General features: G+C 44.1%; 3 protein-coding genes across 4 annotated transcripts; all 3 read right to left on the bottom strand.

Annotated features, from left to right (window-relative positions):
* Positions 1-10,238: 10,238 nt before the first annotated feature.
* SMAD4 (SMAD family member 4) lies at positions 10,239-42,680 on the bottom strand. Of its 2 annotated transcripts, XM_054986596.1 has the most exons (12): positions 42,347-42,680; positions 27,974-28,309; positions 26,438-26,612; positions 24,242-24,271; positions 21,631-21,846; positions 19,361-19,480; positions 19,110-19,223; positions 18,018-18,068; positions 17,481-17,664; positions 14,937-15,105; positions 12,594-12,732; positions 10,239-11,448 (listed from the first exon to the last, which is right to left on the bottom strand). In XM_054986596.1, exons 2-12 carry the CDS (start codon positions 28,220-28,222, stop codon positions 11,237-11,239), a joined length of 1,659 nt encoding a protein of 552 aa, XP_054842571.1. In that variant the 5' UTR covers positions 28,223-28,309; positions 42,347-42,680; the 3' UTR covers positions 10,239-11,236. The 2 variants fall into 2 exon arrangements, with proteins under 2 accessions (XP_054842571.1, XP_054842572.1); XM_054986597.1 differs by lacking the exons at positions 10,239-11,448; positions 12,594-12,732 and having other exon boundaries at positions 15,019-16,210.
* A 12,137-nt stretch (positions 42,681-54,817) lies between these two features.
* Positions 54,818-63,543, bottom strand: ELAC1 (elaC ribonuclease Z 1). Its single transcript, XM_054987147.1, has 4 exons — positions 63,414-63,543; positions 61,936-62,115; positions 58,341-58,808; positions 54,818-55,502 (listed from the first exon to the last, which is right to left on the bottom strand). The coding sequence occupies exons 2-4, from the start codon at positions 62,090-62,092 to the stop codon at positions 55,024-55,026; spliced, it is 1,104 nt and encodes a 367-aa protein (XP_054843122.1). The 5' UTR covers positions 62,093-62,115; positions 63,414-63,543; the 3' UTR covers positions 54,818-55,023.
* Positions 63,544-66,167: 2,624 nt separating this feature from the next.
* ME2 (malic enzyme 2) lies at positions 66,168-111,222 on the bottom strand. The gene is made up of 16 exons (XM_054986980.1): positions 111,173-111,222; positions 103,412-103,533; positions 98,138-98,271; positions 95,042-95,191; positions 92,074-92,149; positions 89,976-90,137; positions 87,815-87,918; positions 85,410-85,519; positions 84,981-85,078; positions 81,146-81,259; positions 80,942-81,056; positions 79,371-79,513; positions 77,367-77,469; positions 74,365-74,435; positions 72,354-72,452; positions 66,168-71,052 (listed from the first exon to the last, which is right to left on the bottom strand). Exons 2-16 carry the CDS (start codon positions 103,517-103,519, stop codon positions 70,888-70,890), a joined length of 1,752 nt encoding a protein of 583 aa, XP_054842955.1. The 5' UTR covers positions 103,520-103,533; positions 111,173-111,222; the 3' UTR covers positions 66,168-70,887.
* Between the last annotated feature and the right edge of the window lie 14,807 nt (positions 111,223-126,029).

Below are 126,029 nucleotides of genomic sequence, written 5' to 3'. Positions count from 1 at the left end.
TTGTTATGTAAGGAACTGCTTAAAGTCTACATGAGACATCTTACATGGGGAAGCTGAAGTGTAGGGAGACACAATGTTAGCAGGGAAGCATAGTTTAAAAAGACAGAGCAGAAGGCTCTGTCCATTTCACCTCTCTACACAAGGGTAGTTTAAAAAGACACAGTCTGCCCTGATGGCTCCTCAGAGAGCTGGTTTATTTCATCTTAGCCTCCCTTAAGGGGAGAGGAAATTGACAGAGCCTTTGGAGAAGTGAAGATGAAATTAACAAACCGTCGGAGGAGTCATCTCCCAGGCTCTGTCTTTTAAACTACCCTGGTGTAGAGAGGTGAAATTTAAATTACGCTTCCTGGTTAAGATGATGATGATAATAACATTCGATTTATATACCGCCCTTCAGGACAACAATGCGCGCTCAGAGCAATGACAAGTATGTCATTATTATCCCCACAGCAATAATCACCCTGTGAGGTGGGTGGGGCTGAGAGAGCTGTGACTGACCCAAGGTCACCCAGCTGGCTTCAAGTGGAGGAGTGGGGAATCAAACCCAGCTCTCCAGATTAGAGTCCCATGCTCTTAACCACTACACCAAACTGGCTCTGGACTGTCTCTCCCTACACTTGAGAGCATCTCCGTACAAGATGTCTTGTGTAGAGAGACTCTTGAGTCTTAAAACTGCACAAATGGGATCCTGCACCCCCAAAACAGCTGGGCTGTGGCCCCAAAGAAGACAATTCAAAAACAAAAGAGGAAGAGACATGAGCAACAAGATGAATGGGGAGAAACTGAAATGATTTGGAGTTTGGCTACTGGTAGGAAACTGAATAAAAGGAGGACTTGGCGGAGGAATTTGGAAAGGGAAGTGATAGGCAAGGGGAAGTGGAGGGAGCTCCACACACAGTAGGTAGTAAAGGAGGGAGGGCAGAGCCCTGGGGGATGATATAGTCAGGGTACGGAAGGTTCCCCTGTGTGGGAAAGCAGGTCTGCAAGTTCAGGTGGGATGCGGGCAGTGGCCAGTTCTGAAGGTACGGGCAAGGAGTTTGTGCTGGCTGTTGAAGGGGCTGGGAAGCCAGTGACGCTGGAGAGGTATCAAGTGGTCTAATGGGCAAGAGAAAGGAATTTGGGCAGCAGGGTTTTGGAGCAGGGTGTGAAAATGTCCGAAACAGTTGGCTGTAGTCAAGGAGGGTGGTGCATGAAGCAGTGTTTTAGCAAAGGGTAAGCAGAGCAACAGGTGGGTTCTTGCAACAAAGAGCAATGGTGTGACTTACAACACACTACTGGATGTGGGGAGGAAAGAAGAGGAAGGAATCGAAGAAAGCCAGCATTTCCCCTCTGGGTGGCTGGTGATGTCTGTCTAGTGCACTCTTGCCCTGCCTTTCATTCATGGAGTCCAGGGCTGTGTACATAGTTCTTCTCAATTTATCCTCACAGCAACCCTGTAAGATAGGTGATGACGAGTGTGTGACAGGCCCAAAATCACCCAGAGACTTTCCTGCCAGAATGGGCATTTGAAGTTGGCCCTCCCTGCTCTAGACCAACATCAACTACACCATACCAGCTAGCTACAGAGTAGATACTTCACAGTACGGAGAGAGTGATCAAGGAGAAGAGAGCTGGGGAGACAACATGGGCCTTTGGTCGTGTTGAGGTTGAGAGGATGATGAAAAACCCAGCTAGACCTAACTCAGAGCGGCAGGTGAAGATGTGGGTCAAGATGGGAAGGGTGGAGGTTTATGAAGTGAAATTGTCAACAGCACAAGTTTGCTCGAAAGGAAAGAACCCTCTTTTGCTGACTCCAAAAGACATTTTTTTGTTGTTGCTTATGATTTTGTTCCTACATTATCTGGGATGTTTCATGTATCCCATGCAAGTACCATACCAGTAAATAAGTCTTGATTAATATTGTCCAGTTCTGTTTTCCATGTGTTAAGAATTTCCAGTCTTTTGGGGAGATGCTGTGGTTTTTCTTAAAGTTTGTTTTCTTACTGTCAGCTCTGTGACAAATAGTACAGGCTGTGCATTCTTTCCCAGATGTGCCTCAAAGAAGAAGAGGAGGGGAAAGAGGGTTACATACAACATTATAATCTGGTTCACACCAAAATGGATGGGTCTTTAACACTTGTAGGATTGTAGGTTGATATTCAGCAGGACTGGATGCAGTGTCCTACAAACCTAGTTTTCTGCATATTGAAAACTAGGAATCGAATCATAGAGTTGGACCATCTAGTCCACCCCCCTGCCAAATGCAGGAACAGCCTAAAGCATCCCTGACAAGTATTTGTCTAGCCACCCCTTGAAGATTGCCGATGAGGGGGACTGAACTAACCTTAATATGAAGAAGTGTTTCCTAATGTTCAGCGGAAACCTTCCCTCCTGTAGTTTAAACCCATTTTTTCAAATCCTATCCTCTGCTGCTAAACAGGAACGGCTCTCTTCCCTCCTCTAAGTGACAGCCTTTCAAATACTTAAAGAGAGGAATCATGGCTCCCCACAACCGCCTCCAAAAATGAACATTGCTAGGTCCCTCTGTCGTTAAGAGTTTGGTCACCGGGCCCCTGATCATCCTGGCTGCTCTTCTCTGCACCCGTTCCAATTTGTCCACATCCTTTTTGAAGTGAGGCCTCCAGAACTGCACACAATACTCCAGGTGGGGCCTGATCCATGCAGTATATCGTACGACAATGACATCCTGTTATTTGGATGTTATGCTTTTGTTATAATACATCCCAAGATTGCGTTTGCCCTTTTTGCTGCTGCATCTCATTGACTGCTCATATTTAACTTCCAAATGTATCCCAAGATCTTGTTCACACACACTGCTACCCATAAGTGTATTCCTCATTGAGTATGCATGCTTTGCATTTTTGGTACCCAGGTGGAGAACGTGGCACGTCTCCATAATAATACAAGGTGCATATATACTGTTCTTCTATACAGATTAGTGGCTACCCAAGGCCACCTGCTGAACTGGCTGTGGTGGGATGCAAACAAGAAGAGTACAGATTCATAGCCACTGTGCTACAGAAGTGGTTGATCCAATGGAGAAAATGTTTTCGTGGTGCAGCAGGCTCCATCAAGTAGAAATGTCATTCCCATTTTCCAGATGGAAAAACTGAGGCTGCAAGTGTTAATAACTGTGCTTATATCCCACTCTTCTAGACAGATTAGTGCCCCACCCTGAGCGGTGAACAAGTTGTTATTATCTCCACAATGCAGCTGGGGAGCTGGGGCTGAGAGGAGTGGCTTACTCAAACCTACTGAGTTCATGGCAGGAGTGGGATTTGAACCAGTAAAGGGCTGATTCGCAGCCAAACCACTTAACCACTGCTACAGCAGCTCTCAACTGCTGCATGACTCTACTTGGGTGATCTGGGATTGGAACTTAGCTCTTCCAGGTCCAACTCTAGGCTATTATACCCTTCAGCCAAACAAGGATGCTTCAAGTCAATGAAATTACCACCTGCACAAGGGGTTTCTCAGGCCGCTTCACTTGTTTGCCTTCACAGCTTATGCATTTCAGACTTTCGCTTTTCTACCGCAAGAATGCAGGAAAACCTCTGGGTCATTTCTGTACAAAGTCCCTTTCCTAACTGGCTTTTTCTCAAAAGCGTGAAAGAAGGGGAAAATTCTCAGATTCACAGCATGCTTTCTCACATGGCTGGCAAGCTGGTTTAAAATCTCTGCAGAACTGACCGTTACAGGCACCTACTAAATAGCTTGCTCAGTAGCTGATAGCCTAACACAGTTTCCCTGACCCTCTTAAAGCATGCCAGCTGCTGCGGCCCTACAAGGGAAGCATTGTTTAGAAAGCCTAATTATACTTCACCAATTTTTCCCCCTCCCTGCGTATGTGCTTTCCTCCTTCAACTGCCCTGCCGTAGATGAGTGAAGCATTTCACAGGGCTCGGCAATGGCTTTTTTGTAGTCCTGTTCTTAACCAAGTTGGGTTCCATAAAACATCTACTTAGTGATTGCAGCATCTTTTAGAGTATGAAATCCCAGTATTCAAAAACTGTAATTTAGCAATGAGTTATCTTTTCTTGGAGGTCTAGGAAGTGGATATGAAGTTGGATTTAGGTCCTCGTGGATATTAAAATTGCTAACTCTCAGTCCATGCTTTTATCCATGTGCATTAGGATTAACCATAAGGATTTGTATCCTGTGTTGGATTCGACCGGTGATGTGGTCTCCTTTGACCACACCAAATCTCTGTTCAGAGAACCAGTGTGATGTAGTGGTTAGAGTATTGGACTAGGATCTGGAGGAACCCAGGTTTGAGAGCCAGTTTGGTGTAGTGGTTGAGCGCAGGACAATTTGGAGAGCCGGGTTTGATTCCCCACTCCTCCGCTTGAAGCCAGCTGGGTGACCTTGGGCTAGTCACAGCTCTCTCAGAGCTCTCTCAGCCCCACCCACCTCACAGGTGGTTTGTTGTGAGAATAATAATGACATACTTTGTGGGCATTAAGTTGTCCTGAAGGGCAGTATATAATCGAATGTTGTTGTTACCATCGTCACCATCATCATCATCATTATGCCTACTTTGCCTTTTCAGATTCTCACATTGGGGAGAAAGATGAAATATGAATTAAGGAAACGTTCTAGGGACCTGCCAGATCAAAAACTATGTGGGGTGGGCTGTATTAAAGAGAAGAAAAGGATGTGATGGAGCCGTAAGATGGCTCGAACCACCACCACCACCACCCCGGCCTTTGCTTTCTGCCAAAGGAGACGTGTGTGTGTGTGTGTGTGTGTGTCTCCTTTTTATACTTTCCTGAGAAGAAAACTTTTCTGTACCAAAAAAAGGCATGAAACCTAGGACTGGGAAGTCATATTCAACCGATCCACCTGCTTCTCACGTCTTCCTCTGTTGGGAGGTGGTGTGTGCGTTATGTGCTCTCAAGACACTTCTGACCTATGGCAACCCTATGAATGAAAAACCTCCCAAACGTCCTATCGTTAATAGAATGGCTCAGATCTTGCAAACTGGTGGACGTGGCTTCTTCATGCTGGGTCATCCTCTTTTCCTACTGCCTTCAACTTTCCCTAGTATATTGACTTTTCCAGTGAGTCATCTTCTCATAATATGACCAAAGTATGATAGCCTCAGCTTCATCTTTTTAGCTTCTAGGGAGAAATCAGGCTCGATCTAGAACCCACTTTGTCTTTTTGGCAATCCGCAGTCTCCACAAAACGCTCCTCCGGCACTGCATTTCAAATGAACCAATTTTCTTCACTGTCCAGCTTTGCAGTGTACACAGAATGCAGAGTATCAATTGCAAACATCTTCCATCTTTTCTGCTGCAAAAAAACAGTAGCATCAGCTGTCCATGGAGCAGAAGGCCTGTTGCATTTCTGCGTGAGTCACGGCTTCCCCCTGGAGGAGGCCGAGCTCTGGGCAAGAACTTCTGTTAAGGCTCCAAAGATGAGCCAAGTCATTTTGGTGACTAAGGCAGAAAACCTGAACAGTTGAGCCCATGGTGGAAAAAATAGACCAAACTAATTGGCATGTGCTTTCCTTTAAAAGGACTAATGGTAGGGCAGGCCCTGCGTGGTTCATTTCCATCCGATTCTTGGAGGGGGTGGTGGAAATCATGCCTCCAGGTTCCTAGAGCTCGAAGAGGCAGGGAAACATGGCAGAGGAAGTGGCTCCTCAATCCCTTTCTGCTGATTAGGGAGTGATTTGAACATTAATTTGATTCTGTTTATGTAGTATTAAATATTGGGTTTTATCTTTCTTTCCCCCTTATGTGGATTGAATGGCAAAGTGGTTCTGAAACTCTGGGGAGCTCTTGAGGAATAGCAGGTCCCAGCTTGGACAGGTTAAAAGGTCCTTCCTCAAATTCTGCATCAATGCCTTTGCATTTTCCAGAGTGACTTACAACTCAAATTCTAATTACAAAAGATATTTCAAAATCCTATACAAGCACCCCATTAAGATCAGAACCAATTTATCAGTATGTTCCCTGTAGCTAAAGATTAGGAAAATATACCCCAGACAGAAAGAAATCATTCAAAAGCTTTAAACGACTTGGTCTAGGTACCAATTAAAGCAGGGTCGGAGGTTCCTGGCCACTGCAGAGAATGCCCCATGGCTAGCGCCTATTACTTCTTGAGGCAAAGATGTGGATTCTATTTTATGTGATGGTCAAGTTCAAGCTGAGCCTTTACCCTCTGCTCCTCTTCCCCCTGCCCCACCAAACAAACGCTGCAGGCTTGCCTGCCTGCCAGCACATACAGGCAAAAATGTTTGTTTCTGTGCCCAACAGGCCCAGCCCAGGTAACAAAACAGCTTAGGCAAATAAGGTCCACATTTCCATAAAATTAAGAAAACCCACCCAACAGCTGTGGGACGGTGCAATGATTGGCGGAAATGCTAATTGTGACCATCTCGTTCTGCAGAAACATGAGCTAGCTGTCCTGGATGGATGGTGTCAGACACTTAAATGAGTCACTCTCTTCTTCACTCCTGATCTCTGGGGAACTGAAACCAGACAGCCAGGTACCAGAATAATGGCCCAATTTGCATTCTTGAGACACACTGTTAATTAGGCCAGTTAGTTTGGCTTAAGTAATGTTACAGCATTCACTAGGTCCTCAGGCACAGACTTTAAATTCTGGTACCTGCGCTGCCAAGTGCAGAGTCCACATCAAACTGCAACCACCATATATGTTGCTCACTTAAATGTATGGTTTATTGTGAGTTTCTGTTAAGATAAAGCTCTAAACATAGTAAGTATGGTTAAGTTACCACCAAGCTAAGCTGTGACATTCAGTCCAGTGTTCTGGACTGCAATTTAGTAGGGTTGTCTCTTGAGAAATGTTGTTTCCAATCTGCGTTAGACTAGAATCTGAGGGACCCAAGTTCAAATCTCCACTCAGGCATGAAGTCAGCTGGGTGACTTTGGGCCAATTATTTTCCTTAGACTAACCCACTTTTTCATTTTGGACTGTTTCATCATAGGGTTTAGTGAAGAAAGCTGACAGGAAGAAAATTGATTCATTTGAAATGTGGTGCTTGAGGAGAGTTTTGCACATATAGCCAAAAAGGCAAATAAGTGGGTACTAGATCAAATCAAGCCAGAATTCTCCCTAGAAGCTAAAATGACAAAACTGAGGCTATCGTACTTTGGTCACATTATGAGAAGACAAGATTCTCTGGAAAAGTCAATAACGCTAGGAAAAGTGGAAGGTGGTAGGAAAAGAGGAAAACCTAAAACAAGATGTCTTGACTCAATAAAAGAAGCCACATCCTCTAGTTTGCAGGATCTGAGCAAGTCTGTTAATGATAGATGTTTTGGAGGTCTTTCATTCATAGGGTCACCGTAGGTCAGAAGCGACTTGGTGGCACATAATACACACTCAACCAAGCTTGCAGGGCTGTTGTGTGGATAAAATATGGGAGAAGCATGTACATCGCCCTGCCTTCCTCTGAGGAAGGTTAGAATAAAACTATACTAGATAAATTACTATTCTAGGGGGCAATGGTTTATCTGGGAGTACCCTAGTTCACTGGGCACCCTCTTAAGTCTTCTATACAGGCACATCATCTTTTACACACCATGGTGTTCTCAGTACGTTTCCTGCTGGGATTATAACCGGTGTTAAATATGACTACATACGAGTCAGCCAGCCTGGGTCTCTTTTTAGGGAGTGGCTCTTGCCCTTCTAGGGCCCATGAGGTACAGTTCCCTCAAAGGAAGTTCACTGATGACTCAACTGACCAACTAATAAAGTGATCCAAAGAAAAATATGGTTCTGTTGCAACATCTGGCAACAGTGCTTGCTTTTGTGATGGATAAAGTGGCTGGGTTTCAGGTCACACAAATCCAAAGGAAAGTAGGTGGGTTGACTCCTAAAGGAACAGGACGGGGAGTACAGTCATCAAGTTTGCACAGACCCAGAGTATTCAATCCCATTTACTCCCAGCCATACAGCGGTGACCTGAGGTAAAAGCATCACCTTTCCCCCTTGCAGCAAGACAGATCGTATTTTATAATAACACATAGGGCATGCCTGCACTGAACCCATTTATGCTGCAGTAAAGCCTCTGGTTCTGATTGGCTGAGCTACTGTGATGTCATGGAACATTCAGGTCGGGATCCCCAACTTTAGTCAGTCCTGTTAGCACTGTTAGAATTTTAAGGAAGGACAGTGAGTACCACCTCAAAATGGCTGCCTTAGGGGCTGGGACCAATTACTAAACTTTGGGGAAATGGCATGCCAAGAGTCCTTCTGAAGCGCTTGTAAGAAAGTAGAAAAAGCCAGGACTGACTTTTGTGGGGAAAGTAAGTGGACACCATGTAGGGGATTACAGGTTTAACGGGAAAGTAGCTGGGATTTAAAACTGAGGCCTGGGAAGAGATGTTGGCCATACAAAAGCTGAGTACCAGGGAGGCCCAAGGCAAGAAGACTGAAAGGGGGCAGAGTAGGAAGAGAGACAGGGTAGTGCAGTGGTTAGAGCCACAGAGGCTCTAACCTTGTTGTGAGGATAAAAATAAGAGAATGTTGCAAAGCCACTCCTCAACTGGAGAAAAGTAGGATATAAACAAAATTTTTAAAAATAAGAGTATGTAACCTACAAGAAGGGTGATTGGAGTAAAGCTTGAGAGGAAATGGGACACCAGAGGAAGTTTATAATTCTAAAGTGTATACAATGGGGGTAGGGTACAAGACATTAGAGGAAGCTGGTCCAGAAGCCAGGCCAGGAGGTTCTAATCCTTGAGCGTCTCCGACGTGATCGGTTCATGGCTTTCATATCTACCTCGCATGGAATACAGGCAGTCAAGTCCACAATCTCAGGAACATGCAAAGCAATGAGTTGGGTGGAAAAATGCCCTCGGTGTTCAGAGCGACTGAAGGGCCCAGGTTCTATTATGACCCAAGGAAAGGCTTCTTTCTTCTTCAGCACAGCATGAAAACACGCTTTCCAATAGGCGTTTCCTCTAAAGGTAGAGCAGTGGGGACACCTAGTGGTTACTTGTAATAAGCCACAGTGACTGCAAATGGAAAATAAAAGTTAAAACCAACCTGGCTGGCCTTCACTTGCAGCAGAAGCCAGGAAGAGGCTCAATCCAACCTCCATGTGTTTTGGAGGAAATGGCCTGCTCCTTACAGAGAGCGCACGGCAGCAGAGTCTTCTTTCAGGCATGAACCGAAGCTTGGACTATGTGCCAGCCCTTGTTGATGACTGTCAATCTCAGTGGAGCTCAGGTCACTGGCTAAGAGGCACGCGCACACACCCTAGGACCTCCTACAGTGTGACCTGGCGTTACACCTAGGAAAGCCCATTCAGCTGCTCTGGTTGTCAAAACTCTCTTGCAATGCTCCCCTACGTCTGAAAAGCTTCTGTTGCGGACTGAAGCTCAACAACAGTCTGCATTCTCTTGTACTGAACTGTGGTCATCAGAACCACTGGTCTACTAAACCCACTGAGGAGGAAGAGCGCGTGGGTTTCAGAACACCAATCACCTGCAGGAACCACAAAGCACCGAATGCTCTTTAGGAAGACTCATGGCCATACTTCGCACGTTGAAGCTATTCTTCATTGTGGCATATAAAGCCACGAAGGCTGTCACCCAGTTAAAGAAACCCAAGTTTATTCCCTGCATGAGTTTTAATTGATTAACCAATTACATCTACATCTATTTGCATATGGAATCAGTTGTGAAGGAAACAGGCAGGGTTTATGATACCCCAACCTCACAGCAGGCACCAGCTGAGAGGCGGCATTTCCTCCTGTGGGTGAAAAGGAATGCTTCCTCCGCAGAGGGCAGCCTCCATCTCATTTCTTAATTTAAAAATGTGCTGTCTACATCGTCGAGCTACAGAGCAGACAGAGTACCCTCTTCCCTGGACACCTGTAGCAAATGGCAGTTCTTGGAGGCCATCTCAGCCACTGTACTGACGCGCTACAATCGTGCAAGAAAAGGCCACAGACAGTATGAAGGTAACGTACTGCCCTGGAAAAAATAGGCCACTGAAGTTTTTCATGGCATGGAAGTAAACATCCCCCAGTAAATAACACCCCACTAAGCCTCTTATTAAAAAGGGATGGTATTTTTCTCCAGGCCTCTTGGCAGTCCTAAGACACTACAAAATCAAGGAGATTGTGTAAGAACACCTCTGTCGCTTCCTGAAGAGCATTTGAGAGCACACTGACTCACAACTCCAGGCGAAGGGATTCCAAGAATACAAAACTATTTAAGAAGACCCAAGTCCATTAAATTTCAATCCGAGTTTTGAGAATTTTACTGGTAGTTTTTATTAACTAGAGAAAGCATAATATTGCGCCTCTCGTACAGCCAATACATTTGCAACTTCTACTTGAAATTCTCTATACAAAGTCAAAATGCAAATTTATAAGACCATTGATGGCGTAAGAGCTTAAAATAACCACGAGGTATAAAAAACAAATTTGCCATCTTGCCCTGAGTAGAAATACTGAACAGATAGGAAATCTGGATTCTCAGTGATACAACTGTAAGCATGATTTCCAGGACTTAAGATGGCACTCCATGTTCAGTAATGCGCACGCACATACACACACACACATTCATGCTATCTCGACTGCTCTTCGCTGTACTGAAAACCAGCTGGGAATAGTGACAAAAAGACACTTCTGTTATTAAACATTCGTTAGGTAATTTATGGGCAAGCCTCTTTTGAATTATTACATGTTGCATTTAAATTGAGTACCAGCTTTGAAGCCCATTCCTTTTAGTGTATTTTTTTTTAAAAAACGAGTATGCTTCCATAAATATTTTACATAGAAGAGTCTCCCACGAGACTTGCGCCTCTGCGCTACGCCATCCCTTTAGAATAATCAACATGATTTTGCTCATGGGAGGTGGACTCAATGAGAGGCAGGCTGAAACTGTGCAAGTGGTCATCTGTCTTCAGCCTTCCCCCGCATGCCTAAGGATCGTTGAACTCAACACCAGGCCTCAGCAAGAATTCTGGCGAAGTCCATCGATGGGGACACTGCAGGGACAGCCATACAAGTGACCCCCCCACCCCCCCACAGCCTCCCCTCAAGTACACTGTAAAGGAGTGAACTGGTTCAAATGACTGCAGGTTCAGACTCTTTCTGCTAAGTGCAAGGTGGCAAAGACATCTTTCTCTTTAAAACCTGGTTAAGAGATTAAGCAGAACGGAAGTGAAATATACCTTCCGGTTATAAACGAAATCGTATTTTACAATCCACCATCCTCCACTAACGCTGGTTCGCCGCAGCCAGGCCTCAGTCCAGAGGCTGTGGATCTGCGATAGGCATGGTATGAAGGACTTCATCGAGGAGCTGAAGGGCGCGGTGCAGGTGGATTTCGATCCAGCACGGCGTCTCTTTAATGCTCTGCCTCGGATAATCGGGACCCCACCCCTTGACGAAGCTCATCCGGAGTATGCACAAACGGCGAAGGTCATCCACACCGATCCCAGCAGCAGCCGACAAACCTAGAAGAGAAACAACGGGCGTTATCGCGTGGCTGGCTTTCAAGTGGTGGGAGGCTATCAAGAGCCTGCACGCCTAACCAGCTCCAAGTGCGCTCTGGGCTCCAGCCTCCACCACATACTTGTTATCAACCCAGACTCCTGTAAAGATTTTTATCAGACACTCTTGCCCGACAGTTTACAGTGTTTATCTGTGTAGTTCCCATTATTTCTTCACAGGTCATCTTTCTCACTGAGACTAAGGACAGATTACACAATGCAAGACAATGAAGTCAAACAGAATGAGACATCCAACAAACAATGCCATAGGACTAGGATCACAAAAGTTAAAAACAATGCCCCCCCCAAAGTGATATGGCATAAACACTTTTAAAAAACCAAATAAAAAAAGTAGAGAACTGTGCAGTAATAGCAAAATAATACAAACAGTGGAAGACTACAATCTAGTTTTCTTGGAAAGCTTCAAGAAGAACTCTCATAGACTATCTTCCAGAAATCAAGAGCCTTTCACCAGATTTTAGTAACAGGTCCTAGCAATACTTATCGACCCGGCTCCCATCTTGCAGAGACGTTTCTTGGAAGCAACTTCTAGCTAGAAAAATATAATTGAGCCAAAGCAGCAGGAGGTAATTCAGGGTATGCTTTAAGAACTGCTGCACCTTCTACATTCTGGAGTTCTCCAAATGCTTTCACGCGGAAGAAAGCAGCACGCATGGTTCATGCATATACATCCTGATTAAGATATTCCTAATCTTCAAGAAAGCCTGTCACTTTCCTTCGGAATTCCTCTGCTCTTTCGCCTGGGCAGGACCCTCAATTCAACGTGAATCTGTTTTAGGTCTAATCTGGTAGATGCCCATCATTGCCTCCCAGTCTGGCACAGCCATCAGCTGAGTCCGAGGCAAATTCCGGAGGTGCCGGGGTCTGGCCAAGTACAATCCCACCCCCCCATACACACACTTTCATTTGCCAACACACCAACGTCTTCACAAGTAGACACTTTCAGCCCTTAGGCCAAAAAGGTTGCCTACCTCTACCACGGACTAACATGGTCTTGTCTCGCTGAATTTCACTTTTTCCCAGGAACTATTTTTTTTTTTAAAGATACGCAGGAGAACAGCAGATGATCAATTTCATGGACCACTTACTAATGGCAGGAGCGATTCCCCCTACTGATCCTGGCCCAGGGATGTTTCCGGCAACTGCAGCCGCCTGAGCCGCTGCAGCCGCCTGTGCTGTGGCCGCCTGCTGCTGCATCTGGCGATGACACTGGCGTAAATCAAACACCTTTCGAAATTTAAAAAAAGAGAAGTGGTTATTGCAGGATTAAAGAAACCAAAACACTGACCAGACCAACCCCCCCATCAAGCCAAACTACAGTATGGGGAGAACAAAAAACCTGGAAGAGAGAGACCGTGTGGCTCAACAGATTACAGAAACCTTCCCTGTTATTTCATGGACTTAAACTGTCTACTTCTTCCCACCATTTTGTAGCTGCTTCTACGAGTGCAAACTGATCCACACCCGGAACCATTCAAAGTGAGAAGCAGCTCTAAGTAGGGACTAATTTGATTAAGTGGAGCAGGGAGAAGGACTGCTTAACCCTCTACTCCCCACCACCCACAAGTTTACCTTGTTTAAACCAATTCCCCTCCCCCCCCCCCTGAAATCGCTATTATCTCAATCAGGATAAAGAAAACAGGTATCTTTTCTTCTCCAGCAAAACTTGTACCACCTTTGGAAGAGACTTAGATCAGGAATACATCAGAGTATCTCCTTAAACTGAACTTTAAGGGGTGGGGGGATACTAACACATCTTCTACACCTCAAGATTCAGATGCCCCTGGTATCCAAAAGACAATGACTAGGATCCGAGCAACAGTCCCTGTCAAGCCTGCCATGTGGCAGCTGTTTGTATACTGCATGGTGAACGCAGCCTAATGAGCTTTTCTGCAGCTGCTCACCTAAATAATATGGTCCAAAAGCAGAGGCTACAGATGTCTGCCTCCCTACATTGTTTCACTTAAGTAGCTACCGCATGGCTCCTAGCCGGCATTCTGCCCTCCACACTGACCATTTTCTTGCATGCATGGGGACTCCGGTGCGCAATTTGGCACCCTTGAGAATTGCAGATTTTCATGTTTTCCAGAGTGGTGTTGGAAACGGGGGAAGGGCACCGCGCAGAGCCCTATCCCAGCTCCCTGGGACTCTCATGGCGTCGCCAGGATTCCTTTCTCAACCCATCAGGATTTCCATGAGTTTTTTAAGATCTTGTAAGAAAGAAGTTCATTACAGGATCACCCACGGTACGTTTATTTTCCATTATTTATTCTGAGCACAGAGTTTCCAAAGCTGGCTGCAGGGTATACACAGGTCTCAATTTAGGAACAGGAGGCCAGGGCCAGGCTGATAATGGCAGCTGCAGTGGAAAGGCACGTCGGCAGCCGAGAACCACAAAGGAGATGAAGCCGTGTGTGTGGGAGAATTCTTATGGACTGGATGAGTGCCAGTATACACAGGATGCTGCTGCTCTTGAAGTACGGAGCCCCACAAGTCCCAAGGCTGCTGGGGGAGAGGGAAGCCCAGCACAGAGGCATCCAACCCCTACTGGTAACCGTTCCACTAATTCAAGCACTAGGAATCTTGAGCTGGGCAAGTCCAGGTATACACACATACATAACACTCTCATAGGTCTTAACACACTCAAGGCTTTAAACCACTCAAAACATGCCCTTGACCCCACTGGCTGTACTTAGAAGGAATAATGTCACCTGTCCCTGGCTGATATGGATGCCATAACCTGAGTCTGGAGAATACCAAGTGATGGGGAAAAGTGGTGAGGGGGGTGCAGATACCTGTTGATATGTCTTTCCAAGCCAGGTTCAGGGAAAGAGGCAGGATGTAGGATTACATACTAGGAAGGATTTGCACACATTTTAGAATCATAAGGAACCTGAACTGAGTTATAAAACAGCTAATTTTTGTTAGCATCACCTGTCATCATCTGACAAAATTTCAACATGACCCAAAGTTTCAATTTTGATACTGAAAGTCAAAGTGGATACCATGATTTTCAGGGAAAAAACCAAGACCAGCTGCAGAATTTATTTGTGCCAATATCTAAAATATCTTTAAAAGCCTGACTGAGAACAGTTTTTAGAGTGGCAAAGAGTCCAGTTGCACTTTCAAGACTAACCAACTTTACTGTTACGTAAGCTTTTGAAAATCACAGTTCTCTTCGTCAGATGCATCTGACGAAGAGAGCTGTGGCTCTTGAAAGCTTATGCTACAGTAAAGTTGGTTAGTCTGAAAGGTGCTACTGGACTCCTTGTCATTTTGCTACTACAGACTCACATGGCTAACTCCTCAGTTTCTAGAGTATGAGTCTAGCCATCAGTGTAAAGTAGTTTGTCATCTGTTCATTCAACAAGCACGCTTTAACTCTCTGCTGTTCTTCACTGTGCGTTACTCTCTTCTGAGCTGCCACCCACCTTAATGTATGCACTTGGATAAATTTTGTGAACTGCATCTCCCGGGGCGCGTCCTGCTTCTCGATCCAAGTAGTAACTCTGCACAAAGACTGCGTGATCGCTGAGGCACCGAACCCAGACATCACCTTCACCTTTGCATTCCAACTGCACACCTTTACCTATATGCAACCTGTAAGAGACAGAGCACTCCAATGTGTACCCTAGGTGAACAAAAAATACTCTTCGTGAATTCCTGAAAAGATGTGCATTACAGGATTATGGATGAACTGCAGATGCTTTCTGAAGGTGTGTAACTATTCTCCTTAGAATGGAACACTTTTAACAGTACATACAAAATGTTTTCTCTCTGGCACAAACCACCGGACTCGCTTTGCCCTTCAGCTGGCAAGAAGTTAAAATCTGATCAAAGTACTATGCATTCAACCCTGCTATTATATTAGAAAGGACACAAGACTAGCCACCATCTGCAATACTGTTATCCAAATTGGCCATAACTGTATCCATTAGAAAAAATGAAATCGTATAATCAGGCTAAGAAGATGGAGGGTGGGGGGATGGAATAATGTCTCTCTCCTGAGCAGAAGACTTTATTTCATCTGCAGTTAGGGGGCTGTTCATATTCTGAGCAATGCTCAGAAGCCCCTCAAACAAGTATTTTCTGTGAGCTGAGCTCTATACAACCCCACACAGGACAGCTTGTATGTTCGGGTGATCTAAATCGGGCATTGTTGGCAGAAGTCTTGCAGACAGAAACTAAAGCTTAGGCAACTGAAAGGCTTAGTCAAGCACTTGCTACTGCCAGTAGCTACTTCATTTGGCTATTAAAAGTGTGAAAATGCTCCCTGGAAAAGCAAGTGCTCTGTAGTGACGGATCTAAGACATTCAAACATTCAAGTCTCATCAAGTGATGAACGCGCAGGTAGGAACCAGCGGCGAGTTTAAAAAGTGTAAAAAATGTTTCCTTTCCAATGCCAAAGTTTTGTATTGAATGTACTCCCACTTATTTTGATCCTTCTTTCCAAAGTCACAGCCCAGGTATCATGAGGACTAGCCTCATCGATGAAACAAACAATGGGATATAACCAATTCCAGCATTCAAACAACTTCAGAATTTCAATTCAACTAAAAGAGGAAAAAAATTACTTGGTGTTATTTTAGTCCTGTCTAATTTGTATTCCTTTTTGTTTTGCAGGGAAAGGAGTTAAGTTCCAAGACACAGTCCCTGGAGTCCTTTCTCTGCTTCCACTCCACAATCTCAAGTGTGCTGCGAGTAACTGTAAAAACAAACATTTGCTTTTATTCAGTGGTGCTTAGGCACTCCAGCTCACCAACGTTCAGCCTCGGCGCAGCCCTTTCATGGCAATAAAAGCTTTTATCCACACACACAGCACCACTTCATGAGATCAGCAGCTATCAAAATATAATTGCTTAGAAAGCTGCTTTGCCAATCGACTAGGACTTATTTACGGGATAAAACCCTGTGATAGCTCATCCACAGGAGCAGTTTCATTCCCCTGTACATTATCACAGGGCGGCTGCAGTCAATGTGAAGAAAGGGCTGTATGAAACCGGCCCTGTTGGCACGGTTCCTGACCGTAACTATCAGCATCTTTTAGCAGACTGCTCAGGTCCATTGTACCTCACAGAGGGCTTCTCTCATACGTCCTTCCAGTCCTTTAAGACCGGTTTGGGCCGGGGGGGGGGGAGAGAGATATTCAGGGTTTCTTCCACTCATAAGATAAAACCTAAAAACTCCTGAGTAGCAGCAACTCAGTTTAAGCGCTGCTCCTTTTTTAATTTGCCACATGGGATTTTTTAAAATGCAACTACTGTTAGACTTCAGTGGGGAGACATGCATGGCTTTTGGCATTTTTAATGGAAAGATTATGATGTTTTTAAATTCAGAATAAATACATCCACCAAAAGCCACATTCTTGGGTTACTAAGGAGTAAACACATCTAAAGGAGAGTACAGCTGCCAGGAGGAAGGGCTGATCCCAATCATTTCACATTTATGGGCACAAGACTTGCTATTTCTGACCCGGAGAGACCTCCACCATCATAACCCAGAATTCAATGTCGGCAGCCCCCTAAGCTTGACTAGGGCGCAAGAACTGCTTAGCTATGCTAGCCTCAATGCCAGTCATGGGCACGTGATTTCCCACAATCACTAGCCCCGAGTGTATGCGGGTGCCTTATACCAAGTCAAGTGACTGGGCCTCACCTAGCTTAATAATGTCTGCTCTGACTGGGTGTGGTTTTCAGGATCCTGTTGGCAGAAAAAAAAATATTCCCTGGCACACAAGATCCTTCAATGGGAGATGCCAGAAACTGAACATGGGACATTCCGCATGAAAGGCATGTGCTCTGTAAAACCCCTGCTAAAAGGAACAGATCCATGGAAATGAATAAACATGTTGAGATCATGTCCCCTATCTATATCTATTTTTTAAAAATCTACCACATTTTGCAGCGGTTAAAAGCATGTGCAACCGAAAAGCAAGAGAAGAATGAGGTGCTTCGTTTTCCAGGACCCAAGCATACCTTGCCCTCTCAATGGCTTCCGTCCTGTGAACGTTGGAGAGCTGACCGAGGCAAAAACGGTCCCCCCCTGAAGGGTCCACGTATCCATCAACAGTAACAATCGGGCAGCTCGAAGGGACTTTGAACGTTTCGCCAACTTGCACGTCCATCTCAAAGTAGGCAATCGAACACCAGTATTCCGGAGCTGAACAGGTAGGGGAAGGAGCGGAGTGGAAGAGAGAGACTTCACCAATAAAGAGAGGTGCAAGATCACCAGTGCTGAAAACTAGCGGCACGAAGAGAGCCCCGGGATAAGAGCTGTTCAAGCACCTGCCACGTCTGCCCATCGCGGGCCTTGGGAACAGGAAGTCTGTTCAACTTCACCTGGACGCTTTTCAAGGGTTTTATCCCCCTCCACCCCCATTTTCTTGGCATCGGGTTTTTAAAAAGTATACCCCTATCACAAAGGAGCAACAGAAGAGACTCTGGAGTGCGCGTAAGCAATAGCATGCATTAAGAACAGCCATTCAAATGGGAGGATCATTAAGAGGCACTTACCAGGGTGATTGGATATAGGAGGCTGGAATGCAAGTTCGTTATGAACTGGCCCTGGGAAAAAAAGATAAAAAGATCACGCTATTATCCCGCTGCCCTTGCGTTCATGAGGAGTGAGCAGTGCTGAGACATGCCCTGATCCGTCAGCAGAAGGCACTGATGGCCACTGATCCTTTCTTGCGTTCCCTTACTCTCTCTCTCCACCAGCCCTTCCCAACTCAAGGGACATTTATTCCTGGAGATGCAAGACCCACATGTACCACATGGATTGGGAAGATGCAGGGGAGAGGGGAAGCGACCAAAACTAGTATCTTCTTCCTTTCAGCAGAGCAGCTCTGATAGAAGAGGTAGAAAGAGCCATTTTACTCCTCCCCCCTTTTAAATACAGACCCCCCCCACTCCAAACCCACCTCCACATCAGTCTTGTGAACCCAGGAATAAACTTTCCCAGGATCAGGACAGAACTCCTCCACCCCACACCAGGTAGCTGCATCACAAGAAGAAATCGGTCACTGCCAGTGCCTTCAACTGAAGAATCATGGGATCTAACCCTAGGGATCTACAGGGATCCTACAGCTTCTCTTCTGTCAGCAGAAGGGTCTGTGTGCCAGAGGAAAGCGCTGCCATTAGCAGAGGGAGTCTTCCCCTTTCCATTTAAAAATTAAATGAACATGTACCACGGGGTACAGTACAGCACTTGCAGATACATTCAGCATAGAAAGATGAGGAACGCATCAACGTTTAAAGGCAGAAAGTGCTTTAGAACAATACCCTAACCATGGACTTTCCTCAAAGGTTACTGATGCTACAGGAGATCCGCAGCACATTCAAAAGAATGAGGGACAGGCAGAGCTTAGCATAAACCAGCCTGGATTCTCTCTTCCTACACTGATAACCCACTCTCCCCCCACAAAAGCAGCACCACAAAAGAGTGACTTGCCCAAGGCCGCCCAGGGAATTTCTTGCCGAGTATCTGAAGCTGTATCTCCCTCTTCTAAGTCAAAACTCTACCTACTACACCACACTGGCTCTTTCCGTAGCCATCATAACCCAGAACGGAAACATCCCTCCAGTCGGCAATGCAGAAGTGCTTACAGTAATGTCCAGGATGGGGCATAGGTGGATGATGCTGAAGATGTCCATTCTGATGATGAGGGATGGTGGGTGTGTAGGCTGCAGTGCGACTCCCAGTCCAAGTGGCTGTGGTATCTAAAAAAGACAGGAGGGAGGTCTGGCAAATTTGCTCCATGTGGAATGTTCCCCTGTATCGCTTGCACGTGCACGCGCACACGCACACACAAAAGCAAGCAAGCCACTGATACATATGAATAGGTAAGGTCGCTTACTGTGATGGTAAGTGGCTGGCTGAGCTGCAAAGCCATTCTGTTGTGTTCCTGGCTGGGGGCCCGAAGCGATCTGTAGAAGCCCATCACTGTGGCTACCTGGCAACATACTGGTGGGCTGACCTGGCAAAAGGGAAACATTTCACAATGATTTTAGAACCAGTTGCTAGAAGAGCTCCACCACTGGAGGTGGGGGGGAAGAGTAGGATTTTAGACCAGCGGCACCTTAAAGACCAAGGTTTTCAGGCGATGAGCTTTCGAGAGTCAAAGCTCCCTTTTTCAGATTCTTATCTCTAAGGGAGCTTTGACTCCCAAAAACGGATACCTTGAAAATCTCGTTGGGCTGCTTAGGATGGCACTGTAAGCTTTCTCATACATGTCTTAGTCATACATTCTTAGGCCCCGTATCTAAGGAAAGGAGCTCTGACTCACAAAACACTCTGCAAATCTGGTTGGTCTCTAAGGTGCCACGGGACTCAAATCCTGCTGTTCTACTGCAGACCAACATGGCTACCCACTTGAAACCACCTGGGAGCAGGATGGAGAGTCTGGAAAGGATTCTGTACGGCTAATTTATAATTTTGGAATACCTCCGGCTCAGTGGTAGAGCAGCTACTTTGCATGGACAAAAATCCAGGCTCAATCACTGACATTTCCAGGGAGCAGGGGTTGGGTGCGACTTTTATCTGGTGGCATTAAAAAGTTTCATCACTAACGTGGCTGCTTAATGCTAAGAAAGCTTATACCCAGGGGCCCCCCTTCGCATGCATAGAATCAATCATTATGGAGGGGAGGATTAACTGGTGCAAGGGAGTTCAATGTGATGACTGCCCAGCCTGTTCCTCTATAAGTTCAAGACAGGATTCAGTCCACCAGCTCCCACTTCAGGTAGCATCAAACTACAACGGACTGACAGGAGAGCTATCGCTTTCCTTTTTAAGCAGCATTACACAGGAAACTGCCTTACACTGAATCAGGTAACCGGTCCATCAGAGGCAATATCGTCTACTCAGACAGGCAACAGCTCTCCAGCGTCTCAGGTAAAGATGTTTCACATTATCTACTACTTGATCTCTAACTGGAGACACCAGGGGTTAAACCTGGGACCTTCTGCATGCATCACTGGAGATGGTCCACCACTGAGCCACGGCCCCTCTCTTATTTTGGAACCGCAGACCATGGCAGATCTTGCTTGGTTACTTTTCTTGTGTGTGGACCAAGGACAGTGTTTCACCTGGCAGCCTTTTTCTTAAGGTACGTCTGGAGGCGTACAGCCTTATTTTCTTGTCCTGGGGTTGTTTATTATGAGACTCTGGATACTGTAGATTTAAAACTTTCACCCAAGCGTATTAGATACTTTTCGGTCAACAGCCTTGGCCTACTTGCACACAGGAGAAACCATCTGAGGAGAAGCCCCAGGATCACTAAAATTAAGGCCTCCAGCTACCTGTTCCATCAGGGGAGGTGCGTGTGCATGCACCCCCCGCCCCCAACAAGGCTACTGACTGGCTCCTCAATCCTTGAGCAACTCCACCACTGACAACTCAACCTTGTCAAGTTTGATCATCAGTTTTTTGGCCTTCATCCATACTTAGATCCAGAGGAGTTAGCCGTGTTAGTCTGTAGTTGCAAAATAGTAAAGAGTTCAGTAGCACCTTTAAGACTAACCAACTTGATTGCAGCATAAGCTTTCGAGAACCACAGCTCTCTTGCATCTGACGAAGAAAACTGTGGCTCTCGAAAGCTTATGCTACAATAAAGTTGGTAAGTCTTAAAGGTGCTACTGGACTCTTTACTATTTTTCATCCATATTGTTATCTCCAGTTTGCAGACTTTATATATTCTGTCCTGTCACCTTTCCACAACTTCAGATTTGTTATATTTAGATTCCTTTAGCACATTCCCATCATTTAAACACCACCAGGGATGTTTTGTTCTCCAAGTCGGCAGTCAAATAAGAAAACCACTTGTTATAAGCATTATTACTCAAGGGCTGTTTAAGATGCTTTCTGAATCATTGTCACCAAGTTACAGAGATCAACAGAATACTAGCATCTGTTTAGGCCACTACTTGCACTCTAAATCCTTGTCCATCCTGGCCACCGAAATCTTGTAAAGACCATATAAATGAGCCCTTGATAGCTATCATAAATCAGTCATTAACTCAAGGCGCCTTCCCTCAGCCTCTCAAAGAGGCGGTCATCCATCCTTAGATGCTTGCAAAGAAATTGGAATGACAGTTGTGGTATTTCAAATGGTCAAAGTTCCCTTACTTGTGGAAGCGACAGGAATGTTGGGGAAGTTGGTAGCACTGGGCGTGCTAGACTCCGAAGGAGCCAACATGGCTGGGGTGCTGTAAGTTTCTGTGGATGCCCTGTTACTTGGGGGATGCTGGATAGTTTGAACCGAATGGCCTTCAGCAGCTGATAGCGATGGCTGCCCCTCAAACTCATGAACGTATTCATCTTTCACCAACATACTGGAGGGCGCTGCAACAGAATAAAAAGAGACAAGACAGTTACAGAAGGGAATCCACTCTTGTCTGCCCTACTGAAAGGAACAAGCAAGAAGAATTAGCCTCGTTACTCCACGAGGACAAAAACAGCAGCAACATTTTTAATTTGCAATGAGATCGGCACAGGTTAAGTGAATAGTCAAGTTTATTATTACACTCTGCGACCAGTACATATAAAACCATTTGCAAATCAGTTTAAAAACAGTTGAGACAATACAGGAGAAGAACGATGAATAAATATAAGAGTAGAAAAATAAGATCATCATAAATTAGTTGTTTAAAAGGTTTTTAAAATAGGTTAAGTGAATAATAAGAATTTCGCTAATCGGAAAAGCAGTTCTGCAGTGAAAAAAGCTGCCAAGGGAGATCTCGTGAAGGAGGCTGGACAAGCATCCATCGGAGATGCTTTCCATGCATGACAGACAATGTGATTCACAAATCCTTTCCAAATCCAATTTTGCAATCTCGCTGCCTTTCATATCCACACATATTCAGGCCCGTTATATTTCGGTGTCATCAACTGACAAGGGCCTCCATACCACTAAGGGAAGAAATATCTTAGCAGTGCCTGTTCTACACATTACGTAGACATATACATAGTACTGAAAAAAAACCCAGAGGGAGTAACTGGTTTAAAATCACAAATCTTCTAGGGTGGTGTTTCTCCCAAGGCCTGGCTTTGGAAAGCCAAGTGGTCTCTGTTGAATAAGAACAGTTGGGAAGGAAAGGCCCACATATTCACATTATCCAGCAGCTCATGAATACACAATTGCTATCATTCTGCAGTACAACGGAAGTTAACTGTAATGCTCGCAAAATCAGTATTAGCAGAGATAGGCTCAGTGTCTGCCCGCTAACACTCTCCCAGTGCTAGTTACGGATGAAGTTCACTGAGCACATGGGGTGCTTTTCCCTTTCACAGCAGGCAATGGATAAGATTTAATTGTGTCCATTAGGTTTAAATCACCAGCAATGTTTAAAACCTTGCTAAACCTCTGCTTTAGATTTTTACAAGCAGCTCGCACAGAAAGCACTGAAAATATGTGAAGTATCCCAGTTAACTGAATTAAGGGGCTTATTAGACAGATGTAATTAGAAATCTGTGATTTTAAATATATGCAGGACCTAAAATTGCTAAATTAACTTCAAGTGGTTAATAGTTTAAAGAGCTTTCATTAGCCATTTATCAGATGCAATTGTACTAAAGTGAATGGTATAAACAGGTAAAGTAGACAGCAGTCTCCAACTAAGGAAACTGCTGCATTAAACTGCCTAACCTTAATGCAGCTAAATTAAATTGTCGGATTTCTCCTTCCTCTCAAGATAGAACAAGTCTACTAATAACTACCTCAGCTTTCCCCCTCTCTGCTGTCAGGGTTTTTAATCTGATGAGAAAGACAGCATCCACATGTAAGATGCACACGTAAAGATCGTGGCACGTGTAAATTACCAGAATCAAAAATGTAATTTCCCCTAGAAGCATTCTATGTAAATCAGTGATACTCAAGGGCTTGGGAGCCACACCACCCATGGCTCTTCCAAGCTCTGTTCTCCCTGATGCCTGCCCCATATTCCTGGAAAGTGGACAATTGCCTCATCAGTGCTGGCCAAAATATAAAATGAATAGTTTTATTTTTAAAACACAACACAATTTGCCCATGATGATCGTATCAAGGCCGTGGAGAGGTAAGGGTTCGGTGAATGTGGCTGGGTGGGTCAACATAAGCAGTTAAATACAGCGGTATTTAACGGGGCAGACTGCTGCTGAATGGTAACCCACACAAAATTCTTTGCAAGCAGAAAACTTAGCACGGAGAGGGGTTCTAACCACCGCTTCTCCTACAGAGCTAGAATAAAACTTGAAGGGAACTTTTAACATTCGGAAGCACTTATTTTTTAACACCCATCCTAACAGAGGATGGAGAACTTGAAAAAGGACAAGCTGTTTTGCATTGCAGTTCTGACAGAGAGAGCTTTGACTCTTGAAAACTCACACCTTGGAAATCTACTTGGTCTCGAAGGTTGCTCTTCTACTGATCAACATGGCTACCCACTTGAAACTGTAATCCTGACTTGCAAGTCCTTCCCCTTACTCTAGAGACACAGGTCAGTAAAGGTGCAGCAACAGTGGGGAGAGCAATCCTGCAAGCTCCAGAGTACTACAGTAAGAGTTAAAATGCAGTCATATTACTGTTTGCGCGTATTCGGCGCGCCGTTTTGGGTCTACAGTAGCCATGCGGCTCTTTTGGTTGACGGGAACTGCAAGCGTGGCTCTCCGCAATCCAACCGAGTGAGTACCGCTAACGTAAATTAAGGAGGCCTGGTCTTTAAGAGACGTGATGGCACAAACAATGTTATGCATAACTTACCAGAACTCTGCAGTGTCAATCCTGAAAGATCTTTAAAGAGGAAAACAAAAAATATTTAGTCATCAGCTCAGTTTTAAACATGTGTACATATGTCATTTAGCATCCAAAAAAACCCTACAAATCAGAGGGTAGAGGATAAATAACACACCCAACACACACTTCTGTGAAGCACAATTAAATTCTACCCTTAAATCCCAATTCGTGGTGGAGAGTGCCCTCAAGTCACAGCTGACTTACAGCAACCCCTGTCGGGGTTCTCATGGCAAGAGACTAACAGAGGTAGTTTGCCATTGCCTGCCTCTGCAACCCTGGTCTTTGTTGGAGGTCTCCCATCCAATTACTGACCCATGCTTAGCTTCCGAGAGCTGATGAGATCAGGCTCACCTGGTCCGGGCTAAATCCCCATTAAGATGTATGATGTCAGGCTCTGTACTAAAATGGAGAAGCAGTTCCTGCCAGCTTCCCTCTGCCATCACTAGGTACTATTCCTTGGTGAGTATCCTCTACACTCAGCCAAGGGATCAACAAATTAATGCAGGATCCCCAAGGCTGGACAAGATAGCAACCTTTCCCATCCATCAAGCAAGAGCTATCTTTTAGTGTTCACCTTCAACCACTTCTGGGGGAATAACCTCAAGAAGTCATCCTGCAATACAGCCATAGGGCTGCTGGCCTAACCATTACTGCTGGGGAGAGCCTTCCAAGTCATGGTGAATCTCAGTAGAGGCGGCTTTGCTCTCAGGACAGGTGGAGGTGTTCCCTGGCAGGCATACCTGGGAAACACCACACCTAGCCTGGGAATGGACCTGGAGCCAGGCCAGAAGCTGGGACAGCTGGGAAAGAGAGGAGATGGGCTGAAGCCAAACAGAAGATAAAACTTCCTGCCACAGAGAAGCAAACTAGAGGAAGAGAAACTGTCAGGCTTGACAGCTGAGGCAGCAGCTCTCTCCCCGCCACCATACTCCGTACCCACAGAGCCTGTAACTGCAGAGGGCAGAATGGGCCTCAGGGAATGGCCGATCACTGTTCAGGCAAGAAGAAACTGCATCTGGCCAGACTGGTGGGAACAGGAACCCCAGCACCAGGTAATGGGGAGGAGAGCAACATCTCCCTCTTGGTCCCCCCACTTTCCTTCCTTTTGCCTTTACTGCTGATCTATGAGTCATACTAGTTTGCACTCCGCATTCGGTAGTTAGAATCTAATCTCTGCAGGGAGAGTGCAGTTGGCAGAGAATCAGCTTTGGGCACGGACAATGAAGGACACAAGCTTGATGCAACAGCTTCTCTTGATCTCTGCAGGTCAAAGATGCCTGGAAAATCACCTAGGATACCACCATCTTCGAGGCTAGTGAGGAGCTACCAGAATCCTCTCACTGTAATAATATAACAACAGTGTGCTTATTTATCACCCTTCTGGACAGATTAGTGCCACACTCAGAGCAGTGAACGAAGTTAGTGTTATTAGCCCCACAATGCAGCTGGGGAGCTGGGGCTGAGAGGAGTGGCTTACCCAAGGCCACCTGCAGAATTCATGGCAGTAGAGGGAGTTGAACTAGCAGAATGCTTATTCGCAGTCCAGCCACTTAACCACTAAGCTACAACAGCTCTCATCACTGTGATGACCTTCCAAAAGCCACCCAAAGCACATGGGGCTGGTCTTCCGGGCACTTTCCCCAAGAGGGTAGATCCTATGTCGGGGGAAGTAATCTGGATATCCTGCGCTACGCGTCTGTTATGCAGGCAGGAAAAGATCAGGGCTGTACTAAGGGCAGGGACACTTCACCAATCTTTTATACTGCATTTCTTTGGGGGCAATAAAGAAATAAAAAGACCTGAGACACGTGTAAAGGGCCTGCTCTGCTGCTGCAGGGCTGCAACTAAGTTTTAGACAGCACAGCTGGAGGCTGCAGAAAAAGGCAGAAAAGCAGCTGCTGTGGATGAAACCAACACACAGGCTAGATCCTCTCTCTCCCTTCCTCTCCCCCCAAATCAAGGGAACGGAACTGAGCCTTGATGAGAGACGGTCACCCATCCAGCCTCTAGGACCTTTGAAGAGAGTCTAACCAGTCAGCCATGTGAGAGAACGACCCACCATGAAAGGCATGGACCATGGAGAGAGTGAGAAAATATGCCTCATTAAGTTTTTTCAGCCCAACCTTAACGGCACAGTCCACATGGTAACACAAACATGCTTACCAATGCCAGGCGACACAACACGTTCATAATGATATGGATTTACACAGACACTGTCGCATTTCAAGTCAAAAGCGTACTGGCAATATTTGACATGCTTGAGTTCGTTTTTGTGGAGATCGGGCCACCGCCATAGCCGAGCGTAAATTACATGAGGGAAACCTTTACGACCAGCCACCTAGAAAGAAAACACAACTGGATGAGAAAAGCAGAGTCCTTTCTAAGACGTGTGACAAAACCTAGAGATTCAATGTGATGCATGAGCGCCACTTAGAGCATCTGGGCTCTTGCACACCGGGGGCTTACATGAGAATAACACTTTATCCTCCATTCCACATTGAGGCTACCTGGCCATCTTTATGCTTTTCTGACAAAAGACAATTGGCTTGGGCCCTTTCTGAGATGGAAGTACAGAGCCATTAAAATGGTAGGACCATCCTGTAATAATTCTCTGAGTAGTAGCAACAGTCCGTGACATCAGAGATGGAACTCTGATGGGGACTGGTTAGATTAATCAATCTCACCGAGGAGGCTTGCTTAGGTCAGACTCCATTGCCCGTAAATATCCGGGAGCTCTGGACTTTTCTCTGGTCCCAACTTTGGAACATCTAGAGCCCCCAAGACCAGTGGGCCGAAGGTTAAGGACTCCTCCACTATCTTGGTACTCTGAGGAACCTGCTACAACCTAGGTAAAGTTTCCTTAGCTGAGTTAGATCAACACGGTTTTAATCTGAGAGACTGTCTGCTGCGTGATAGTGTGCTCTTCCCTAGTGTGCCAACCACATTTGGAATCCACCCACCATTTCCCCCTTTTTTTATAATAAGCTTTCTATAAAGATATTTTTTGGCTTCCTTAGTACAATACATTTCTCTGGGAGATTTCTCTGAATCTCTTCCTTACATGCCACATCGCCTGGGCACTACATGGTTTGCAAGAAGGGATTTTCCAGAGTTTCTGCCCAGTTACTTTGTTATTTTGCTAGGACTGAGCTGAAAGGGCAACTTATTAGTGGGTGCGTCTAGATGTTCTCAGGAGGGACTGAATGGCGGCAGCCGATTACCAGGGTGTTTTCCAGGGAAACCTTGGTCTAAGAGAGCTCCCAGCAAGGAAAGTCATCCCCTCCACCTTCCTAACCATAACACATGAAACTGCCTTATACTGAATCAGACTCTTGGTCCATCAAGGTCAGTATTGTCTACTCAGACTGGCAGCTGCTCTCCAGGGTCTCAGGTTGAGGTCTTTCACATCACTTGATCCTTTTCTTTAACTGGAGATCCTGGGGGTTGAACCAGGGACCTTCTGTATGCTGAGCAGATGCTCTGCCACTGACCTACAGCCCCTCTCTAAGATGTAAGTCAGTAGCATGATGTTGAAGTAGCATAATACTTCATGCCCTGCAAGATGCTATTCCAACAACCCTACCAAACCTGCCCAACCCCAGGAAAATCACAGTATAGTGTCATATTCTCCTCCTCTAATTTCCTCCTGCCTGCTTGTACGCAGATATAGAAATCACCAATCAACGTGGTTCTACTAACCTGAAGCCTTCCATCCAATGTTCTCTGAATTGTAACACATTTGCTAGGATGAGATCCATTAGTTGTTATAGCTGTGATCAAAGAATCCAATTCATCTTTTTTCTCCTTCAGCTTTTTCACTAAGCTTTCGATTGCTCGTTTCGCAAACGTTTCACTCTCCCCTCCTTGTCGATGGCACATCAGACTGTGAACAATGCTCAAACAAGCATCGTTACTTGTTGGCGTGTTAGTTATTGACATACTGTCCATTTGATATAGCTTTTATCTCCAGACTAAATAGCAAAACTGATAGCAAAAAGGGGGGGGTGTGAGAAAGTGGTTCCAGGGTACACGCACCTAGAAGGGGAAAAAACACAAGCTTTACAAGCGGCCACAAAACACAGGTTATTGTTCGGACCATATCCTTCAATATCTCTGTACATTAACTTTATTGTACCCCATTTTTCCTTGAACATTTTAGTGCACTAATTCTATTTTAACATTTAACCTATTCCCATTCTCCTGAAGACCTGTATCAGCCTTGCCAAAAACATCCTTACTTGTATGTTAAATGTGTACATTGTCCTTTCGCTAAGTAGCTCGCAGGGCATACAATGGGTTGCTAGTGCAGAATGCTGGGGCGAGGAGACTGTTGGTCAGGGCCAGCTGTTGGGAACACGTGATCCCAATATGGTAACAACTACACTGGCTACTCATCTGCTCCCGAGCCCAAATCAATGTGCTGGTTCTATCCTTTAAAGCCCTACACGGCTTGGGACCAGGCTATCTGAACGACCGTCTTCTCGCGTACTTTCCTGTCTGGGAGTTGAGATCACAGGATGGCACATCCTGACTGTGCCATCAACCAAAGAAGCTTGGTGGGTGGATACCTTTTTGGTGGCAGCCCCACAACTGAAAAAACAATCTCCCCTAGGAGGTGTGTTTGGCCCCCTCATTCTCTAGCTTCAGGAGGCAGCTGGAGATTGTTTTATTTAGAACTGCATTTTAATGTATTTCTAGCTGCACTTCAATTATGTTTTTAACAGCTTTTTTATATTTTCATTGTAAGCCACCTTGAGCACCTTTGGAGGAAATAAATATTCTAAATAAATAAATATCAATAAATATTCTAAATAAAACAAATAAAAATTCTGTTATGACTTGCTGTAGAGCTAGAGCACAAACAGCCCCGCCTCACTCTTGCCTTTGCCAACAAATATCATCATAAAATAAAGGCATGTTATTACCTACACAGTGACATGAATCTCCGACCACCGTCAACTGCCAATATGTGATGCTGCTATATTCTGAGGCGGCCCTCTGTCTATCAAGGTCTGTATTGTCTATGCAGATTGGAAGAGGCTCTCCAGGCACAGTGCTTGCTACCTGATTAAACCAGAGGTGCCAGGGATTGAACCTGGGACCTTCTGCATGCAGAGCAGATATTCTGCCACTAATGGACCCCTCCCCAGGAATTAAATTTTGGAGCATGGGGAGTTACTGAAGATCAAAAGTTGCAAAATTTGTAAAAAGGAGCAACTACCCACTTCCTCTCCTCCAACATGACCAACTACTTTTAAGACAACGAATCACACAGTAAATTCACCACAAAGATATAATTACTATCCATTAAAGATGTTCACATTAAATCCTATCCTTATTAAATGAATTACTGAACCGTAGTAATTTAAGAAGCAAAGCGTGAATAATATTCTATAAATTGTTTCAGTTATTCACAATGAAGATATGCCTATCTAGTCAAGGCAGCTGGGCATGTATGTGCTGGAGCACTCACAAAAGTTCATGAGCTGCTTTGTTTGCGCAGAGACACTACAATTACTCTACCTATGCAGATTTTTACACCGAAAAGTTAGGAATTAAATTAAATTTGTGGCTGGAGGGGTTTACTGAAGATCAAAGATGGCAAGATTTGAAAGAAGTAGAAAATAACTTATTTTCCTCTTTTATTAGCATAAACCCACTCACAGCTGGAGTGGAGGAGGATAAAATGGGTGAGGACCAAAAAAAAAAAAGTGGAGAAACTGAACACCAGAAAAGAAATTCCAGATGTGAGGAGATTCAAATATATTAATTTAGTGTCAGTTAGTCTTTCCAACTCTTACTCATTGTACATCCAAAATATTTCTACCATTATTAACAGAACCATTTCAAGTAAGAGAAACGAAAAAGTAAACATCAAGATACACAGCAGCAAAGCAGGTTGGACCAAAAACATGCACCAGTGCTGTAATTGCTCAGAAAGATTTTCAGGGTAAAGCAAAAGGCCAGATGAGGAAACAGAACAAGTGGCGGTACAACATGGCCATACCTTTTCAGTCAGGAAAGACGTGGTTGTTACAAAAAACGTATGGCTGCCACCAAAGGCAACAACTGCAAAGCTCCCCTCCCTGTCACACGCGCAGCAGACCTTCCTTCATGGGGCTGGTGCCATTCTTTCAAGCAAACGGTTGGCGCAAGGGAAGCAGAATACGTTTTACAGAACTGGAGGGAGGGGGAACTCTGAGTGCGATTATCAGGAAAATTCTACTTCTGGACTCTCATCCAAGGACAAGACCCCTGAGATGTTTCCAGCTTTTTCTTCTTCTTCACTTTGTTACAGCTGGGGAGAAGGAGTACCTCTGAGCTTGTCCAGAGCAGCAGTGGGTGGAGGGGCTATGCAACATTTTTACCCACAGGACTACTGAAAATCCTCCTCCTCAACCTCCTTCTCCCCCACAGAGGAAAAGATACAAATGTGAAAGCATTTTGGAATAAATTTTTATTGGGAAAAGGCCACCCTCTACCACAGCCCGTCATATCTGGAAGCTCCTGTGGGTTCAACAAAATAAAACTGCAATACCCATCAGGAGACATTTCAAATGTGTCCATCATTTCCTGTTTGATCCTCTTCGCCTGTGCAAAATAGTAAAGAGTCCAGTAGCACCTTTAAGACTAACCAACTTTACTGTAGGATAAGCTTTCGAGAACCATAGCTCTCTTTGTCAGATGCATCTGACAAAGAGAGCTGTGGTTCTCAAAAGCTTATCCTACTATATAAAAGGCTAACCATGTTCCAAACAACTCACTTCCTACCCCTGGTGTGCCTCCAGAGGGTGCTGCTGTGGAAGGAAGCCCAGAAGAGGCAGCTTGTCCCTCCAGAGAGCACGCCAGAGTCAGAAGCCCAGGCTGGGATCAGGCGATTAACAGGCGGCAATAACTGCCCCAGCCTTCACCCAGCTGGGATCAGGATAGGAGCAGGTAACAATGCTCGCCCCCCAACTTCACCCAGCTAGGATTGGGAGCGGAGCAGGTGACAATACCCACCCCTGCCTTCAACCAGCTGGGATCAGGAGTAGAGCAGGTGGCAATGCCCACTTGCCGCATTCACTCAGCTGGGATCAGGTGTGGAGCAGGTGGCAATGTCCAACCCCGCCTTCACGCAGCTGGGATCAGTCATGGAGGAGGCGCCAATGGCAGCCTGCCTGCCTGCCCCTTTCTAGAGCCCTTTGTATTTTTTCCCACAACGGGGTTTGTTACTAGTGCTACAACAAATCTGGTTAGTCTTAAAGGTGCTCCCGGACTCTTTACTATTTTGCAACTACAGACTAACACGGCTAACTCCTCTGGATCTTTCCCCTAGGATACACTAGCCTCTTTTCTGCAAAAGGACAAATCACATTTGTACAAAATCCAGGTTCTGGCCAAATGGTGTGGTGAGTGCTGGTCAGCACCAACAATCTCTTTAGGGGTATGACATCAACATGTGTGCCCTTCCCCTGGAAGCTGGGAAAAAGCATGATGTTATTTTACTTCTCATAAATCCCTTTGTTCAATATCTCAAGTGAAACCGTTTCACAATCCTGATAAGCAGTTCCAATTTACTCAGTTATTCTGCAATAGTATTACTTTGTACTTCTCTTCCTTTCAAGCCTAATCTTCCAATTACACTACATTTAACATTCAGGATAGCCGGGAAGTTAGGAACTCAGTTCCAAGAAAACATCAGTAACATACAAATGTTTTGTTGAATCACGGCTTCATCATCAAGCCTTTTTTCCTGCACGTATAACTTGTTGGTCCCTAACAACTGCCAGTTCTAGCTCACCACTGTATTCATTTGCTATGGGGCTATATTGGTTTGAAAAAAGGGCCACGGAATTCAAAACAGATGGCAGATCTTCCAATGAACAGTGCTGTGCTGGTGCAGCGTGCTGCCTCTCTTCGTTCCTCGGGACATTTCTGGCCCCGAAGATCATCTGAACAACTAAGTGATGGCAACGGCAAGCATGCATTACAGAGATTAAGCTGCGCATGCTGTAAGGGTCATTACAGCCTCTGCACAGCTTGCACCAGTATGTTCCCTATATTCTGGTATTTACAACAATGTGAAAGTTCACAGTTCTTCAAATAAGTCCACTGTCCCATTTCCTTACGAGCCTCTGGGTCTGCAAAGAGGCAGCCTAGACAGATCGTAAGTTTTGTGTGTGTGGGGGGGGATAACCCTTTCCTGTTTCTTTAGAGCCCAATACCCCTTTCCTGTTTCCACTTCTCTGCCAGACCGGCATCATACCCTCGCCTAGCTTCCAGGTGGCCCCTTGTGTGCCTATTTCAAGGGAATTCATTCCAACACCCTAGTTTGTTTTGGGAAGGCACGATTTCTGTTTTCAACAGAGACCAACTCCTATCCCTCTGACCCAGTATGGCACCCTTCTACATGTCAATATATCCCACTTTACAAACAGATAACACTGGAAAGTATATACAGACTACAATAAACTCTGGTGGTGGTAGATATAGGGCGAAGAGGAGTGAAGTGGGTTTTGCCCTCCCTCATCACTTGACAGGAAGCAGATCCCCCATCACTTGACAGAGTCCTCACTTGACAGGAAGCAGATCTTCAGGAGGGTGCTCTATTCTCTCAAGAGCTCTCTGGAAAACTCCTAGCAGCAGAGAGCCACGTCCAGCCACAGCTTTTAGGTAACTGAAACACCCTATGAATTAGTTTCCTTGCCTGCAGCAACAGCCCCTGGAGTTGAGTTACAATTGAAAACCTCCTTCCTCTGTTCAGTTTTGAAGCTATCGTTGAGGAAGGTGCTTGTCTTAGCACATTATTTTCACTCCCCCATACTGGGTCCAGGACCTAAGGGGTGCGTGCAAGAGGAAGCGCATGCGCACACACACACAGAGCAACATGGATGTGCAATTCTCAGCCTCCAGTATTTAGTCTTCTCATGAGGCAGCAGGGGGTCCTTGTACCCCCCTGCTATGTTTCACCCAAAGGATACTAGGGCTCCATCTTGGGGACAAACCCTTACCCTCCCAGTCTATTCCTCACTTTCCACACAGGCAGAAGACACATTACCAACAGATGGATTATAAAAATTGGGCACAGGCCCAGGAATCTAAAGACTGCTTCTCATGAAGCCTCTACTCCATTTGGTAAGCCGCTCCATGAGTCCTGAAATCTATCCTACATAGTAATAAGCTAGTAGCTGAAACTGCAATCCATCTGTATGTTGAAGAGTTAGAAAAAGGAGATAAACACGTTGGTCTTTAAGGTGCTATTGGTCCTGGTTCTTGCCCTTTGACTGCAGACCAACACAGCTGCCCATGTGAAACTGGCTTCCAACTTGACTTCCATGTTCTTAGTAGCTTTGGCCTACCCTGTCTTCCTTCCATCAGGCAGCCACTACTTCCATAACCACTACCTCTTCCCACTGCACTGTACTCTGTCTCCTTTCCTAATCCAACGAATGTGGCCATGATCCAATGGCCCCAGCTTCACTACCACTTGCCCCTGCCCCCACTGTTTTGTAACAATGCGACCAGATTCCCCTAGCAGCATCAGCATTCCCCTTGCTGCTGCAGAAGTGGCCTTTGGCCACAGATCCAAGATGGATAAACCGACATTCAGGCAATGATATGCTGTTTTGCAACGGCTGATTCAGCTGACTTGTCAGGTGGGGGGAGGAGTGTTGCATCTCTAGTTTGGGGGATGGCTCACAGGGCATACGGTCATCGTGTGGCCCTTCTGCTTGATGCTAACTGCAAATGTGGCTCTCTCAGAGCCCTGAAGAGAATATCGCTATGTTAATTAGAGTGTTGCAAGCGGTGTATTGGCTGAGGAAGAAGAAAAGGCGAGAGAGCACACCACCTAGCAACTGTTAATCTGAAGCAATCGGCAGAGTAAAAGTTCAGGCTGAACAATAAGGGCCAATATACTGCAAATCGGGGAGGGGGGGAGAGAAGAAAATATTGTAAACTATTTCAAGCACCTCACAATCAAAAAGCGGGATATAAATTTAATAAATAAATGATGTTGCAAAGGGGGAGCTGGCAGTGGCTTGTTAGTGAAGCACTAGTATTGTATGCAGAACGAAGTTCAATCCCTGACCTCTCCGACTAAAAGGGTCTCACTGCCACAGGTGTCATAAAATATCCTTGAGAGTCAGTGTTGTGAAGTGATCAGAGCACTTGAAAAGAGTGACCTGGGCTCAAATCTCTGCTCTACCATGACTGAAGTCGCCCAGTGAGCTTCCCCAGACTCATTCCCAAACGCGAAGTTGTTGCGAGGATGAGATAAAGGAAGAGAGAACCAACCACACGCGCTGCTCTGATCTCCTTGAAGGAAAGGGAGAATTAAAATAATAGATTTTACTCATCCGGTCTTCCTTGGGCTTTCACCTCTGCAGCTCTTAGGGTGCTGAGACTAAATCCAGCCCATCATCTTCCCTCTTTCTAAGCTTCTAATGATTCTTTCCACGGCCTCTAAGTGTTATAGGAGGAAAATGCACACAGACACGCACTCATAGATATGTTTAACATTATATGCATAAATCATGCTGAAAACACAGCTGGCTGTGTTGAATATGCTAAGAATTGGCATCTTCTGATACACTATCAAGAAAATCTATACAGACAAATGAAATTGTCAGTGGAAAAATTCAACACTGATTTAAAGAACGTATACAACTACTGAAATATTGGATAAACACTGAAGAAATGCTCGAACAAAATGAAGTTACAGTATTAATAATAAACTCATAGAAATGTTAATGCTTAACCACTGAAAGCATAGCTATTAAATCCCACCATCTTCATCAATGACACCAACTACAATAAATTTCAAGACCAGGACGTCTGAAGTAGCACAGCTGCTCGCGTTTGGTGAGTGGGCTGTCCCTTTAAGGACGTGTGGAAATGGCCTTTAAAAAGGAAACGCGAGTTGGAAAAGCAGGAAAATACATTTCTATTCCAGCCTACAAAGGAAAATGAAGTACGGAAAAGACAAACCCATTTTTTAAAAACTGGAAGCATAACCTGCCCTTGCTATATACTGGTAAATTTCTCAACGGTGACCTGACTGAAATAACTAAATATGAGAAATGTTTGGATGACAGTCTTAGTATTTAATTCTGATCTTCTAAAATAATGTGTTTGTTATGTGCTGTCAAGTTGCCTCTGACTTATGGCGACCCTATGAATGAAAGACCTCCAAAACGTCCTCTCGTTAACAACTTGCTCAGATTTAAATAATATCTTTACAATTGTTATGTGAGTGCTTAATGCTCAGATATTATATATTAATCACTAACAAAGGCCTTAATACTGACCCACTGAAGTTATTTCCAGTGCCTTCAGACAGCTGCAGCCTCACCTCAGTATGGTAAACAATATAATTTAGTTGCCATTTTCAAAAGGGATGAAAACATGCGTATTAATTCATGCTTGTAAACAGCCTATGGCAAGTATCAATTGCCTCCAGGTGATCAGACAAGGAAGCTTTCATAAACTGGAAACACTGGCTGTTCTTTTCTTTTGAAATGTTGATGTACCCAAATGTTTAATAATGTAATCCTATGCATGCTTACTCAAGAAAGCTGGCACACAATTGAGAACTTTAAGGGGTGAGGCACGAAAAGGCCCTTGGAGGTGAGCTAGTAAAAATGGTTTAGGTGCAAACAACTTACATGGACTTAACTTCAAGGCTGTATTAATCTGAAATTATCGTATAAACAATAATAGCTTAACAAGGTAAAGGTTACATTCAGAGTCTGAAAAGTTTACTACTTTCCACTATATATGACTTGTAATTACATCCACCAATGTCAAAAATATTTTTTCAGCATGGGCTTAATGAAGATAAACCCAGACCTTTTTTTGCTCAATTATTTAAATCCTTATTTAGATTGCTGATTTAAAGCCCATTTAATTAAAGCCAGTTTGAAGGTACAGCAGATTTGGGTATGTCAAATCGGTTTCTTGTCACCTCGTAAGACCTTCTCTTCTCTGCAGCAATCAGAACATCTCGCTGCTTACACGTAACAAGTGGCTCAAGTGTTTCCTGGGACTGCAGAAAAAGAATCCTGAAAACAAGAGTATAACACATGTCCCAACATGTGTGCCAAATACTACAGCAGTCCAAGGAAAATCCCAATCCAAAATGTGATTCTTCTACGCACTCAGATACTCCCTCCCCTTCGGGAACTGTGAGCACATGACTTCTTAAAAAAACTTTTTATCTTTTTAAAACCTGGAATCAGTTTGTTTAAAAAAAAAACCTGAATAGAATATATCTGACTTGATAGCTTGTCAAGACTCTTCAAATGATTTGCATAAAGTCATCATGATTATCTAAAACCAGCAGACAATAGATTAAGCATCCAAAACCTGCCTGAGAGCCACTACTATCAGATAATCATCTGATAAAAATTCAATAAGGAGAGGCCCTGGGAAGCAGGTTGCATAGCAACTACTGAAAAAGTCCTATTTCTTGTAGCCTTACTTGTGAAGGAAGGCGCATTTTAAGAAAGACTTCTTCAGGTAATTCTCAAGCCTCCTGGGGAACACGTTATTTACAAGCTATGTGCAAAGGATGGGTAATATTACAGATTACTTCAGGAAGCAAGTACTTCTTCAAGAAATGTTACTAAGATTTAAAAATAAATGGGCATTACTCCCTCAGTTTATTGCAGTTCAAGACACAAGAGCCCCAGAAAGTCTAACAAAGAAGATTCACGTATATGCAAAACTGTCTGTTGGTTAGAAAGTTACACCGTGCAAAAACCGAAGTGATAATTAATAGGGAGCCAAGGCCAACTGTAAGCAAATAGCAGGAATCTAATCAGCATAAGTAGTGCTGTTCTGCTTGAACTGCTGTGCACAGATTTGGATTTCCTAATGGGACAAGTGAGAGAAATTCACTATTTCAATGAACTGTCAAAGAGCAAGCCTCAGATCACACAGAGAAGGATAAAGTAGCAAATAAAGAGCAATTTGTGGTCAGCCTTGCTCCAAAGCTCCCAGTCCCTCAAAGAGCAAACATACGCACAATTTACTGTGGATGAGAAGCAAGCATGGTTTAATCATCAAAACAGAAGGATAATGAAAAGGGAGCACATACAGAAAAGCTAATATAAAGGAGATATTTCACCAGAGCAATATAAATACCTTAATATAAGAGAGTACAAGTCAGAAGCAAAACAAAATCCCCTACACTGTGAATACAGACAAGAATCACTCGCAACAGTAACAGGCATTCTATTTAACAAGAAAAGAAGAGAGAATGACAAGGAAAAGCGGAAAGGTCAAATTGGAGGACAGTAGGAGAGCTTACTCCATGCAGCAGTGGGGGGAAATTAGGATGTTCTTAGAAGAAATTCAGATGCTAATCCAAAGCGTCCTCTCAAAATGGCATGAAACAAAAAGCATCAAGTGGGTCTCACCTGCTTGGTCTGAAGGTTCAGAACTGAGCCTTGGGCTCTCAGACCAACACTTTCCATTTAGGAAGGATTTTAAGAACTGCATCTGTGGGCCAAGCTACAAGTGACGAATGACACTTGAACAGCAAGTGGATTAAGTGGAGGGCAAGTGAACAGGGAGAAATACACTTGCCGTTCAAGTGTCATTCGTCACTTGTAGCTTCACCCTGTATCAGGGAATTTTAAACCCAGCTGGAAAAAAGGGGGGGGAGTCCATAAGACTCAAAAAACCTCATAAATCAAAAGGAACTGATCTAAAGGAAACAGTCCTTCCCATGTCCTTCAAGAGACTTTATCAATCCCCTCCTTCTAGGTAATCTCTAGTACTTATATAATGGAAAAGACCTTTCCTGAATGCCAACCTTGATCTGGTAAAGAAGGATAGCTGTGTCTATTAGGCATGAGATGTTTGCAATGTTATTGGTGGTGGAGAGGGCCTCAAGTCATCGCTGATTTATGGTGACCCCAGTGGGGTTTTCAAGGCAAGAGACTAACAGAGGTGGTTTGCCATTGCCTGCCTCTACAACCCTGGTCTTCACTGGAGGTCTCCCATCCAATCACTAGCCAAGGCCAACCTTGCTTAGCTTCTGAGATCGGATGGGATCAGGCTCACCTGGGCTATCCCGGTCAGTGCTTACAATGTTATTATCCACCTCTATTTGCTGTCCCTGTTCAAAGATGTTTCCTCTTTATCCTATATTATGCCATTTAACAAACTTCCCAATCCCACATTCATACAAAATAGCATACTAAAAAGTCATATCTTAAGCAAAGTGCTTAACAATTTTTCTCAGGGATGGAATTTTTCCATTCTATCAAAATGTCCACCAAGATGGAAATACAAATTAATAATACTGAATAAAGATCAGAGGGGTGGTGCGAGAGAATAGTCACATACTCCAACAGTAAGCCCTATGAGAATGGGGAAAAAATGTTTGTTTGCAGAAAATACATCCCTACGTTTTATAGGTATAATCCATACCTCTACAGATGAAAAAAAAATACTCCACTATAATGACTAGCTCATTGTCGCTTATAAAACTGTCTTTCACATGTGGACTGCACAGCTACCATTAGGACTCCCTTAACCCAATGACGCATTAGCTTTAACAGTGGATTGGGAAAGATTTTGTGATACAGAAAGACAATGGATTTTTCATCCCTGACCTTTAACAAACTGGGGATGAAAGGCAACAACCAATTCAGCCTATAAATGTTTGAAAGGTGGGCTATAAACAAAATAAAACAAGATGGCACCCCAAAGCTAAATCAGTGGTGTATTATTCTGTAATACCATTCAGCAAACAAGTGCTTTAACAGAAATAACACGCATGCATTTTGCATACTATCATCATCATACAAATGTTAGCACCTTTTTATTGTTTCACAATTCTCATGAACTTTTACGTAGCAGCTCTTCAAACAAAATTCATCTAATTTATTAGCACTCATCATTACCTCATAGTCAACTTTTTTCCTTCAAGCCACAAAATATTTTATACAAAGTTTCTTTCTGACCATCAGACACCTTCCTTTCGTGGAAACCTATCCTAACTTCTTCCTCCTCTATTTAACATCTGGATGAAGAAAATGGCATATCCAGACATACACAATTATAATTTATTTTAAATTCAACAGCACCTTTTAAGACGAATATTTAGCGCAATGTAAACTTCTGTACATTACAGCTTACTTCATGGTCTCTACTTTAGCATCTGAAATAGTGATCTCCAAAACATAAGCCATATTAAAATTTGAAGAACTACAACAGCTATCCGAACATATCCAAATAGCCACAAACATAAACAGCCACATCACAGAAGGAGCTGTATGATTACAGTTCATAATAAACAGTGAATCTTGCAGCATCCAAGTGACATAATTTTTGTGGCACAGGCACTAGAGCCCACTATACCAGATACAAAAGAAGCTTCTGCCACAACAAATATTTTCATCTTTAAAATTCCCAAAGACTCAGAATGCCTGTATCAAATTCGTAAGAGGGACAGCTAGCCCGCTGTAGCAAAACACAACAGTCTGGTGGCGACTTAAAAAACAAACAGACGTGTTGTGGAAGGAGCATTTGATGGAAGTCAACTCAGATCCACAACAGCAGTGTAATCCTAACACGTTTACTTAGAATTAAGTCCCACCACATTCAAAGGGGCTTATTCTCAAATCAATGCAATCCTACTCAACAAACAAACAGAAAGACCCTTGCAGCACCTTAATCAGCAAATTCTTATCCTAGCATAATCTCTTGTTGATCAGAGCCCAGCCTGCATAAGATGGCCTGTTACATCTTTAAGATGCCACCACACAGGCAGGAGCACTGTTGTATTTGTAATGTTTATAAACCTGCATTCTCCCCAGAAAACTAGGACCCAAGGCAGGCAATAGTATAAAAGCACAATTCTAAACAAAAGATTTACTCTGGATTGTAGCAAAACATTTGCTGCTTTTAGGTTTCTAATAGTACCAAAATGTATGTGAAGCCTTTGAATATTAAATCACACAGATCTTCCTAAAATTATCAGATTCCCCCCTGCATCTTACTAGGGAATACATGCCAGGCACTTGCACCACCTTTTCCCGTCACGGCTTTCTCCGCTCCCACATGACCTCCCCCATATTACCGAACCTGCAAAGCCAGAACAGGAGTAATGAATTTATAGAGCACCTTAAAGACCAATCAGTTTTTATTCTAATGTAAATTAGAACTTGCTCTGTCAGAGTGACTGCAGTGCAGGCTTAATTCAATGGGGCTTATTCTCAAATCAGTGTACGCTGCTGTACCTGCAGCATAACAGTCAAAACAACAGACTTAGAGTGAGGCTGCGTAGGATTGCACTTTAGATCAGTTAGGTCACCAAACAGGCAGCAGCACTAATGAATTCCAGAATACTGCAGTCAAAATAAATGTTTTGGAACACCTTACAGATCAACAAGTTAGTATCCTAGCACAAACTTGTCTGGATTAGAACCTAATTTGCAATTCTCCTCTCATCCTCTGCCTGGATTACAAAGACTCCCACGTTTGTATCTGATGAAAGGAGCTTTGACTCTGCAAAGCTCATACCCTGGAAATCTAGTAAGTCTCTAAGGTGCTACTGGACCCAAATCTTGCTCTTCAACTTTGCACAGTAACTCTAGCCCATTGTGCGGTATCTGAAGGGAGCTTTGATTCTCAAAGTTTATACCCTGAAAATCTTGTCGGTCTCGACGGTGCCACTGGACTGAAATCATGCTGTTCTACCGCAGACCCACAGGGCTACCTACCTGAAACTATCTCCAGCCCAGAGTTACTGGAGATAAAGTCCACTGAAATTAACACATTTAGACTGAAGCACGTCTGCATAGAGCAGCACTGTAAACCTGTTAGGATTCTGACAGATTTATTTTTATTTATAGGATTGCCTTGCTCACTGAGGCAAGGCTGATTACACAGCATGAGCCAGTACAGTTCATTTCAAAGACATTTCAATAAACAATACAATAAGGTATATAAATGCAATGTAGCAGGTGAGGGGAGCAGCCAAAAAAAAACCCCATGAAGTTTTGAATTCCATGTTCTCTGCTATGTCCATCTCCTTGCATCTAAGGGTACACATACAACGCAAGCCTAAACAGAGTTAATCCGGTTTAAACCCACTAGATTTGACTGTTATGCTGCAGTTGCACTGATCTGAGAGTAAACACTATTGAATTCAGCCTAAACTGCAGTCACTCTGACAGAGACATTAATTTGGCTTATTTTTTATTATTTATTTTATTTATGTTATTTAGAGTGTTCATTTCTCACTGAGACTCAAGGCGAATTACACAGTGCGAGTCAGTACAGTCAACATCGAAGATATTTCAATAAACAACATAACAGAGTACATAAATCCACACCCACAAAGATTTAAAACCAGCAGAGATCCAACACAGAGTCAAAGAGATGCAGAAACAGAGCATAAACAAGCCTAAGCCTGGCATATTTAACAACACAGAAACTACCCAGTACAGAGCTTAGGCTTGCACCAAGCAATTTTTGCAATTCTTTTTTCCAGGGCAGCTGCAATTTAAATGGGGGAGACCAGAACGAGAAGGGTCCACCGATGCCAATGTTGCAAAAGACTTTATAACCAGAAAACAGATTTCCAGGCCAACTTAGGGCAGTCTTGCAGATTTCACTGAGTTTAGACTCCACTCGCCTTCAGCCTGGCGAGCAGCATTAAATCATGCTGCAGAGGTGGGGGAAACGGGTAGGGGGCGGGGGGGCTTTTAAAAAAAAACTTTCCATTTTGCAAACTGATTGCGACAAGGAGAGCCCGTCCGTTTGGGAGCCCGACATGGGATCTTGGCCTTAAAGGCGCTACTGGACCCAGACCTTGTTCTCGGGCCGCCCATAAGTCTTCCGAAGGGGGTCCCAGGCTGCTCAAATTTGGGAAATTCCTGGAGATTTGGGGGATGGCGCCTGGAAAGGGTAAGGTTTGGGGACAGGAGGGACCTCAATGGGGTATAATACCATAAAGTCCGTCCTCCAAAACAACGGATCTCTGAGGTCTGGAGATCAGCTGTCATTCCGGGAGATCTCCAGCCCCCACCTGGAGGTTGGCAACACTACGAGTGACAGGATGAAGAGACTCACCGAGGAAAGAGGGACCCGCGGAGGCTGGCGGAGGCCCGTCCCGAGAGCGGGCGCGCGAGGCGGGACTGGGCTCCGAAGGCCGGAGAGGGAGGCTGAGGGGGCGTTCTCTGGACCTGGGCCGGGGCCCCGCGCGGGGCTGCGGCCTGCTCCCTGCGCCCTTCTCGGCCCCGCTCGCTTCGCCTTCTCAGAGGGAGCCCGGGAGGGGGAGGCCGCGACCCTCCGGCCGCTACGGGAGGGAAGCAACGGGGCTTCGGCCGCCTCCTCCGCCGCAGGGACGGCGTTATTGTGACTCCCGCCCGCCTCGGCCTCAGCAGCTGCAGACACGTCCAGTCAGGAGGCCCCGCGCATGCGCCGCATCCGGGTCTCCGCCTCGCTCCGGCCGGCCGTTCTCCCTCGGCGCATGCCCAGTCGGTGGGAATCACGCGACGACAGGCCTGAACAGGGGGGTGGAGCTGCGTCGCTCAGCCCGAGCGAAGAGTTTGGATTCTTGAGAATGAGGCCGGAGGGCGCGATAAGCAACCGATCTGTGTTTTGGCTTTGGAAAGTTTGGTTTTTTGGTTGTTGCCTACATCGAGGGGTATAAGAATAGAGTGGGAGGGTGTTTACTGTCAGACGCTGTTGAATTGCAGGTTAATAAACAGGAGTCCTGAGAAACGTGAGAGCCATGTAGTCTAGTGGTTAGAGTGTGAGAGAACCAAGTTCGATTCCCCGCTTTACCATGAAAGCTCACTGGGTGACCTTGGGCCATTCTCAGCCTAACCTACCTCACAGGGCTGTTATGAGGATAAAATGGAAGATATGTCAGCTGCCTTGGGACCCAACGGGGGAGAAAAGATGGTGTATAAATAAAGGATTTTTTAAAAAGTTTTTTTCCAAGCCTTTGTGGTCTTCAGGCCACCTTGTTGGGTGCATGAGGCATAGGTTTGCCAACTGCTACAACCTAGCATAAGGTAGCCAGATTTGGGTTGGGAAATTCCTGGAGATTTGGGGGGTGGAACTCGGGGAAGGAATGGACCTCAGCCAAGTATAATTCCATATAATTCCATAGCACCCTCCAAAGCAGCCATTTTCTCTAGGGGAACTGATCTCTGTGGCCTGGAGATCAGCTGTAATTCCGGGAGATCTCCAGCCACCACCAGGAGGCTGGCAACCCTAATTTTACATTGCAGACGAGCTAAGTTTCACCTACTGGCCTTCACCTATAGCAGCCAACATTTCCGCAACAGGAAGGACGGATGAGCCAACTGTTGACTTTTCCATTAGAACAGTTGCTGTAACTGCTTTACTGGTGTTAGAATTTTATATTTTAAAAACTGTAGGCTGACTCTGGTGTTTCAGGATCTAAGCCAGAGGAGGAAAACCGGCCAGTGAATCATACACGTTTTATAGAAACCTCTCCTTACATTGTTAAAAGTTATAATGACCTGTTAATACTTTTTAACAAGTTCATTATTTCACTACAGCAGTTAACTAATTTGTTTCTGTAACCAGTATAAATCCTGTAATGATTAAAGTACCTTGTTTGTTCTTATAAAATCTGTGCTTTTTAATATTGGCTGCTATTTGGTTAGCTAATCAAATCTTTTGTGACCAGTCAGACCAATCTTTGTTACTGAAAGCGGTTGCCATTACTTTGCTGTTACTTAATTTCTTGATTCATGCTCTGGGGGCCAGTATGTACAGGGACTTTCCTGTGGTGGCATCTTGACTCTGGCACCTGCTCCACAAAGCGGCTCTCCAAGCGTTAGGTGACTTCTTTTTACCCCAATGTCTGTTGTTGTTGTTGTTTTTGTGGCAGTTGCTGCTCTCTGCTGGTTTCACTGTCATGCTGATTATAAGGACTGTAAATGTGGTAGTTCTTTTAAACCATTTAGCACTGGTTTTCCTGTATTTTAACTGGGTTGTTTATTTCACATTTTAAATTGCCGTGAAAGCCACAGGCTGAGAATACAACCCTACATTTTAAAAATAAAATACATATATTTGAAAGACTATTAAACCCTGATTAATCGCTCCTTTTGTCCTTTGTCTTTACTCTGAATTTGCAGATTTGGGGAGATATTCTCTGGGTCTCTCAAGGGGTCATGAAACCGTCTATCTTCAACCAAACCATTGGGCCATTAAAATCAGTATTGTCTACTTAGAGCGGAACTACAAGTGACAAAAGGCACAGGTTGGACACTTGTCAGCTTCCCTCAAGTTTTGATGGGAAACGTAGGCAGCTGGGCGGAATGTTGGACAAGTGACAGTTGAAAAGTCCATTGGACAGCAGTCGGAGAGCCAAGCTGCAAGACTAGGATGCCTACATTTCCCATCAAAACTTGAGGGAAGCTGACAAGTGTCCAACCTGTGCCTTTTGTCACTTGTGGTTCCGCTCATAGACTGGCAGCAGCTCTCCAGCGTCTCAGGCTGAGGTCTTTCATATCATCTGAGAGATCCTTTTAACTGGACATTCTGGGGATCGCACCTGGGACCTTCTGCATGCCAGGTAGATGCTCTCTTACAAGGGTTGCCAGGTCCAGGATGGGAAATTCCTGGAGATTTAGGGGGTGGGGCCTGAAGAGGGTGGAGATTGAGGCAGGAAGGGGCCTCTGTAGGGTTTAATTCCATAGAGTTCACCCTTCAAAGCAGCCACTTTCTCCAGGGGAACTGGTCTCTGTTGCTTGGAGATCTCCAGCTATCACCTGGAGGCTGGCAACTCTATCTCCCACTGAGTCACAGCCCCTTGGGAGGGATGAATTCATGTAAGACGAGGAAGATGTTTTTTGTTGTTGGCAGTGCAGCACTATTCCCAGGGCTCATTTCGAGGGGGAACACTCAGAAATGCAGTTCCGGCAGTTCCCCAAAGAGGTCACATATCAGATGGCCCCACCCACCTGACTTGGCCATTTGGGGCCCATTTCGGCCTGGACTGGGGCCGAAACGGCCCGGATTGGGCCTCTGACAGGTGGTGGATCACTCTCCCGCTCAGCAGCGGCCCGATTTTCAGCCCCTTTTCAGCCATTTTCAGCCCCTTTTTGCCATTTTGGGCCCAATTTTGTCCCTGAATGGCCAGGATTGGGTCCAAAACAGCCGGAATAGGTGATGTCAGGGGGTGTGGCATATGCAAATCAGTTATACTAATAACACACTTCTGGTGATGGCAAGAGGCGTGGCATATGCTTTTTTTTAAATTTTATTGGTGAGTACATAAAGTATTATTAAATACACAAATTCCCCGTCTTATCTAAATTATATCAGCCCCCACCCTTTCCCCCCTCCTTATTGACTTCCAACAGCTTTCCAACCCCTAACCCATCTTATTATTTAAATTACTCTTAACTATAATTTTTATAAATCTTATATATATTGTATCACTTATTCTAAGCATATTCAAATTCTTCTATATCTCCAATTTTCTAATATATCAATCTACATTTCACTGTTTAAACTATCTATTTTTAATACAATTTTTTATTACTAATATTAGCTTAGATAAGTTAATAACTAAATTTCCCCATTAATGGTAAAGTTACTTCTCTCTCCCCTTTATAAAGTCACATATTAATAATTCTCAAACTGCCACAGTTCTCTTTTCACATCCCATTTTTTTTCTAAATATTGTTTCAGCTTCTCCCAGTCTGCAATGTATTCTCCTGGATCAAGATCTTTCAATTTTCTTGTCATTTTGTCCATTTCTGCCATGTACAACAATTTGTAAATCCAATCTTCTATAGTTGGTATTTCTTGCACTTTCCATTTCTGCGCGTACAAAAGTCTTGCCGCTGTAATCATGTAAAATAGCAATGTTCTATGCTGCTTTGGAACATCTTCCATTCCCAAGTTCAGTAGCAGCAATTCTGGGTTCTTATTTATTTGGGTTTGCAACACCTCATTAATTATTTTAATTATATCTCCCCAGTATTGCTTATCTACCTCACAAGTCCACCACATATGATACAATGATCCTTTGTGTTTTTTACATTTCCAGCATTTATCTGACATATTTGCATTTCCAAGCGCAATCTTCTTAGGCGTTAAATACCAGAGGCGTGGCATATGCTAATGGGTTATGCTAATGAGTTCCTCCAGCTCTTTTTCTACAAAATGACCCGACTATTCCTATTTACTGCAATCTCTTTCAAGCTTCAAATGAGTAATGAACATATCTGACCATTTCAGTATTTTGGATTGACGGACTTATCAGTTAAATCCGAAACAGAGTTAACACCCTTCTAAGCCCATTAACTTCAATGGATTTAGAAGTATGTAACTGTTTAGGACTGCGTTATCAATTTCTTCTCATATAAAAAAAAGAATTGATCATCTCTTTGACACAGCAACTTATTACATATTAATATTCCGCATGGTTATCAGCGGCTGAAGCTTTAAAAGGAAACTCTTCAAATGACATTGACACTGTAACGTCGCTCTATGATAACATTAAGGCAGGCCATTATAAAATGCTTTTTGACTGGCATCTCATTTTCTACAGACCACAAAGAATTTGCAGAACTAGGCAGTATGGTTGCCAATATTGTGTTCGTTCAGAAGTGGGTTGCATACCTCCAAACAGATGCTTTTCTGCACAACAGTTTACCCAATTAAGTGAATTACAAATGACACAATCCAGTTTAATCTGATACAAGTACAGTACAATCCTAAGTCAGTCTACACACAAATGTTATTATTTTTACTTTTATAAACCTCCTCTGTCACTGAAACCTATGCTTACTCCCTAGTAAATGTATTTAGGATTGCAGCCATATTGTTGGGTCACATCAGTTCTTAGAAACTACCACACCAATGCATATAAATATTCACTTCTAAATGTCACTCAATCTCCCTTCGTTATTGCAAAATGGCTCAGCAAAGACTAGAAAATAAATGTTCAAAATAACTGAACACATACAAATCCAGGGAAACGGAAAACTGCAATAAAATTTGTGTCAAATTAATAGCATTTTACTGACTTATTTAAACAATGGCACAATTTAAATAACTATCGTTTCCTGTCATCCAGTTTAATTTTGTTCGTTTCATCACCTAAGTTTGTTATATAAAATATGTTGTGTTTCTCAAAGGAGGGGCATCTTCCTTTGAAATATCAAGCCAAATGGAATAAGGATTGCAATATTTCTTTGTCCGATGCTCAATAGGACACAATATGGGCAAGGAAAGCTTTACTGTCTAAACCAATCAATATTAAAGTCCTGTCTTGAAAAATTAATGGCAAGATGGTATATGACACCCCTTCAATTACACCACTTTAACCCTGTTTACCCATTTTGCTGGAGACTCTGTGGATTAGTTGGAGACCATCTTCATTCATGGTGGAGCTGTCCCAAAGTTCAATCCTTTTGGGACTTAATTATAGCAGAAATCCAAAAGATAACAGGATATATAGTCCCTAAGCGCCCCGAAGTGACCCTCTTATGTCTCTGGGACGATCCCACGATTCTGACCACTAGAAAAAAAATTGATCTTTAGTATGCTTTTTGCTGCAAAAATGTTAGCACCTTCTTGGAAACAAGAAAAGCTTCCCTCCCTATCAACTTGGAATAAAAAATTATAAGACATTTTCATCATGGAAAAATTTCCAGTTGTCTCCACTCAGTTGAAAACTCACAGTACCAATCAACCTTTATTGAGCAATGGTTGCCTTTGGTAAGTTATACATGCAGTACAAAACAATCACACACCCCTGACCTTTTGTTTACAGCTTTGTCGGCTTAACTTGAAAAGTCACACTATGTATATACTAATGATAATGCTAGCCTTCAGAGTCTGTAATGTTACCTCTTTCATGACAACTTTATCTCCTTTGTATTGTAAATAGTTTAATGTTTTGTTATTCTGTAATGTTTGGGGAAATTACAATATTTTTAAAAAGTGTGTTGTGTTTATTCCTGTGCTTGCATGGTTATATGAATTGTTTGTCTGGTCCTGCAGAATTAAAAAAAGGACAAGACACATGTAGCGTGATGTCATCGCTCCGCATTTCCTTGCCTTGCAAACAGTAATGCATTTCAGCAGAGGTGGGGGGAAGAATGAAGGGGATGATGTCACATCACATTTTTTTAAAGAGATGATATCAGCGAGACATGAGTCACAGAATCACAGAGTTGGAAGGGGCCATATAGACCTTCTAGTCCAACTCTCTGCTCAGTGCAGGATCAGCCTAAAGCATCCCTGACAAATATTCATCCAGCCACTTTTTGAAAACTGCCAGTGAAGGGGAGCTCACCACCTCCCTAGGCAGCTGATTCCACTTTTGAACTACTCTGACTGGGAAAAAGTTTTTCCCAATATCCAGCCGGTACCATTCTGAATGTAATTTAAGCCCATTGCTTCAGGTCCTATCCTCTGCTGCCAACTGGAACAGCTCCCTGCCCTCCTCCAAAGGACAGCCTTTCAAATATTCAAAGAGAGCAATCATGTCCCCCCTCAATCTCCTCTTCTCCAAACTAAACATTCCCAAGGCCCTCAGCCTTTCCTCGTAGGGCTCAGTCTCCAGACCTCTGATCATTCTTGTCGCTCTCTTCTGCACCCTCTCAATTTTGTCCACATCCTTTTTGAAGTGAGGCCTCCAGAACTGCACACAGTACTCCAGGTGCGGCCTGCCCAGGGCAGTATAGAGGGGGGCTATGACCTCCTGCGATTTCGACACTATGGCCCTTTTGATACAACCCAAGACTGAATTTGCCTTTTTTGCCACAGCATCACACTGACTGCTCATATTCAGTTTACAGTCCACTCTTACCCCAAGATCTCTTTCGCATACACTACTACCCAGAAGTGTATCCCCCATCCTGTGCTTATGCTTCACATTTTTGTGGCCCAGATGTAATACTGTGCACTTATCTAAGATGAATTGTATCCTATTCACAACCGCCCACTTCTCCAGAGTATTCAGGTCTTGTTGAATTTTAACTCTATGTTCTTGGGTGTTGGCCACTCCTCCCAGTAGCTACCTCTGAGGCTCTATGCTTGCTCTCTGGATCCACACTCCCCTGCAGCCATTTTGTAAAGCAACAAGGCAAAAATGTCATCTGCAGTTAAAGGAAAATATGCACAAACCCAGCTTATTCCCAGGCACGAACACTTATTTATTTACTGCATTTATATCCCACTTTTCTCCCCAATAGGGACCCTAAGCAGTTTACATCCTTCTCCTCTCCTCTATTTTATCCTCACAACAACCCTGTAAGGTAGGTTAGGCTGAGAGTATGTAGCTGGCCCAAAGTGGCCCAACGAGCTTCCATGGTAGATCCTAGTCTGACATTCTAACCACTATAACAACAAAGGGCTAACTCCGTAATCTATTAACTAATGCGAATAAAGCCAATAAACAAAATAAACACCAATCAATTAACAGAAGAAGCTCGTACCAACAATTCATTAAAGATGAGTAACAGAGCATATATCAATGCCGAATAACAACCTGGCAATCCAGTATATAGAGATGGATAATCATAAATACAGGTACAAAGCGTGTTAGTAAAGAGAGAGACAATTTGTAAAGCTAAAAGTCAATAATGAAAGTCCAATAGATGTTAAGAGTGACTCAAGTGCTTATTGTCTCTTGCTACTTACAGGAGAAAAAAGTTTCTCCATCATTACAGTGTTTCAAGTCACTGAGCCTGCCATGTTTCTATTCTCAGTATGCAATGAACTGATATGCGCTTCTCCTGTTCATTGACTGGCGTTTATTTTGTTTATTGGCTTTATTTGCATTAGTTAGTAGATTGGAGTTAGTCCTTTGTTCTTAACAGTCATTACCGTAATTCTCTCTTTGGCTTGTTAATCATTTTGGTTGAATTCTAAACACTGTGCTACACTGGCTCTCACACTGGATGTGTACCTCACTCCCATTCCCTCTAGAGTTGCCAACTTCCAGGTCGGGCCTGGAGATCTCCCAGTATCGCCACTGATAACCTGACTACAGAGATCAGTTCCCTTGAAGAAAACGGCAGCTTCAGAGGGCAGAATCTATTGTATACTTTACAATGAATTCCCTCCCTAGATTCCCTTTTCCACAGGCGCTGGTCCCAAATCTCCAGGAATTTCCCAGGCCAGATTTGGCAACCCTCTTCCCCTCCCTTTTCTCTTTGAGACGCGCAAGTGAACCAGAGTTAGTCTCCCCCACAATTAATCAGGATTAATCTCTGGTTTAGATTCCTGGTTAATGTGCACCGATTAGTAGTGCTACCCCATGCAGCTGCATTATCACACACAGGGCTTTTTTTTCAGCAGGAACGCGGTGGAACGGAGTTCTAGCACCTCTTAAAAATGGTCACATGGCCGGTGGTCCCGCCCCCTGATCTCCAGACAGAGGGGAGTTTAGAGTGCCCTCCGCGCCATGCGGTGTGGAGGGCAATCTAAACTCCCCCCTGTCTGGAGATCAGGGGGCAGGGCCACCGGCTATGTGACCATTTTCGCCAAGGGTAATTTAAACTTTAAAAAACTCCACCCTTGTTCCAGCTGACCCAAAGTGACGTCATTGTGCGGTCCTGAGTTCCACCACGGAGTTCCACCACCTCTTTTCCCAGAAAAAAAGCCCTGATCATACATAACGATTCCAGCGGCTTAGCAGCATTCATCTGTGTCAGCAAACTAAAACAGAGGTCCAGGCCCCCCATTAATGGCTAATTGTTTATTTCAGCAACAGCACCCAATGCTTAGTTCATCAGATACTCATAATGTGAAAAATTTTTAGCTAGGGTTGCCAGCTCCAAGTTGGGAAAATCCTGGAGATCTAGGGGGTGAAACCTGGAGAAAGTGGGGTTTGGGGAGGGAAAGGACCTTGGCATGGCATAATTCCATACAGTCCACCCCACAAAGCAGCCATTTTCTCCAGGTGAACTGATCTCTGTAGCCTGGAGACCAGTTGTAATTCCAGGAGATCTCCAGCCACTACCTGGAGGCTGGCAACCCTAATTTTAGCTGAGATTTCTATAATCAAAATCATAGAAGGGTTGGAGGGGGAAGAAGCCTGTTGAAAATCATCCAGATGTGAAGCCTTGTTTAATTTTTTTAATTCTTATTTTACTTACGTTATTTATAGTCTGCCTTTCTCACTGAGACTCAAGGCAGATTACAAAATGTTAAGTCAATATGATCCACGGGCATTCCATAATACAGTAGGGTATGGATTGAAGAAATTTAAAAAAAACAAGCAGAAATTCAATACGGAGCTGAAATAATGCTGGAAAGGACTGCAATGGACATGGCTGTTTCATGTAACGTTACCCGTATCCCAACTTATTCTTTAAACACTATTCTTAGCACGGGAAAGAAATGAGGAATCAACAAGCTGAGTTCATGCATATTTTTCTCTAACTGCAGTTACAGATGACATCTGAATGCAGTCAAGATGTCCTTCCATTACACCATCACTCACTTGTTCAATGCGAACCTCCAATAAGCTTCCGAGAAAGCTCAATCCCACCCTCCTCGAAAAACCACTGGAGCGGAGTGTATAACCTAGCTGTAAATCTACCCAGATTCATCTTTTCCAAGTTGTCGCCCTTATGGTTTCAGCATGTCCTACTTGGCCAGGAATCACATTTTTGTTGGGGTGTATCCAAAGGGTGGCCACGCTGCTTATGGAAGCAGCGGTGGCAATGCAACCAACCTAGAGGCAATGCAAACTCCTTGCCAACCTCTCCTCCAGTCGCGCCGTCATCAGAAGGCGGAGAAACTGATTGCAAAACTTGGGATTTCCAGCTGCCAAATTCTCAGCCCAGAGATTCGGACTTACCAAATATAAAATTAAAAAGTACTTCCCTTGGCAACCACATCAAAATGAACTGCAAGACAGACTGCAAGGAGAAAGTGTTGAACTCGCAGCGATTAGCGGCAGGAAATTTTGCTTGGCTCAGATGCTACACTGGAGGAAATCCTGGGCAATCCGAGTCAGGCTGTACTATTAGAGGTAACGTGCACAGCTGGAATTTTCATTCCAAGCCCCACCCTGTTTATTTGAACATGGGAATGATTCAGCTTTCACACCTACAATGAGTTTAAAATTAGATGAAGGACGCCTGAACTGGGCTGGGACGGGATCTCAAGGGAGCCAGAAGTAATTTTAAACTCTGGATGTACTTGGACATAGCAAGAAGGGGAAGTGAGAGATCTCCCGTTTCATGCCATCTTATAAAACTACACAGGGAACGAAACCACATTACACAGGCTCTCCTGCACAGGGATCATTTAGTAGAAAAAGAGCTGGAGGAACTCATTAGCATAACTCATTAGCATATGCCATGCCCCTTGACCTCACCAGAAGTGCGTCATTAGCATAACTGATTTGCATATGCCACACACCCCTGACATCACCTATTCTGGCTGTTTTGGACCCAATCCTGGCCATTCAGGGCCAAAATTGGGCCCAAAATGGCAAAAAGGGGCTGAAAATGGCCAAAAAGGGGCCGAAAATGGTCAGGATTGGGCCGCTGCTGAGTGGGAGAGTGATCCACCACCCGTCAGAGGCCCGATACGGGCCGTTTCAGCCCCAATCCAGGCTGAAATGGGCCCAAAATGGCCAAGAGTCAGGTGGGTGAGGCCACCTGACATGTGATCTCTTTGGGGAACAGATGGAACTGCATTCCTGCGTGTCCCCCCTCGAAATGAGCCCTGCTTGTGCATCTGGATTCGACAAAACTGCTGATTGCTGCAGCCCGTGGACTGCATCACAGCAGCTAAAATAAAATTCCTGTACTTGGCAATTTGTGGAATTATCCTCCAACGCAATTCTGGTCGCACAAACCCCACAACTGCCAAGAGAATGGCCGAGTATGAAATACTTTTCCTACATGAGTCATCGATTGTTCCCATAACCATGGCAAACTGGCAGCCTGAATCAATTAAATCATGTTATGCAATGACTGAAATACAAGTATGTTTTAAACCCATTCTGAACTAGGTCTTATCTGAGAATTGTGCAAGACATCAAGATATTTGATCAGCCCTGTAGGTACACTGTGTCATCCCATAAAGGTATGCCACTGGATCCTTCGTAATGTTGTAGAGGATGCTGGGATATAATGAGATTATACATAAAGCTGAGAGTTCGACCCCAGCATCCTTTGCAGCACTGCAAAAAATCACAGAATCCCAGAGTTGGAGGGGGTCATACAGAGACCATCTAGTCCAACCCCCTGCCCAGTGCAGGATGAGCCTAAAGCATCTCTGACATATATTCATCCAGCCTCTTCTTGAAAACTGTCTGTGAAGGGGAGCTCACCACCTCCCTAGGCAGCTGATTCCACCTTGGAGCTACTCTGACGGTGAAAAAGGTTTTCCTAATATCCAGCCGGTACCTTTGTGCATGTAATTGAAGCCCGTTGCTTCAGGTCCTATCCTCTACTGCCAACTGGAACAGCTCCCTGCCCTCCTCCAAATGACAGCCTTTCAAATATTTAAAGAGAGCAATCATGTCCCCCCTCAACCTCCTCTTCTCCAAACTTAACATTCCCAAGGCCCTCAGCCTTTCCTCGTAGGGCTCAGTCTCCAGATCTCTGATCATTCTCATCGCTCTCTTCTGCACCCTCTTGATTTTGTCCACATTCTTTTGGAAGTGAGGCCTCCAGAACTGCACACAGTACTCCAGGTGCAGCCTGACCAAGGCAGTATAGAGAGGGACTGTGACCTCCTGCGATTTCAATGCAATGGCCCTTTTGATACAACCCAAGACTGAGTTTGCCTTTTTTGCCACCACATCACACTGACTGCTCATATTTAGTTTACAGTCCACTCTTACCCCAAGATCTCTTTCGCATACCGTACTACACAGAAGTGTATCCCCCATCCAATATTTGTGCTTCACATTTTTGTGGCCCAGATGTAATACTGTGCACTTATCTATGATGAACTGCATCCTGTTCACAACTAGCCACTTCTCCAGAGTATTCAGGTCTTGTTGAATTTTCACTCTTATCTTCTTGGGTAGTTGCCACTCCTTTACCTTTAACTTTAACTTTAACTGAATTTTTATACCGCCCATCTCCCGAAGGACTCAGGGCGGTGTACAGCCAAAATAAAACATACAAATATAAAACAGTAGGAATATAAAATATATTCCTCCCCACTCCTCCCAAATCCTGGGATGCCAATCTATACCATTGGCCCAGCCATGTTGAGAATTTCTTCTTCTACCATAGAAGAAAAAGATTATTCCAATTTGTTCTTTGATCGCTTACCATACTGTCTGCAGAAGAAAAATCTTTATGAAGACAAATGTCAGTTTATAGTAGGCCGTTTTCACACGTCTTACTAGCTCTTCCCAGTTCTTGTGTGAAATCGCACCAGGTAGACGCTGTCCTTGCGGGAGCTTTGTGCAACATACCAGAGCTGTTAAGACGTGTGAAAACGGCCATATACTGACTTCAGAGCAGGACTCTAAAGAGGCAGCACAGAAATATTCTAAATAAATACATTGGTAGCAACAACAAAAGAAATCTACAAATCATTTGTCATCAATATAAATCCTGTATTATTCTGTACTTCTTGCATAAAGCAAATTTGCAGGCAAAATGCATCTACAAGAGCTCTCAAAGAAGTTGACTGTTCAAATTCCATTATGAAAAAAAAAATGTCCCGTGGGGGTCCGTTTGCCCCCTCCAATTGGACCTCAAGAAAAGTATGCTATGGCTAAAGAATCAGTTTGTCAGCAAATAAATTTCTCCTTTCTGTAATCATGTAGCACCATGTTTATTTTTCATTGGAATACCAATTGTCATGAAATCCTCTGCTAATACTACTTCTTGCCCAACCAACACCCGCTCTGCTTGTCTCCGCAGTTCCGTGACATCCATATCACCTTCGCCAACCTGACTGGCTGGCTTATACCTCTGGCTGAAGTGAGACAGAACCAGTTTCTTCACTTTACACAGCTTTGCAAACTCAGCTGCCGTTTTGGGAGTGCTGTGGCCATGCTCCTTGGCTTTGTCCGCCTGGGTGTCGTCCAGCGTGGCTTCGTGAACCAAGAGATCCGCTTCGTAACAAAGACTCACTGCTCTGTCTCCAACGATACTGGAACAATCTCCTAAAATGCAAACTTTTCTGCCTGGAAAAGGGTCTTCTAAGACATCCGAGGGAGAAATAGTTGCCCCATTTTCCAGGACGACGGTAACGCCATCTTTCAGTTTACCATATAAGGGGCCTGGCTGAACTCCTGGAAACGAAAGCATAGGTACAAGTTAATTTTTAACACAATTCTGAAATCATCTAAGAACATTAGAATTTTGCATGGGCTGTAAGAGATTCGCAACTGAAAACATTCTCAGAGACCCATTTCTTTCCCTACAAATATCACTCCCTTCCAGGCCAGCGCCCTGTTTCATATGGTAGCCCATCAAATGTCCTTGGAAAGCCTATTAGCCTCGCCTAGCTTGGTCACTGAGAAAGCAGAAGAGTGAGGATTTGGGGAATGGAGAATCTGGGGAGTTACACACTAAATAGAATTTGTTATTTGGGTCTGGTAAGCTAACCAGAATTTCAGGACTGGAGTCCAGTGGCACCTTAGAAACCAACAAGATTTTCACAGTGTAAGCTTTTGAGAGTCAGAGTTCCCTTCTTCCGTGTCTGAAGAAGGGAGCTCTGACTCTCGAAAGCTTGCGCTCTGAAAATCATGTTGGTCTCTAAGGTGCCACTGGACTCCAATCCTGCTGTTCTACTGCAGACCAACATGACTACCCACCCAACTATCCATTTACAATAAATCCCCTCTTTCCTGGGCGACGGATAAATAAGGATCTGTTCTCCCATGCCCACCCACTATTGCTAATAGAAGCAAGCAGGGCTCATTTCAAGGGGGAACGTGCAGAAACGCAGTTCCGGCAGTTCCCCCAAAGAGGTCACATGTCAGGTGGCCCTGCCCACCTGACTCTCGGCCATTTTGGGCCTGTTTGGGGCCGAAACTGCCCAGATCGTGCCTCTGACTGGTGGTGGATCACTCTCCTGCTCAGCAGCGGCTCAATCTTGACCATTTGGGGCCCCTTTTTGGCCATTTTCAGCCCCTTTTTGCCATTTTGGGCCCAATTTTGGCCCTGAATGGCCAGGACTGGGCCCAAAACAGCCAGGATAGGTGATGTCAGGGGTGTGTGGCACATGCAAATGAGTTATGCTAATATGTTATGCTAATGAGTTCCTCCAGCTCTTTTTCTATGAAACGACCCCTGGAAGCAAGCGGTACATCCAACAGCTGGAAGAGTGGCCTGGTGCAGCCGTAACATTTCTGACCTCTAAGCCATGCCGATCAAAGGAGTATCCCATGGATTCATGCCGTCCTCCTGCCCCTTTTCATGCACAAACTCCTTTGGTATCTGAAGAAGGGAGCTTTGACTCTCAAAAACTTGCACTCTGGAAATGTTGTTGATCTCTAAGGTGCCAGTGGACTCAGATCCTCCTGTTCTGCTGCAGACCAACACAGCTATCCACTTAAACTAACCAGAATTTATTGCACAAGTTTCAAAGTCTTTCGTGCTGTCCGGCTGCAGCCAAAAATTCATGCAACACCCATGTTCCCTTTCCCCAACGCACAGGAAGGATGTTCTTCTTTGAAATAGTTTAGGAAAGAGGCAATGCTCTTACCCTGTACATTTCAGCACTCCAGTTTTCAGATCAGATTATAGCCAATAATTGCTATGACCAAGGGGTTTTAATGGAGAACAGCAAGACAGCCAGGAAGTGCACAACCATCTTAAAGATGCAATGGTTTGTTACGGTGGGTGCTTTCATAGCCAACAACTTACTTCATCGCATGCTGCAAGACATCAATTCATCCCAAAGGAGCCACAGCACTTTCCCTTTCTTTGACCAACAAAAAGTGCATTACATGCCCGGAAAGTTATTAGTCATTCGTTCACTCAACAGCCATGGTGTGACGTCAGCATTCATGACATCAGCAGAGGTGTCCTGGGGGTTCTACAGTGAAATCATAAACAGAGTGACTCCCTTCCAAGGCCACTAAAGTCAGTGGGCTTATAATAACGCGGTAACTCTGCTTAGGACTGCACTGTTAATTAGGCTAGTAAAACAAAGTGGCCCATGAGCCATCATGATCAGTGTCTGACTAGGACTTGGGAGACTCATGTTCAAATGTGCATGTTGAAATGTCCAGTAAGTTCACTGGGTCAGTGACATTGGGCTAGGTTACCAACCTCCAGGTGAGGCCTGGAGTTCTCCTGGAATTACATCTGCTCTCCAACAACAACAACAACAACATTCAATGTATATATCGCCCTTCAGGACAACTTAACATCCACTCAGAGCAGTTTACAATGTGCGTTATTATCCCCACAACAATCACCCTGTGAGGCTGGTGGAGCTGAGAGAGCTCCGAGAAGCTGTGCCTGACCCAAGGTCACCCAGCTGGCTTCAAGTGGAGGAGTGGGGGAATCAAACCCAATTCTCCAGATTAGAGTCCCACTGCTCTTAACCAGTACACCAAACAAGAGATCAGTTCTGCTGGAGGAAATGGCTGCTTTGGAAGGTGGTCTCTATGATATTATCTCTCTTCTGAGTTCCCTTCCCAAATCTCCAGGAATTTCCCAAGCTGGAGTTGACAACTCTACTTTGGACCTATCAGTCCCTCCCAGCCTAGGCCGTTTCCACACGGCTTACCTTGTTCCGGAAAACAGCAAAATCTCGCACGAAATCGCGCGAGAAGACGCTGTTATCGCGCGATAACAGCAGCTTCTCGCAAGATTTCGCTGTTTTCCAGAACAAGGTAAACCGTGTGGAAACGGTCCTAGTTATCTCAGAAAATTGTGGCGAGGATACAATGGGAAAAAGGAGGACCGTAAATGCTGCCCTGAGCTCCTTAGAAAATGGGTGGGATAAAGAATGTGGTGGATACAGAAGTGAGTTCTAACTAACACAGCCACTCTTCTTGAATCAAGCCAAGGAACATCCACTCTGAAGTATCTTTGAAGACCAGCTGCAGAACATTTTATATAGAACCTATAGCTATGGGACATTTTTACAAGAATCAAACAGGCACACCCATTACCTAGTTCCTTCAGCTTCTGTACGTTGAGTCTGCCAGGCCGCGGCTTCTCCTCCATGACGAAACCAAAGGAAGGGATTCGGTGAAACAGCCGAAAAGCCTTCATGGTGAACAGTTCATTGTCCACCAACATGTACGAGTCTTCTACAGGATCCAAACAAATTGTGTTTCCTCGTGTTTCTTCCGGTGTGGCGTTGTCTCTGTCCACAAAAGACACCTCTTTGAGTTCTTCCGCGGGGCACTGATCTCGCGTGGGCACCAATTCATGAACGACATATGGGAAGAGAAGTTGCGAATGGGACAGGGTCATAATTCTCCGGAGGAAGCTCCTTAATCCAAGCGGTCCATAAATATCAACCGGTTGCTTGTTTGTGGTGGAACTACTCTGGAGACTGATAGTACAGAGAAGCCCAGGAAGGCCAAAGAAGTGGTCTCCATGAAGGTGAGTGATGAAGATCTTGGTTATTCTACCTAATCACAAATGTACAGGAGCCACACACAAAAATAATGCAGAATACAGGACATCATAAGAATGAAAGTTCACACCAGACAACAACCTCCATACAGATCTGAATTTTTTTTCTCTAGTCCTAGCTTGGCTTACCAATTTCTTGTGAAATGATTTACGGCCTTTAAAAACCACAGTGCCATCCGAAGCAGTTATACCCTTCTAAACTCATTGTTTTCAATAAGCTAAGGGCAAACTTTGCTTAGAATGGCATTACTATTGGGGGAAATAAACCAACACCCTGAGCCAATTGTAGATTTCTCCACTTCACCACTGGTTTGAGAAGTAATTCAAGGCGTTTAAACTCCGCGAGAAGTAAAAAGGTTTATTTAGCAATAAGCCTTGATGCAGTCAATTTGGTAACAGAGTGCATACAGGAACGCATCAGCACCTGTATTTTATACATTTCAATCGACATAAAAAACTGTATCCAGTTCATAAGAATTCATACACTTCTGCAAACAAACAGCCAGTTCTTACAAACAATTAAGTCGAAGTACATGATCTTCTGAACAGTGTGGATTGACAGGTCATAGCCAGGAATTAAAAGGAACACAATAAGAATAACATCCTTGGACGGCATCATTAATTTCAAAACATAACTGGGAAAGGCTATCCAAGGCTGGAGCTAAATAAATAAATATTATTAACCTTCAGTGTATAGCGGAGGTAAACTTACTCTGTTTTCTCTTATGGCCTCTATGTTATAAGGTTACAATAAAAATTGCAGGAACTGAAATGCAAAACACAGGGTGAAGAAGGATTTTCTCACAAGTTTTGAGCAGTCCAGTTCAATGACTTTTAATTGGAAACAAGGGGGCTACCCCAAAATTCCCTAACAGTTACTAGCATACTAAAACAAATCTCTACCAAAAGCTGCCGTTTACAATTTTCATAGATCCAGAGGAGTTAGCCGTGTTCATCTGTAGTTGCAAAATAGTAGAGTCCAGTAGCACCTTTAAGACTAAGCAACTTTACTGTGGCATAAGCTTTCAAGAACAACAGCTCTCTTCGTCAGATGCATCTGACGAAGAGAGCTGTGGTTCAGATGCATCTGACGAAGAGAGCTGTGGTTCTCGAAAGCTTATGCTACAATAAAATTGCTTAGTCTTGAAGGTGCTACTGGACTCTTTACTCCTATACAATTTTGGAAGTGGAGCTTAGCCCCATCCGCTCCTCTAAGAGGTGATGAATGGAGCGTTCCTTTGAGCCAGACTAATGCCGGTTTATGTTTAATCTGGTTTACAGGTGAAAGCTACGAGAAGGCCATGAGTCATGCTCAAAACGAGCACAGGGCCATGTGGTCATTTCCCTTTAATGCTGGCGCTTCCTGTTTTCCATGTGTGGAAACAGCCTGGGACTCGACTAAAGTTTAGATCCCGAGGCTGTGAGAAAGAAGCAATCTCCAGTTCACCCAGGTACCTGCATTAGGACGTCATGACAAACTGGAGTTTGAGTTGAGGCTTCGCAAACCGGGGAGAGGAGTACAAAAGCACAGCAAGCAATATCTGCGTCCATCACGAACAAGCAGGTTTTTCATAACATTTGACACATTCCTGGCTGCAATTCAAAATACTCCCTCGCTTCATCACATACTTTAGTTTAGGCGGGTAGACATGTTGGTCTACAGTGAAACGGCTTGAGTGAAGTCCAGTGGCATCTTAGAGACCAACAACATTTTCAGAGTGCAAGCTTTCGAGAGTCGGAGCACTCTTCTTCAGAACGGAGAGTGTCTGAAAATGTCATTGGTCTCTAAGGTGCCACTGGACTCAAATCTCACATGCTTTAGCAAAACTTGGCCAAAATTAAACAGAAGTCCAGTGACTCCCGGTTAGTAAAGTCCGCATGTGGAGGCTATCATGTTTTTCTCAACTTAACATGCTCTAGCAGCCACTTGCTTAATGTCTGCCTGTGTTTGGTTCTCGTGTTATGGAGTAGTAATTAGAGTATCAGATTAGGATCTGGGAGACCCAGGTTCGAATCCTCATTCTGCCACTGAAGCTTGCTAGGTGACCTTGATCCAGTCATGCATTCTCAGCCTAACCTACCTCGCATGGCTGTTGTCAGGATAAAATGGAGAAGGGGGAAATATTGAAAGCCACTTCAAGTTCCCATTAGGGAGACAAGTAGGGTAAAAGTGAAATAAATAAAATTAAAATTAAATAAACAGGACAATATTTTGTCTCCTCTGTGCTTTGGCTTGTGCTGTGCCTCCAGCCATTCCCATGAGCCAATGTTCATGTCACCACTTCCAAGACAGAGACCCTAGCCTTAATATAAATTTTTATTTCAACTAATAAACTCAGAGTGTTTTAGATCTGTTGAGGTGGTGGTGGAGAGTGCCCTCAAGTCATAGCTGACATACAGCAACCCCCTGGTGGGGTTTTCATGGCAAGAGACTAACAGAGGTGATTTGTCATTGCCTGCCTCTGCAATTCTGGTCTTCACTGGAGGTCTCCCCCCATCCAATTACCGACTAAGGCCGACCCTGCTTAGCTTCTGAGATCTGACAAGATCAAGCTCACCTGGGCTATCCAGGTCAGGGCATCTGTTGAGGAAGCATCTTCATATTGACATGACTACGCATGAACAAAGAGATGAATGTATTGTCGAAGGCTTTCACGGCCGGAGAATGATGGTTGTTGTGGGTTTTCCGGGCTGTATTGCCGTGGTCTTGACATTATAGTTCCTGACGTTTCGCCAGCAGCTGTGGCTGGCATCTTCAGAGGTGTGGCACCAAAAGACAGAGATCTCTGAGAGATCTCTGTCTTTTGGTGCTACACCTCTGAAGATGCCAGCCACAGCTGCTGGCGAAACGTCAGGAACTACAATGCCAAGACCATGGCAATACAGCCCGGAAAACCCACAACAACCAAAGAGATGAATCTTCACTGCAGTAAATGGCTCAAGATCATACAGAGCTTGCCTATAGTAAAAGTGGTGGGCTCGCATCATCATGTCTGTGAGAATTCCCCAAGCCCCTTTTCCCACCCATTTCCACCCATGCTTTCTGCCATGCTTTTGTTCAGAGTGTGCCACTGTCCAGAGCAGGAAGTGTTCCCAGGAAACAACCTTATGCCCCCCACTGACCTGCTTTCAGGTGACTTTTCATGAACTGAGTCTGGGTTCCCTCGCCGCAGTCAAACAGCCAGCACTCTCCTTCAAAGCGGACCACTGTCGCCGAGGCCCCCCGATGCGGGGATGGATAGGCTGCGCCTGTACCCAGAAAAGTTACATCCATCGCCATGGTGCTGGAAATCAGTGCATTGCCTACAGGAGACAGTAACAGACGTACATCAAAGCTGCCACCACACATCACTGCATATTGCACAGGAGCAATCGTTTACGACTAGATTTTCCTGTGTTGATAAAACACTCCAGTTGCGAATGACTGCAACAGCACAATAGGGCAATATCCGATGATGTGCAGATGAAACCATAGATTTACACAACCTTGAACTGTCATACAAAGTTTTTGATGTTGGACATCAAAACGTACCGGCAAGGCTAACAGATTGCCTATCATGTCTCACACTGGACTTTCCATCATTCAAAGTTATGTCACTTCCGTTCTACCTGTCTATCAACTGTTGGGAGGGGACTCCACCCACTCTGGATGTGTTTACGCTTTGGTTCTTGTTTTATGTTCCCCTTTCCTTGTAACATCTCCCCACCTCTCACCCACTCCTTTCTGTTGCTTGTAGCTTCGAGTATAAATATAGCTGCTATACATGGACACTTCATGCATCTGATGAAGTGAGCTCTGAAAATTTATGCTGGAACATTGTGGTAGTCTTTAAGAATACCCTTATAGTGGAATATTGTGGGCGTTTCTAAAGACCCACTGAACTTCTTGGCAAGTTTAAAATTATTCTTTTAGAACAGATGTTAGGCAAATTGCTTTAGCCATGTTGGTCTGTAGCAGAAAAGCAGGATTTGAGTCCAGTGGCACCTTAGAGATCAAGGTTTTTAAGCTGTAAGGTTTGGAGAGTCAGAGCTCCCTTCTTCAGACACAAGTAGGAACGGAGATCCTTGAGCCTTTATATCCCAGCCAAAAGGTGGGTGGCATGTTACCAGGAAGGGTATCAGGATGTAAAGGTACAATGGTCCTTCCTACGCTTGCCAACTCCAGGTTGGGAAATTCCTGGAGATTTGGGGACAAAGCCTGGAGAGGACAGGGTTTGGGGAAGGACCTCCGCATAGTATAATACCCTAGAGTTCATCCTCCAAAGCAGTCATTTTCTCCAGGAAACGGATCCCTGTGTAGTCTGGAGACCAGCTGTAATTCCGGGAGATCTTCAGCCACCACCTGGAGGTTGGCAACCCTGCTGGGGAGGGGAGGGTTTGGAGAAGGGAGGAGCCTCAGGAATATATAACGCCACTGAGTGCCCTCTCCAAAGCTGCCATTCAGGGGAACTGATCTCCGTAGCATAGAGACCAGTTGTGATTCCGGGGATCTCCAGGCCTCACCTGGAGGATGGCAACCATATGTCTTCCTCGCACACACGTTCACACAATAAGCGAAAACGGGACTTTGGAAAGCAGAGGTTGCATCTTGCAGGACATACCTTGCCAAAGTTCAGCTCGGGGATCTTGATTTCCAAGGCTCCGAAGTTGATTCCTAGCCCTTATTTGCCAAACTGGGAAATCAGCTTCCGATTCTTGAACGAACCCTGCCGATTTCACAGCTTGCGGAAAAACAAGTCCCTTCTACACGTGGAAACCGACGTAAAGGGAAAATGGACGAGACCACCTGCACCTGGGGGGGACCATTTTTTAGAAAATGTTTTCTTATACTAAAAACTCCCTACAAATAGAAGAGGGAAGTATAGGAAAGCAGAAGAGATTGTCTTCCTCATCCAGCAGTTTCCTATTTGCAGATAATGTTTTTTCCTTGGCAGGGGGATGTTCCTAAGCGAGCCCCCCCCGGAAGCATGCAGTGGTTCTTCCCAATCTATGGTTTCTTCCCCTTGTACGGCTGATGTTTCCTTGGATCGTACCATTTCGTGCTGCTGTAGTTTCCTTGCATGGTTGAATTCTCCCCTCGGAGGAAAAGGCCGTCCTTGTATACCGGAAAGGAATACTTAGCGAACTTACTTTTCTCTTTGCTAGGTTTCCCCTCCTTGCCAAGCATTCCAATATGCAAATCAGTAGTTTTGCGAGGACTGTACCACTACAATTGCATTTTTTTGTGTTTTTGAAATGCAATTGAATTTTATTTTTGTTTCAGCCTTGTTGGTCTGTAGTAGAAGAGCAGGATTCCGGTCCTGTAGTACCTTAGAGACCAACTAGATGTCCAAGGTGTGAGCTTTTCAGAGTTATGAAAACTCGCTAAGGTGACTCTTGAGCCAGTAACAACATTCGATTTATATACCGCCCTTCCTGCCAACTTAATGCCACACTCAGAGCTGTTTACAAAGTGTGTTATTATTATCCTCAGGACAATCACCCTATGAGGTGGGTGGGGCTGAGAGAGCTCCAAGAAGCTGTTACTGACCCAGTCACCCATCTGGCTACAAGTGGAGGAATGGAGACTCAAGCCTGGCTCTCCAGATTAGAGTCCTGCCGCTCTTAACCACTACACCAAACTGGCTCTCGATCAATAGCTCAGCTCAATCTACCTCGCTGGGTTGTTGTTGGGGTAGAATGGATGTGAGAATCATGAATAGTGACCTCCTTGGAAGACTAGATAAAAATGGAGCGAGAGAACCAAGGCTGAATTCAATAGCCTTGGACTAAGGGAGTTTGTTAGATTTATCTTTGCAGGTACGTGGGGAGTTGGTTGCTGGGCTCTTATTTTCACACAAGGATTTCAGATGATTTGCAGAGCATTTGGCTGCAACTGGAGTAACAAAGAGGCTGTAAACTGGCTTCCAGGTCCTTATTCATGAACCTAACCACAAATATGAATGGTTTTTTAAAAGCAAGCTTGCGCCCTGAAATAAGCTTTGGGCCACCACAAATCATACAAGTCCCAAGTAGCAGGGGAGACTCTGCCAAGCAAGAACAATGCTACTCCCCTGTGCAAATCTTGATTTTAGCACCAACTGCTTGAGTAGGGTGCCCTCATGAGAAATGAAAACTGCCAGCCTGGGAGCAGCAGCACCCAAAAAAGCTTTGAGCTGCCCCAAATCCTACACCTCCAGACACTGGGAGCCACGACCTGCCAGGCTGTGAATGAAACAGATATAACCCTGGGGAGGAGTTTGAGGTTGCTCCTTACCAGCTGAGTAGAAAAGCTCCAAGGTCACCTTTAGCAGGTGCACCACAAATGCACTCCCTTGGTTAGCCTCAGAGTTTCTTATGCCTCTGGCCCTGAGCCTTTGCACATGTCCTTAAAGGGATGGCACACTCACCGAACGCTGGCAGCTTTTCCCCTTGACTCCAGACATTTCCATTTTCAAAACGTGTGCAGGCAGTTTGACTTCTGTTTTTTCAGCACCTTCCTGGGACCGCGGGAAAGAGCACGCTCAGAAAAAGCGCTGAAAAAACAGAAGCCAAGCAGCCTGCAACTGTATTAAAAATGGAGATGTCTGGAGTCAAGGGGGAAAGCCAGCAATTGGGAGTAGGCCATCTCTTTAAGGATATGTGGCAAGGGCCCTTCACGCCCTTGCACTGTAGGCACACAGGGAGCAAATCCTACCTTTTCTTTGAGAACCAAAACCAAACAGGTATTCAGAAGCAGCTCCTAAGAGGACACTTGTCTGGGAAGCGCCAAGAGTTTGTGATAGGCCCCACCACCCATGGATGCCATTTTGTGATGGCAGACCCCAGCCCTTTCACAAAACTCAAAAAGTACCTGCAGGCCCCACAAGGCTAGAGAGGATCCAAGGAGTATCTGTAGCAGGCTTAGGCTCCCACTTTCATTGCCAGATTGTGCGGTGCAACTGGTGGGAGGTTTTCGGGAGGGAACATTACAGGGGGAAGGGGCTGAAACACTGCATGCGCCATTACATCACTTCCAGTGAAAACTCGGAAGTGATGTAGGGTAGCTCTAGGAATTGCCAGAAACTCTATAGTAACATTATGGTAGGACTATCCTGTCACTTCCAGGTTTTCACCAGCAGTGATATAGCAGTGCATGCAACACCATTTTTAAAATATATATATATATTTTTTCTCCTGCTGCTTCTCGGAGTGGTGGCAGACAACATGAGCTAGGTTGGGCGATGCCTTGCCCCCACTGGGGGAATGGTCAATACTAGTTAGCAACAGGAGAATATGCAGAAGCCACATCAATGAATGCATGAATAAGGAGTGACAGGCTCTTTAGTAAGGAGGCAGAAGACGGTATACTCATAACAATAAAACACAATCCAGGCTAAAGGAAAGGTTTTTACTATGAAAATAGAAGGCCATAACACATCTCAATACAGTTACAGTATTACAAACAGGTGAAAAATAAATTCTTTTAACCACAGTGATGCTTTTAAAGCCACCCAAGAGATTATTTTCGAACAAACTATATTCAAGGGGTGGGAGGCAGAAAAAGATACATCCTGAAGATTTGCATTTGGACAATGTGAAAATTGCTACCACACAGACATCTTTAAACAGGTCTCCAGCATATTTTACAATATTCAAAACCAGTCACATGAAATGTCTGGTCAGCCACCTTTGGCTTTGTGTTCCTTGGCCCTTGTGGTGACTTTCTGACCTCCACAGACAGGCGAGCTTCTTCACTGCTTGATGAGAGTTTCATGGGAGAATAGAAAAGCTGCCACTTAGTTTCCCTTTGTCTAAGAAAGGGCTCAATTTCCTTTCTATGTGCAGACCCAGTTGCACGGACAATTCACAGAACTACACACATGCAAGAAAGGCCCATGCTGACTTTCAACAACATCAGCCAGGGCTAACCATGGTGCAATTTGTGAAGCTGTCCATGTTGAATTCACCCCGGATCCGAAAACAGAGTTGGAAACAACAAACCATGAACAAAAAGAGTCACAGGCCCCCCAAAGCTGTGAGGCCCCCCAAAGCTGGTCCTGAGCATCAGGGAACTCTCCAAAACAGTGATAAATGTGGCACAACGGTCTTCAGATAAAAGGAAATTGGCAGAAATCATCTCCCATCCCCTTTGAGCGAGCTCTTCCATAAATGCATGTGTGCACCTTAGACAGATTTTCACTGATTTCCTCTTCCTGTACACTCCATGCCACATCCCACTCTGAGAGTCCCCCAACCCTCAGGCCAGCAGTGGGGGGGCGGGGGGGAGACAGAAGCGGGGCTCATCAGCTATCTTCTACTATGCACAGCACGTACATGACTGATGCAGCACGGGCTGTCTTGTGGATATGCCTCCCCAAAATAACTGCTGACCTTGAAGGTTTGGAAAGGGGGAGAGGGACTCGAGCCATGTTTTTTGCTGGACAAGGAAGAATTTCATCCCCAAATCCCAAGTTTCTGTTGAGTAAACCAGTTCTCTTTAACGTTGTTTTAAGGGGGCAGTTGTTCTTTTGACACAGATTAAGATGACCAATAAGGAAAGGTGCGCTTCCTGTAGAAGGGCTCGAGAGACATTGTTAAAATACAGCTTACGTCATATCTTAAAAGGGGGAAGAAGAAACAGGAAAGTGCAAGAAAGAAAACCATGTTGTAAGTCAAACAAATTAAATAACAAATCTACACTGCGAGGAAGCTTATACCCAGTTCTAAAAGCATCTTCAATATCAAGAGTTTGCCAAAAGCTCAGAGGGACATGCATACACACACAAAAAACCCCCAAGGATATATTCCCTTTAACAAGCATACATTAAGTATACTTGTTCCCTTTAACAAGTATACAGTAAGTAATGATATATTCCCTTTCTTTTCCAAAAATTACATTTCTGTACTAAAATGTTTTTATTTGCCTGCCAAGGATCTTCCTTTGAGCGATGGCAGTGAAAGATGGGTTGAGATCGCCTGTCCGGGCAAGGAAGACCAAATTAATCGGAACCGATATACACAACCAGCGCGCTCCTGTAACGGAACTGCTTCTGGTTTTTATCACCTGAGACTCGGGGGGGGGGGGGGGTGCCTGAATATTTGAATACTCCAGTATATTAAAAAAAATCTTATACTTACAAAATTAATATACAAGGGGAAAAGGTTCAAGTCTAGCTTCCTCGCAGGTGGTAAGGGTTTTTGTTTGTTTTTCTTTTGGGGAATAGTTTCACGTGATCCCCACCTACAATCTGAAGGGGTTCAGCCCGCACTTACAGGCAAAATGGGTGATTGATCATGTTAAATTAATCTTTAAAAGTGCAATGGGGAGGGAGCACTTGGTACAGAAGCGCTCCCATGTTCAAGCACATCTTGTCATGTGTTTAACACACAGGTGCTTAGCTCCAAAATCAGACACAAAATATTATGCCATTTCCGAAGCCTCTGAAATTGTATGTCCGGTTGTGCAAAGGTAATTACGCCCATTAAAACATAGCAACTAGGCTTCTTTCAGATCCAAACATGGACCGTGGAAGTGATCAAACTGTAAACTGGGGAAATACCCCTAAAATGCTCCCTACACACAGGATATTGCAGGCTGTTTGTATCCTGCACGTACAGTCCTGCCTTAGAGCCTCACAGGGCCGGCAGCCCATTCTGCTATCCCTGATATTAAATACAAACATGGTGTAGGCACTGACCCTGGGCACAATCCACTGAAAAAAATCCTCCCCCCCCAAAATGAAAACCACGAGACTTCCTCCCAATCTTTTTCTGCAACTGCTATTTCTACGGAGAATCCCTCAGGAAAATTCCAGCTCGATCGTTCCTTTTACATTCAGTTCCTTCGGCCAATGCAAAAAAAAATTTCTTCTTTCTTCTTCACGAGCATGAAACCATCAGACGAGCAAAACAACACAAGCGGGGGAGGCAGGGATAGCATACAACCAAGTTGCCGCAACCCCCAAATGGCAATAGGAAAAGAATCCTGGTATCTCACTTTTAGACAAACGGGAATCCAGAAGCCAAGAAAGCCTCTCTGCACTCGTGCTGTTCTGTTGAACGCGCAAGGAGTTTGTTTCCTGATTTAGTTGCACCTGTGTAAAAGAAGAGCTCGATGGCAAATGTCCTATCCAGTCCTATACAGTTCCCTGACACCATCTCAAAGCAAGTGCATAACCTCTGAAACCCCTTCTGAAAAAGAAACGGCAGTTCAGCAAAGCAAGCAAGGTGTACATTTGCAGTGTGGTGCAGTGGCATAGACAAGACTTGTGCCATTGACATGGCGTGGGGGCACGGTGGTACATAAACCATGCTCTGATGACCGCCAGCATGGTACATACCTGGTGTGAATCATCACACTGGTCGCAAGCTTAAGTCTGGCGCTGACAAACAGAACAGGATTGTACCTGACAATCATTCAAACAGTGCTGAGGCAGTGAAAGATACGGAAACGGCTGCAGCCTTCCTTCATGAAGACATTAAAACATCTCTACATACAATGAGTATTTCTTGGAGCTGACCACTACATCTGAGCTTTGAGGCCTGTCACAGTTCGGTGTCTTATTCCATTCTACTGTGATGCATTTTAGTGATATTCTCCGCTATTTGCATGATCCTGCTATTGCCTTGGAGTGTTCTTTTAGAGAGGGGGGAAAATGACATAAGCAGCATTCTTAATAAAACCCACCCTGATCTGAGCCCACTTTTCCAGCCACAGCCAAGTCAGGCTGCAGCGCAGTTCGACATTAATTCCAAGCAATGCACAACTTTTAAAACCAATGTTACATTCAGAATTCCACTGGCTGCAGAACCCCTTTCACACCCACACTGAAGATTTGCTTCTCCAAGAGAAGTACTTTCCGGGAACATCTGTTTTTTTTTTCTAAAAGGCCCAACTGGCAGCTATTTCAGGAAAAAAACAATTGTAAAATGAATAACTCTAACTGATGAATAGAGGATCTGATCCGGTGGTCCAAGGAGGAAGTCTGAGACAGGATTCCATGTGGCCCAATTGCCCCGTTCACGGCAGAACTGGAGTGCCACTATGGGAAGAGGTCCCCCAATGCCAACGCAAATGGGATGGAGCTGTGGACACACATCAGAGATACTGGACTGAAGTTAAAGAGTGCAACAAAATCTCAACCCACGTGTATGCCTTCTCGCTTGTGGGGTGGGTGGGATAAGTAGAGGAGTGTCACAAAACCAAAGTCACACAGTAACCGTTTCAAATTCAGAGCCAGCCATCAGCCAACTTAGCCATATATATCCAGGCCATCTTTACCAAGCTTGACTGCAATACCGAGCTCTGCCAAACATGTTCACAAAATCTAAGCTGCACGCTCGAAGCTCAGAAACCTGGATCGTGCAGCTTTCGTCTTCCAGAAAACAAATATCCTTTCTGGGCTAGTCTATCTTTGACTACTGTCACAAATCCGGCATATTAGGCAACTGCAAAGTCCAAAAGAGCACAAAAGGAAACCAGCCTACAAAAGGCAGTCCTTTGGGGATGAAAAATAGGGTCCATTTATACAGAGAGTAGGGCTGAGTGGTAGAGCTTCTTCTAGGTTGTACCACTTCAGGCCCCAGGGGGAGGCCACAGGCGAATGTTCGGCAATAGTAACTGCCTGCAAGTAGAAAAAAAGGAATGCCAGAAAGTTAGGCCACATCCTTCTCCCCAAATTGCTAATTTTTCTGTATGCATGGGGGAAGCATTTAAATATGCAACCTTCCATCTACAACCTGAAGTGATGCAATCCAGAAAAAACATCACAGTTTGATTCTGCTGAATATAAAAAACGAGGCCTAAGATGAGACGCCAAGAAACAGTTAAAGATAACCTGTACGTGGTTGGATTACCTTTGCAACATGGGTTCTAGAAGTGAACTTAAAGTACCAAAGCAACTTTCTGTATTCAATTAGTCCATTTGTCGGAATCCAGGTCTTCGGTGTCTGGCAAAATTCCACACCACGAGAAACTGAAAGGACGGTTATGACGGAAGTTTAAAATAAAAAATAAAAAAAATGAGCTACATGTCTTATGATCTGGAGACTGGTCGGAGAAGGGGCTCTCAGCAAAATTCAGATGCTACCTGAGGAATCCACACTGAAGAAGAGTCACTGCATTTTCGGTGGGTACGATATAGACGCTGGCCAGTCATACAAATCTGGGAGAAAAGAATCGTACTCGTTGCTCCAAACGTTGGACCGTATGTACTGGTTCTTGTCCTTGGGCTCGGGGTAATGGAAAGCCATGTGGTTGGCATACAAATACTCCATAACCTGAGGAAGGGGCAGAATATCAAATTATTGTTTTGCTCATACCTTGGGGATTAACAATACAAAACCAAAACAAGATAAAACATTACACGCCTTTTCCTCCTTGGAGCACCCTCAAAATTGGGTACAGCTTGCCTCGAAAGATCAGACCCAAGAATCCTGCTTGCAACAGCCAAAGAAACAAATGCCTCTGAAGGTCAGATGAGAAGCAACAGAGATTGCCCTGCAGTGGATACAGGGCTGGACTAGGATTGGGGAGATGCGAGTTCAAATCCCACCTCGGGCCATTCATTCTCTCGCAACCTAACCCATCTCACAGGGTCAGCATGAAGATATAATGGATAAGAGGAGAAACCATACGTGCTGCCCTGAGCTCCTCGAAGGAAGGCTGGGATAAAAAAAGTACTAAACAAATAATGAATTCTCCCAGCATCTTTTGAAGATGAATTACATCCATGCAGGGCTCCATGGGGAGGGGACAACTCCTTCCCGGTTTCACTAGCCAACAGCAGGCCCCTGTGCCACTGTTCATTGTGGAAATGGGAACCCGTCTCTTTTTCTGAAAGGACTAATGGTGTGGGGAAGGGGGTAGTTTAAACCAATAAAACTATGCAAAGGTGGAAGGGTGAAATCACCCTCTCTCCTCTATCCACATTGCCCCAATCTTTTACACGTTGCCTCACATGGCATTCATTCAAGTTTAAAAGATTCTGGGAAGATAAGAATGTAAGAGCGGTCCAATAGTCCTGCATCCTGTTTCCAGCAGTAGGCAGTCAAATGTCACAGGGAAGCCCCCACCCAGGGCCTGCCAGCAACAGCGTCTGACAGTCAGAGGTATTCTGCCCCTGAACAAAGAGGACTTATTTAGTTATCATGGCAAACAGCTAACAATAGACTTCCCCTCCAAGAGTCTGTCTAACCTGCACTCAAAATCCATTTTCAGCACTGACCGTCACTGCATCTCATTGCAGTGAGTTCCACAGGTTATTGCATGAAGTCATTTAACAGACTTCCCAGCGTCTGGCCTGTTTTGACCTTCAGAGACTCACAGTTCATGTCATAATGCAGACAGCCTTCCCTCCATTTAGTATCCAGAGGTGCTGCCTCTCTAGACAGAAGGACCCTTTTAGGTAGCCTGGCTATTAGTTAAATCCTCTTCACACGACTACAGCAAAATGTTTGTGCTTATTCCATGGACGCACATTTGCTTACTGAAAGAACCATACATCACGCCCACCCCACCCCACCATGAAAAAGAACATCAGTAAGATATCTTTCCATTTCCCATTGAAATGCACACTTACTTTAACAGCAATGTTAATGGAAACCTCTCTGATGTTGCTGAGTCGTGGGTACAACCTTCCCTGAGATAATTCCTCCTCACTCAGCTGTGCGGTCAAGGTCTTTAAATGCAGAGAAAACAATATTTTTAAGAGATAACGCACACAGGGACACGGCCAGCAGTATACTTTCCATAGCAGCCACGTGCAACGTCTCTGCTCTCAAGTTATCTTCGGGGTTGATCTGCAGAGGGGGAAGGGGAGAGCCACCTCAGGTTTTTCCCTGAGTGGATATGGGACCACAGACTTCACCACTATATTGCCTTACGTATTACCTGTTGTCTCAAATATGTGCTCCCTAGGGGCTATTTGTGCTACATGTGGGCCGTTTCCACACGGCTTACCTTCTTCCGAAAATTTCCGAAAAACAGCATCTTTGTGCACGAAATCACGTCAGGAAGACACTGTTATCACGCGAGAAGACGCTGTTATCATGGAAGACAGCGTCTTCTCGTGCGATTTCGCGTGATAACAGTGTGCGAACGAAGACGCTGTTTTTCGGAAGTTTCCAGAAAAAGGTAAGCCACGTGGAAACGGCCGCAGTCTAATGTCAGCCCTAGAATTGCTTATGTTCTGTTTCAGCATTTCTTCAACTCTGTATTGGATTCTTACCAATGCTATGTCTTTGTAAAATTGTGTTTATTTACCACATGGCATTGTTTATGGAAATGTCCTTGAAACTGACTGTACTAATCTCACCCTGTGTAACCCGCCTTGAGTCTCAGTGAGAAAAGCAGACCGTAAGTGACATAAATAAATAAAATAAGAATGTTGGTGACTTAGAAACCCTGTTCACAAGTTCCAGTGAATCCATGTACAATCTGTGTACACCTGATTTTAACTGATATGTGCATTAATTCTTATGTTACGTTCAACGCATATACAGCTGAATGTGTGATTGAAACCCCACATGTATCCAGGTACTGGTCCTTTGTTTCATTTGTAAAGTGAACGCACATTGGCTATTTCTTCCAAACAAGTTTACGCATGTCCTCATAGAATGTATGCGAGTTCACTGGAACATGTGAACAGGGTTTTCTTTTCACTCTCTGGAGTTCCAAATCTATGTATACTTTGCAAACACAGCTATGGAATTATGCAGGAGCAAAACAGTGCAGTGCAGTGTGTGCATGTGTGCGCACATGAGTGCATGCGTGCATGCATATGAGAGAGAGATGGATCTGTCTACCAGGTTCTCTGAATTCCCAGCTTTAATTTAAAAGTCTCTAGCCCCTTTTGTTGCAGAGATATAAGGGGAAAGGCATATCTTGGACTTTTTTTAAAAAAATGAAAGCTGAGAAATACAAGAAGCTGACAGGTTGTTACAACATCGTGATATTCAATTGTAGATTTTTTTAAAATGTCCTCTGGTGGCAGGGGGTAAATGGCTACTAGGAAGGACTGGGGCACAAAAAACAGCACTGCTGTGAACAGGACAGGGAAGATCTGGAATTTTTTGTTTACTGGTTTTACAACGATCCATCACAGCAAAGAGATTTGGGAAAGATCACAGGAAAGAGAGCGAAAAACTCAAGAGGAGCACGGAAGCACCACAACACCGTGGGGGGAAATCTTCTCTTCCCAATAGCATACAAGCTGGGGCTAATAACCTGTATGTAAAGGACCTTCACTTATGAAGACCCTGCAGTATAAATACAGCCAGGGCTTTTTTTCGCAGGAACACGGTGGGACGGAGTTCCGGAACCTCTTGAAAATGGTCACATGGCTGGTGGCTCCGCTCCCTGATCTCCAGGCAGAGGGGAGTTGAGATTGCCCTCCGCGCCGCTTGGCAGCGTGGAGGGCAACCTAAACTCTCCTCTGTCTGTAGATCAGGGGGTGGGGCCACCAGCCATGTGACCCTTTTCTCCGAGGGCAACCCACTGAGTTCCACCACCTCCTTTCCTAGGAAAAAAAGCCCTGAATACAGCCCTTTCAGTCATCAGGCATTCCTTATTCTCTTCATAAAACTACTGACCTTTGCAGCTTCCAGGAAGACTTTATCGCTAATATGTCGAACGCCACTGAGAACAACAGCAAGAGCGACACCTAAAATAAATTATGCTTTTAAATAGGTTATGGCCAAAAAAAACCCACCTCTACCAGCCTGACTCCCGGAAATATCCATGGAAACCCTCTTTTCCCTCTTAAGGTATTCTTGTTTCTTCATAAACTAGCCTTAACTCTTTACCTCAGAAGAGTAATAGAAGTTTCACATTTCCTCACAAAACCCCTCCACCGTAGGCCTAACCAGGGCTCATTTCGAGGGGGAACGCACAGGAACGCAGTTCCGGCAGTTCCCCAAAGAGGTCACATGTCAGGTGACCCCGCCCACCTGACTTTCGGCCATTTTGGGCCCGTTTCGTCCTGGATTGGGGCCGAAACATCCCGGATCGGGCCTCTGATGGGTGGTGGATCACTCTCCTGTTCAGCCGCCGCCCAATCCTGACCATTTTGATCCCCTTTCAGCCATGTTCAGCCCCTTCTTTGCCATTTTGGGCCCAATTTCGGCACTGAATGGCCAGGATTGGGTCCAAAACAGCCAGGATAGGTGATGTCAGGGGGTGTGGCATATGCAAATCAGTTATGCGAATGCCACACTTCCAGTGATGCTAAGGGGCGTGACATATGCTAATTAGTTATGCTAATGAGTTCCTCCAGCTCTTTTTCTACAAAATGACCCCTGGGCCCAACTATCCCCACTTTATAGATATGCCCACAGAGTCTGAAAGAAATACATGCCCCAAGGCTACTTTCATATACACAAAGATCAGATTCACACACAGTAATGATACCATCTCACGTCCTGCATGTTTAGATTCTGAAGTTCTGGAGAAACTTCACTCACTCTGTTTCCCAGTTCGGGAGACACTACATCTTTGGCAGCACACCTGGAATTAAACTATACCCAAGGCAGCAAATTCCACATCTGGAACTTCCAAGCATTTTTCTTTTTTAAAGAAACAGTCGCACAGGCTCCTGATTCAGAAAGGAACAGCACCATTTTATTTATCCATGTATTTCATTTATACTATACCTTTCTCCCGGGTGGGGACCCAAAGTGACTTACATCGTTCTTCTCTATTTCATTTTCTCCTCACAACAACTCTGTGAGGTAGGTTAGGCTGAGACTGTGCGTCTGGCTCAAGGTTACCCAACAGAGTTGGGATTTGAAACTGGATGAAGGGAGCTTTTGACTCTCAAAAACTCATGTCCTGAAAATCTAATTGGTCTCGAAGGCGCTACTGGACCCAAATCTTGCTCAGATCCTAATGCAACACATTTAACCACAATAACACACGAGTGCAGTGAAGGGAATTCACCCTTCTCGGACCTAAAACAGCCTTTATATTTAACCCAATGGGGAAAACAGCCACTTTTGTGGGGTTGTTTCTGGTCAGGAAAGCCGTGCAAGGGGAAAAAATTAAAACTACCTATCCCCCCCCCACACACACATACACACACTAAGGACATGATTCAAACTGGGGGGCACTGCAGTTGTTATTTTAAAATAAATAATTGCTTGGGAGCTTTGGATGTGGAATTCTCTGAGACAGGGGAAGTTTGGCTCCGTTCCTCTAGAGCAAACCGTAAACGAGTGTGCTGTGGAACAGGATGCCACCCCAACAACCTCACTCCCATTGTAGTCAAAAGCAGAGCTTTTTCAGCAGGAACGTGGTGGAACAGATGTCCAGCGCCTCTTGAAAATGGTCACATGGACGGTGGCCCCACCCCTTGGTCTTCAAACAGAGGGGAGGGCAATCTAAACTCCCCTCTGTCTGGAGATCAGGGGGTGGGGCCACCGACCATGTGACCATTTTCGTCGAGGGCAACTTAAACTTCAAAAACTCCCCCCTTGTTCCAGCTGACCCAAAGTGACGTCATTGTGCGATCCTGAGTTCCACCACGGAGTTCCACCACCTCTTTTCCCAGAAAAAAAGCCCTGGTCAAAAGCATTGTTATTGCAGGCCTGCACAACTGGTGATCAAGCACTGCAAATGTTTGATCAAGAGATGCATTATGGGTCTGTGAAGAAGATAACACGCATTGCTCCCCACACTTCCCTTTTGGCTGCCTCAAACAGTTTATTTAGACACTGGTGGGTTGGCAGAACAGACTATATCTGGTGGGTTTCTTTCAGCACCACTTCTGAAACTGGCATTGCACCTATTTATTATTTATTTCTTGTATTTTTAATCCGCTCTCCCCATGAACTAGGGTTCCCAGATGCCCGCCGGTGGAGGGCAAACTCTCGGAGATTTGCCCCCTCGTCTGCCAATTGCCCAGCGATCGGCGGGAAGGGGCACGCTCTCAGAGGTTGCCTGCCACCAGCAGACACCTCATGAGCACACGCCGCGTGCGTGCTCCCAACCAACACAGTGATGTCACTTCCGGAAGTGACATCATCACGCTGGCTCCGGGGCACGTGTGCACTTTGCACATGCGCACGAAATAAGACCTTATGCTCAACACAAGGTAAGTGCCTGGTACTCCACCCTCCCGACTGGAGGTTAAGGATGCTGAGAACAGGCTCAGAGCAGAATACAAAATATATAATATAGCATAAACATATTAGCTTAAAAACCAGATAATACATCAATAGACAGCAGCAGTGCAAAGCAGCAGCACACACACTGCACGACCCAACAATAACAGCAACTCGTGGGGCCAAGTTGCCAACTGCTAGATGTTAACAGAACAAGGGGATGAGCAGAGGTCTCACAAAACAAACACTCTACCAACTGGCCTATGTCCACATTATGTCTTTTTAGTGCCGCGGCTATATATAAATGATCGTATGGGATTAAAAACACAAATTCACTAACTGAGTTGCTGTTTGGAGGCAAAATGTTTCTTGCTTTGTACTCGGAGCTGCCAAAAGGCACCTCCATCGAAGGAGGCTTTTGGCTTCTTGCAGGCTGAAACAGTTCTCAATTGCGTAGTCTTAGAGTGGTAAGAAAGAAATAAGGTGGATTTTACCTGGAAATATGTAAGCATTGTTTCCTTGGCCTGGTCTAAAGACTCGCCCGTCGCTCAGCTTCACCGGCTCAAACGGACTGCCGCTTGCGAACAGGCAACGCCCCTGTTAAATGGGAAAAGGAGAAAATGCAGGTGTGATGTTCCATAGGGGTGTGAAAATAACTTCAGAAGTCAGTTCCGCAAGTATACCCACTGCAAGCAAACTTTGCAAGACTGTGTGCTGCATGAATTGACAGCCAGTGTGGTGTATTGGCCAAAATGTCAAACTAGGAGTGGAGGGACTCGAGTTCAAAGCCCCTCTCCCTCAAGCCAGTCACTGTCTCTCAAAGGAACCTACCACATAGGTTCCAAAATTGACCTGCACAGTATCTTGCAGTGGAAATAAGCATGAGTCTTAAGACCGTTTACTACAGCACAAACTTTAGGGAATTAGGATCCACTTCAAAGTCATAAATGGAAGTAGGGAGTCTTAACAGACAGAGCTTTCCATGGTCATAGATCCAGAGAAGTTAGCCGTGTTAGTCTGTAGTGGCAAAATAGAAAAGAGTCCAGTAGCACCTTTAAGTGGATTTACAAGTCAGATGCAGTGATGGTCTGGCTATCAATATTAAAATCTAAGGCAGCTCCTTGGTATAAACTAATCAAATTTGATCACTTAAGAGCTCCCTACCTAGCCAGTATTTCTCATTATAACCTCAGAGTCTCTTTCGCTGCTCTGCGCTTTCAGTTGATGCAAACGGCTCTCTTGGCAGGGCGTTATTCTCACACCCCTATGGAACATCACACCTGCATTTGTGGATTACCTACAGTGGAGAACCTTTCCCACTACCTACTTTATTGTCCATTATATAGTGTACCCAGAGCTAAATTCTTGGCCAGAATCCTATCAGCCACAAACACATATTCTGAAATCGAGAAGATTGTGTTTTTGTTATCTGACACTGATAACCATGTGTCCTACAGAGTCTCTCTGTTTGCACTTGCAGCCAAAAAGATAAGATCTAAGGTGGGTATTGAATGAGGCTGTTTCGTGATTCCTGGGATACTGTGGTATACTGTACTGTTTTAATTAATTTTAATTAACCTTTTCAAACTGTGATACTGGATTTAACTGTTTATTAGTTGATGTTTGGAAAATTTGTGACGGCCTATAGCTATAGACAATAAACTCTTTTGGTACCTTTAAGACTAACCAATTTTACCATAGCATAAGCTTTCGAGAACCTTTCCAAACAGCACACAAGTTACAAAACAGACAAGAGGAGAAAGTCCCACTCCTGCCACCATGTCGCGGCTATGGGACTCAGCTGAGGGGAAGAGCCAGCAGTGTCCTATAGACAGGGTTCACACAAATTACAAAACTGGCAAACGAGGGGAAAGCCCCCAAATGCCCTGCATCCATGCATCTGACGAAGAGAGTTGTGGTTCTCGAAAGCTTATGCTACGGTAAAGTTGGTTATTCTTAAAGGTCCTACTGGACTCTTTTCTATTTAACAGAGAGAAAGAGCCATAGTAAATCATTCAGACATGAGTCCTTATAGAGGGGCTGGAACGGATGTGGTTATTACACAGAATGGATGAGGAAAGAGAAGTCACAGGTCCCAGTTTCTCATGGGGTACAGAGAAAGCAAGATCCAGTCCAAAAAGGGAAGGGATATTACCAGGGCTTTTTTTTCTGGGAAAAGAGGTGGTGGAACTCAGTGGGTTGCCCTCAGAGAAAATCGTCACATGGCTTGGCAGCGCGGAGGGCATTCTCAACTCCCCTCTGTCTGGAGATCAGGGGGCGGGGCCACCAGCCATGTGACGATTTTCAAGAGGTTCCGGAACTCTGTTCCACCGCATTCCAGCTGAAAAAAAGCCCTGGGTATTACCCAATCCAGATCTTGAATGGGGCAGCAGCAGAGGAAGAAGCCCTCCCAAATCCACGAACCAAGCTTCCAGCAGCTTACCTTGCTTCAATGTGGAGCCAGCCATGGGAGAAGTTGTAATACACACATTACTTACCTCTGTTAACGTGTATGCATCCTCGGCAGTGCATTCAGCTTTTGCAGTAGGGTTACTCAGTGCAAATATGATTGGTCTCTGATTGATGGAGCCCATTGCTTGGATCACGTCATGGGAAAAGAGCCGGCCAGCACCTGCGACTCCTGGAATGGATTGGAAGAGTTTAAGAAAAAAAAAGACTTTTTGATAAAAAGTATTCATGGGGTCCTGAGGAAATATCTTCATGCCTCATCCTTGTTTACTAGCACTGTCAATTCATATAAGAGCAGACACAGTTTGACTTCAACAGCAAAGAACAGCTCGGCCGTTGTGAAAAGCAGCAGGGCCGTAGTGAGGCTCGCTGGCCCCAGGGGCAGCTCCAAGGCTGTTGCCGCTCCCTTGACCACTAGCACATGCACTCGGACTGCGCGATGATGTCACTGCGCAATGATGTCGTCATGCAGGGCACGCCGCCCCCAGGAGCGCACCCACAATTCTGCACCCCGGAGCGGGGTGCGAGTGGCCTCTCAGTCGTCCCACTCAGTTGCCCCGTGCGCCATCCCGGCCACCTGCCACACAGCCATCGGTGCGGCAGGCGGCCAGGGCGGCATGTGGGCAGCCCTCCCACTCAGCCGCCAGCATAGCGCACGCTCCCAGTTGACAGCTGCGCCCGGCGCCCCCTCTTAATCAGCGCTGGGAGCAGGCGACCCCGCCCCCTGCTACCCGTAGATCCAGCCCTGAACAGCAGCCAATCAGCCATCACTTGCAAGCAGACCCACAATAAATGAACATATTCAATCAGCCAAGTGGTCAAGGTCTGGTTCACTCATGCGTGCACACAGCTCTCAGCATTGTCCTAAACAGAGTTGTACATGGGCTTAGAAAGGTGAAAACTCTGCCTGGGATTGTGCTGACAGTTTCTCCATAGCTAAGTGTATCAGCCAATTCCATCCTGCTTTAAGTCATGTGATGAGATGTAAAAGCACAGAGTGAACTTTCACAGCTGTGGGATGGTTCATTCATATACTTAAGTGGGTGAATCCATCCTCCATGGATGCAACTGAATGCTGTACTTATCGGTATCAATCAGTCCTCCATTATACCCCTGTCCGGCATGTACTCTCACCAGGAGAAAAAGCATGGCACATTTTAAAGGAATGGCCTAGCATAACTCTCTCAAAACACTCCCATATCCTAGTGCTCCGACCGTGTCCATGGAGCACCCACTCCAATGGGCAGTGCAGGCAGACACGGGGGCCAGGCATAGGCGGCAACACAAATGTTACAGATCTGATGCTTAGTAACTGCATGGCTGCCCATGGGAGTAGACTGTATGCCCAACACTTCACAGGACTGCAGCCAGGCCACAGAAACTCAAAAGAGCATGAAAAATGCCCCAAACCTTCAGTCATGACCTGAAAACTCAAAAAACTACAAAAATCACGGAAACCCCCTCAAAACTCACAGAACCAGGGTCGAGGGTCATGACCCTAAAACAAGAAACATGGTGAAAATCATGTAAAATGCCCCAAACCATAGGCCATTGGTAGCAGAATAATAACTTGGTGCATAATCCATCAAAAAAACCTCACCAATGATGGCAGAAGGTTGAAGAACATTCACTGCATCTAAGAAGGTCTTCGGCATTTGGTCCGGGGCTGGATGACTGAAGGGTTCTTGGTTGGCATCCACTTTTTGTTCCCGGCCCTGAAAGTTTTAAAGCAAAGAACTCCTGATCGTCAGAAGAGGCATAGGGAAATATATCCCATCCTTCCAAACCCAACACAGAGCCTCACCTGAACCAATAAGCCAAATTTGTCAAACATCCAGATCTTCTTATGAGCTTCTTCCATGGAAAGACCCCCTTCCACCATAGCCATGATTATGAGATTGGCAATTCCAAGGGCTGCCTGAGAGACAGGATGGACACTTGAAAAGTTGTAGGGATGGGGTCTCAGATGCTTCGCTAACGAATTAGGGACCATAGACTTCACCACTAGGTTGCCTTACATATTATCTGCTGCTTTAAATATGTACTGCTATATACTACCTGTGCTTCATGTTGTCTAATGTCAGTCCTAGTATTGCTTATGTTCTGTTTCAGCATTTCTTCAACTCTGTACTGCATTCTTGCTAATGCTATGTCTTTGTAAACTTGCATTTATGTCTTTGTAAACTTGTATTTATGTCTTTGTAAACTTGTATTTATTTACCCCACAGCGTTGTTTATGGAAATGTCCTTGACACTGTACGGAAATGTCCTTGACACTGATTGTACTACTCTTACACTGTGTAATCTGCCTTAAGTCTCAGTGAGAAAGGCAGACTATAAATGACATAAATAAATAAAATAGTATTTTGGAACTGTCAATCAACAGAAGACGTTCTAGCCGATCAATCATTTGGGGAAATATTAATCCGGTGGTTTTCAAATGGTATACCAGGGATACCTTGCCAAGTCTGTCAGTGATTGGTTGACAAGTAGATCAATAACAACAGATGAGATGAAAGATCCCATTGTCCTTGGTAACGTTTGAAGCTCTGTTGGCTTGTTTGTAATTCATGTGTTGGTATGCACGAGTCCCAAAAGGTTTCGTCAACACCAAAAGTAAACTAAGCGCATAACCTAAATAATTCCCAGAAGGTGAAGGCGCAGGGGCAGACCAATGGATGTGGGAAAAGTTCCCTTAAAGTAAAAGGTTTGAAAAACCACTGAATCCATCTATTAAAATGAAATAGATTTGTTCGTTATTAAAATCTTAAAATCTTTGGGAGATGACTTCCAACTTAGAGCGGAACTACAAGTGTCGAAAGACACAGGTTGGACACTTGTCAGCTTCCCTCAAGTTTTGATGGGAAACGTAGGCAGCTTGGCGGAATGTTGGACAAGTGACAGTTGAAAAGTTCAGTGGACGGCAGTCGGAGAGCGAAGCTGCGAGACCAGGATGCCTACGTTTCCCATCAAAACTTGAGGGAAGCTGACAAGTGTCCAACCTGTGTCAGGCGTCACTTGTAGTTCTGCTCTTAATGAACATCTTTCATTCCCCTTACTCTGACATCCCAGATCCACCTTAATCTCAAAATGGAACGAGTTTGCCTTTAACACGTATCTATAATTAAAATGTGGCTCTACCTCTTCAATTTGGTCGTCACTGATCGATCCGCTAAAGTGAACAACGAATACCAGCAGCCCTAATTACTCAGGTTGCAAGGTCAAAAAGGCACAGCACGAGTAGCACTCAGCTTACAGGATACAACCATCAGTGAACGGATAGCGCATCTACGGAGCCAATGCCTGCGTCAGCTTTTCACATGAATGCGGGTTGTGACAACGCTTTCAAAACCGGCAATGCCTCAATGTGCATTCTTCAGTGGAAAGTCTCGCGTGAGGACTGTATGCATCACGAGGTGAGGTGAGGTGTATACATCACGATTAGAGATGGCATGAACCATGCGGTTCGTGGTTCATCACGTTTCATGAACCATGAACCACAAACTTTCACGAACGTGCCCCGGTTTGTTTGGTTTCAGAAAACGTCACTTCTGAGCCAGCAAATCATCACTTCCGGGTTAGCAGAAGGTCTACAGAATGCCCATCCCCCCTTACCTAGGAAACTGATTGATCAGTGCCAAGCTATCTGCAGTGACGAACTGAAAAATGAACCAAATGAACTGCCCTAAAGTTCATGGTGGTTTGTCAGAAATGGGCTCTGATGAACTGCTGGTTCGTGAACCACGAACCAGCTTGGCTCGTGCCGAACTTTGGTTCGTATTTTGGTTCATGCCCATCTCTTGGCATGATTATCCCCCAGCTAGGCTGCCCAGAAACTGGAGTGCTTGGTGATAATATTATTCTCTGGAAGAGGCTTAACTGGAGATTCTCCAGTGTCAGTAGAACTGGCAGGGCCCCTTTTCAGTTCCTAAGTAGGGCTCCTTCTACTGTGCAATAGGAGAGAAAGCCAGAAGTTACTATGCTGCTGCCAAGGCCAATACGCCAACCTGTCATTTTCCAATGGGAGAAGCAGGTGCTGGTCATGTCAGAAGCACCGTCTCATCCAAGTAAGCCCTGGGGAATGGGAAACAAGGGCTCCTTTCTTGCTAAAAGGAACATCAGTGAGATGTCGATCATGTGGGAGGAGGGCTGAACAAATTGCCAGAAGGAGATGGAGGCAGCTGGACCACGTCCCATATAATCCTTTCCCTTATATATGTTCATGGTCAGTTCCAGGGAGCTATGAGGTTGGGCCCCCAAACCTGGCACTGGACCCAAGAGTGCTAATAGCTCTCACTTTGCCAAGAAAGCCAGAAGTGTAATGACAAAATTCTTGGATTGCCAAATTCTTGCACCTTGCCAAAGAATCCTTCAAAGTGCACATATGGCCAGGAGAAGCGTAACTTGAATAACAGGTTGTCAGCTACATCGAGACGATTCCACTCGTTCTTTTCTATTGTCCTTTTTATGCCGATATTTGTTTTAAATATTTAAGCTCTATTTTAGCTAATATAACAAGTTCTTCTGATTCCCAAAAGATTTACTGTCCTTTAAATGATTTCTCTTCCGATATAACTGAGAAGGTAGCAAAGTTTTTACAACTTGCTATAAAGCTGCGCCAAGCGAAGTTTCAGAAATAACTGCTGATATCACTCAACTGTTTTATATTATATTTTCTTCTTTTTTCTCTGTGCCATCCTGTTCTCTTTGTTATACGCCAATAAAGGTTGATAAAATCAAATCGACTAACAGGTTGAAAATGACAGCTCTTGCTAGTACACACCATAGACCAGAGGTCCTAAACCTTTCTCATCATGTGATCACCTCTGGAATTCTGACATAGGGTGATGGGCACAACTACAAAATGGCTACGCAGGGCAGAGCCAACCATAAAAGGTCAGGGAATTAGATCATGCATTACTATAGAAGTAACTCTTCAACATTTCCTGTTTTCTTGCCTACAGCATGCTTTTCTTCAGTCCTGAACATCCTTCTGTCGTGTTGGCAGCTACTGCTGAATCAACTTTTTAAAAATACGTTAGGCCAAACAGAACACCAATGGCCAATCAGAAGCCTTGCTGGGCAAAAGCCCCATTTGGCTTCGCCCACATCCTATGAACACTTAGCAGGCACCAAGAAAGGTGTCAGAGGGCACCACTGAAACATTTGCCTTTCCTTCTGTTAGTCGCTTGGGGTTTCATCATCTCTCGTTGCCTAGTTCAATGCACAGAGTTTGGGAAATTTTCTCACTGGGGCTTCTGTCACTCAGAAGTTGCTCTTCCAGTGGGATTTCACATTATTTTGATGATTTTTCTCTCTCTGAACTGTGTATTGTTAGCTGTTTTAGGCTGTGTTACAAAAGTCTGCATCTGTCAAATCTCTGAGTTACATTAAAGATTAAAAAAAGATGAAGACGAACCCACAGCACTCACAGGAACCAAGATGGAGACCCCTGACTTAGATTATCTCTTTGCAGCTTTCCCCCCTTCCCTTTTTGCACATGGGCAGAAGATACATATTTCTGGCCTCTGGGGGTACAAAACAACCCCTCAACACATTTATTAGGAGGAAAATGAATAATTATCCCAATTTTATAGGCAGCAGAGAGACGGTGCATTCCTGTTAGTGGCGTCACGTACCTCTCCCGCGCCAAGGAACAAAATCCGGTGTTCTGTGAGTGGTTTCCCAATAACCTTCTGCGCTGCCAGCAAACCAGCTAAGGCCACGGCAGCCGTTCCTTCGAAAGAAAACAAACCTCTCTGAGAAGGGCTGAATTGAGCCAAAAGAAAAAACACTGCCGAGTCTAACCACATCACACCATAGTAAAGAGTCCAGTAGTACCTTTAAGACTAACTAACTTTATTTTAGCATAAGCTTTCCAGAATCACAGTTCTCTTCGTTAGATGCATCTGACAAAGAGAGCTGTGGTTCTCGAAAGCTTATGCTACAATAAAGTTAGTCTTAAAGGTGCTACTGGACTCTTTACTATTTTGCGACTACAGACTAACACGGCTAACTCCTCCAGATCACACCGGGAGTCTTGCACAAGATCAAGGGGCACTGTTCACCTTGTATGTCGTCATTGAAGGTGCAATATTTCTCCCTGTACTTCCTCAAAAAGCGGAAAGCGTTGTGGTTTCCAAAGTCTTCAAATTGAATGAGTGTGCTTTGGCCATACCTAGAGGGCAGAAGACGAAAAGTAGTATGTGAAACTTCCATATTGCCAAGGATCATTCATTTCTCTTTACTCTGATGCTTCAGACGTGCTTTCTTGCACATCTACCCGCTACCTCGACACAAGCTGGAACTGGAGCTGGGTTCTGGGACCTCCCTGTCTACACACAGCGTTGTCAGATCACAATAATACAGAAACAGAAGAACTCAAAACAGGCAGAATTGCAATATAGAACATGGTGCCTATCTATTCCTGGGGCCCACCTGCTTCTTTGACAAAGTACGTCTTCCCCAAAGAAAAGATTAATTCCTGGCTTTCCTCCACCTCAACAAAGCAGGAGGTGCTTAAGAAGGACCCAAGCTGCATCACCTTTCAGGCTACAGTAGCAGCTGTCTCCACCGCAACTTCCAAATATTTTGCAATTGGCCCCATGACGGTCATTTTGAAACTGTCCCCTATGGTAGCACCACTCACACCCAACCTCAAAATACCAGAAGTGCCCACAGGCTTTGGAGTCCCCTTGACCTAGACTGCGACCCCTGGGATCCTAGGCCCTTCTGTGCTCCTTCCATGTCTTCATTTCCTACCAACAGCCAACGTAGTGTAGCGACTAGAGTGTCAGACTAGGAGTGGGGAGACCCAGGTTCGAATACTCGCTCTGTCATGGAAGCTCACCGGGTGACCTGGGTGAGTCACACACACTCATCTTAAAACTACTCACAGGGCTGTAATGAAGATAAAGCGCAGAAGAAAGAGAGACTGTCATAAGCCATTTTCGGGTCCCAAAGTGGGGTATAAATGAAGTAAATAAGTAAATCCTGCCTAACGCCTCTTGTCTTTAGGCCCACTGTGAAGTTTTGCCCCAAGCCTTCTCCTTTTCTTTTTGATCCTGTCATTTTAAAAAGAAGGCACGGTTTATTCACATTTATTATTCTTTTAACAGGCAGGATACATCTTTAGACATTCTTCTGCAGCCATTCAGTAGCCAGTGTGGCCAGAAGCCAGTATGAAGTGGTAGACAGCGTGACAGAGCAGGACTGGGGAAACCCAGGTTCCAAACTCTGCTGTGTCCTGCAACCAGACTTAGCCCTATCTACCTCACAGGGCTGTTGTGAGGATAAAGTGGTGTGCCCTGAGCTCTCTGAGAGACAGGTACATCAGCAGAACTGTTCACTGATGTAGTTCAAATCACAGCCCAGTTGCAAACTCAGGGCCAAGCTACAAGTGACGAATGACACTTGAACGGCAAGTGGACTGAGTGGAGAGCAAGTGGAGGGCAAGTGAATAGGGAGGAATACACTTGCCATTCAAGTGTCACTTGTCACTTGTAATTTGGCCCTCAAAGGGTCAACTAAGGCATGCCATTTTCCCTATACACATTCACACCCTTTTTACAAAACGAGAACTCTCTACAGGGATGTTGCAAAGGTGAGAGATATACTATACTATATAAACTATAAAATGCTCAGCACTCATGGAAAGTGCTTTAAACAATAACAAGCAGTATTATTATATTACTGCAAGTTACACACTTCTATTTCTTGAAATATGGTCAGCCACAAGGAAAGCCTGATATTTTTTAAAAAAAACTTACTTGTTTTGTTTCTACAAAATACTTGGCACATTTTTTTTCTGGCATACCTGAGAAAGTCAGGAAGGTTCCCACACTCTTGGCATTTTGCATACTATGTGAAACTGACTGGTTAGGAAGATATTTTTATAAAGGGAATAGGGCTACATCATAACATATACTGGTCCAGGAAAATGCACTGTGTTTCTAATCATGTGGTAAAAAGGTAAAGGTAGTCCCCTGTGCAAACACCGAGACATTACTGACCCATGGGGGGATGTCGCATCATGACGTTTTCTTGGCAGACTTTTTACGGGGTGGTTTGCCATTGCCTTCCCCAGTCATCTACACTTTACCCCCAGGAAACTGGGTACTCATTTTACCGACCTTGGAAGGATGGAAGGCTGAGTCAACCTTGAGCCGGCTATGTGAACCCAGCTTCCGCCAGGATCGAACTCAGGTCGTGAGCAGAGCTTGGGCTGCGGTACTGCCACTTACCACTCTGCGCCACAGGGCTCATGGCATATTCTGTGGTACATTATTCTAATAATGTGGTACTTAGGATTTGTTTGGATGACAGCTCCATTTCAAAATTCTGCAATTACTAGTTCTACTACATTACTTAGATGTATCATCATATTGACTGCATTGATTTACAGTGTGTAGTCTGACTTGAGGAAGTGAGAAAAGCAGAGTATAAAGTAAAGAAATAAATTCAGAATTTATACCGGTCTATAATGGCTTCCATGAACTCATCGATGAGGTCATCATAAAGCTGTGAGCGGTCTCGTTTCTGGTACAGCCCCATATAAAATGGATCTTGCAGGAGCGTCTAAGAGGAAAAAAAACACAAAAAGAAAGCGGTTCGATTGATACATGGCATACCAAACTATAATCGACATTTCTTGTCCTTTCCAGAGAACGAGGAAGTTTGGTTGTTGTGGGTTTTCCGGGCTGTATTGCCGTGGTCTTGGCATTGCAGTTCCTGACGTTTCGCCAGCAGCTGTGGCTGGCATCTTCAGAGGTGTAGCACCAAAAGACAGAGATCTCTCAGTGTCGGTGACACTGAGAGATCTCTGTCTTTTGGTGCTACACCTCTGAAGATGCCAGCCACAGCTGCTGGCGAAACGTCAGGAACTGCAATGCCAAGACCACGGCAATACAGCCCGGAAAACCCACAACAACCATCGTTCTCCGGCCGTGAAAGCCTTCGACAATACAACGAGGAAGTTTGCAGCAGCTCTCAAGCAGCTTTTATCATAGCAGAAAACATTAATAAATTATGCTTTAAGACTCTACTGAAGGGCAGGGTGGTAGAAACTGTTGTCAGAAGCAAAGGGCCAGCCCTTCTGTGTACTTTTATCAATCAAACCTACACAATCCAGAGCTCGCAGTGCCACAAAGTGCAAACCCACCAGTGAAAGAAAGTACCTGCATAACAAACATCTCTGAGATGACTAGGGAGACTGTGTGGTGTAGTGGTTACAATCTCCAGCTATGAGTGATTCCGCACACGATGGATAATGCACTTCCAATCTTCTTTATAGATCATTTGGAACGGATTTTTTTGTGTGTGGAACAAAATATCCACCTCAAACGATTGATAACGTGCATTGAAAGTGCATTATTCAACGTGTGCGGAATCAGCCTATGACTTGAGTTCAAATCTGCTCTGCAAATTAAGCCAACTGGGACAATCGTTCTTCTTCACCCTAACCTAATTCAAAGGGCTGCTGGAAGGACAAAATGGAGGAAAGGGGTACCACGTACATTGCTCTGATCTCCTTCTAAGAGCAAAGCTACAAGTGATGCCAGACACGTGTTTTTTAACCTGTTGGGGACGCAATTTTACCTGGGAACTGTAGTTTTCAAAGTCAGATCCACACAGGATTGCTGGAGGAGAGGAACTTTGCAATTGCTTTCTCGCAATCTCAACAGAGAAATGAGCTACCAGCTCTTCCTTCCCCTCCCCTCCCCTGCAAAGTTCCTCTCTCCCAACAATCCCGCGCAGCTCTGTCTTTGAAAACTACAGTTCCCAGATAAAACTACGTCCCCAACATGTTAAAAAGCACGTGTCTGGTGTCACTTGTAGCTTAGCTCTAGGAAAAGCAGTGTATGAATGAGGTTAAGTCCCTCTATTAGGTTCAAGAGCCAGTTCACATAAGAAGCCCTACTGCTGAAAACCATACTCGAAAATGTCCCTAAAGCTCTCGGTTATGCATGCCCACAAGGAGGAACGAATAAGTGAACCAGTGAGTGCACATAGATCCCGTTACACGCTGCAGTTATTCCCACAGCCTTTTCCCAAACCTCCACAACCACAGAGATCACTGTCATTTTCTTTAGATATTTCACCCCTCTTTTCGCACCAATGAGGAACCAAAGCAGCTTACCATTTCATCTTTCTCTCCTATTATTTTATCCTTATGACAACAACCTAGTCAGGTAGGCTATACAGAGCACATGACTAGCCCAAGGTCACCCAGTGAGCTGCCATGGCTGAGTGGGGATCCATCGCTGGGTCTCCCAGATACTATTCAGGTGCTCTAACCACTATACAACACTGCATCTTACACCTCATGTGCTTTTTACATGTATTGTTATGGCTGACATGCTACTTCCTTTTTCTAAACATGAGACCAAGACCACTGATCTGAAGCATATTCAGCGGTAGGATTCAACCAGTTAGAAAAATCTAGCACAAGCAGCTGTGGTCCTGGACGGTGTGCACCTTTATGTTTACAAAGCAATTGATTCAGCAAGTTCTCTGACCGAGTGCGAATCTTAGATCTCAGCTGAAAACAATGCTTCTTGGGTCAGCAAACATTAGCACCACTGAAGAGTACGATAATGTTTTTGGATAAGCAGACGCTTAATGTTTTCACTGACCTGATTGTCGGTTCCAACGTCGATGCAAACAGGGAGGCACTTATCGGGTCGTATGCCGGCGCATGCTGTGTACAGGCAGAGTTTACCGACAGGGATGCCCATGCCGTACACACCCAGATCACCAAGGCCCAATATCCTCTCTCCGTCAGTGACCACCACAGCCTTAAAAGGGTACAAGAAAATGGGAAAATTTGTACGTGGGACTGACAAAATCAAAGCTCAATGAATACCATTCAAAATTCCACTGACTTTATCACACCTTTTGGAAATATTTTTAAATGTACTGTTGTTTTTTTCAGAATCAGAAATCATAAAGTATAGACATGTTGTTGCAAAAGTATTTTAATATATAATCCTTAAAAATAAAAGGCAAACCGTGTTGCCAACGACACACATTTTATCCTGGTGTGCCTGCGCAGGAGCACCAGGATAGAAAGTGCGTCATGGCCAGTATGGCCTCCAGAAGGCGCTGTGGCAGCGGGACAGCCAGGCGAGCTGGCCCCTCCCTCCAGAGGCCAGCGACATGGCAGAACACCCAGGTGAGCCGGCTTGCCCCTCCCGAGGCCAGTGCAGCAGAAGGATGGCCAAGTGAGCCGGCCTATCCCTCTGGAGGCTGGCACAGTGACTGGAAGTCCAGGCAAGCCAACCTGTCCCTGTGGAAGCCGGTGCAATGGTGAGAAGGCCAAATGAGCCAGTCTGTCCCTCTGGAGGCCACGCCATTTCCTAGGGCCCGTTTTTTTTTTTTTAAAAACTGGCTCCGTTGCTAGTGTTAAATATTTTAGCAATCGAATAATGAGGTTTATCAAGATGGAGAGAGGATATACTCTTGAGTATAGTTATTTATTTTGATAGTCCTTGTAATGTGTATATTTAATTTTCTTTTTACTGTAACTTTTGTTCCCCGTCCCTCTTTTTTTCCTCTTCTATATCCCTTAATTGTTTTAAAATAAAATATATAACCAAAAAACGCCCCTCTGTTGCCTTTGTCTTCCCCTGAAATTCACTTGCGCTTTTGGGATTTGGGGCCAAACTAGGGATAACTGTGCCCACGAGTTCTTCAAAGGGACGCACCATCATTTTAAAGCTTGTTTGTTCAATTATAAAAATGTCACAGGGTCTCACTCCTGTTGGGGCTAAAGGGCTATTCCCCCATAGCACCATTTTAAGGCCATTTTGGCACAAGGGAATCCCCTCATTGCCCCGCACTGCAGCTCCCCAGCAGGATCGAGCCTGTGACATTTTAAAAAGTTAAGCTCTAAAATGGCACTGTGCCCCTTGGTGGACTCGGAAACATGTTATCATGTAGTCTAGCTGTAAGAAAACCTTGTCAATGGGGTGCATGTGCCCTCTGGGGCCATTTCAAGTCAGAAAACAGGAAAAAGACTTAAGGCCCATCTTCCTGAGCAGTTCAGTCCTGACCCAAATTGGGTCCCTTTACTACTTGCAATTGAGCTCCTGGTGGGAAACTCACAGCACATGTCTGGTAGAAAGTCCTTGTGGCAGACTCAGGCGCGATGTGAGGATTGCATAATGTGGACTTAGGTCCTCAAAAACCCAGAAGTAGAGGGAAAATGGTGGTTTGTTGCAGTTCGTGGTTCGTTGTGTTTCACAAACCACGAATTGCCATGAACTTGCCCAGTTCACAAACTGGTTCATTCGGTTCATCACTTACGGGGCTTCAGAAGATTTGCAGAAAGCTCCCCCCACACACAGCCTAGGCAACAGATTGATTGGCGCCAGGCTGTCTGCAGTGACAAACCAAAAAGCGAACTGTATGAACCACTCTAAAAATCATGGTGGTTCGTTCTGCTTCATCAGAAATTAGTGCTGACAAACCGCCGGTTCGTGAACCAAAAACCAGCCTGGTTGATGATAGACTTTGGTTTCTGCCCATCTCTACCCAGAAGCAAAGTACAAGTCAGCCAGGACACAGGATGAGGTGACTTACACAAGGTACTAATGGGTTGTTTTACAGTATAAACCTCAGGATGGAAGGATGCTCCCTCAGTTTTATTCATCTGTAATCTGTCCCTAAAGAATCCAGCCTGTCTTTAAGGGTAAAACACATAAAGGGAGGGGATTCATGCAGCATCAGTACCTTTACATCATTTTCTGGCCAGTTACCTATAATCGATCTAACATGGCCCCTGTCAGTTATGGCGATGAACAATCCCCTGTTAAAAAACAGAACAAAAAAAAAGCACATTGACATTTTATTATTTTACATCATCTCTAGGGGAAATGGCACAAAATCTTAAGAAATCATTTTTTTAGAATGGCATATAATTTTTTTTTAAGAAGAGGGACAATGAACGTGAGACGTAACTGGAATATCGGGGGGGGGGATTCTAAAGTAAAACATATTATTAAAAGCTTATGGAGTTAGAAAATACAAAATTCATCTAATTTTAATACCACCGGCTAGTCAAACAATCTTAACTCTGCCACGTGAAATAAAGCTGAACCACACTCTATACGCTAACAGTACGAACTGTTATTGCAATTTATAACATTTTCCCACCAAGGAGCTCAGGCAGTTTACATGGACTCTACTCTTCCTCATTTTACCCTCACAACAGACCAGGAATATAATAACAACAGCAACAACATCTGATTTATATACTGCCCTTCAGGACAACTTAATGCCCACTCAGAGTGGTTTACAAAGTATGTTATTATTATCCCCACAACAAACACCCTGTGAGGTGGGTGGGGCTGAGAAAGCTCCAGAGAGCTGTGACTAGCCCAAGCTCACCCAGCTGGCTTCAAGTGGAGGAGTGGGGAATCAAACCCAGCTCTCCAGATTAGAGTCCCCCGCTCGTAACTACTACACCAAACATGGTGAAGCTGCCTTACACCATGTCAGAACATTGGTCCGATTAGGCCAGCTAATCTGTCTACATATTAACAGCAGTCCTCCAAGATCCCAGCCAGATCTTTCCCAACATTTCCCAAAATCCTTTTAACTGGAGATGCTGGGGTTTGATCCAGGGACCTTCCGCATGCAAAGCACATGTTCTACCACTAAGCCAACTAGGCAGGATCAGGCTGAAAGAAAACGATTGGTCTGTGATGAAACACGAGCTTCATAGCGAAGTGAAAATCTGAACTGAGACCCCCCCACACTCTTAATTTGATACTCTAATCACTATACCACACTGACTCTCACTGACATTAATAGTAGGTTCTAGACTGTACTTCAGTTAGAAAGAAAAAAACTCTGTCATCACATTCTTTCTTCATATCATTTCTCTGAGTGTATAAATTCACAATTTTACAAAACTCCACGGTAGAAATTCCTCCTTTATAATGAGAGAAAGTAGAAAGACGTTAAACACCGTATTTAAGAATAGTACAGAAGGCTAGAAATGTTAAATTTTGTAGGAGTAAATTCATTATTATTTTTTAATCTGCCTTGTGTTGGACTTGGGGTTGTGCACCGTTTTTAACCACCTGGCTGAGCTAGTAGATGGCACAAAATATTTCTGACCATTCTAACTGCTTTAAAATATATATAAAACAATTCAGTAAGAGCATCTAAACATACAAACACTACACCAAAGCCAGGGATAAGGAACGATAACAGTTATTGGGGGTATGTCAAAGAAAACAAGTCTTCATCCACTGGCAGAAGACAACAGAGGAAGACAGACGAATCTCCCTAAAGAGGGAGTTCTAAAGTTTTGGCATCACAACTAAAAAGGCCCTTTTTTGGGTTGCCATTAGAGATCGGCACAAACCGGGAAAATGGTGGTTCATTGCAGTTCGTGGTTCATTGCGTTTCACGAACCACGAACCAGGATGAAGTTGCCCGGTTCGCGAACCAGTTCGTTTCATCCATGAATACGTCACCTCTGGGGCAGCAGGAGGTCTGCAGAAAGTCCATCCCCCCGTTGCCTAGGAAACAGACTGATTGACATCAGCCTGTCTGCAGTGACAAACCGAAAAATGACTCAAATGAACCAACCGTAAAATCGTCATAGTTCACCGCGGTTTGTCAGAAATGCTCTCCGACGAACCACCGGTTCGTGAACCAAAAAACGGCCCAGATCGTGACAAACTTTGGTTCATGTTTCAGTTTGTGCCCACCTCCAGTTGCCATCCATCTATCCTCAAATGGCAGGAGCACTCAAAGCACAGCCTTTGAAAATGACTGGAGTGGATGGGTAGGTTTATGTGGGAGAAGGAAGATGGAGTAGATGGAGAAGGAAGTTTGGGAGAAAGAGTAGAGACTGAGAACTGAAGATGACTGGAGTGGATGGGTAGATTCATGTGGGAGAAGGAAGATGGAAACTATGTAATCCATACTGCAGAAATAAAAATAAGACTTGTTTGAAGGCAACATAGATAAAGGGATATAACTATTATAGAAATGGTGTAGATAGCACATGCAAAACCGCACAGTGATCCCATGTTCAATTATAGAACCAGGGCTTTTATTCTGGGCAAAGAGGTGGTGGAACTCTCAAGAGGTAAATGAGGGAGAAACACACGGGCCCCCTTACAAAACAGCCATTTCCTCCATGGGAACTCATCTCTGTCTGGAGACAAGAGGGAGGGGCCACCAGACACGAGAGGTTCCGGAACTCCGTTCCACTGCGTTCCCGCTGGGAAAAAGCCCTGTATAGAACATTTCTGTGGCAAACACAGACTAGAATTTTGGAGTGTCAATTGAAAGCCATTAAGCACAATTGTTTGTTTATTTATTTGACATTATAAAAGAGGAGAGCCAGAGAACCGAAGATAACTGGAGTGGATGGGAAGGTTCATCGGGGAAAAGGAAGATGGAGTAGATGGAGAAGGAAGTTTGAGAGAAAGAGGAGAGAATGAGAACTGAGGACAGAAAAAGGATCAATGAAACAAGAGGAAGTGCTGGTTGAATACCACACAATTTCTATTAATGGCTGCATGTTTCTCATTTGTTTAAATGGTGTCTTCAGTCTACAAGCTGCTTTACAAAACAACATAAGCAAAAAAGGAGAAATCGTTCTTGGTCCTTGAGACTCCAGGGTGAGAACAGTCTTCATCAATAATTTCACAAACATACATTAAAAAGTTGTTCTTACTTTGGCCTTCTAAAAATATGTCCATAGTGGGTACACGCTAGGCCTACAGTTGGTGTATAAACAATTGGCATTAACCGCTCGATATCATCTTGCAACACCCTGTAGAATAACTTCTCGTTTCTTTCCTGGATCCCCATTATGTAGATGTACCTGTAAATAAAGTAGGGATGGGGGAAAGGAGGGGGGAAAGAGGTTAAGATTTGGATGCTGCCCCCTACTGAATATGCAAGAAGACCTGTAAAACCACTGGGGGGGGAACTGTCATGTATGCCTGCATACCTGTCATTAATGTGTTTTGGGTTTTGCTGATCATGCCTGCTTGCTAAAGCTGTATTCTGTATTGTTCATCTGAGAGTGTGTAAACTGCTAACCGTACTCTGCCAGTAGGGGACGTCTGTTATCTGCTGAAGGTACTTACTTTCATTTTTCAGTGACTGTCCTTGAATGTTTGCTGAGGGCAGCACAAAATGTATCTTTTCTCAGAAACTGAAATGATTTCATTCTGTACCATGTCTAGTCTAAACTAATCAGTTCCCATGTAACTCTTTGGAGTTTTCGCGCCAGAATGTCAACGGACCCAAAGGGCAGGAAGTTTCCCTATAATTAGAAGTGCCCATTTTGAACAGTCACTTCTGCCAATTGCTACCTTTGTGTAAACACCTTGAACTGTATGGATCTCTAATAAAAGTTACTTCAACCAATGCACCTGAGTGCTTGCTGTGAGGGACTTGGGGATCTACCTGCCAAGGACTGACAAAAACACATACAAACAGACCAGAGCATACATTTATGTGCCCCAGTAACAACGTCCTTTTGGGAAAATAAAACCTATCCTAGAATGTCCTTTTAACTGGAATCGGAATTAGTCACTTCCAGGGCTTTTTTTCTGGGGAAAGAGGTGGTGGAACTCAGTGGGTTGCCCTCGGAGAAAATGGTCACATGGCTGGTGGCCCCGCCCCCTGATCTCCAGACAGAGGGGAGTTTAGATTGCCCTCCAGGCCACCAGCCATGTGACCATTTTCAAGAGGTTCCGGAACTCCATTCCCCCGCATTCTCCCTGAAAAAAAGCCCTGGTCACTTCTAAAATCTCATTTGAAATAGCAGACAGGATAATTTTTTATATTATATGTTTGAATCAAGGTAGGTTTTGCATTCAGTGTTTCAGATCTGTCAATTATAAACTTATTCACTGCATTTAAGAGAAAATGACCTTGGTCTTCAGGCGGAAGTCTATAAATGCACTCAGATTTGCTTCCAAGAAAACATGAACTTGCTTGGGCTGCACTGATCCGTTTCTAACCATAAACTAATAAGATTGTGGTTAGTCACTGTTTAAAGATCAGATGCAGCACTCTCTTCTTAAGCCACTGCCGTGTGAAATTCTGCTTTATGAGTAAGTTATCTATGGTTCTGTTAGAACCTGGAACCAAAACACTTTCATTTATTAACAAGCCAGCAGTTAACCATTCTGTATGAAACAGAAAGACAGCATGTTCTGAATGGCAAAATCACTGTTGCAAGCACGACTTTTTTCTGGGAAAAGAGGTGGTGGAACTCAAGACCGCACAATGACATCACTTTGGGTCAGCTGGAACAAGGGGGGGAGTTTTTTAAAGTTTGAATTGCCCTCGGTGAAAATGGTCACATGGCCGGTGGCCCCTCCCCCTGATCTCCAGACAGAGAGGAGTTTAGATTGCCCTCCACGCTGCTCAGCGGCACAGAGGGTAATCTAAACTCCCCTCTGTCTGGAGATCAGGGGGCGGGGCCACCAGCCATGTGACCATTTTTAAGAGGTGCGGAACTCCGTTCCACCGCATTCCCACTGAAAAAAAAGCCCTGGTTGCAAGTGTCACAGCAACTAAAAAATGTCAAGAATATGGAAAATGGAAAGGAATTTGAAGATGTGCGGCTTCCATATATCAACTTCAAGAGAGGTTAAAGAGCAAACCAAGTATTTTCACAAGAAGTGTTTCAAAAGCAGGATTGTTCTGCAATGTGAAGTGTCCTCTTATCAAACACTTTTTAAAGTCGGTTAAACGGATCACTTTCACATAATGAATACTGCACAAACTGACTTTTTTGCAGCAGGCCTGGAGCAACTTAAGAGTAGTTTCCCCAGAGGGAAAGGCTTGTGTGGTTTCCCTGTTGCTGCTGTGGTTGTCGATACAGCGCAGTGGCAGTGGGGCTCCCCCATGGCAGGTTTAGTAGTTTCCCTGCCCCAATCTCTCAGCAGGGGCAGTCCCCCTTTTACTGAGGCTACTGGAGCTGTTTCAATTCTTTTTTAAAACAAACAGGAACTGAATATTGTATCAATATTATGTTGCAACAATATGTGTGTCAGGTTTATACTGAATTCCCAGCTTCCATAAAAAAAAGAATTGCCCCTTTTAATTATGCAAATATATCTTTCCTCTTATATCTCCACAATGAAAGGGCCTAAAGACTTTTTTTTAAATGAAAGCTGGGAATTGAGAGAAGTAGATACACAGATTATTAAAACATGATATAAACATAATGATGTTTAGTTGCCAATTTTTAAAAAATGGTGGCCGGGAGAATAAATGGCTGCTGGGTAGGTTGGAAAATCTGAAGTTTCCCAGCAGCCAACCAGACTTTGCTACAATCTTTACCTTTGCAGAATAGCAACTTTGAGAAAGATTAGAGAAAAGGTAAGGGAAATCCTGGGAGGTGTACAAATGCACCACAAACCTCCTTGCATCCGTTTCCCAACAGCATTGAACTCAGGGCAAATAATGTAAGGGAATGGCCTTGGGTCAACACATGCCCAAACCAAAACTGAAACATTTTTAATAACCACCACCACAACAACATTCAATTTATATACCACCCTTCAGGACAAGAACACCCACTCAGAGCAGTCTACAAAGTGTGTTATTATCCTCACAACAATCGCGGTGGGGCTGAGAGAGCTCTGAGAGAGCTGTGACTGACCCAAGGTCACCCAGCTGGCTTCAAGCAGAGGAGTGGGGAATCAAACCTGGCTCTCCAGATTAGAGTCCTGCCGCTCTTAACCGCTACATCACAATCTCTATTAACGAACTACAAACATTAAAGTGAATGCTAGCACACACTCACTTTTCCAAAGGGTCGGTCATTTTGGCCAGGTTTCTATGGAAACGCATGGCTTGGATGTCTTGCGTCTCTATCTTTGGAGGCAGAAGTCCTTGGAGTCCAAGCATTTGTCGTTCTTTTAATGTAAAAGCCATACCCTGGAAACAGAAAGAAAAAAAGTTAGACAAACTAAGCCAGATAATAGCCGAACTATTCAAAAAGGCTTTTTGCTCAAATGGGAGGGCTGTATTGTAGGGATGGGGTCGACTTCATCACTAGATTGCCTTACATATTATCTGCTGCTTTAAATACGTACTTCTATGTACCACCCGTGCTCTGTGTTGTCTAATGTTAGTCCTAGAATTGATTATGTTCTGCTTCAGTATTTTTTCTATTGCACTGGATTCTTGCTAATACTATGTCTTTTAAACTTGTATCTATTTACCCTATGGCATTGTTTATGGAAATGTCCTTGATATTATATTAAAATGTACTTGATACTGCTTGTACTAATCTCATACTGTTTAATCTGCCTTGAGTCTCAGCGAGAAAGGTGGACTACAAATGACATTAATTAATTGATTGATTAATTGGTTTGTTGATTGGTTGTGGTGCAATGGTTACTGTCCAACTAGCATGTGAGACAACCAGGTTTGAATCCCTGCTCTGTCACGGAAGCTCACGGAGTGACCTTCAGCCAATCACATACTCACAATCTAACCCACCTCACTGGATTGTTGTGAGGAGAAAATGGAGGAGAGAAGAACGGCACAAGCCACTTTAGGATGCAATTGGGGAGACAGGCCAGCTATAAATTAATAAAATAAATAATAAATTTAGCCCAACGGTTTCAACTTTTTCAAACTTGTGGGTTTATCCTTCATCTCATCCTGTGATATGGGCCCCCCTTTTTAATGCGTATCTGTCTTTTTCTTTCTCTGATCTCTATCCTCCCAACTTTTTCCTTCCCAAACATTAGAACCCTATCCAAACGAATCCGTTCCCCTCCAGCTGAAGGATATAGCACTCAGCATCCTACTTTAACGTTCCCAAAATTTTGACAGCAAAACTTTTGCAGCATTGGTTCCAGGAATATCTTTGTGGCTAGGAACGACAAAATTTTCTTGGAATGTTCCACATTGGCACAATGTCATTTTATTGAGTATAAAAGATGGACAGTGACTACATTACAATTGCCAAATATGGTAACCATTATTTCTGCACTGATACTGGACTACTGCAGTGTGGTGTTCACGGGACTGCCTTTGTTGACAGTTTATGAGTTCTCATGAGAGACTGCTACTGATCAGTGCAAGCGCTATTTTATTCCCTCCATTGCACTGGCTCTTTTAAAGATTTTCTTCAAAACAGAAGTGCAAATAAAAAAGGTACGTGACCCGATTTTGGTTACCAGCACTAATCGAACCACCCTATGAACACCAAATATTCTCATATTACTTGTTTTTTTTTAAAAAGAAGGGGATTTCGGTGATCCCCACATCTTTTATGTGTGTATTGTGTATTATGTGCAATAAAGTTGCCTCCAACCTAAGGCAACCGTATAAAGGAAAGACCTCCAAACCCTCCTGTCATTAACAGACTTGCTCAGATCCTGCAAACTGGAGGACGTGGCTTCTTTTACTGAGTCCAGCCATCTCATTTTAGGTCTTCCTCTTTTCCTACTGCCTTCCACTTTTCCTGGCATTATTGACTTTTTCAGAGAATCTGATCTTCTCACAATGTGACCAAAGTACGATAGCTTCAGTTTCATCATTTTAGCTTCTAGGGAGAATTCAGGCTTGATTTGATCTAGTACCCACTTATTTGTCTTCTTGGCTGTCCATGGTATCCACAAAACTCTCCTCCAGCACCACATTTCAAGTGAATCAATATTTTCCTGTCAGCTTTCTTTACCATCCAACTTTCACATACATACATGGCAATGGGGAATACCATAGTCTGGATTATCTTGGTTCCCAGAGAGACATCTTTATCTTCAAGGATCTTTTCCAGTTCCCTCACAGCTGCTCTTCCAAGTCTCAATCTTCTTCTAATTTCTTCATTGCAGCCTCCCTTTTGGTTGATGATTGAGCCAAGGAATAGAAAATCTTGAACGATTTCAATTTTCTCATTGTCAGCTTTAAAATTGTCTAATTCCTCCGTAGTCATTACTTTTGTGCTTAACAAAATAGAATTTTCTCATCTCTATTCTGCAGGGAAATGGGAGACAGAGAATCCTGCTTCACCCCCTGCCTTCATGAAATGTACTGCATACCTGAACAGCTATAAGGATTGGTCGCAGTAATCTGCAATCTTATCTCAGTTCAGTTTCTGCAGAAGATGCAACTGTGTTTTCCGGAAGATTTTATGATTGACTTGGCATTTATCCAAATGATCAATCAACATGTGATTAAGAAATAATAAATACCTAATTCTTATTGAAAAGGAATGGGCATATTATTTCTTCTACTGATCCCTCATCACTGATCCTTCCCAATTCCCCCTTTTTCAGATCTCCCTCCCTTGACTTTCACTCGGAGTCCTTAATCCTCTTATGATTCAGCTTCAATAAAACAAGTGCCTGGTGGAATAATCAACTCAGCAGTGACCTTGTGGTTCTCTTTGTTGCAGATAATTGCTTATTTCTCCTGTCTATGTATATGCAGGCAACTCCAGCAAGAGGCTTTCGAGGCAAGTGAGAAGAAGGGGTGGTTCACCATTGCCGTCCTCTGCAGAGTCGGTGGTCTCCCATCCAAGTACCAACCCTGCTTAGCTTCCAAGATCTGACAAGATCAGGCCATCCATGCCGTTCCACCCACCACTTACTCCTGTCTGTAGAACCTTAATGAAGGTCTTCCCTGCTTGATCCTTTCCAGGATATTCCAAAGTTCCTGGGTCAGCAATTCATGCTACAGCAGGGTCACTTTCAAAAACAGGATGAAAAGTGGTGGATCAACCCTCAAGCAAAACCCGTTTCTTAGCAAAATCCATTGCCCCATCCATCATTCCCTCATCGTGCCATTCTTTGCCTCTGTGGCTGGTAGATAGAAAGCTGGTTGGTGCTCTTCAAAGGGCCCGATCTCAACTGGCGGCTTCCAGTTGCTGATCTAAGAGAGTTCTAAAATGCTATCCCTGTAAAGGGCACAGGCGGTCGGCTGCCAGACTCTATAAACACCTCATCCTAGTTACTGTCCTTCTGTTTGCCAGGGCCGTTGCAAATTCTAAAATGTTGCTGTCAATCAGAAACCACAAATAGTCAGGAGGTTCCACGGATTTAAGCTGCCAACGGTAAGATATAAATCTTTCATGGCAAAAAAGCAGTAGTAGTTTATAATTTAATAAAGCGCACAGTGCTCACAGTGAATAAATAAACCTATTATAAATACTACTATAAATATGTTGGGTACAAAAAATATCAATAAATATATACACATCCTCTGTATTTCCAAAAAAATCTTTAGAAGCAACCATGTAGATAAAGTAAATCCCTTCACATGTCCATAGTCTGTTGAGCTTGTCTTCATCAATCACGAAGCACGTCCAACGAGATAGCATAAATATGCTGCAAAAGTTCCTAAGGTAAGTTCAATAATGATTTTTAATTTCTTCAAAACTTTCCTTAATATGTATATATCTTTTTCAGGTTCCCCCGTTCATCTGAATTTTCGGGTTGACCAGACGAATTCCAATCTCACGTCTCAGCGGACAGCGCTCCAGTCATCCAGTTATTGTCTCTCAAGTTAAATATCCATCATGTTCAACAGGTTACTAGCTTTCATCCAGTTTCGAACAATCATCTTCTTCAAGCTCATCATAGATATCTCCAATCCTGCAGCACGTTCGTTTCCTATTGCAGAATCCAAATAATGTGTGCAATACCCCGCCTTTCTCCTCAAAGGGGACTCAAAGTGGCTTACATCATTCTCCTCTCCTCCATTTTCCCCACACAATACCTCACAATGTGAGGCAGGTTATGCTGAGAGTCTGTGACCGACCCAAGGTCACCCAGCCGGCTTCCATGGCAAAGCCGAGAATCGAACCTGGGTTGCCCAGATCCTAGTCTATCATGCTAGTCACTACCCACTATTAGTGGTGAGGTGGCAATTCTGCAGGTGGTCAAGAGGAGAATTTGGGATATTGAGGCGCAGACTATTAATGCCGGTAACTCCGGAGTCTGCTCCCCTCATTCACTGTCCCTCTATTCCCCGCATACCACCATGGCGGCGTATATTGCTGATCTGATAAACCCAGTGTTCAGGAGGGCTTTTATGTTAGCGAGGTTCAATCTCTTTCCCTCAGCAGTGGTCACAGGCAGATACGGGGGTATTCCGTATAGGGATAGACTGTGTGACTGTACTCTGAGGGAACCCGATTCAATCTCACATATTCTTTTTCGCTGCCCCAAATATTCTGTTATGCGCAGCTTACTGATTCGTCCTCTTTTTCCTGTGCAGAGGGATTTTTTGGATAAGGATCTAAAAATTTTCTTAGCAGACAAGAGTCCAGCGATAACTCTATCCGTTGCTGAATTCCTGGCTTATGTGTGGAAGTCAAGGGTAACGTTTTATAAAGCCCCCTATGACTGTGCTGTATCCTGAGATAATTTTGCTGTCTGGGGACCCGATTGTGCTGCCCTATGAATTTATTCCACAACATTTCTTCTGTTTTGTCTGTATTATTTATGCCAATAAAGGTTGCTGTGCTGTGCACTACCCAGCAGTGGCTCTGCATTGCTAAGAACATCAGGGCTCCCCGGTTCTAACCCAGCAGAACCACACCACCACATGGGTTAGTAGCACGAATGCTAGTTTACAGGTTTTAATACCTGGCATAAGACTTTTTGGCACAGGCAATTTTTGCCACGTTTGGCCCCATACCTTTTCAGATTTTCTTCCGAATTCCGGACATTCAACTCGCTCTTCGGATTTCAAAGTGGCGTTTCCAGGATTCTCTTCTCTGTTTTCTGCCTGTGCTTTTTTTGCGCGGGGAGAAAACTCAGAAGAGAACCCTTGAAATGCCACGTTGAAATAGTCCAGAATTCGAAAGAAAACCAGAAGAGGTATGGGACCAAACACCTTTGCTGCTACTTTAGTTCTTATGATGTTCAGAAGTCTGGAAACCAAGAATCCATAGCTTGTGTGGATGTTGTGCTACCACACTACCTAAGCGCACGCACTCATTTTGCACAAGTTTGTAGCAAGTTTTCAGGGCCCAAAGTTAGACAGGGGAGGCTTTCGGTTCTCTATTGGAATCAGGCCCAACGAAAGAGAAGGAGAGTGCTGCATTCACACAACTAACCTTATTTGTCCTGGGGTTCAGCATCAGCAACTTCCCTTTTTCTTTGGTGTGTGCGCCGCGGCACGCCAGTGCACAGGGAGCGACAGCTATCCTTAATCGAGAAAACATTTCTTACAGTTTGCCTAGGAAAAGAACACGGGAAAAGGCAATGTTACACACTTCTAAGAGGACGATATTGCTTCAGGCTTGCAGCATACCTCAAAGACACAAGCAGAACATATTGAAGTTAGAAAGATTTGCTGGCTAAATTCTACAGAAAAATAAAACACCTAACAATAGTGGCTTGTCATCTGTGCTTTCTCTCAGGCCTGATTTCAGGGCACTGGACAATAAACTGGGCCTTACAGAACTGTTTTGCTAGCAGAGGTGCAGTGTTAGGAGTCTACTCTAGTGGAAAGACACTTCAAAGGCTCCTATCCAGGAGGTCATAGCCCCTCTCTATACTGCCTTGGTCAGGCCGCACCTGGAGTACTGTGTGCAGTTCTGGAGGCCTCACTTCAAAAAGGATGTGGACAAAATCGAGAGGGTGCAGAGGAGAGCGACGAGGATGATCAGGGGTCTGGAGACTGAGCCCTACGAGGAAAGGCTGAGGGCCTTGGGAATGTTTAGTTTGGAGAAGAGGAGGTTGAGAGGGGACATGATTGCTCTCTTTAAGTATTTGAAAGGCTGTCATTTGGAGGAGGGCAGGGAGCTGTTCCAGTTGGCAGCAGAGGGTCGGACCCGAAACAATGGGCTTAAATTACATGCACAAAGGTACCAGCTGGATATTAGGAAGAACTTTTTCATGGTCAGAGTAGTTCAAAAGTGGAATCAGAGCTGCCTAGGGAGGTGGTGAGCTCCGCTTCTCTGGCAGTTTTCAAGAAGAGGCTGGATGAATATTTGTCAGAGATGCTTTAGGCTGATCCTGCACTGGGCAGGGGGTTGGACTAGATTGTATGAACCCCTTCCAACTCTGGGATTCTATGATTCTATGTTCCCCGAAGGGAAAGCACCTCAGTTAGCAAAAAAACAATCTTTGGGATCCAACCCAATCATCCAATATCGGCCACCAAGCTCTTAGAAGCAGGGTAGGAAAGCTTCCACATTACTCAATAGGTGAAAAGTCAATATTTATGAATGGTAGTTGTTGGCTTTTTATATTTACTCAATTTTTATCCTATTGCCTTCCTTCAAGCAACTTAGGGCAGCATTCACTGTCCTTCTCTCCTCTATTTCACCCTCACAACCACCCTGTGAGGTAGGTTAGGCTGAGAGAAAGTGACAGGCCGAAAGTCACCTAGTGAGTTTCCACAGATGGAGATTTGAACCCGGTTCCATCCTAGTCCTGTGTGTTAACCGTTACACCAAGCTGGTTGTATGCCAATGAAAGGCTCCTGTGGGGCAGATTGAGGGCACATTTCTGCTTTAAGAATATGCCGTCCTACAGCTTTTATTATATCACTGTATTGATTTTTATTATTTTATTGTTAAGTCGCTTTGATTCCAACACAGGCAAAGCAGCCACCCCCCAAAAAATAAAGATTGTACATAAGATGTACCCAGAAAAAAAAGCCAGAGGTGAAATACACAAGCTTATGTTTTATCACAAATTCACTGAAATTAACTGGTGGCGTGGGCTGCCTTCTCAGTAAGTGCTCTAAATTTTCAGTTATTAATCTGCTGATGGACAATGAAAGTCCTTGAAGGAGGAAAGTGATATTATACTAAATCAATTATCAACTGGAAAGCTGGGAGCAGCCGTTACAAAGTACTGTTTTAAAATCAGGTTCAGTTTTGTGTACTGCAAGGCCATAAATTACTTTTGCCTCATACCGCTAAGCACTTTAAATGCTTCTGAACGTCCTTTGGAAAGTTCTACCGAGAATGTGGGAAGGTATTGTATCTGGTGCTTTTATTTTTAGAGCGCTCTGTGTTCGTCTTTTGAAGCTGCCTATTTTAACACACACACATTCTCTCTTCCAAATCGATGTTTTCTAAACCACGGCTCTGACTCACCATTGAAGCCTACTGCCCTTTTAAATGTCTGCACTGTTCAATAAAAGAAAAATCAAGGAAAGAAAGCAATTTCAGGCCTGAATCTTATTCGTTCGAAGGGATTTGCGGCCAAGCTTGTTTATTACTTGGCAACAGGGAAGCAAGAGGGAAACTGTTGATATTAGAAACGCAAACTGCTTTTCACAATGAAGAGGGGGCTGTGTATAAAACCCAGCAGGCAGGCAGTAATTGATTAAAAAAGAAATAACAAGCAGAGAATCTTAAAAACTGGTATTAAATGCTGAATATATATTTTTAAAAATGATAATGGAGAACTTGAGCTAAGAGTTTTTTTTAAAAAGGACTTTTCAAAAGATTGGCTGCTTAACTGCCTAGTTTTAATAGACCACCTGATAGGTCCAGCTTTTGTATTATAAAAGCTGGGTGAAGAACCTGGGGGTCCTGAGAGCTCCAAAAGCCCCCCCCTTGCCCTTGAGCAAAGTTTGCTTGGATGTAGGCTGAAAGCCATTGGAAGGGCTACATCCTCCCATCACCAGAAAGCTGAAAGCACAGCTCAAAGGATGCTAATTTTTAAATCCTTCTTCAAGTGCACGCATTAATCTATCCTTCTGACTGCAAATGAGTGACGGCTAATGTCTTCACAATATATACACCACGGTCCGATGCGGACACAGCTCCTCCTCTTTGCATCAGCATTCAACAAATTCACCTACCTCTCTCCAGCAACAGCAAGTGAAGACTTTTTACTTATCCTCTAAACTTTTTTTTTTAGTTTGCTTTTCCAGCTGTGGCCAAAAAGTGTTAATTTCCCCTTCACTTTAGACCACAGGGAGAAAAGTGGCTGAAGGCGGAGACAGGCAGGTGTATACTGCTTACCTAGGTGTAACTCCTATGTGCCCCAGCTGATGATTGGTAATTTGTATATCTAATGAAAGGCCTTATTGTAAGAGCTAAGCCAAGTTGAGAGGTCATGAAAAATGATACGGTAAACTGTAGAGTTCACATCAATACAGGATACAGTTTGCGGTGTGTGTGTGTCTGTGTATGTGTGTGTGTTTGTGAAGCTCTCACAAGGTGTGGAAAAATCTGCCACCATACCTACTTACTAAGTGTATTAAAATGTTTTCTCCTACATGACAAGACAATAATCAAAGCAGCTTATAACACTACGAAATCCAATAACTAAAAGGGAAACAAAAACACTCAAAACAAAACCAGCAACCAGAACTATTAATCAGAGCCAGCATGGCTGAGGGGTCAGAGAGTCAGAGCGGAACTACAAGTGACAAAAGGCACAGGTTGGACGCTTGTCAGCTTCCCTCAAGTTTTGATGGGAAATGTAGGTAGCTTGGCGGAATGTTGGACAAGCGACAGTTGAAAAGTCCATTGGACAGCAGTCGGAGAGCCAAGCTGCAAGACCAGGATGCCTACATTTCCCATCAAAACTTGAGGGCAGCTGACAAGTGTCCAACCCATGCCTTTTGTCACTTGTAGTTCCGCTCTCAGACTAGGATCTGGAAGGCCCAGGTTCGAATCCCTGCTTAACCATAGAAGCTTGCTGGATGATCCTGGGCCAATCACACATCCAGGGCAAAACTAGGTATACCAACATAAACAGGTCCAACCCACAGAGGACAACATTTAAAAATGCCATAAAGGCATGATCTACTTCAGGCCTGCCGCACAGTAGACTTAGTCCTATGCAGAGTTACTCCAGTCTAAGCCTGATGAAATCCGTGGACTTAGACTGGAATAACTCTGCATAGGATTGCACGGTCAGATGCTCTTATTCCCTCCCCTGCATTTTCTACTGCCGAAGCAGCCACACCCTGCTGTGGCCATGAGAAACAGGGGGGAGGCAGGAGGGCAGTGGCACAGTGAGTAGCGCCAACGATACTGTTTCTGCCCACACCACACTGCTGCTGTATTTGTGCCCCATCTGGAAGCAGCCCTTAGTGCCAGAAAGAGCACCTTGTTCTGATCCAAATATGTGAAATATATCAAAAGCCAGATAGCGACAGGTAGCTCCGTATTTTTTCGAAAAAGGAACCCAGGAGATAGAGGGTCATATTCTTATGTCCTTCCCAGATTACCATATTTACTCAAAAGGAAGGTGACCCTGAATGTAAAATGACACCCTAGAAAAGTTATAAACCAAGAATTTTTTTTTACTGGATTTAACTGTAACTTGAGTAAGATTTGGATTGGTTAGCACCTTAAAGATCAACTATATGTGAATGTAAAATCCCCCTTTTTGGCACCCCTGGGGGAAAAAAATAGTCTCGCATTGGAGTAAATACTGTATTTAAAACAGAATCAATAACCTTAGTGAAGGAGTTTGACTGAGGAAGAATCAACCTGGCTTCTCTAAGGAAAAAACTGTCTCTCTGGTCACATGGAGTTCTTTGAGAGGGTTTTAATAAGAAGGTGGACAAGGACGATCCACTACACGTCACATCTTTCACAAAGACCCTGGCAAAAGGTTCCAGAGTAAATGTAGAAGTCACAGCATAAACAATTGTTACGGCAACAAGAAGCAGGGGGCAGTTCTCACAATGGAGGAAACTCCGTTGTGGGATCAGTGTATCTGGACACCAGAAAATTATTTCGAATTGAGGTAAGCAGAGAGGTAGCCACATTTGCAATGGCATTGGAAGATGAAGACCACCACAAAGAACTCCGGAGGAATCTTTTCAAAACTGGGTGAAGAAGCAGCAATATGGCAAATTGTTATTTATTTCTCTTATTTAATTCATTTACACTCCAGTGGGGATCTTAAACAGCTCACAACATTCTCTCCTTCATTTTATCTTCACAGCAACTCTATGAGGTGGGTTAGGCTGAGAGGGTGTGACTGGCCCAGGGTCACCCAGAATTCGAACCTGAGTCTCAGAGACCCTAATCTTTGCTACCACAAAGAGTGTCGCTATTAGTTCTCTCCTGATCTTTGGGATGGCTAACTCGTCCCATTGGCTTAGAAAAATAATTTTTGGGTCTAGAGGCACTTCATACCCTGTGATTTCCCTGGTTGTTTCAATGACTTTTTCCCAGAATTTTTTTACAAATTTGCATTCCCACCTTGTAATTATACTGGAGTTGTAATTATACTGGAAGAGTTGTAATAATACTTGTTCGAATGTTAATAGTTTATATTGTTGACTTATGTATATTACTTGTTCATATTCAATAAAATGAAAATTTTAAAAAAAGAGAGAGAGACCCTAATCTGACTCGCTAACAACTATGCCATACTGGCTCTATGAAGTACTCTGTAAGTAAATGTAAGGACACAAAAATACACTGGGGCAAAAAAGAATTTTTTTCACACAGAAAATGATGGAATCTGAACCAGCTGTGACTGCCCAGGAAACTCGTCTTGGAGTGATGACGGCAAAAAATGAAAACGTTGGCTCTATGTATTGGAGAAAAGCAAATTCTGTTATACAGGTTATAGGAAAGGGACTGAAAATAAGAAAGACAAGCATCACAGCACCTTTACATGAGTGCATCTCTATATTGCGTACAAAAGATACAGAGCTGAAAAGGTGCAAAAAACTCAACTAATGATGAGTGTGGAAAAGCTAAAGAGAATGGGGCTTTTCCGTTTAGAAAGGAGTGACGTGATAAAAGATTTGCAAATGTACATACGGGGTGGAGAAAGCCGACAGAGAGTATTATACTTGGAGTCAAAACAATGAAGTTACAGGCAGTGGATTCAGGAAAGTGCTTCATACAATACATAAATTAACTTAAAGTCACTGCCACAAGAGGTAACCATGGTCTCTACTTTTCAAAGGGGCCAAGACAACTTCTTGGATTACAGGCCTATTTATACCCGAGAAGCCCAAATGGGGAAGGCATACCTCTGAAACCCACTTGTTGGGGGGCAGCAGGGGAAGGCTTCTGTGCCCTTCTTATGGACTTTCTGGGGGGCATATGGTTAGCACTTGTGGGGAGGCACGTTAATGGAACAGACATACCTTAGTATAATTGAATGGAGATTCTCTTAGATCCTTACCAGACCTTTTTATGGGGCTTTCATATGTTTTGTTTGGGCTTCTAGTTTGTGTTATGCTCTCTGTTACAGAAAAGCAAGATTTGTGTCCAGTAGCACCTTAAAGACCAACCAGATTTCCAGGGTATGAGCTTTTGAGAGTCAAAGCTCCATTTGTCAGATATAATCCAAAAGGGATTAAAGTTTTCTTCTTCAGGTTGCAATGAGCCATAAATGACTAGCAAAGATATATGCTGGCTTGTAAACTATTTTAGGGGCTGGTAGCTTTTGTAAACTTATTCGTAAGGCTGATAAAATGACCACTTGTTTAAAAAGCAGGTTTTCTGTCACCTCTTAACATGCCTCATTTTTTAAAAAAAATCAGTGGCACAGCTATGGAATTTCCCCCTTATCCATGTTTTTAGTGGTTTCATAACCTAATAGTGGTTTTAGAATAAATAAGCTAAGTAAGTCATAATATGGCATCAAGTAAATAACAGAGGCTTCTCAGGATGGTCTAATTATTTTAATCTATGATCACCTTAGTAGAGTCATGCTACTCACAGGAGTCTGATAGCAAAAAAACTATCCAGAGGTTGTTGCAAAAGTTACTGCCAAGGAAAATGCATGCTCCAGCCTAGCACAGCTGCCTCAAAATGTTGGTTTATGAGTCTGAATCTTTCACTTCCTGGCTTTTATGTCTGAGACAAAAGTTCACTTCAGGCCAAGATCTAGCACACAAAACTGCAAGCATTCAGGACTGGATGTGCAGCGTTGCAGAAGTAATGGGCTCCGCAATTACTTGGTCAAAACTCCAAAATCGGATCTGCTACCTCTAATTTTTCCTGTTTGTAAAACTGCATACTTACAGAACATTCACAACCCTGTTTCTTAATGTTCAGCAGTACAGGGTGGAGGCTGCCACAGATATAATCTTTCCAACATTATCATGCATACAGCTTGTTGCTTTGAAAACAACATTTGAAGCCTGGGTAAAATACTTCCTGTTTTGATGAGAAAACTGCACCAGATACCAGCAAACAGTCGGCAAGAATACAAACTCCATCCTTTAAGTATTAATCTGCAAATTCACAACAGAGCAGGAAAATCCTTCTGCTATACAGGTCTGAGCAGGAGAAAGAATCACCCTCCCAAAGAGAAAATGAGTTTAGGCCAAATCTAATTTAAGGACCAATTATTTTCCAGCGGCATGTTTTTAGCCAGGGGGAAGATAATGTCATTCATAAGAAGGGATGATTTAAAACGCATTCAGATACACACAAATCCCAGTGCAAGCAGGGCCTACAGAAAAGATACCGGAGGGCTGAAAAAAAGGAAAGAAAGATTCAGGGCACAAGCACCTTAAAGTATTTACATAGAATGTTGCTCTCTAAAGTGCTACTGGACCCAAATCTTGCTCTTCTACTACAGACCAACACAGCTACCCAGCTGCAAAAAAGAAAAGCAGCGGTTTAACATCAAAATGCCATTTTCACAAACGACAGGTCTGGCAGCCTCAATTAGGATCACAAGAGCCAGTACCAGCTTGGGCTGCAGTTTAGTTACAAAATTTGCAAATGGCAGCTCAAAATGGGGAGGGTTTTTTTTTCTCACCTACACCCCAATAAAAATGAGGCTCAAGATTAGAGGCCTCAGGTGGAAACGAAAGATGCTGAAGAGGAAAGTGACTAGAAAGAAAATGAAAACAAGGGGATAAAGAGCAATAAAAGGAAACAGAGTTCACAATTCTAATGCAGGAATATAATAATTACCAGACCCCTCCTGCCTTTAGCTGCAACCCTCTACTCGCCTGATGCTGCTCCCTCTTCCAGCTCCACTGAGGACAAAGGAGCTCTTCCCTTTCGCACCTCCCAGCGCTAAATGAAGCACGCAAGACAAAGCCAGACTGGGACACCTCAAGAGGCGGTTCTTTCTTTGCTGACTGACGAGGCATCTTAGCCAATGACAGCAGAGCCATCCCCCGTCTTCAGCCAATGGTGTTTGTCCGCTCGGATTTCCCCTCGCGCCAGCATCGGAGAAGGGGAGAGGAACGATTTGAATATGCAGATCAACCGGGGAGAAGAAGCCAATCAGCATGGCCTATTATAGGATTGATGTGCATCTTCGGAACGACGACCGTAAGAAGCAGAAGGAGGCTTGGCCAATGAATGGTGGAGCTTGGAAGCCTTCAGCCAATGGCGCTCGTCAGCTCAGTTTCCGAACTATCGCATAAGCGGGGAGGGGGGCGGGGAGTGAGGGGGGGAGTTATTTGAATATGCTAATCGGCTGGCGAGAGCAGCCAATCAGCGCGCTCTGGGAAGCGATTGATGTGCATCTTTGCAGGGACCACCGTAAGAAGCAGCAGAGCCGGAGGAGGATGTAGGAAAAAGGGATACGTTTTGGCAACCTCTGGAATACATGATCGGTTTTAGTTTGTTGATAAACCACCTTTCAACTAAAACGTTCACAAGGAGGCGCAGCATAATGAAATACACTAAAATTCAAGTAAAAGTCCGCAAAATACGATGCAAGTCAATAATTGCTCTGTAAAAATGAGTAAAATAAGTTTTAAAAAATCGATAGAATGGCAAATTCATACAACTTCTGCATAAATTCATACGAATTCATAAGAAATAGTTTTAAGAGATACCTTAATAAGAGATGGGGACTATAGACTATGCTATTGGGTACTGTCTGCTTATGTAGATATGCTCCTACTAGGGGAGCATAAAAATGCTATAGGAGGTGGCCATGGCTTCCCACACCCTGGTGATACAAGGAAACAATTTCAAATAGAAGGCTTGTGCTCCTCCAGCAACTTGAGATTTGCAATTCTACTTTACTGTTTTGGTACCTTTTGACAGCAACCTGACCCAGCAATTGCAGAGACAAAAATAGCCTCTCTTTGTGTTCCTTACTTTGGTCTTGTTTGGTGTTCCCTGGAAGAAGTTCCACCATGATCATGGAACTTCATATGTCTCTTTGAGAACATCCCTATGGATACTTGAAATGTGTGCAACCTCAGCTTGTATGAATGAGCTTCCATATTATTGAACAGCCAGCTGGGTGACCTTGGGCTAGTCACAGCTCTTCCAGAGCTCTCTCAGCTCCACCCACCTCGCAGGGTGTTGTTTGTTGTGGGGATAATAATAACATACTTTGTAAATCGCTCTGAGTGGGTGTGAAGTCATCCTGAAGGGCGCTATATACATTGAATGTTGTTGTTGTTGTTATCTTATGGCAGCCTTTTCTCTTTCCCTCACATTTGTCCAGATGCTCTGTTTTTGCCTTCTGTGGTTGCATCAGGCAGAGACTGAATGGCTGTTGGCATCTCAAGAAGGACAACATGACTGGAGAAGAGAGTGGGTACCTTTATAGGCTCCGGAGCAACAGTTAAACTGCTCTGAGGGCCACATGTGGCTCACAAGCCACAGTTTGTCTAACTCTGGTTCCTAGATTTGGTGACGGCCTTGTGTTTGAGGAGAGTCTGTGATTGACTCTCCCATATCTGCAGCTACATCTGGGAAGTTGTGTGGGTGAGACTGTGGCTCAGTTGGTAGAGTATCCACTTTGCTTGCAGAAGGTCCCAGGTTCTAGCCCCAGTATCCCCAGTTAAAAGGATTGGGTGGGAGGTAAAGGGAAAGACTGAGATTGGAGATCTGTTGCCAGTTAGAGTAGACAAAACTGACCTTAATACTAGTGGACAGAATATGGCAGCTTGATGTGTTCAAGGATTCTTGGGCAAAAAAAGGTCTGTCACATTCCCTCTCCCCCGTTCTTTTTCTTGCCATATTTTCCAGCTTTAGAGCAGATTTAGAGCAATTTTCCACCGTTGCAAGTCAGCAAGAAACAGGTGGTTTCTCAGACAACAGTCACTTGTTATCTTGTCTCATAGACTCCAGAGTAAGTAGTCTCAAAGATAAAACTGGAAACAGAGTTATTTTGTTTCAGTTTTGCCCCAAATCCTTCAGGCAGTTTTAGGTTTTCCAAACTAAATAACACCTTCAGCACAGAAGTCTTTCTTTGTTTGCATCAGTCCCTCCACTACACAAAATAACCCTTTTACTTCTGCAAACCCAACTTTGATCCTTGCTTTCAAAGTTTCATAAAGTTCACTTGTGAGCAGCAGCAGTAGATGGAACTGGCTGCTGCCATTTCCCCAGCTCCGTTTTGCAGGGGTGAGGGGTCATGAGGATGTGTCTGCTGCAGGCTGGAATCTGATAGGAACAGTTGCTTTGCACTCGATCAGTTAGCATGGGTAAAGAATTTGCTGAGAAAGTGAAATGTACGTGTGTATTGGGAGACTCTTCTTACGCCTGGAGCACAAAAAGATTTTGGGTGGAGTTAGGGTTCCAGGAGGCATCACATTTGTGCCTGCAGAGAGTAGGATTGCCAGAGGTGGGGGATCCCCTGCCCTTAACTGCTGCCCCATCGCCACTCACTTGACTGGCAGGAGGGAAAGGTGTGCGGAAGCAAGTGGAGCACATGGCAAAACGGTGCATGCGCACGCCACAGGGCTTGAAATGATGTCACTTCTGATTCAAGCCAGCAGTGACTGTGTCTCAGAGTCTCTCTACACGTGAAGAATACTTGTCGGGAGATGCAATGTTAGCCGGGAAGGGTAGTTTAAAAAGACAGAGCCAGCAGCAGGGCAAAGGCTTTGCTATATACTGGAGCTGTACGAAGAAGCTGTGAAATGCCAGAAGGGAAACTTCAGCCCATTATAACCTCTCCAGATCTGAGGCTGGCTCTGGAAGGCAGCTCCAGCCCATTTCCATTCCTCGCTGCCCTCTGGTTGTGATCCCATACAGTTTTAGACTGGAGAGGTGAAATTAACAGAGTCTTCAGGGAGCAGAAGATGAAATTGACAAACCCTCCAAGGAGCAATTTCTGCAGGCTCTGTCTTTTTAAACTACACTTCCTGGCTAACGTTGCATCTCCCTACACTTGACGAACATGCGTTGAGGCATCTTGCATAGAGAGACTCTCAGAGGAGTCGATTCTGACATACCATCACTTCTGACTTGAACAGGAAGTGACGTAATTTCAAGTCTGTAGAGGGCACACATGCACAGAGGATTAACCGGTGCTGACCCTCCTGCCGAGCCTCCCCCCCTCCCCCTGAATGAAGGCAGGGGGACCTGGCAACCCTGGCAGGGAGTCATTCAGAAACAGCTGCCTTCATCATAAGTTGGGTTGCCAGGCTGAACTTGGTAACCAGCAGGAGGGCTGAAGGGCGGTAACGTGGATGTGCTACCCTATGTCACTTCTGGGTTTTACTTGGAAATAACATAGCAATGTCAGTAAGGTAAGTAAGTCTTTCATAGAAAAATAAAAAAATATTTTGTTATTGGTCTCTTTGGACCTTTGGTCCTGTCAGTTTACAGTTTGAGAAGAAACAAACCTGCTCCTCCAGAGTTAATATAGGTGGGGAGGCACAAAAAACAAGCGAAAACCATGGATTTTTTCAAGGTTCTTTATTTTTCTTTATATACATAAGAAAATCCTGGCTTGTGACTGGTTGAAAACAAGCATGTGAGAGCTCTTTGTTTAAGTTGGTTTGCTAATACTGAGATCAGAAACTGTGCAAATGGATCGTATCTCGGAGCAGTTGCAGAGAATTCCATGGAAAAGGTCATGTACTCCCAAATGGAAGATGAGCTTGGTTTCCTCTGGCATTCAAACTCAATATTCTTATCAAAGTGACAGTTTCGGGGGAGCGGGAATGAGGAAATAACGTGAAAATGTTATTTGATTGACATTCAAAGCCGTAGTGAAGAAATTGCAAGACAGATTTATCATGACATTCAGACCATATGTTTAAAAGAAAAAAATACACATAAATATTGACTTCTATGTTGCTTTTTTTTTTTTGCTAGATCTTTCATCCAAGAGAGGAAGGGACAATAAAGGGAGCAATCCTAGGCATGTCTACTTAGAAGTAAGTCTCATTTTACTGAAAGGGGCTTACTCCCAGGTAAGTGCTGTCAAGATTGCAGCCCAAACCTCGCCTCTCATGCGCTGGACACCGTGTACCTTTGCTAAACCATCATGATAGGACCAGAGAGAAGGCATGGCTTGCTTTGCCTCTTTTTTCCAAAGGCAATACATAGTCACATTAAAGCCCATACAGAATTGAATGTGTGCCTTTCACTTCTGACTAGAAAATGCTCGCACATGTTCCAAGTTCCACTTCTCAGGTGTAATCTGCAAAGTTTTTAACATTCGGAATGAAAGGTTTACATTTCCTATTTTTGAGCATTTACCATGCAGCAGAAAATTTCAATTAGTTATCAGATGAGGGTGAACCCACACTGAAACAATAAGGCTTTTACACAAAAGATACATGATAGAATTCAAAAGGCTTGTCTTGAAACTCAAAGGCGCTTTGTCTCATGAGGAAAACACAGACACATGACGCTGGACACAAGCCAGCCGTAGTTGAGCACATTTGATTTAAATGGGAGAAATTTAGAAATGACTCCTAAAAAGGTCTGTTCAGAAGTAAGTACCATTCTATTTAATGCGGGCTTCCCCCCTACAAAATTTTCTTAAGACTGCAGCATTAAACACAATTTAACTGTTCCATTGAGTAATATTTATGAGGCCGTTTTCACACACCCAACGCTTCCGGAAGATTGTGCGAAAACTCATGGAACGAAGCATCTTCCTAGCGCAATTGCCTGGCAAGATCCCGTTTAATGGTGCGATTTCTGATGTCATCGCACCATTAAAGGGGATCGTGCCAGGAAATCACATGAGGAAGACACTTCGTGCTGTGAGTTTCGGGCGAACTTCCGGATGCTTACAAGTGCATGTGAAAACGGCCTCTGTCCTCAGCTTTCAGCTCAATAATATCTATTATCAGGCACATCAGTTTTATGGGATTCGTTTTCACATTTCAGATAAAAGCGATGGTTCATATGGGATAACCTGTTCCTATGCATTCTTCTCTGTGTGCATACAAGACTATCTGAATTCATGCAGATCCTTTCAGTATATTAGATGGAACTCTGCCTAAATTTGTGTAGCCCCAACATTATGATTTGATAGGAAATTTGGATATTACGTCAAAAATCTTGCTGTTGCTCAGAGTTGTCATCCCATTCAAACTCGCTGACAAAGACATTGAATAAAGGATATAATTACTGATTGGGTTCATCTGGAAAATAATACATTTCACAAAAAGATCTTTCGATCTTCTGAGGGCCAAACTACAAGTGACGAATGACACAGGTTGGACACTTGTCAGCTTCCCTCAAGTTTTGATGGGAAATGTAGGCAGCTTGGTGGAATGTTGGACAAGTGACAGTTGAAAAGTCCATTGAACAGCAGTTGGAGAGCCAAGCTGCAAGACCAGGATGCCTACATTTCCCATCAAAACTTGAGGGAAGCTGACAAGTGTCCAACCTGTGTCAGGCGTCACTTGTAGATTGGCCCTCAGATGCTTTTTCGTCATCTCATGATCGTTATAGTAGGGATCTAAGAGTGTATACGTCTTTTTCACTTTCAAATATGGTACTATTTTGAAGGTCTGTGATAAGTATTGATCTACTTTGTATTATTTTCAAATATTAAGAGAGTGGGAAAGGGGAAAAAGAGGAGAGGCTGGTGATTTGGCAGTGGCTAACTTGTGTAAAATATACACATACTTTCATGTAGGCAACTGAGTTGGTCTGCAGTAGAACAGCAGGATTTGAGTCCGGTGGCACCTAAGAGACCAACAAGATTTTCAGGGTGTAAGCTTTTGAGAGTCAAAGCTTTCTTCAGATCTGAAGAAGGGAGCTCCCACTCTTGGAAGCTTACACCCTAAAAATCTTGTTGGTCTCTAAGGTGCCACCGGACTCAAATCCTGCTATACACACATACTCTCACACACAAACCTGCTTGCCCAAGCAGTGCAAAGCAAGTAACTGTGAGGGCATTTTTTTGCCTAAATTGGCCACTAGGTGTAGCAGCAACCAATTTTATTGGGCCCACCATTCAAGCATGGCATAAAAAACGATGGGAATTTTTCTTACGAGAAAATATCACACGGTCTAAAACAATCTGATACTGAAGTTTCCCAAGACAAATTCACACAATTCTGGTTTCCACTGTTGACTTACCTCAATAAACATGGTATTCTACCACCTTCCTATATCCCGCAGGTGCACACCTCCTTCTGAAATATGTTGGAATTTTACATATGAATGGAAAGCTAAACTCTGTTGATGTTATTGTAATATATTCTATATTCAGCTTTAATCTCTTCTTGCACACTGTTATATTTGATTCCTATATTGAATTGTTATTATTGTAAATTGAATTCTCTATTGCAATCTCTGTCATATGGACTTTTAAAGAGCAACAACAAAGGTTTTTAAAAAAAAATTATTGGGGAGAATAAGGTCATCCCTACATTGCAGGCTTAAAGGGGTTTAGGCACCATCCCATCTCCACAGGAAATGGAGGCTTGGAGCCTAAATGGTTGCCCCATCAGCAAAACAGCAATTTCTTCAGTAGAACAGCTTTTGATTGTGGAGGAGGGAACTTGGGCTGTCAACAGGCCTGGAGGAAAATGTCCCCTCCCTTAACAGAGGTTTCATGTGCAGACATGGGCATTGGATGCTTTCCATGTCTATAGATCCAGAGGAGTTAGACATCTTAGTCTGTAGTTGCAAAATAGTAAAAAGTCCAGTTACACCTTTAAGACTAACCACCTTTATTGTAGCATAAGCTTTCGCAAACCACAGCTCTCTTCGTCAGATGCATGGAGGGTATGAAGAAACCGGCCAGAGATATATAGAACTGCACGCTCAACCTCTTTCATGACTTTTGCAACTGATTTACATTTACATGGCCCTCGCTCCCTGCACCCCCCCCCCCACCACCTATATATCTCTGGCCAGTTTCTTCATACCCTCCATGCATCTGACAAAGAGAGCTGTGGTTCTCAAAAGCTTATGCTACAATAAAGTTGGTTCGTCTTAAAGGTGCGACTGGACTTTTTACTATTTTCAGTGTCTGGGAGGTAAATAACATCTCTTGAAGCCTCTCTTAAAGAGACAGGACATTTTTTTCCTCCAGGCACTTGGCAACTATAAACCATTTGCTGGAAACACTGTCAAAGCTAGTGCTTTTATATGTGTGCTCTGCGACTAAGCCACTCTCCCTCCCCGACACTAGGTGAAGGGAACCAGGCTGGACATTTGGCTGTGTCCCACAAAGTAACTTGGTTGCTCATCATTTCTCTCAGAGTCCGAAAATCTTGATTGCTTGCACACAGGCAATTTACGCTGGCTTAGATGCTATGGGGAAGCAAGCTTTTCCCCCTGCTTTCCCACAACATCATGGTGCTTCCACGTGCTTCCTGCATTTCCCTTGTCTTTCCTGCAATCTTTTGCAAACCTGGTTTGCTGTGATGTTTGTGGAAATTGCAACAAATCTGGGGTGGTACCAGGATTGTCAGGTCTCTCGTTATGGTGACAGATGCCCACTGGCAACCTGCTCTGAGCAGCAGCACCAGAAAAATAAACAATAACAAAAAACCACTGCTGGGCTACCAGCATGACATCACTTCCGGGGAAAACCCAGAAATGACACCATACCTCTCTAGGAATTGCTGGAGACTCTATGGTTTTAATGTAGAGTTTCTGGTGATTCCTAGAGAGGCTTATAAGTGATATAAAATGAATGAAAGAAAGAAATCCCCATGAGGAAAGCATCCTTTCAGCTGGGGTGCTGCATTCGGTCTGGCAGGTCAAAAGTGGTAGGGGTCTGCATGGAAAAAAACAAAGGAAGAGCTGGAGAGAGGCAGCAGACAGACACATGTCTTCTCAGAGGGACAACAAAGGAAGGGATTCACTGGGCCAGTTTCTGTAAAAATCCCACATGCGCACACAGGGAAAAAATTGCAAAATACAATATAGGTTGTAGATGAATAAAAATATGAACAGTATTTTCATGTCATTTGTAAGGTGATTAAGGGTATAAACACATACGATACTCAAGATGTGCGTAGCCAAAGGAAGTCATAACCTTGTTGAACCAAATTGGTTTCCATCAAAACCTGCATTTGGCTCAGGAAAGTGCTGAGTTTTGTTTTGCGTTGAGGTATATCAATTGTTAGGAATGTCTCTCTTTCTGGTCTTTTAATCTCTTCCTTTTAAGACACTGGTCCAAACACTTGAAAGTGTTGCATGTTTGAATGCTCCTCCATCTAGAAAATTCCCTGCCTGCAGAAAGCAAGCATATCAAGGGGCTGAAGTCAGATATCATCATTCCCTGTAGTTCAATAAAAACGTGCCCTAACGCTGCTTGTTGCCAGGCCCATATGTGCCCCTTCCTCCTCTCCCATCGCATTCAGAGAATTGTGGTTAAAAATTCACTCAGGTTACCCATGATGTACTCAAGCAGGTGTGCGGATCAACAAGAGTTAGCTTACAAGCTGAGGTTCCTGATTGGTAGGATGAAAACCATCTCTAAATTACTCATACATCTGCATCTGTAAATCTACCAGAGTTAATTTTTAACTCATTCTCTACATGAGAAGGGCAATAGACAAAGAATGACTACGGTTAATGCCAGCCCTATGCAAGCAAATCCCAGGAGATTTCGGGGCTGGTGCCTGGGGAGAGCAGAGTTTATTGGAGGCGACGTCATATCCTCTGTGACATTCTAGGAATCCTCCTGATCTCTAAGGCAAAGAACATTGAGACTTGGGGAAATTCCTAGAGTTTCACAGAGGATGCAACATCCCCTCGGGGTTGGGGGAGGGGTATGTGGCGTTACTTCCAGGTGACATTCTAGGAATCCCTCCAATCTCTATGTTCTTTAACACAGAGATTGGAGAAATTCCTAGAACATTGCCATTCATGCTATTCCTCCCCCATTTTTTCTCCTGCTCTTGAAATCATTAAGGGTGGGGGATTGAGAGCCGGGGCGGGGGTTAGCCTTTTGTTAGCAGGCAAATGGCAAGCGTAGGAGCGAGGCATGTGTATGAGCCTAGCAAATAGCCAGCACTGTGCACATTATTACTGAACTCGAGTTAAGTGTAACATCGCGATGCATCCGGGGAGAAAGCTAATAGCTTAGCCCTCTTCCCAGCATGCTAATTGTCAAAGTGAATTGAGGTCTTATTGATGCTTACTTTACACATGGAGCATTTAAACATATGTCCCTTCATTGTCTTTCACCAGGAAGGAGTGAGCTACATTATATTTTTGTTCTGTTTAGCTGCGAAGACCCATGATATACAAAGTTTTACCAAGCAAAATGCAACAGCCAAATAAAATGCAAGCCTCAAAGCTAAACTTGTAGCCAAAACCTAAGGCCACCAGTGCTAGAAGCAATGTCACAGTTATTAAATACATACATATTTGTGGTTTCGCTTCACTTGCATAATATCTTCCTATCTTTCTCACACAATTTATGATTTTTTTTTTGCTACTAAAGGATAGAAATTGACATTTTGGATGCAGAATTATTGATAATAGTGTGAGTCCCGCAGAACAAAAATCAAAGCACAAGCAAGATCACACCTTTTATTCCAGGACCGAGTACTGCTTATGGTTCTTAGAAGAGTTCTGTGTAACTCATAAGCTCACATACTTCATTTTGAACAAAAGTGATAAAAGATATGATCTGACTTATAAAACATGAGCCTTTCAAATGTTAAGCAGGATCGTGTTGCACGTGGCAAAAACGATGTCATGCAAATGAACAAAACGGTGCCCAGACGAGAATGCTTTGTCTAGAAAAAAGCGTACTATTTACATGTTTTCAATAATTCCTTTGTTTAAAAACTTCAGGCAGATTAAATAGAAGTATATAACAGTTCCTCAATATATAAATCAGACACAACCAATTAATTAGTAAGGTGCTCAGAAATGGGAGTGAAAATACAGCGTAGGGCAAGATCAGTTTGCGTGTGTATTTATTTATTGACGTTTCTTTGAATTTGCCTTTACCTTCCAAGGACACTTCAAAGCAAAACAACCCTCAAGCAAAAGAGTTGAAGTTTGGTCTTGGCTGCTCCCTGGGAAGCTCAATGAGTGAATTTTCTAATGAGCAAGAGCATATACCCCTTGGGGGGAAAGCAGAAGCAGAATGGAAGATTTAAAAACACCCCAGAGCAAGCCAACTTGAGTGGCCCCATCATTTGGACCTGTGGTGATGTTGGCTGTTGACTCATCCAATATCACTATTGCTGGTCAAGCTAGGCTCACCAGGCCTCCTGCTATAGTGGGAGGCTCCCTGCCCGCAAGTTCCTTTGAGTCTCTCTATATGAGACATCTGACATGTGAAGAACACATGTCGGGAGAGGCAATGGTAGCCAGGAAGGACAGAGCTGGCTGCAGGGCAAAGGCTTTGCTGGACACTGGGGCTGTGTGAAGGGGCTGTGAAATGCCAGAAAGGAAACTTCAGCTCATTATAACCTCTCCAGGTCCAAGCCCAGCTTTGGAAGGCAGCTCCAGCCCATTTCCATTCCTCATTGCCCTCTGATTGCGATCCCCCACAGTTTTAGACTGGGGAGGTGAAACTGACAGTCTTCGGGAGGCAAAGATGAAATTAACAAACCTTCTGAGGAGTGATCTCCGCTGTCTGTCTTTTAAAACTACACTTCCCGGCTAACACTGCATCTCCCTACACTTGTTGAACACATGCTGAGGTGTCTCGTATACAGAGACTCTTTGTCCACTGCTGCTCTGAGAGGATGTGGGAGAAAAATTTTAAAAGCAGTAACATCTTCAATGTCGCTACATCACTTCTGGGGACAACCCCATAAGTGCCAAAGGGTAGCTCTAGGAATTTCCAACAATTCATAACTCTACCCTTTGCTACTTTTGTGTTGTACCCAAAAGTGACATAGCAGTGTTGCTGATATCACCCTTCCATGTCCCTGCTCCCAGCTTTCCCTGCTGGCCAAGAGGGCCCTGCATTTCTCTTGGAGCTATTGGTGCTAATCTCAGCTAACTCCTAGCTGCTACAGGAACTTTTTGGGTAAGCTAAAGGGCCAATCCACTCCTGGGCCGTTTTCACACTACTAACCTGCTTCCATAATGTTGCGAAACATCGAGCAAAAAATGTGAAGATAGTGTCTTCTCACAAGAGTTTTGCACAACGTCGCGCAAAACTCTCGCGAGAAGACTCTATCTTCCGCGTTTTTTGCGTGACGTTTCACATTACGGAAGCAGGTTAGTAGTGTGAAAACGGCCCTGCTTAAAAGGGAAAAAAATTCTACTCCTGTTTCATTCTTTTAAATATACACTTGATAGACTATCACCAACAGCTCTCAGTTTAAGTGACTCATTTTGAGCAACGGGTTCACAGGTAGAATGGCAGGCTTTGAATTGCGTTTTTCTAGTTTTTCTTCTAAAAGTCAATTTTGAAGAATACTAAAAACAAAAAAGTAGAAAACACCTTAGCACTTATTGATGAATTTTAAGGCAATAAATATGAAGCATCAGTTTGGTAACATCCACGGCGCTGCAGACGATCTTGCTGTCCAAGTAAGAAATTTTCTATTGGAGGCAAGGCCTATTAAAGGGAGTGGTACTTGTCCCCGGAGAAAATAGAATGACCAAGCCTAGGCTGAAAGAAACATTGCCATGATATGGTCTCTGTATAGCCTTTAAAGAATAAAACAGAAAATTTTATTTCATGACTCATGAAATTCTGTGGATGGAACTAGGTTTTCCAGGCCAGGCCGGACAACCGGTGGAAGCTTTGGGGGCAGGGAGATGGGGGACACCAACAGCACATGTACCATAACGTCACTGCTGGGGAAGAACTGGAGCGATGTCATGTCACTCTAGGAATTGCCAAAAACTGTATGGTAAAAGCATAGAGTCTCTGGTGATTCCTAGAGCAATGTGGCATCACTTCTAGGTTTTCCCTGGAAGTGATGTCACCTTGCATGTGACGCTGGTGTGTTAGAAAAAAAATCATTGCCACTCCAAGCAGCAGCAGGCAACGTAGATTGTCAGTGGGAGGTCTACTGCTGCAAACGGAAGGTCTGGCAACCTTATATGAGACTGGGTTGAATTTGGAGCTGGACTTATATACAAGCTAAGCAAGCTACTGTTTAGGGGCTCAGATTATAACAGGCCTCTTAGTTTAAAAAAATTACTAAATTACTATTTTTGGTTAATCTTAGGGGCCTTTTCAACCTGACATAGCTTATGGCCTCAGCATGTCTTATCCCAGACCTGATTTATACCAAGCCCAGTGAAATGATGCTTGGGCCATACAAGATAAACTGCCCCAAGCTTGTCCTTTTTCTTCAGCAAATAACCACAGGTTGCAGCCTCACAAATAATTTCTGCCTCCTATAGCAACCATAGGGCATTTGCTGTTTAAAGAAAGGATTGAAGCATTTAGATTTGAAATTCAAGTAGGTCAAACTCAAGGCCTTTTTAAAAAAGTGTAGATCTTGAATCCCAAGAATTAGATTGGAACCAAGAATACTTGGCTCATAGCTCATCATGCTGTCAGTTTCCCCACCAAGCTTTGCAGGCTGAAAATTATTTGAATGAACAATTATAAAATATGAACTTGATTTCTTTGGTAGTCAAAGTGTTTACCAGAGAAGTAAAACTTGTGGCTTAGATCCGAAAATGTTCCTCCAGAGTTTACATGTTCTTTCTAAAAATCAGATTTTGAAATTTGCATTTTGGGGTTCAGATTGCAGAGTGATTTAAACTTTAAATCAGATGTATTTGTTATCTGGGGTTAGCTGATGGGACCATGTTAATTCTATTTGAGGTCCCTTCACTGGCTGCCAGTTAGTTCCTGGGTCCAATTCAAGGTGCTGGTGCCCACCTTTAAAGTCTTTTGTGACTTGGGATCCACATCATTGAAGGGCCACTTCTCCCTGCATGTTCCCACGCAGCAGCTTTGGTGTCTTCTGAGATACGTTAAACGCAAGCTGAATTAGGGGAAACCACTCTGGAGCCACTTTGCGCCTCTCCCACTATTTTAAAGGTGAATGTCAGGTCACACATTAAATGTTTCCCTCAGCCCATTTTGTATTTGGTGTAGCCGTGTTGGTGTAGTGGTTAAGAGCATGGGACTCTAATCTGGAGAACCGGGTTTGATTCCCCACTCCTCCACTTGAAGCCAGCTGGGTGACCTTGGGCTAGTCACAGCTCTCTCAGAGCTCTCTCAGCCCCACCCACCTCACAGGGTGATTGTTGTGAGGATAATAATAACACACTTTGTAAACTGCTCTGAGCGGGTGTTAAGTTGTCCTGAAGGGCAGTATATAAATCTGTTGTGATTATTATTATTGTGACATATTATCATTCTTCCCAGCAGGCCTACTGTTTCTACTCTCCTTGTCCAAGGAACAACATTCAGTAAAATTCCATGTTTGAACCTTTTCAGTAGAGGCTCAATGCCTCCAGAACAGCCTCTGGGAAAAGGTCAAGGGGTGCCTACATTTCGGACATTCTGGCAAACTGCCAAACAGAGCTGTGTTTGAGAGTTTTTGGAATAGTCTGAGCCTGGACGGAGGAGGAATTACCCACAGGCAGGCAGCATAAGGTTATTTTAGACAGGGTTTAATGTTTTTATACCTGTTGTTTTTAGCCTTAAATGTTTTTATAAAATTTTGTTTACCTACTTTGTGTCCCGAGAGGCTCAAGAGAAGGTGGGCATATCCACATATTAAATAAATAAAGACGATCATTTTAAATCTAAAAAATGTGTGAAAACTGTCACCAGTTTCATTTAGACCTGCCACCTTGAGCAGGGACTCTAGAGGGGTGGTGAAGCAATTTTCTAAATAAATAAGTAAATATATCATGATAAACAGTGATTTTACTTGAACGGTGGTTTGTGTGATAATCAGTCTACCACACCTAAGTACCAAATCCCAGTTTATATGTAAACCCAAATGCTCTTGTTTTTTGTCCATCTTCCAGCAGGAAGAACATCTCCCCTGTTTGCCACCTGTGTCGCCAGGCAGCTTCAACAAGTCATACTTCTCAACTAACTTTCATTTGTGAATGCAAGTGTCCCAACATACCACAAGTAGTTCTGATTGTGATTAACCATTTAGCTACAAACCCTAGTTTGAAATCCTGGTTTGGTACCAATTAACAAATCCTAGTTTATTGGAGACTCTACAATTCACTGAGATTTCATCAAACCACGGTTTATAAATCACATTTCATCATGACATCTGAATGCAGCCGCTTTTGCCATACCACCTTTATCGGAAGGGTGGTGTAGCCTGGTTCCAAGGAATTTTCCAAGGAATTTTCAATCTGCAAAGCTCGGAGCAAAGAACTGATGAGGCATGAGGGTTATGAACAAGTACTATGAGGTAGAGGCCTCTATTTAGATTCTCAAACCCTTTCCCAATCTTCAGTCTGTACTGGGGATAATACCATCCTGCCTTGCAAGAATTACGGGGGGGAAAGAGAGAGAGAGATGAAATGCTTTGGGATTTCATGAAGTGTTTGCAAATTTCAATAAAGAGAAGAGTACCCAGTTTTCTAAAAGAGACATTCTTTAAGTTTATGAATCTGAAAACAAAAGTTGATTTAACTCCTTTCTGTTAATGTAAAGTGTTTAGTATATTGTGTGTCCAGGACTTTTCTGCGCTGGTCAACAAAGATCAAAACATGACCCAGAAGGTAC

Source organism: Eublepharis macularius, chromosome 8 (genome assembly GCF_028583425.1).
Source record: "Eublepharis macularius isolate TG4126 chromosome 8, MPM_Emac_v1.0, whole genome shotgun sequence".
NCBI classification, from domain to species: Eukaryota; Metazoa; Chordata; class Lepidosauria; order Squamata; family Eublepharidae; genus Eublepharis; species Eublepharis macularius.
This window is presented reverse-complemented; position numbering and strand designations above follow the sequence as displayed.

Coding starts and splice junctions, on each gene's coding strand:
- SMAD4 (XM_054986596.1), bottom strand. CDS start 28,222: ATGGACAGTATGTCAATAACTAACACGCCAACAAGTAACGATGCTTGT. Junction 26,613..27,973: donor CATTGGATGGAAGGCTTCAG/GTTAGTAGAACC, acceptor TTTTCTTTCTAG/GTGGCTGGTCGTAAAGGTTT. Junction 19,224..19,360: donor GCCAGCCACTTACCATCACA/GTAAGCGACCTT, acceptor TGTCTTTTTTAG/ATACCACAGCCACTTGGACT.
- ELAC1 (XM_054987147.1), bottom strand. CDS start 62,092: ATGGCGATGGATGTAACTTTTCTGGGTACAGGCGCAGCCTATCCATCC. Junction 58,809..61,935: donor GAAAAGTCACCTGAAAGCAG/GTCAGTGGGGGG, acceptor ATTTGTGATTAG/GTAGAATAACCAAGATCTTC. Junction 55,503..58,340: donor ACAGAAGCTGAAGGAACTAG/GTAATGGGTGTG, acceptor TTTCGTTTCCAG/GAGTTCAGCCAGGCCCCTTA.
- ME2 (XM_054986980.1), bottom strand. CDS start 103,519: ATGTTTTCTCGATTAAGGATAGCTGTCGCTCCCTGTGCACTGGCGTGC. Junction 85,520..87,814: donor ATGGAAGCCATTATAGACCG/GTATAAATTCTG, acceptor TCTGCCCTCTAG/GTATGGCCAAAGCACACTCA. Junction 72,453..74,364: donor TCTTCCTGGAAGCTGCAAAG/GTCAGTAGTTTT, acceptor CTGCATTTAAAG/ACCTTGACCGCACAGCTGAG.